Below are 139367 nucleotides of genomic sequence, written 5' to 3' on the forward strand. Positions count from 1 at the left end.
CCGGAGACACCCCAGGTCGGCCCGCGCTCTCCGCCCCAAGTGGACACGGCACACAGGTGACGCCAGCCCTCTGGCTCCCGCCCTCAGCCTGCCCCGCGTCCCCCTCTGTCCCCTGCGTCCTCGCAGGGAGCCCGTGGTCTGCCGAGGGCGGGCATGGAGGCGCCTTTCAGAAGGGGCCACTATTCCTGTCGGGTGTCAACAAACCCAGCCCCCAGCAAAGCCGGAGCAGGGGGGGCCTGGCCGGTGGGGGAGGCAGGGCGGCAGCTGGGGCTCCTTCAGAGCACCACCTCACCTCTGCCTTGGCCCCAGTCGGGGGGCGATGGGCCCCAGCTGCAGGGGAGGACTGCCCTGCCCACCTGCGCTCAGCCCCTCGCCTCCCCTCTCACTCTCCCCTGCACCCCCCCCGCCGCGTCCACCTCTCACTCATCAGACCTCCGCTTTCCCCGTCTTTGACGAGGCCAGAAACGACCACGTATTCGCCTTAAAACTGGGAGGCTTGGGGGCTGCAAGAAGGGCAGAAGGGTTCAAATAGACACGAGAGTTGCGCCCCTTAACCGCGCTGCCCGGCCAGGCGAGGGTCAGGGGAGGTGACGCGGGGTGACGCCCTAACCTGGGATGAAACCTGAACACCAGGGCCAAGCTCCAGTCCCGGACAAACCCCCTCTAAGCTAGCAGGCGGACAGAGCCCCCAGCTCGACTCACGGGGTCAGGGCAGGGCTGTGCAGGTCTGGGGCTCCCGCGAGGAGCGCGGAAAGGGATGCGGGCACCCTCCCAGGCCCAAAGCCCCCGGACCTCTGTCTGCTCCCTCCGCCCCGCGGGCTCGCACCCGGGGGCCCGAGCAGCACCCTTGTTGAAAGGCTGGTGCACGTCCCATCCGCCCCCACGCGCCGCAGACACGCGGCTCACGCCCACCTCCTTCCAGACGCGCCTCCTCAGGGCCCTCGCTCAGGCGGCCGCGCCCTCCCCGCGCCCCTCCCGCCCGCCCGCGGCTGGGCGGCTGCCTCCTCCGGGGGGCACCGGGCACGGCTGTGCGACCCCCTGCCTTCGCAAAGGCGGGCGCCTAGACCGCGTCCTCGCCGTCTGCCCGAGCCCCCTGGACCGGTGGCAGCCACACAGCAGGCGGTCAGGACGCAGGACGGTCACGCGCTGTGCCTCCCCGGCTTCGGGCGCCGCCAGCTCCGGGGAGGCCGCCCGGCCGGTCCACGGGCGCCTCGGATCCAGCGCAGCCGGAACCCCGCTCCGCATCTTCCTCCCCTTCCGCGAGAGCGCTTTTCCGTCTACACCCAGCCCCCAAGGAGGCGCGTGCCTGGGGGACGCCCGGGGATTCTCCTCTCCCGGGACCCAGGGGCCGTGCGGGGGCTGCAGGCCCCGCAGGAGGAGCCCGCGGGCGGGCCGGTGCTGCCCGGGAGGACGCAGGGCACCGGGTCCGCAGGCGGCTCGGGGGCGGCGCAGGCCCGGGGGTGAGGACGCGGGCCAGCGCCCTGCGTGCCGTTCCCTGCCCTGCGGCAGCCGGCGGGTCAGCGGGAAGGACTGGACCACGTTAGCGGCGGGGACCGTCGCTCGGGCCCCGGGGGCGGAGCTCGGGATGCGCAGCGGGCGGGCCTCGCGGCTGCTTAGCCCCGGGGCGGGCCGGGGGCGGGACCGGGGGCGGGGCCGGGCGGGCCGGGGGCGGGGCCGGGGCGGGGCCGGGGCGGGGCCGGGGCCGGGGGGCGGAGCTCGGGATGCGCAGCGGGCGGGCCTCGCGGCTGCTTAGCCCCGGGGCGGGCAGGGGGCGGGGGCGGGGCCGGGGCCGGGGGCGGGCGGGCAGGGGGCGGGGCATCAGGCGGGGTGGGGGCGGGGCAGAAATTCGGGTTCGGGCCTGGACACTGGGGTAGACGGCGGCGGGGGTTCCCGAGACGAAGAGCCCGAGGAGGGTGTGGCCAGCGCTGGTCGTCTGGATGGCTGGATGCCCGAGCGCAGTCTGCAGACAAGGGAGGAGGGGGGCGGGGGGGCGTCCGATGGACGTGACCCTTGCAGGCTGGGGTGGGTGTTTGCTGAGTGTGGACAGTGAGAGCACAGGGCTGGGGCCACACTGCCAAGTGCAGAGCATTCGGGGAGTGAAACACGGAAGCTAGCGACAGGTGCGTCCCCGGCGCTGCGTGGGGCCGGGGGATGGGGGGAGGGAGGCAGGAAGCCGACTGGGGCTGGGGGTGAGCATTTACGTAAAAGAGGAGACTTCCTTTTTTCCCCCCCCCGTAAGACACAAAGTCCCAGCAGAGCCAAGGCCAAGGAGGGAAGGGGCCCAGGAGGAGGCGAGAGGGAGCACCCGGAGCTCCCGGAGCAAGCGTTCAGCACCCTCACCGTCATGGCCACACTCCTGCATCAGTAGTGGGGTGCCAGCAGGTGCCGCCGTCCGAGGGGGCCAGGGCCTCCCGCACAGGCCAGAGGGTCCTTGTGAGCACGCAGCAGGGTGAGGCCGTGTTGCCCCGGATCTTCCAGAATTCTGTGCTCCTACGTTCCCATTTTTTCTACATGACGGGTACAGTGAGAGTGGTCAAGAATTCCCCTAAAGGGAAGTGAAGGGTAAAGTGGGAACATGGTAACACAGGGGCGCCTGGGATGGGCCTCGGGGATGTGTAGACTTTATCCAGACCCTTCCTGTGCCCCGCGAAAACCTCTGCCCCCTAGTTATCTTTAAAACACCGACAGTAATCTTTCCCTGACTTACTCTTGGGCCACCTGTGAGCGACACTGCCCACAGATGTACTGTCTGCGTTTGTGGCCCACGTGTCCACGGGCAGGGAGCCTGGGCGCCGAGGCCCCTGGGGCTGCCTCCACCAGACATTCAGTCTCCGACGTAACAGGGAGAAGATACGGAACCCACGGCCATGGCCATCCGCCTTACCTGGCTAAGTGCGTCCCTGATCCCGCAGTTGTGATTCCGCATTTCTGCGTTGTTTCCCTACGGTTCCCCCGGTTTAAGAGGCGACAGTCATTGATCTTAATATTCATTTTATGAAAGCAGCACCTTTATTTGTTACTGTGAAGCCACAATATCACATCCAAAAAGCAGGTCCTCTTCATTCATCTCCTTTCTTTTTTTCTGAATTTTCACGGCTCTTCCCATCTGTTCTCTACTTGCAGATTATTTTAAGGATTATTTTGTCCTGTTTTAAGAAAAATAAGATTTGGTGAGTGTTAGACCACCTTTTCCAAAGGAGAATCACCGAGGACAAAGCCCACAAACACAAAAGGAGTTGGTTATTCCGGTTTATTTTAGTCCGGCCGGACGGCCCCTCCCGAGCACCCTAAGAGCCTCGGAAGAGCACGCCATCGAGCCATAGCTCAGGGTTTATATAGGGAGAGGGGGCGAAGCCGGTGTACAGTAGCGAGAATTTTGCTGTTAGAGGTGGGGGGGGTGGCTTAACAGTTGCTTGAAGAACAAGTTTGACCCTTCTAATCACAATGTCAATTAAAGATTTACATCTCAGGGGCTTGCTGCAGCCAGGAGGAGCTAGGTTGCTCAACCCCTGACCTTTCACCCGAATAGAGTTTGAGATCAAACAATGGTTGGTATGTCCTCATTTGCAAGCCTCTCACCTTTTGGCTCAAGGGAGTTTTACAGTGAGATTTCAATGATCATTGACTCAAATCTTGAAATCCATTTGGAGATTCGGATGTCCTTGCGCTGTTACGTTTTTCCATCGTGGGACATCCCTGTCGTAATTGCTCGTTTACAGGACAAGTATGCTGTTAGCCACTTTGAAATCCCATAGTCAGTTGTAGTGATGTTCTGGGTTTTGTAGCCACGTCATGTGCAGCAATGATAGTTTGGTCTGTGTCTTTACCCGTTTGCCTAGTGGTGGCGGCAGGTTGTTAAACTGTGGCGGTTTTCATGAGAACCCGCCTCCCTCCCGGTCGATCCCTGTGGGAGGCGAGTGACTCGTATGTGGCTGCAGGGATGCTGTAGGCTGTCGGCTGAGACAGGGATTATTTATCACATTAAATCAAATCATTTCTCTAGGGTGATGCATATATTAAAAAATGGAATAGGTTTCCATCAAAGCTTTTCAGCGCTGCCTGGGCTGTGGCTGTGATCATTTGCTACCTGTGAGCTCCCCTTGCAGCCAGGAAATAAATCACAACTGGGTGTGCCATGTGCCTTCTTACTATATTGCTGGGCTCCGTTTGTTGGCAGTGTATGGGAATTTTTTAACTCTAGTAAAAAACAAAAAACAAGTTAGATCTTGGGCATGTAGCCTTCCTTTTCTGCAGCGCTTGCTGGGTGTTTGTGGTATCGGGAAACTTCTACTCCATAAGGTGAACTGGGGAGCAGTCCCCGGTCCTTTACTCGTTTACAGAACATGGGGAAGGCCAGCCCCCAACAGAACTGCCCCTTCTGGGCAGAGGAAGAGCATCTGGGCCTGGTGGTCTCCTTTGAAACGACTCCAGCGATTCCCAAATTTCTATTGTGATGATGTTGAGGTCTCTGTTTCAGTTCTCTCAGAAGGTCGTCTCTCTCTCCAGACTCGGACCTTTACTGTGACACAGCTGTTTACAGGAGCCGGGAAGCTGGTGGGTAACCCGACCTGCAGGGGCGACCGCACAGGCCACCCAGCAGATGCCTCAGAGATGCTGCCGGCGAGGAACCTCTGTCTGTGGGGGGGTCCTTTCTTTCGTCATTAACATGGTGCCTGTATTTCCTGTTTTTCTGTTTATTGGACCAGCCGAGGTTTGTCTCTGTCACTGTTTGCCACTCCAGGGCCACCTCCGAGCCAGTTCTTGCCTCTATTGATCAAGTCTATGCTTTTTCCTAATTAAAATAGTTTTTTTTATTTTTTTTATGTCTTTATCTTATTTTGAGAGACAGAGACAGAGAGCGAGCAGGGGAGGGGCAGAGAGAGAGGGAGACACAGAATCCGAAGCAGCTCCAGGCTCTGAGCTGTCAGCACAGAGCCCAACGCGGGGCTCGAACCCACAGACCGTGAGATCATGACCTGAGCTGAAGTCGGACACAACCAACTGAGCCACCCAGGCGCCCCCCCCTAATTAAAGTAGTTTCCTTTTTCCTTTTCTTTATTCTGCATGTCCTCAGATTGGCTAATACATTTTCTGTCTTTTTGAGTTGAAAGCTATTTATTTTATTTTATTTTATTATTATTTTTTTTCCCCTCTTCTTTCCGACTAAAAAGTAACAGCATTCAGAGGCACAAAATCGCCCAGGAGCAGGGCCTGGCCAGGTTGGACTCGGGCAGTGTTGTTAACATTATTTTCTGCGTGGTCTGTGACTGTGGCTCCGATCTCCTCGTGGACGTAGGGGTTTGTTAGTGAGCGCTCTCTTCTTTGCCACACAGTTAGGAGTCGCGTTTTGTGTGACGTTAACTCAATTTTTCGTTCCATTGCTTTTAAGAAACTGGGGCATCTATGATGTCTGTTTTGGAGATAGTGTGAATTTTTATTGAGATTACAGGTCACTTTTTTCCAAGTTCTCTGTGGGCACTTCCCTTTTTCCAAGGTGCAGAATTAATAGCCCTCCAATCAGCCTGTAGCTCAGGTTATTCTGATACTCACACCCTCACTCACTCTGGCCGTGCAGGGTCTGACCAGGTGTGAGTGACGTGCGCTGAGACCCGCCGCCTCACTGCCGACTCTGTTGCGGTCATACTGTGCGCCAGAAGGGCCATAAATAAGACTGACTACCTGAAGTCTCGAATGTTACGTGATCAGGTATTAATTCTGAAATCATGCCTTCTCCTCGTGTGTTTGACATACCTGAGCTACGCCTGTAACTTCAACCTGCCTGGGTGTTTCACTCCGCAGAGTGCACACACCGATTCCTTCCTCATACGCTGAGAGCCCTCTCCTTTTGCCAAATTTTATTCTGTTTATGTTTATTGTCACGATTGATACATTTTTTTCCTGTCACTGTCACACTTTATTTATGTGCTTTCTTGGTGTTTCCTTTACTTCTAATTATAAATTCCAAGAATGAGATGTGCCCATTTGGTGTGCTCCTCTGAGACGTGAGGCAAATAACACAGTTTTTCCTCATTATAATCACTGCCACTCTCGGATTTTCCCTGATGTGTGTAAACTCAGTTTCTGTCTCTCTTTTCCATGGAACCATGGTTATTATTTTGCATTATATGTCTTCTCGATCCACAAGGGCTGATGTTCGCATCTGGTTCTGTAACTGCTGACTGCGGCCGGCCGCTGGGGGAAGTGCTATGCTGGGTGTGTGGGCCCTCCTTCCCCGTCCGTCTCTGTGTGCGGGTGGCTGAGGCACCGATCGCCACGTCTAGGGGACAGCGTGACGTCTGGGTTTAATTTGGAGGAAGGGCTGGTCAGCCCCACGTTCAGAAGTGGTTTGTGTGGAGGACGTCCCGTGCGGTGGTCTGGACGCAGCATTCTCGCCCGCGCCCTCCATCCCTCGGCCGGTCGACCAGCTGTCCCGGGCGTGAGTACTGGTTTCTCCCTTGTGTTCTGGGCTCCAATGACCTGGGGAAAAACAAAGCTTATCCGCTGATCTTCCATCTTATAAAATCTGTTTTATTCTGTCTGGATGCTTTTAGGATTCTTTTTCCTTGATCCCAGAACTGGCCTCCCCCCCATGCTGGGGTTGCTGGCACCCCGCCCCGCTCCGGCCTCCTGCGCCCCAGCCAGCACCACAGCCCTCTGAGTCCTGCGTGTTCGCAGGGACAAAGAGCCCTCCGGGAGCCATGCTGCCCCCTGCCCGGCCCTCCTAGTCAGAGCCCTGGGGGCACATCCCCGCCGTCGCCTCCGCTGGGCTGTAGCTCTGCGGGTAAGTCGACTTCATCAGCGCTTTCTTCTCTTCCACGCGCAGGAGCCTGGTCACAGCCTCCAGACGCCAGGCTTGTGGCCCAATGTCCTCCCCAGCTTCCCACATCATCAGGGCTTCTCTATTTCTGCATTTCCTAAGAGATGTCTCTGGGATCTGAGGACCCGAGGAGAGGGGGAGGGAACAATCTCCTCTTCGGCATCCCTGGCTGAGCCGCACTGTCGGCTGCCCCTCTTCTCTGTCCCGGGCCTCCATCTCCGCCCCCTCCCTGATCAGGGACGCCCCCTCCAGCTTCCGCGATCCTGCCTGTGGCTGGGCCACTGGTGAGCGAGGGGGCAGCTCCTGCCTCGGGAAGTGCAGTCGGCAGAGACCAGGATCGCAGTGGATGCCAGCAGAGGGGGCAGGCCCACCACGGAGGTGGGTGTGGGGTGACGGCCCGCAGCAGGGCCCGTCGAGTGGGGTGGCCCGGGGCACCCCAGGCATCATGAGCGTGTGTGCGAGGCTGGGGGCAGTTCTGTCCTGCACTCCGTTATGGTTTATATTTGCGTTTAATCAGTATATGGACGGGAAAGCTGATTTATTATATTTCATTAATTCAACTCCTGTGCACGTTACTACCACCAATTATGAAGTGCTCGCTGCAAGCCAGGCACCGACCTGGTATTTATTACGCATTTTTCTCTAAAGATCTGTTACATTTATATTAGTTGTTTAGGTTCCTAATAATTTACCTACTTATCCGTGCCCTGATAGATGCCATTGGTGTGCAGCTGAACTTTGAACAACATGAGTTTGAACAGCATGAGTCCACTTATATGTGGATTGTTTTTCCATAAATACAATATAGTTCTGTAAATGTATTTTCTCTTCCTAACGATTTTCTTAATAACATCTTTTCTCCAGCTGACTTTATCATAAGGATACCGTATATAATACATACAACATACAAAATATGTGTTCATTAACTGTTCATGTTATTGGTAAGGCTCCCAGTCACCAGTGGTCTATCAGCAGTGAGGTTTTGGGGGAGTCAGAAGTCATAATGCGGATTTTCTACTGCACAGGCATCAGCACCCCCTCATCCCACGCTGTTCAAGGGTCAGCCGTATGTCCATTGCCTCTCCAGGTCTTCTTTTCTGTGTTTCAATTAGTCTATTATTTTGGGAGGATGGATGCTTTTGTTGTGATTCTGTGGTTTTTCACTCAACTCCCTTCTTTTCATCATGCGGCTAAGCAATGCCGCATTCGAGAGTTTTGCCCTGTTAGAGGCACGTGACGCCTTGTTTGGTATGTTTCTCCCCCAGCGACCTGTTCAGTCTGTGGGTTTTCTATACGGAAGTAGAAATGTTGCGTAAGGAAATGTCTACTTGCTGAATGTTTAATCCCGCCCGTAACATTTTCTTTTTAAAGGAGAATTGGAGAATTTAAAAATAAGCAATGGATCAGTATTTTGAATAAATAATCCATTTACATGAAACAAAATGGAAAAGGTAGCAAGCATCTAGACTGTGTCCCTCCACCGCTGTGACCCGGCCACCAGCTTCTCCCCTCCTGGGGCAGTGGGCACACCCAGTCCCCCGTATGACCATCACCCATACTCTGCCCACATATGCACCCTTACTCAGACCAGTGGAGCGCACTGTACATCCTGCTAAGAATGTGTAGACCATGAAACTGTGTACCTCGGAGTCACTCCATACCTGTAGAGAGACGTGTCCCCTCTTGTCAATGACCACACAGTGCTCCAAGCACAGATGTCACAAAGCTTATGTAATCAGCATTTCTTCCTTAAAGGGCATTGTCTGCCACTTCCTTCTGAAAAAATACTTTTTATTCTGTGATCTCTGTTCGTATAAAGTATTAGGGTCATGTCAGAAGGCAACTCCATCTTCGTTCTTGACCCACAATCAGATGGCTTTGTTGTCTATCTTGCTGCTGTCTGGGGGAGAGGGGCTGCCGCCGTGGAGGCGGAGGGCCCTGGCCTGTGTCCTGGTTCTGCCTCGGGGTTGGGTAAGCCCGTAAGCGTTTTGCTTTGGGTCTGACTTCATCTGAGCATGCAGATGTCTGCCTTGTGTTCCCAGGGCCTTGGTGATGACAGTGGGATGTGTCCCATGTTGAAACACTTGGCCCCTGACGAGGGTGATGAGGGTGATGAGGGTGCCATGAAGGCCAGCTCTGGGGACCCACATGTAGGATGGGGAAAGCCGTGTAAGGGCAGCCAGTAGACTGTTCTGGAAGCAGACCGCACTTAGGAGCCCTGTTTTCGCCGCCTCTACCTCCTCCCATCACACCTGTCAGGTGCTGGGAAGATACAGGCCCTTGAGAACATTCTAGATTCCTACGCTCTTGCTGCCCCAGCTACTTTCTGCCATCCGTGTGTGTTTTTCCTTCCAGAAATGGGTGGAAATCTTTCCTTTGCTGATATTCCCTTCCTGGTCTCTTCTGATATTTTGATGTTATGGATTTTTATCTTTTTACTCCTTTGACATACTTTTAGGGGTCTTGAGATGGCACAGAGATAGACATGTGACTGCTTCCCTCTCGGCCTGGGAGATTCCGGCTGCTCCCAAAGACCCGCAGCCCTGTGGGTGTGCCTGGCTCCGGGGTCTGGCTAACCTGGGACACAGTATCCCACCATCCCATGAGCCCACTGGGGTCCCTTCCTCTTACAAAATCAACTCTGCAACAGGTGGAAGTTTCAATATCTACCAAGTTAGAAAGAGCGCGAGACGCCAGACAGCAGACCAGGCGACCCTGGCGCGACCCTGGCTGCAAAGAGCTGTGGATTTCCGTACTGTGATTCGAGTCTTTAGAGAACTCCAGGCCGTAGGGAAACGACACCCCCGTGGGATATTGGGGAGGACGTGGGCGCGCATTCCAGAGCCCCGTTCTTAGCGTGAGCGGCCCCAAGGACGCCAGGAACCTCCTGACCGGAGGGGCTTCACTTGGAGACAGTTTCTGCTCCCCCAGCTGCTCGTGGGGCCGGGCGCCCGCTCTCGGGGCGGGACGTCTCCTGCAGGGAGGCTCTGCCCTCTCCCCCGCGGCCCTCAGCCCCGGGCGGTGGTGTTTTGCAGGCCCGGCCCGCCGCGCACGGGGATGAGGGGACAGAACGTGCCCACGGTCGGCGCCTTCGTGCTGGCGGGCTTCCCCGCGGCCGCTCGGCTGCGGCCGGTGCTCTTCCTCCTCTTCCCGCTCGCCCGCCTGCTCGTCCCGGCGGACAGCCTGGCCGTCCTGCTCACCGCCCGGCGCAGCGCGGCCCCGCACAGGCCCGTGTGCTGCTTCCTGGGCGCCCTGTCGTCCCTGGAGATCTGGTACGAGTCCGACGTCCTCCCCAAGATGCTGGGCGGGCTCCTCCTGCAGCGCAGGCGCATCTCCTTCGCCGGCTGCGTGACCCAGCTCTACTTCTTCAGCTCGCTGGTGTGCACCGAGTGCGCGCTGCCGGCCTCCATGGCCTACGACCGCCACGTGGCCACCTGCCACCCGCTGCGCCACCACGTCATCGTGACCACGGGGCGCTGCGTCCGGCTGGTGGCCTTCTCCTTCGCGTGCGGCTTCTCCATCTCCGTGGTCAAGGTGTGCTTCATCTCCAGCGCCACGTTCCGTGGCTCCAATGTCCCCAACCACTTCTTCTGTGACATCTCCCCCATCCTCAAACTGGCCTGCACGGACTTCTCGACCGCAGAGCTGGGGGACTTCGTCCTGGCCTTCATCATTCTGGTGCTGCCGCTCGTGGCCACGGTGCTGTCGTACAGGCACATCACCCTGGCGGTCCTGCGCATCCCCTCGGCCACGGGCCGCGGGAGGGCCTTCTCCACCTGCGCCTCCCACCTCACCATGGTCACCATCTTCTACACGGCCGTGATCTTCATGTACGTCCGGCCCCAGGCCATTGATTCCCGGAGCTCCAACAAGCTCATCTCTGCTGTTTACACCGTCCTCACCCCGATAATCAACCCCTTGATCTACTGCCTGAGGAGCAAAGAATTTAAGGCTGCCTTGAAAAAGCTCTTGGGCTAGGTCGATCTTCACGGTAGAACAATCAAATGTCCTAAAGTCTAATGTGTAGTGATAATAAAATGCTCTGCTATATTGCACTTTATGCTTTTTAGAGTAAATTTGCCAATGACATTTAGCAAACTGCAGAACCGTGCACAAATAAGAAGGCTTCGTCTGCTTTCGTTTTCATAAAAGGACAGCAGTCGGTTTGGTACTTTTGAGCTTTTTATGAATGCAGTCTTGAAGATGCTGGCATGTTTCTTTCATTCGATATGGTGCTTGAGTGAATGCTTGATGTTTTCGCATGTAGCAATGACTCGTGCAGATCGCGTACAGTCCTGTATTGTAGAAACGTATCACAATACACTTGGGCACTGACTGTGAGGGCGGCGTTGTAGATGCCGTCTATTATGGACGGTGCCCCCGTCAACATTCTGGCTCATTTCTCCCCATTGCTGTGCATTCGGTTTTGCGAGCTGCGTGCCTAGGCTGGGCTGAGGTACACGGACGTGCCACCCGTAATTGCTGCGACACGAGGAACGTGCTTGGGCAGGGTTGGTGGAGACTGCCAAACTGTCTTCGGTAGTGGGGGCACCGATCCTCGCTCCCATGAGCAGTGTCTGAGGGTCCCAGCGGCTCCGAGCCCCCTCCACACTCGGTGCTGTGAGTGTTTCTTGAGCAGCCACTCTCCCGGCACCACAATGGGATCTCCTTGTACTTCAGCCTGCGGTCACCCCGTGACACATGCAGAGTGTCCCCGTGAGGTTAGCGGCTGGCTGGCCCGCAGGGGCGCCTGCCCGGGTGCCCGTTACCACGTCCTGCTGTAGTTTTGCATCTACTCACTGCTTCTTCTCGATGTGTGGGCGTTCTTCCATGTTCTGGGGACGGGCTTCTGCCGATTCATTGGTTGTAAAAATGTCCCAGTGTGTGTGGGTTTGCCGTTTCATTCTTTTACCGGCGTCTCTCACTAAGGAGCATGGCTTTACTTCCACGTCCACTTCATCCATTTTCTCCTTTTACTGCTGCCTTCCACTTGAGAAATGCTTGCCTGTTCCAAGCCATAAAGATATTCTCCTGTTTACCTCTAGGAGCTTTATGGTTTAAGTTTTCACGTTTAGATTTACAACCCATCTGAAATTGATTTTAATTTATGGTATGTGATACCAGCTTAAGTTCACTCTTTTCTATCTGGATATCAAATTGATTCAGCACCTGCCATTTATTAAGAAGAACATGTCTTCCCCTCTGCACCGTCACCCTTTCCATAAACCAAATTATCTATCTATCCATCTACCTATCATCTTTCTATCATCTATCTATCTATCTATCTATCTATCTATCTATCTATCATCTATTATCTATCATCTATCCATCCATCCATCCATCTCCCTATCCGTCCACCCTCCTCTCTGTTTAAACTCCTTATTTTGTTCTGTTTGTCTTCGTGTCTATCCCTGTACGAATGCCATGTGGTTGTAGTTACTATGGCTTTTTCATATCTTGATGTCTGGTAGTAAATCCAACATCTTTGTTCTTGTTTTTCAAGATTGAAATAGTTATTTTTAGCCCTTCCCATTGGTGGCAGGGGATATATATTTGAGAATCAGCTTGTCAATTTCAACAAAAGAAAACTTTGTTGGATTTATTGGGATTGTAATGAATCCATAGACCAATCTGGAGAGAACTGCCATCTTTACAATTTTGAGACTCCTAATCCAAGAGGAAGGCACACTCCCTTCCTTTACAGCTTCTCAACACTGCTTGTCACTTTCAGCATATTGACCTTTCACATCTTTCTGGGCATGTTTGAGTTTGAAGGTTTTTTTAAACTAACAAATGGTAACTTTAAAAATTTTTATTTTTCATTAAAAAAAATTAATCTCTATTCCTTTGTTGCTGGCACATAGAACACAATTTTTAGATCTTTCCTTAATTTTTTTTTAACACTTATTTATTTTCGAGAGACAAGAAAGACAGAGCATGAGCGGAGGGGGTGCAGAGACAGAGGGAGACACAGAAGCCGAAGCAGCTGTCAGCCCGGCGTGAGGCTCGAACTCACAAACCATAAGATCATGACCTGAGCCAAGGTCTGATGCTTAACCTACTGAGCCATGCAGTCACGTCTAGAACATTCTTTCTGAAATAATTATAGATTTACAGGAGGTTGCAGGGGAATATTGAGGGAGGCGCTCTGTATCCTTCGCCCAGGCTTCCCCAATGACACCATCTTGTGTGACGAGTTCAGCATCCATAGCAGGACATTGACTTAACGCAACACACAAAACGTATTCGGATTCCTTCAGTTACACATGCACTCGTCCGTGTGTGTGTGTGTGCGTGCGCTTGCGCTCACACACGAGTAGCCCTGTGGTTTTAGCTTCGGGGACTACCACCTTCCCAGGATGTGAAATGTTTCTGTCACCACAAGTCACACACTCCACGTCCTAACCTCTGGCACCCACTAACCTGTTCCATGTCTATAACCGTGTTGCTTCGAGGATGTTATATAAACGGAATCATACTGTATGTAATCTGTAGAGACTGGCTTTTCCCGTTCGATGTCATTCTTTTGCGGTCCATCCAGGCTGTTAAGCGTGTCCACAGTCTGTTTTTATTGCCGACCGGTGCTCTGCAGCAGGCGTGCCCCGGCGATGAAGGACGAGCAAGGGGCTCCCAGCCGCTAGCTCCGAGGCATGAGAGTGTGACAGACATTGAAGCGCGTCTCTCTGTGAACCCAAGGTTTCATTTCTCTGGGCAAAGCCCAGTAGACCAAGTGCTGGGTTGTATCACATCTCATTTTTAGTGAGAAAGGCGCCTCCGAACCCTTAAGCAGAGCGGCTGTGCCGCTTTCCCCTCCCGCCGGCGGTGACCGAGTGAGCAGGTTCTGCCTCCTCCCCACCGCGGGGTTGTCGCCGTGTCTTACTCAGCCTCGCGTGGTGGCAAGTGCGTGGTGGCACCTCCCTGGGGGGTTAGTTTACCTTTCTCTAATGGCGAACGGAGCAGAACATCTTCTCATGGGCTTGTTGGCCATGTGTGTATCCTTGTCCGTGAAACGTCTGTTCACACCTCTTCCCCATTTTCTAACTGTATTGTTTCTGAATGTTCAGTTTTGAGAGTTTTTTACACATTCTGAATGCAAGGCTTTTGTCAGATCGCACACCTCTTCTTCCCATCTGCCGTTTGCCCTGCCGTCCGTGTCGGGTCCCTGATGGAACAAACCTTTTCAATTTTGCCGAGTTCCAGTGTACCACGTTTTCCTTCTGTGCATCATGCTCTTGACGTCAAGTTCAAGAATTCTTTCCCTTGTCCTCGGTCCGGAAGGTTTTATTCTATGACTCTTATCCAAAAGCTTTATAGTTTTACATTTAGGTCCACGGTCATTTAGAGTTCATTTCCTTCCTTCCTTCCTTCCTTCCTTCCTTCCTTCCTTCCTTCCTTCCTTCCTTCCTCCCTTTCTTTCTTAATTTCTGAGAGAGAGAGAGAGAGAGAGAGAGCATGAGCAGGGGAGAGTCAGAGAGGGAGACACAGAATCCGAAACAGGCTCCAGGCTCTGAGTTAGCTGTCAGCACAGAGCCCGATGTGGGGCTCAAACCCACGAACTGTGAGATCATGACCTGAACCGAAATCAGACACTCAAATGACTGAGGCCCCAGGCACCCCTAGAGTTCATTTTCACGTGCGGTGTGAGGGTCTTATCGACGTTCATTCTTTTGTGCCCATGATGTCCAACTTCTGCAACATGATTGTGTGAGAAACCACCCTTCCTTTATTGAATTGCATTTGTACCTGTGTAACATGTCGGTTGAGAATATTTGTGTCGGTTTATTTATGATCCTCTGTTTCCTGATGTTGATCGATGTGTCTGTCCTTCTACCGATACTACATGGTCTTGAGAAATGTAGCTATTTGGTAAATCCTTAACATTGTGAGAATGATTGGCTCCTCCCACTTTATTCTTCTTTGTCAAAACACTGAAGGGCCTGTATGTCTCCTTGTAAATTTTATGATAGGCTTGTTTGTATGTACAAAAAATCTTGATGGAATTTTTCTGGGAATCGCACTGAACATACAGATCATTTTGAGGAGAACCGGCATTATTGACTGCTGAGTCTTCCAGCCCAGAAACCACAGCAAGTCTCTCCGACTGATGTTTGCTCTGACTTCTTTCTCTGGTGGTTTGTGGTTTCCAGCATTCAGGTCCCGGACATGCTCTGCTGGGAAACACCCAAGTGTCACACTTTTCCTGGGGAAATTATAGATGCCATTGCCTTGTTACATTTCAGCGTCCATGTATTTGCTGTTAGCATATAGGAATATGCAGATTCTGTGTCGACCTTGTAATCTGCAGCCTTGCAGACCTCATTTATTACTTCCGGGGACATTGTTGGCGGATTGCTCTGGATTTTCTACGTAGCCAATCACGTCGTCTATGAATAAAAGCAGTCTAATGTCTTCCTTTCCAGTTGTACGCCTTTCATATCCTTTTTATTCCTTCCTTATCGGGTTGTTTAGGAGTTCCGGGGCTCTGCTGAAGGAATGGGGAAAGCAGGCATCTTTGCTGGTTCCTCTCCTAAAAGGAGTAGAACAGGGGTGCCTGGGGGGCTCAGTCGGTTAAGCTTTCGACTTTGGTTCAGGTCATGATCTCACAGTGCGAGTTCGAGCCCCGCGTCAGGCTCTGTGCTGACAGCTCGGAGCCTGGAGCCTGCTTTGGATTCTGTGTCTCATTCTCTCTGCCCTCCCCTGCTTGTGCTCTGTTTCTCAAAACTAAATAAATGTAAAACAAATTTTTTTAAAGATTAAAAGTAAGGCATCAACCCTTCATATGAAGTGTGATGTCAATTGTAAGGTTTGAGGGTAGATGTTCTGTACCAAAGTGAGCCAGCTTCCCTGGTGCTAGCAGGCTGTGTGTGTGTGTGTGTGTGTGTGTGTGTGTGTGTGTGTTTGAAAACATGAATCCGTGTTGCATTTTTTCAAATGCTTCTTCTACCTCAGATGTTTAAATTTTTTTTTTAATGTTTATTTATTTTTGAGACAGAGAAGCAGACTGCAGAGGAGGGGCGGGGAGAGAGGGAGACACAGAATCTGAAGCAGCTCCAGGCTCGAGCTGTCAGCACAGAGCCCGACGCAGGGCTCGAACCCACGAGTATGAGGTCATGACCTGAGCCTGAGGAGTCGGATGCTTAACCAACTGAGCCCCCCAGGCACCCCTGCCGCAGGCGTTTTGATGGCTGGTTTTTCTCACCCGTTAAGGCGGCTCGCAGTGCTAGGTGACTGAATACCAAGTCAGCCTCGCAGCCTTTGAACAGACCCCGTGTGGGTGGTGTGGTCCCCGCTGTACACGTTGCTGGATTCAATTTGCTAACATTTTGCTGAGGATTTTTGTGTCTCAGCTCATGAGAGATATTGGTCTAAATGGTTTTTTGCTTTTGTTTTTTGTGTATGTGCTTTGTCTGTCTGATACCATGAAATGGGCTGGGGAGTGTTCCCTCTTCCTCTGTTTTCTGGAGGAGACTATATAAAGTTAAATCTTTAAATGTTTGGCAGAATTTTCCAGTGAAATCACCTGGGCCTGGGAATTTCTCTTTTTTGGGAGGTAGGGGAAATTTTAAAATTACAAATTCAATTTGGATAATTTAGGTTATCAAATTGTTATTAGGGCTTATGTCTGATTTTTTTCTTCCTCCCTTCTGTCCTTCCTCCCTCCTTCCTCCCTCCCTCTCTCTCTCTCTCTCTCTCTTTCCTTCCTCTTCTCCTTTTTCCTTACCTCCTGGTTGGGAGGTTTTACATTCTTTAGAGACGCATCTTGATTAGCGATAATGCAGTAACAATAACTCGGCTCACCCTGAGCTCACCCTTGGGCGGCAGGGTTCTGTATCGCGTGGTGTCCTTAGCAGTTACCCTAGATGTCACAGCACGTGCTTGTGACTTATCACAACCTATCAGTGCGTCACCACTTCCTGCGGGAGAGCGAAAGGCGACTTTCACTGACGTCCTTGCACCCTCTCCACTTCCTAAAGATGCTTGTTTTGAGTGCCTCGTCCACATACTTTAAACATCACGTTTGCCTCAACCATCCAATGTGATCTGAGAAACTCACGAGGTGAAGGACGGTCTATTATACTTACCCCCGTTTCACCCAGGCCAGGGTCCTCCCTTCCTTCCCAAGTCCCCAACCTCCTCTTGTTACCATTTTCTCTCTGCTTGGAGAGCTCCTTTAGCCAGACTTTAGGGGTAGGGTCCTGCTGGCGTCTCTCAGTTTTCCTTCACCCCAGAACATCTCTTTCCCTTTTCACATCTGAAGGGCAGCTTTGCTGGGTGTAGGAGTCTGGGCCCAGGGGCTCATTCTTCCTCTGCATTGTTGGGCAGCCTCTCTGATACCTCCAGCAGAGGCCAGCGTCGCTGGCAAAGGGGGCCGCCAGGAGCCCACCAACAGGAAGTGATCGGGGAAAGCAACCGAGGAACACTTCCCAGATGGTTTTATGAATCCAGTCTTATCCTGATCCCATAACCTTGAGAAGATGGTCCAAACTGGAAACTACAGACCATCTCACTCACGAATATACATGAAAAACATTCCTTAAAAATATTTGCAAATAGGATTCAGCAATCTATAAAAAGCGTGACACGTGACCTGGGGTTTAGCCTGGGGATACAAGGCTGGTTCAATATGCAAAAGCCAATGGCTGAGACCCATCATATTAACAGGCGGGAGCAGAGGTCATGCTGTTACCAAAAGATGCAGGAAAATTGCTTGACAAAATGTAGCATCTGTTCATGGGAGCAAGTCCCAGGAAACAAGAACCTGGTGAGCTGCTCCAGCTGCATGAAGAGAAGTGACAAGTCTCCTGGAGTTTGTGTTACACTTAACCAGAAACTGTGTGTGTGTTTTCCCCTGGGAATTCGAGGAGGCAAGCTCCCCCGCTCCTGTCCATCACAGAGCCCTGAAGTGTCAGCTGGTGAGGTCAGGACATCAGAACCGGAAAAGAGGCAAACGGCACTCAGGCTGGAAAGAATGAAATAAAGCTGTTCCTATTTACGGACATAACTGCTGACGTAGGAAGTCCCAAGGCACCTACACATCTTCCAGAACGAACAGTGTATTCAGCGAGGCCACTGGATACAGACTAAGTGTACAAAATCCAGTTGTGTTTTTATGCACTAGTAGCGAACACAAGGGAACCAAAATTTAAAATACCATTTAAAAGTGTGGGGCGCCCGGGTGGCTTAGTTGGTTAAGCGTCCGACTTTCACTCGGGTCATGATCTCGCGGTTCGTGGGTTTGAGCCCTGCGTCAGGCTCTATGCTGACTGCCAGCTCAGAGCCTGGAACCTGTTTCAGAGTCTGTGACTCCCTCTCTCTCTGACCCTCCCCTGCTCACGCTGTCTCTCTCTCTCTCCTAGAAATAAATAAAACATTTAAAATAAATAAATAAATAAATAAATAAAAGTGCTTAACATTGTTTAAGTACTTGGGTATACATCTAACAAAACTGCAGAACTGACGTGTGTGGGAGCGTCTGCTGGGCAGGGCTAGGAGGACTCAGCGAAGAGGCGAATTCTCCCCAGACTGCTCTGCAGGTTTAACACAATTACTAATAGAATTGCAGCAAGGGTTTCTGCACATACAGAGAAGATTGCCCTTAAACATTCCTGAAAAGGTCAAAGAAGTGGAACAGCTAAACCAATTTGAAAGGAGAATGGAGGTGGAGGAGTTAAGCCCACCGACTCTGAGAGTTAGTCTGAAGCTACAGCAATCAACACTGCGTGGTGCTGGGGCGCCTGGGGCTCAGCCGCTTAAGCTTCTGATTAATGATTTCAGCTCAGGTCATCTCATGGTTCATGAGATCAGGCCCCTTGTCGGACTCTGTGCTGACAGCACAGAGCCTTCTTGGGAGTCTCTCTTCCCCCCATCTCTGCCCCTCTCCCACTCACGTGAGCACACACACTCTCTCTCTATATCCCTTCCTCTCTCTCTCAAAATAAATTAAAAAAAAAAAGACTGTGTGGTATTGTTGGGAGAGGTGCACAAAGGTTGATGGAACAGAAAAGAAAGGCCCCATATAAATACTATCCACTTTAATTTAAAATTTTATTGAGGTAATTGTAGATTCATATGTGCTGGGGTGGCTCAGTCAGTTAAGCATCCGACTTCAGCTCAGGTCATGATCTCATGGTTCATGGGTTGGAGCCTCGTGTCGGGCTCTGTGCTGAGCCTGGAGCCTGCTTCGAATTCTGTGTCTCCCTCTCTCTGCCCCTCCCCTGCTCACACGGTCTCTCTCTCTCTCTCCCTCAAAAATAAATAAATATTAAAAAAATATAGAAACAGAAATCCTTTGTAAGCTTTGCCCAATTTCTCCCAATGAAAGCATTAGCGTGACTACAGCACAAGACCACAACCAGAATGTTGATACTGAGTCAATCCACCCACCTCATTCCCTTCCTGTGCTACCTGTACTTTGTGTCTACGTCTGAGTATTTGGTTGTATAAAACGTGATCATCGGTTAGGTTTTGGGCCCAGCACCGCCATCGAGACGCTGAACCGCCCCAGCGTCAGGCAGATTCCTTGCGTTGGTCTTTTATGACTACATCACCTCTCCCCCACTGCCCCCTGCCTCCCCCCGTCGCGAACCCCTGTGGCTACTGATGTGACCTGGGTCTCTAAAATGCTGTCATTTCAAAACGTTGTATAGAGTCACACATTCTCAGAAGTTATTTTCCACGTAGTGTGATTCCTTGTTTGTTCTGTTGTGTCCACGCTGACGGCGTGCTGTGGGGCGCTCGGGTCGTGGTCCGTTTAACTCTTCACCTCTCAAGGACATCCAGCCTGACTCCAGCGTCCGGCTATTACGATAAAGCTACAACCAACATCCACGTACGGGTTTTCATGGGGACACAAGTTTCCAGGGAAGCAGAAGTCAGAAGTGACACAAGCATAGTGACCAAGGTCTAGGTCAAGCTACACCTGCAGCCAGGTACATGCTCTAAACGTCTCTTTTACTGTGCGATTCCGTCACTTGATTTATGTTGCTGGTTAGTACTGATACTCGGGTATTAAACAGTAACTCAAACGGAGACTCGAGAGATTTTCTAAGTGTACGTTACACAGATGTGAATTTTACCAGTAGAGCCTCACAAGTTACGTGACCTCAGGATAGTGCAAAATCTCCTACCAATCCAGAAACACCACCTTTTTCTTATGAACCAATATTGACTCTTCTCTCGTTTGGTTTCACTGCTGTAGTGATCATATAATCCCTCAAACTGGAGCTGGGCATAACTATAACTTGCAGGATATTTACAAATGGAGCTCACTTGGAAGTGAATTTACTGAGTGCACGGTTTCCTCTCCCAGTGCTTCTGGACAGGGAGGGTCAGTACTGTACTGATTGCAGCTGACTATCAAGGTCCCGTAACAGGGTGTTTATGAATGGCCTCACCACTGGGGACACTCAAAACATATTATCTATGTGCCAAGAGCTTCGCTTACTCTAGTTGCAAAATTATGTTTAAATAAATTTTGGTTTTTAAAAAAAGCAGTTATGTGTCATCCCTTACTTCAATATTCCTCGCAAACCTTAGTGTTCAGAGCTGTGTCCAGTAGACTGTCCCTTGTCCTTCCTTCTCCGGATCGAGCCCTGGGGGAGGTGCCAGGGAGGAGGCCAGGTCTGGGAAGCGCCTGGACAGGGAGGCAGTTCCCGGAACAGGGCGATGGCCGCGGCCTGAGAGGCGGGATCATGGTTCACCGGCAGGGGTGTCTGAGGAACTTCAGGGCAGCGGTGTCTGGTTTAACTTAATCTGACTTTGTTTCGACTGGGGCCTCTCCCCCTTCCTCACGCTGCGGTCAGTACCCGGTGTCCACACGAGAACTCTGTCTTGGGAAATAACATAAAGGATGTGTCTTCACCTGGGGTCAGGCTGGGAAAGCCGCGCATGGGACAATGAACATGACAAAAGCTGGCCCCCTCACCGCCCAGGATTCTGACACCCGGGAAGGGGCTGTGCGCTCCCCAGGGCCATGGGACGCCTTGGTGGCTCCAAGGGGCTGGAGGACTTAGGACTCCCTGGTCGCACCTGCTTATTGGAGGTGCGTGTGCAATGTGTCAGGAGCTCTGCCTGGGGCCGGGGTGGCCGTGGAGGGAGGAGGTGAACGTGCCTGCGCTCAGGAAACACAGGGTTCAGAACAGCACTTGTCCCAGTGCCGGCCGCTGACTTCGGAATCGGCTTGTGAGGCAGGTGGCAGACAGACCCCCTGGCTCTGCGGACGAGGGCTCTGCCCCGTGCACACGCAGGGATTCTCGCCGTAGAGAAACATCCGTTGGAAGACCTTCGTGTTCAGAACGGCACTCGCACGAGGCACGCAATTCCACGATCATTCCGAAAAGCCGGAAGCCGAAAGGAGGTCACACGACAGGAAATCTGGGGTGCTGAGAGCAGGCCGAGGGACGGGAGACTCGGACAGCTTTCCGAACGGCAGGCGGGAGGCATCTCCCGTGGAGGCGAGGGCCCAGCCCCTCACGAGGGCCGCGCTGACGCCGCACCCACAGCGGTGCGTGCTCCAGCGTCGTCCGACGTGCTGCACGGCCTGCGAGACCCGGGACGGAGAGGTCAGCCCGCGGCCCCTCTCCCTGCCCCGCCCCAGTCCCGGGCCACCTTCCCGGCCTCGGACGGGCTTCCGGCTCCCGGGGGAGACCCAGGTGGGTGGCAGCTCCGCCCCGGCCGGCCTCGGGCCCCCGGGCGGGCGGGGGGCGTCAGGCGCGCCGCACCTGCCAGCCCCGGGGCGGCCTCGGCTCTGCGCCCCGCGCGACCTCAGGACCCCCGCGGACTCCCGCCGACGCTCTCCAGCGCCCCTGTCGCTGCCGCAGGCCCAGATCGGGCGGCCGGACCCCAGAAAGGCCGGGCGAGGCGCAGGCGCAGGGGGAGCCTGCCCCGCGCCGCCGTTCGCCGAGGGCCCGCAGCCCGATGCCCTGCGCCTGCGCCTGCGCCTCGCGCCCGGAAGCTCCTGACAGGCGCCGCGCGGGCACCCAGACCGTGACGTCACGGCGGCGCGCCGGCCGCGAAAGAGGACCCCGCCGCGACCGCGTCCCCTCGGGTCCTTGAGCCGGTGCGAGCCGCGGAGCCATGGCCTTGAGGCTGCTGAGAAGAGTGGTCCCCGCGTCGTCGGCGGCGCGAGGCCTGGCGGCGGTACCCCAGCGCGTGGTGAGCGGCACGCGGGCGCGCGTGGGGAGGTGCTGGCCTGTCCTCCCGGCGCCGACTCTTCCTCACTCCCCGGGCCTCTGGGCCGCGGCTCCCAGGGTCACTCCGGGGGGACACCCGCGGCCCCCGGACTATTTGGTCCTGAGTCGCGGGCAGATTTGCTAGGGGCCGGGAGCTTCTCCAGGCCGTGTCATCTGAGCTCCAGGCACAAGGCGCGGAGGGGAGCGGCGGGAGTCGGCCTCCGGCTGCCGGGGTGTGGGAGGCCCGCTTGCAGGTACCCGGGTGCAGTGGGGCGACGGGGCACGAGCAGGTGTGGATGAGCTGGGGAGAGCCTGGGCCACGCGCCCCTTCATCCGCTTATTAAAGTAGCCGCTCTGTCAAGCCCGGTTAGGGCCCAGCCCCTGCTAGGCGCCGCGGGAATGTGACCGGAGCAGAAACCAAAGAGAAGGCGTTTCCGTTAGACCTGAAGGCATTAGGAGAACTTCCTCCGGCAGAGGACAGTGGGGGGACGTCGACGCAGAGGGAACCAAAGAAGCAAAAGAATCGAGGCTGGAAGCCCTAGGGAACCTTCTTTTATAAGTGGTTGTATAATAGCATCTTTGCTTGCTGAGGGCAGGAACGAAACTGGTGTCAGATTGTAAAGGGACTTGCTTGACCTCGGTGCTAAACATTGTGATGAGAGCGTTTTAAATAGAACAGTGCAACAGTCTTATCAAAGTCATATACATGTTTTTAGGAGATAACTCAGGCCACCAAAGAGAAGAAACAGAAAAGTAGTTATCTTTTTAATATCCGGTGTCCTGGGAATTGTGTTAGTGGAAGTGAGGGACTCAGAATAAAGGAGGTGGTATTTTGCTGCAATACATGCACTAGACAGACCCCCCCCCCCCCCCCCCCCCCCCCCCCCCCCCCCCGTGTACCTTCTACCCGGGATATAGATGAATTTCAGTTAAGTCGGAGAAAAATAAGTAAGATGAAAAGCGTACACACCTTGTTACTTGAATAATTAAAGAAATGCGAAATGTGATGTGAAAGAGCAGTTATTCCGTATGATTCTAAGGAGCAGTAAACGGGCTGAGGATGGAGAATTCTAGAGAGTACTACTATAATTCTATAAGAAAGCACTTTCTGAAGATTTTGAAGTTGGGACCTGGCCAACTGCTTGACCAGACGTTACTGCACACTTTGTGCCACATCTGTGTGTTCTCAAGTTGTGGACACAAATGGAAACAGTTTGCACATGGCTTATAGGCAGCCTGGAGGAGAGGGTGTTTAATTTCTAGGGTTCAAGGTACAACATGATTAACATCTCCTTATTATCTCATCTGCTTTTCCCTTGTCCACTTGGCATAGGCCACACTGGCCTTGCTGACTTGGCAGCACTCTGGCCTCTGGACATTTGTGCTTACTGTTTCCTCCACCTGAAAGACCCTCTTCCAAATCCACTTGGCCGGTGCCCTCAGCAACTCCCGGGCTTTGCCCAAATGTTACTCTTTCTTGAGAGGCTCCGTAGCCACCTTGTAACACACAGCCCAGCCCGTGTGCCATGCTGCCCTGCCCTCCACAGCACGCACTTACTATGCTGCTGACGGTCGTGTCCTGAGCAGCACAGGTTTGAACTGCAGGGGCCACTTATTTGCGATTTTTTTTCTTATAAGTACAGTATTGTAAACGTATTTTCTCTTCCGTATGATTTTCTTAGTAATTTCTTTTCTCTAACTTACTTTATTACAGTGTAAAATACTTGTACAAATATGTGTTCATCAACTTTTTACCTTATCGGTAAGGCTTCTGTCAACAGTAGGCGATTAGTAGTCACGTTTGTAGGGAGTCAAAAGTTGTACGTGGATTTTCAACTGCACGGGGGTTCAACTGCAGATTTTCAAACCGCTGCACCACTCAGGGGCCCGCTGTAACGACTTCTCTGTTTTGTTGTCCTGTGGAATCCTTTCGCGCATATTCACGTCCCCAATTGTCTAGCAAAAGTGCAGTGCATCGTGTGGGCTTCTAATGAATACTTATTGAATGAAGAAATAAGTGAATGAACATTTTTTCGTATGGTTTTTGATATTTTTAATTCTTTAAAAATAAGCTACGAGTCCTATTCTTCCTTGTTCTATCACTATTCCTTCTGGATCTGTACAGCTTTTACACACGCTAAGGATTTTCTTAGTTGCTTGCCTTTTGATTGTGTTGCTTGCTTTGTGTGTGTGTGTGTGTGTTGTGGAGGGTAGATCATGTGGCTTTTGAGCAGAGAATGGGTGTGTTGGAGACAGGCGATGAAGCACTGTACTGTAGATGAGATATGTGAAGATGTTTGCAGAATCATCGCAGGAGGGATGGGGAAGGCACATTTTGCTCCCAAAAGGCTTAAGAGTTAAGGTCGGTAGGACTCTGTGAGTGTCTGCAGGGAAGGGAGGAGGAGGAGGGTATCCAAGGCGATTCCCGATTCCTGTGTTTGCTGGTTTTGCTTGGTGGATAGCGGTTAGGGAGCTTGGGAAGGAAACAGATTCGGGGGTTAGAGTATGGATGCTAACTTTCAGTTTTAAGCCTGTTAGCTTTCAGGTACTTTCAGGACTTTTGGATGGAGCTATTTAAAGGCAGGTAACCAGGTGCAGAGCTCAGGACAAGAATCTGGACTAGAAAAATGCTCTGTTGGGGCGCCTGGGTGGCTCAGTTGGTTAAGCGTCTGACTTTGGCTCAGGACGTGATCTCACGGTTCGTGGGTTCGAGTCCTGCGTTGGGCTCTGTGCTGTCAGCCAGCAGATTCTGTATCTCCCTCTCTGAGCCTCCCCTGCTCACGCTGTCTCTCTCTCTCTCTCAGAAATAAATTAAAACATTAAAATTTTTTTTAAATGCTCTGTTCCCTTACTCCTATCTTCCCTTTTCCTCCTTCTCCATGCCTTTCTTCCGTCCATCCATCCATCCATCTATCCATCCATCCAACTTATATTGCACATGGTAAGTGTGTTCTGTTCCAGGCCCTGAGGATTTAGCAGTGAACAAAACCAACAATCCCCTATAGTTATGAACTTACACTGGGAGTGGGGCAGAGAAACCAATAATTAAATAACTAGGTAATAAAAATGTAGATGTTGGCTTTTTTTTTTAAGTTTATTTATTTTGAGAGAGTGTGCATGAATGGGGGAGGGCAGAGAGAGAGGGGGAGAGAGAATCCCAAGCAGGCTCTGCACTGTCAGTCCAGAGTTTTGAAACAGTTCCATCCCACAAGCTGTGAGATCATGACCTGAGTTGAAACCAAGAGCTGAATGCTTAACTTACTGAGCTACCCAGGCACCCCTAGATGTTGGCTTTTTTTTTTTTAATGTTTATTTTTGAGAGGGAGACACAGAATCTGAAGCAGGTTCCTGGCTCCAGACTGTCAGCACAGAGCCCCATGTGGGGCTCGGACTTAACGAACCATGAGATCATGACCTGAGCCAAAGTCGGTAGATTTTGGCATTTTTACCTAATGGGTGCCGGTGCCTGTGGGAACCAGAATGCTCATGCCCTGCTGCTGTGTTTTCCAGGAAGGAATTCATACAGGCGTCCGGTGCAGGCTGCGCTACGGCCCTTTGGCATACATACTTGGCGAAAGGACAACCAAGAAATTCACAGAACGCAGCAAAGTGATAACCGTAGACGGCAATATATGTTCTGGAAAAGGCAAGCTTGCGAAAGAAATAGCAGAGAAATTAGGTACGGATATATGTCACATGGGGTTCCTTTCTCTCCAGTGCATAGTTGCTTGTCTGAGTTTGATGTTACCTTCATATAGACTGAGTGGAACTGGGCCTGAGGTAGATGTTTTACATTTTTAAAATCCATTGAAAACTATTTTTAATCTCAGAGATTTGGGAAGTTTTTACAGTCCACACTGGTTGTCAGTTTGAATTGGAACTTTTCCTTAATAACGTCAGCAGAGCACGTTCATGTGAGTGGTGTCGCCCGGGCTCTGTGACAGTCGTCCGGGGTAGGGCCAGGTCCTTGCTGTCGCTTACGGATGGGGAGCTCGGCAGGAGGCTGCCGTCACACAGGGGTCAGTGTGGAGCTGGGACTTGAGCCGTGTCCCCTGACACCTGGGGAAGATGCCGAAGGACTTCCTGTAGTAGTCTATGGGCTGACGCCCAGTCGTACATGGGGGGCTCCCCGTGGGTCTGGGCCGCTCTCCTTTGTGGGAGGACCTCCCGCGAGGGTACCAGACACACTGCAGCCCAGGCCTTTCGCTGACATGCTTCTCTTACACGCGTGCTCCACACACGCCGTCTTCAGTGTTCTGGGTAAACACGGGCGTGAGGGTGACTAGCCCCGGGTCCTAACCGAAGCCTCTGCCCTGAATTCAGGTGGGGCTCTGTTTCCGTGGGTCCGCGCTGCCCGCGCTGGCCCATGAGGCATTCTCATCACGTTTCTTCTTCTCAGGCTTAAAGCACTTCCCTGAAGCCGGGATCCACTACGCGGACAGCACCACAGGAGATGGGAGGCCCCTGGACGAAGAGCTCAGTGGCAGCTGCAGCATTGAGAAGTTTTACGATGACCCGAGAAGTAATGACGGCAACAGCTACCGCCTGCAGTCCTGGCTGTACGCCAGCCGCCTCCTGCAGTACTCGGACGCCCTGGAGCACCTGCTGAGCACAGGTACGCAGTCCGCAGGCACGGAGTCTATGTGTACAGGGTCTGCAGGTCTGGGGTCCTCAGGTCCGGGGTCCGCAGGCACGGGGTCCTCAGGTCCGGGGTCTGGGCCGGGTGGCTGGCAGGCGTGGTCTGCACCTGAACCCTTTCTGGAATTCGGCCACAAAGCAGAGCTTTTCTTTAAGAGTATTTTGTGAGGCAGGTTCTGTGTTTTTAAGATCATAAATTCCTTGAGACCCACATTACTATTGCTTTGGAATAAAATTCACTGAACAATAATTCATTTCGTGTGCTGGAGCCAGGTGGATGGGTTGTGTGGAATTTCCCCATCAGAGGTGTGGAGGCAGACGTACAGGGCCCTGAAGGCCCAGACGGTGCAAGGGGGGTGTGTTTCTGGAAGTCACTGGAAGCCAGCAAGAAATGGACGAGGACTGTACACTGGGCAGGCCCTGTTTGGAGTCTGGGAGACAGGCAGCAGGGCTTAGGACCTGAGTCAGCGCAGAGCAGGGTGCAGCCCGGGGGGGACCGCATTATCCTGGCTGCCAGCAGTGTGGGTTACACTCGGCCCCTCCCCAGAGTGCCCTCAGAACCGCTAACAGACGCTGGGGTGCTCGGCCACACCTCCCAAGCCTTGGCAGTGCTGAATCTGCGGGTGGAAACGGCGTGCGTGCGCCCGTGAGAGGAGGGGGTGCGGATCGTATGGGCCTTGTGTCCCCCTCTTACGGCAGTGACGGCCACGCCCGGTCGGCCGTCAGTTACCTGGTGAGCTGATTTGCAGAGCGATCTGCTGCCGCCCAGGGGGTTCTGCTTCTTGGGGTGTGAGGACGAGAGCGTACGGCGCGGTGGGCAGGGACCGGGGAACGGCCGGAACCAGTGCGCAGAGCGGCATGCGGGAAGCCGCGGCAGCAGGGTTCCACGTGTCCAGCGTGGATTCACCCTTCCCGAAACGGTGACAGAGGAGTCTGACTATCGTCTTGGGTCCAGAACGTCCTGAGTGATGCTTTTCCTTCTGTGAACGGAAGCCCTGACTTTGGTTGGTGCTGCTTCTAGAACCAGTGCGGTCACCCCGCGCTGTTCTGTCCAAGACCTGGCCCCGAGGAACGGCTGCTGGCTTGGAGTCAGTACCCGTACTTGGCTCGTTCCGAGTTGTGCTGAAGCAGACCTCAGCTCGCAGCACTCTCCGTTGCTTAAAGTTCAGGAGGCTCGCTTTAGAGAAAACTTACCCAATTCTCTTTGTGTTGTGCTGATCGGTAAGTGTTTCGTGAGCGCCTGTCGTGTGCGGGGCGCGTTCTGGGAGCTGGGGTCTGGAAAGGGAAGCCTGCCCTCCCGGAGCTAACAGTTACTGGGGAGATGAAGAGTAAGTGTGGGGGAGTTCACTGCCACGCCAGGTGGCGAGAGGCTGAGGCCCGGTTTGCAGTGGGGCCGGGGCCCTGCCTGCGGGTGGGAATGCTGGGGGAGGGCTCTATCCTGGCACAGCAGGGCCAAGCCCATGGGGACCCATGCTCAGAGTGTCTGTGGTCCCAGAAGGGCCCTGCAGCGGAGTGCAGTGAGGGAGGCCTGGAGTGGCGGCACGGGCTCAGAGGGGCTCCATTAGGAGAGTTGAGCAGAGGAGGAACCCAGTCCAGCTCGAGTTTTGAAAATGCCCCTCCGTTGCCATGAGAGCAGCCCGGGGGCAAGCACGGAGGCAGGGCTGCCTGTGGCCGGGGCGGGAGCCTTGGCAGCGGAGAGGCCTGGCTGTGGGGGGGCAGCAGCGGCTCTGCGGGGTCGGGTTCCGGACGTGCTTGGCAGACGGCCGGCCCGGCGCTTTGCTGATGAGCTGGGCACAGCAGGAGTCTTGGGTGCCGCTGGGTCAGCCGCGCGGTCGGGGCAGGGCGGCACAGGGTCGCGGTGGGCAGACGGGGCGGGAAAGCTCTGGTTTCAAACAGAAGCACCTTCCTCTTAACCAGGCATTTCTGCTGCAGCCGGCAGAATGAGACAAACATTACGTTGCCCAAACCAGAGATGTTCTAGTTCTTGAAAACAGTTTCTCACTTATGAGAACACGTACGGACGTTTGAATGGTACGATAAAGAACTCACTTGTTTTGTAAAGTGAAATTACTCGTTTCCAGTGTCTTGAGTTTTATCTGATTTTTGAGTTTTGCTTCCCTGTTTTTAAACAGGACAAGGTGTCGTACTGGAGCGTTCCATCTTCAGCGACTTTGTTTTCCTGAACGCGATGTATAACCAGGGATTCATCCGGAAGCAGTGTGAGTTGGTGTGGCAGCCGGGCCTTCCTCCATGCGCCGCGCAGCCTGGACTCGTTCTGTGCACGTGTGTGAAATGGAGGAGCAGAGGCTGTGCTTGTTACGTTTCCACGGGAACAGAGAGGGTTCCTTTCACCTTCTTCCTCCTAAATCCATGTCTCCCAGTGGAAGCAGGGGGCCGTTCGGGACCCTCGCACAGCTCGACTCGCGGACTCCACTCAACCTTCCCAACCTGCCCGGCCCTCTTCCATCTGCAGAGTGCCTAAGCCACTTTCTCTGACCTGTAGTAACATCTCTGAGCTAATTTTTAGCGTATTACTTTGCGCGTAACCAGGATGTCTTCGTGTTCTTGCGGCCGCACCTGCACGCCCGCCGTCATCGTCCTGTCCTGCTCTGCTGTCTGGCGCGGTGCTGGTCTGCTGCGTCCAGGGACGGTAGCACCGTGTGGGGAGCTGTGGGCGGTCGGACGGGTGGCGGATACACAGGAGTGAAGGCCTCTGGTTAAAGGTGGCCTGACCGAGCGGTTATGGGAGCACGCTGGGGGAGGAGGCCAGGACGGCTAAGCAGGGGTGCTCTGGAGCGGGGCCGTGGGAGCCTGTGCTCAGTGTGCCTGTGGCCGTGGTCGGACCCCGTGGTGGCCCAGGCCCGGAGGGCAGAGCGGGAGCCACTGGTTAGTGACCGCGAGCGCGAAGCAGCCAGGAAGCGGCCTGGGAATGAGGCGCCCGGCCCTTGGTCTGCCTGCGTGTCCTGCGGTCGGGGTGGCCCGCCTGTCACAGGCTCCCTCAGCAGCAGCTGCGGTCAGGGAGCCAGTGTTTCCGGGGCGCTGGCTGTGAGCCGGGCTTCATCCTGGGTGCCGGGGACGTGGAGGCAGAGGGCGGGGAGGCTCCAGCGGTCCTGGCCGCGGCAGGACGGGCAGTGAGGCAGCATGGACGCTGTTGCTCCGAGCGTCGTGGACGTGCCCAGAACTCTGGCTGGGACGCCGGGTGTGTCCGCCACGGCGTCCTTGGGGAGCCTGGAGCGGGCCGGCAGCAGGGCAGCGGGTGAGCACGAGGCGGAGTGGCTGGGGGCCCACAGGGGTGGCAGGCGGCCGGTGTAGAGCGCAGGGAGGGCCAGCGCGGGCGGAGGACGGCCCGGGAGAGGCAGAGAGGGCTGTGGGGGGGGGGGGCTGCGCCCTGGCTAGGGTGGTGCTTGGCTCTTACCTGAAAGTCCTGAGGAGCCACTGAAGGTGTTGGGGGGATGTGATTGCATCTTAGGGATGTGTTTAGTGAGGGGGCATCAAGGAAAGGAGGCCTGAGGTGTGGCTGTCGAGCAGGATGGTGCACCCTAGGCCACAGCGGGCAGGGCAGGGTGGGGCAGGGCGGAGGCAGGGCGGGGTAGGGAGGGGGCAGGGCAAGGTGGGGCAGGGCAGGATAGGGCGGGGCGGGGCGGGGCAGGGCAGACCTGGCTGTCAGCTTTGTGGGGGGGAAGGTGGGGGAGGAAGGGTGGGCTCAGCAGGCTTCTTGCCCCGTGAAGAGGCCGGGGAGCGGCAGCGGGCCGAGGAGGCGTGTCCTGCATGGGCCTGTGAGCTTGGGACCCCACGAGGTGGCCAGGTGGCTGTGTGTCACGGACGCCGTCTGGGGGATTGGCAGAGACAGGATGCGCCTGTGCCAGGGGAGCCCGGAGAGGGCGTGAGGACTGAGGCCGGGGCCCGGGGCTGGCGGCTGTCTGGGGAGGACGCTTGCTGCAGCATCGCAGCCGCACACGGTCAGTGAGGGTAGCAGGGGCACGGTCGTCACGAAGGGTGCGGGATCTCGTGGGGCGGGAGCGGAGAAGCGAGCTGGGTAGGGGAGCGGTGACGTCAGCGAGAATCAGTCCCGCGTCGGGCTGGGAGAGCAGATTGCTTCGGGGTAGAGGGCGAGCAGCCAGGTACAGGGCCGCCTCAGCCGTGGGGACTCTGAACGTGGCCGAGGACGGGCACTTGGCGGACGCGGGCGGACGGCCGTCTGGCCTGGCGGAGGGCGGGACCAGGCAGGAGGCCGGGGTGAGGCCGAGCGTTAGCCCCCGGGGGAGGCGAGGCTCGGGCTCTCACGGGGAGCGCCACCTTCGTCCTGCCCCTCCAGCCCAGACCCTTGCCGCCCTTGGGTCAGAAGTCCCCCTGGATCCCGTCCAAAGCAGATGTCACTAGCGGTGGTCACTGGAACTTTCCTCTAGAGCAAAGTAGTTGTCTGTCTGTGGGTCTTAGTGTGATCCCTGGAGTTTATCGCCTCTGGAAGCTTCTACCACGTGGAAGTCTGCAGACGGTGGTTTCGTGACACGGCCCCTGTGGGAGCTGAGGGCGCTGGTTTTGTCCCGGTGGCCCAGCGTGTGCTCTGCTGCCATCCTATTGACAGGGGTGCCGGCGTGTGCCAGAGCACGCCCGCAGCGGGCCGTTCTTGGAAACGCGTGCACGTGGTCAGGCACCAGCAGCTGAGCACGGCTGTTGTCCGTACGGGCTGCTCGGTACGGTGACAGCCTGAGCGGGGGCGCCCCCAGCCTCCTGCTTCCCCTCGCTTGCCCACCACCCCATCTGTGTCGGTGGGTCGGGCTGCGGAGCCCATTAAGTTTACTGAGGTACCTTGAACCCAGGTAAACGTAGTGGGTATTTTCAGTTGAGTTTTTTGAAAAATAAAGTGTCTTTACTCCCTCGAGGAGGTCAGACCCTTGTCTGTGACTGCATGCACAGCAGGCATGTGGCGCATCCCAGTCCGCGGCCCCCATGCGGATGCTTGCAGAGCCCCCCCCCCCCCGCCCCAGAGGTAGAGGTGGAGCCCTCCCTGTGGCCAAGCCACACTTAGAATTCGGGCTGTAGTGTGTCCCTGAGGCCAGCGTCTCGTCCCCCTGGTCCACTCTGGATGTGACAAGCGGTCTCTGGGAGTTGAGTGTACCATTGCCCTTTCACGGGAGAGGGCGTGTGCTCCGGACACCGTGGATGACAGACGTGTCCCTCTCCTGTGTGGCAGGTGTGGAGCACTACAGCGAGGTGAAGAAGGTCACCCTCCCTGAGTACCTGCCTCCCCACGTGGTCGTCTACATCGACGTGCCCGTTCCAGAGATCCAGAGTCGCATTCAGAAGAAAGGAAACGTAATTCAGCTTTAATTCTTTTAATGTTTTATTTATTTTTGAGAGTCCGAGAGAAACAGCTCGAGCAGAAGAGGGGCACAGAGAGAGGGAGACCCAGAATCTGAAACAGGCTCCAGGCTCTGAGCTGTCAGCACAGAGCCTGATACAGGGCTCGAACCCATGAACCGTGAGTTCATGACCTGAGCCGAAGTCGGACGCTTAACCGACTGAGCCACCCAGGCGCCCCCGTAATTCAGCTTTTAAATTGAAGACCTGCCCTTTCTGTGTGTCCCCCTTGCCTTGGCCTAGCCGGGCACTTGGTGAGCCCCTCATGCACTTTGCTGAGTCGTTGCCGGCCTTCCCGGAGCCGGGTGGCACCCACAGTGGGGACCCCCAGAGGGCAGGGCCTCATGCGGGGGGTCGAAGGGGGGCCCTGACCAGTCACCGCTCTCCCCCAGTGCCCTATGGGCCCCGGCGCCATCCCTCTCTCCTCCCCTGTCCCCTGAAGCACCCTGTGGGGCCGGGTCTGTGTCCTGACAGCACTTCCCTCTGCCCTGCACCTTTCTCTTCTCCGGTGGGCTCTCCGCGCCCCGGTGTCTGTGGGAGACTGAATGCCATTTCCAGCCCTCTTGGGGCTTCACCCCTGTCTAAGTCAGCTGAGCCCCCCACCCCCTGCCCCCATGTCAGCCCTGAGCAGCCAGGCAGTGAGCTCCACGCACGTGGCACTGGGCGAGACTTGACTGGGTGGCCTGGCAACTGCAGTGTGAAGGTGCCCACCGGCCCTGTGAGCCTGATGCGGGGTACAGAGGTCGTGGAGACCGCCACGGCCTTTAGGACTGGTTCTCGTGGGGAAGTGCCACTCCCGCGTAGAGTATTTGTTCCTCTCTTGCTGATGCTGTGGTGAAAACGTGGACTTGCGAGGGGGACACGTAGGCAGTGTATCAGGCAGGGGTCAATGCCGGGAGGAAGGGAGGGAAGATGCTGTGACTTGACTGCAGCATGGCTCGATGGGAAGAAGTCTGAAATACTGGAACTTGCTGCTTGTAAGTGGGGTTTTGTTTCTGAATTTGGCTTAGCACACGTGAGGCACTATAGGGGTGCGAGGTGGAGAAGTAGGAGGGGGGCTGGGGTGTGCAAGCGGTGGAGGAGGGAGAAGGAGGGAGGGAGTTGGTGGTGGAGAGGGGGCTGAAGGGGTAGGGGAGGGGTGGGCCGGGCCTTGTCTGTCATCTGTTGCTGCTGTGCTCGGGCGCACAGCAGAGCAGGAGAGCCAGGCCCTGTGGGTGTGCTCTGTGGGTGTGCACGTGCCCTGTACCGTGTGCTCCGTGCTGTACGCGTGAGTCCCAGAAAGGGGATCTTTCTGGGCCTGTTCTAAGCACACGTCCGAAAGCCTGGGAAAGGTCAGGAAAGAAAGAGACGTGTGAAGGTCTCACACTTGCCTCCCCCCCCCCACCCCGTGTGCAGCCGCATGAGATGAAGGTCACGGCAGCCTACCTGCAAGACATCGAGAACGCCTACAAGAAGAGCTTCCTGCCTGAGATGAGGTGAGCCAGGCGCACGGCGCATGTCATGTGAGTGTGACTGGGCGCTCCGCACACGCAGGTCCCTGTGCGCCGCGGCCCTGGGACTTGCCCCTTGCTCAGCGGGTATCGTGCAGGGCGTTTGGCTCCGAGGCTCACGCGGCAGGGTGGCGGCACGCGCCCTGCTTCGTCTGGTGCTTCTGTGCTCTGTCGGCTTGCTCACTTGTCCAGACTTTGTTGTTTTACTTCTAAAGTCGCGGGAGGCCGAGGCACACCCCCGCTCTGGTCCCGACAGGACGTTAGTGTCAGAGACCCTCTCTGACACCCCAGGCGGCGGCTGAACGTTCGTGTGTGTCTGGAGGGACCGCTCCAGTGCTCCCGGATGACACAGAGGGTTCAGGAAGGATAAACATTCCCTACAGGTCCTTCTAAAAGTTGTTCTTAAGGTTGTTTGTATGAAATGAAACCCCCTACAAGCCCTCCTGTTCTCCCGCTCCCGTCCGTTACTGAAAGTGCATCGCGCATGTGTTTCCAGCCCCTCCCTCCGGCCCAGCATCCTGTGGAAGGGGGTCGCTGGCTTCCCTCGAGTCCCACTGGGATCAGGTCGTTTGAGGCTTTCACTGACGGTTCCCAGCGATAGTTCTTAAACTTTCTTAACCCTCTTGATTCCTAAAAATCTCATGCCTTTAAGATTTTGAAGTCTGTATAAAATTGATTAAAAACTGTAGTAACTTTGGAAGAAAAATTTGATTTTTATGTTGAAAACGAATTGTTTTAAGCATAAGCGTTGGCACTTACCGCCGCTGCCGTGCTGTGATGCGGTCCTTTTTAGCGGCGCAGGAGGGCGAGCTGCGGGCCCCCTTCCTCCTGCCCGGCTGCTCCGCTTGCAAGACCAGAGGTGCAGAGAAAACTCGGTTTTGGAAACTGGCACCGGGGGGAGCGTGTGGAGGTACGTGAAGGGGTGGGAAGATCGTGGACTCCAGTGTGTCGGCTCCTAAAGGTCCTCCGCAACGGCTCTGGCCACAGAAGCAACTGAGAACACGCTTCCTGGCAAATTCTCCAGCAGAACCTTCCAGCTGGTAAAGCCCGAGCCCGCCTTGGCGGGGGGGGGGGGGGCTCTTCTTTCACTCGGTGGTTATTTTGAAGAACTTCACCGAGGGCCTCCTGGTCACAGGACGTTGGGCCACCACCGTTAAGTGTCCACTGCACGGCCTGGCTGCTCGTACTTGGTCTGTCCCGGGATTGGCTCCTAGAGCCTGGTGTGCCGTGTTCCACGGTCACGGGCCCCTCTCCCGGTCCTGGGAACTGCCGCTTTCCCCAGTGCCGGGTGCGCTGCTCTCGGTGACACCCAAGCCTGGCGCGCAGGTCCTCACGGGCCAGGGTGGGCGGTGCTGCATCTGGCTGCGGGTTCTGCGTGGTCCAGGGTGGTGACTAACGTGACGGTCCCAGGGTGGGTTTTTACTGATCTCGGCCAGGGGCCTGGAGCTGCGGGATGCCGCCAAGGCGCACGGGCCCCGCGTCAGCCCCGTGCCGAGCTGGCTCAGTTCCCACACAGTGTCACAGATGCCGTCCTGGGCCTGCCGACGACCACTCCTTCTCCCCAGCGCCCATGCCCGCGGCCCACTTTCTGATACATGGGGCAGGGGTGCTTCCCGCCTCGCCGGAGGCCCCAGCGTGGTGTTCAGGATCCTTGTCATCCGGCAGCGCCGAGAAGGTGGGGCGCTCTGGCATGCAGGGCTGTGTCCTGCTGACTTAACGTGGGGCCTCATGGCCTTTGCCAACTCCGGGTTGGACAGTGCCACCCCCAACGAGAAGCAGAGAGCTGCGCTCGGGGGGAAGGAGCCCCCCTTTCTTCCCGGGTGGTTGGGTGTTTCTCAGGTCCCGAGGGTTCACCTCCGTGGCTCAGAAGGGTTGGACTTCTGCCCTGAGCAAGCGGACCTCTGTGTGGCAGTGTAAGCCTGGCCAGTTTTCTCCCGTTTCCCTCCTCCCTCCCGCCTTCCCTCTCTCCCTTCTTCTCTTCCTCCTTTCCTTCCTCCCTCCCTCCCTTCCTTCCTTGGTCACCAGCTTCCACCACTTGAGAGGGAAAAGCATGCATGTGAGCCGACTGTCTGGTCGCTGAGTGTGGGGCTGGCACGGGCCGCGGTGCACACGGTGCTGTGCCGTGGTTGTGGTCCCTCGGCTCCAGCTCTGTCCCTGCGCGCCCCAGAGCTGTGTGTTTACCCAGAGTCCTGGCCCCTGGTGCTTCGGCAGACCGAGAGGGAACAGAAAAGAGGGCTTTGGGGTAGGTGTTTGCTCTTCATATACGGTGGCACCTGTTCACGGTGACGCTGGCAGCCCAGACTGTACTGTGCACCCCTGAAGAACACCACAGGTGACATGGTGGCTGTCCTTCCACCTGCTCTCAGGACGTCTGGTGGGGCCCCGCCTTCGGTAGTGTGAACCGTGAGAGCAGGAGACGGATGCGTTGGGGGAGAGATTTCACTGGATTTTTCCAAATGAACATCATAATATGGATTTTTAATTTTTTTTTTTTTTATGTTTTATTTATTTCTAGTAGAGAGAGAGAGACAGCGTGAGCAGGGGAGGGTCAGCGAGAGAGGGAGTCACAGACTGAAACAGGCTCCAGGCTCCGAGCTGGCAGTCAGCACAGAGCCCGACGCGGAGCTCGAACCCACGAACCGCGAGATCATNGAGCTGGCAGTCAGCACAGAGCCCGACGCGGAGCTCGAACCCACGAACCGCGAGATCATGACCTAAGCGAAAGTCAGACGCCTAACCGACTAAGCCACCCAGGCGCCCCAATATAATATGGATTTTAAAAAGCGTGGCTCACGCCCTCTCCTACCACATAAGCTCCTTAAGCTACATGCATTTGCTTCTACCTCTGCCTCCAGCTGTGATATCCACCCTGTCTTCTGAACAGATAGGGCCTGTGCACTGTCCTGGCTCAAGCCGTGTGGCTTTATGGGAGCCACTTAAGTTGGAGGCCATTTGTCACAGTTCAGCGAACACACACGTGAGGTTTTCTGTGCCGTCTGACCTACTTTTAGTGCTCACAGGCCCAGGTCCTAGTGCAGCTTGGTGACGTACGTCCCTCTCCAGCTTTTCTCTCGGACATTCGCTATGGAATTTGACTAGAGCCACAAATTGTACATAAAACTTGAAGAAACCTATGACAGGTAGGTTACCTAAAGTATCCAAGTCTTCGTGTTTTAGAATTTGTCATAGACTTTGAGTCTGGAGCTCTCTCTTGTCGAGCGAGAGAGCAGATGCAGAATTGAATACGACAGAAGCTGATGTCCGTAGGAGATAAGAGCCCCGAGTGAGGGTCTTCGCTTTGTATTTGTTAGGATCAGAAGGCTCGCAAATGTGATGGATGTGCAGAAAGTGACCATGAAACAGCAGTCATTAACTTGTGTGTGAGAAAAAGGGGGTTTCAAAGATACACGGTATTAGGGGGTTTGAGTCAGTACAAAATCACAGCTGCCCGAGCAAAGTTGTCTAGGGCAGGACAGACAGAGCATGCTAACTCAGGGTCTACAAGCGCCCCCCCCCCTTTTTTTTTTCCAATTAACCCCAGGCCATTTCATCCTGCCGCTGGGGTCTGTAGCCCTGCTCAGCTGTTCACCTACTGTGGACCTTCCATCCTGTGAGGCAGCTTTCTGCTTTTGTCCTGTGCTGGGGGCGCTTTGCCCTCTTTACCTAATCTTGATGCTTCAGTCCTAAACTTTGCTACCGCAGTGGTGCAAGCTCAGGGAATTTCTAAACTTGTTCCCCACAATAATTCAGGAGATCCTTCCCCACAGGAACAATTTTAGGTTTCCTGGGTGAGTTTATTTAAAGTCATTTAGTTCAATACTATATATTTACAGTGGCTCACATCAGAAGAGAATGTTGTTAGAGTATCAGTAATTAAGCAATAAACTCAAGATTGCATGAGAGAAATGGTTTTTAGCTCAAACGTCCATAATTTTTTTCTAACGTTTTATTTATTTCTGAGAGAGAGAGACAGAGACAGCGTGAGCAGGGGAGGGGCAGATAGAGAGGCAGACACAGAATCTGAAGCAGCTCCAGGCTCCGAGCTGTCAGCACAGAGCCTGACGCGAGGCTCGAACCCACGAACTGTGAGATCATGACCTGAGCCCCAGTCGGACGCCCAACTGACTGAGCCCCCAGGCGCCTCTCAGACGTCCATATTTGAAGCAGAGCGATTTACCTGACGAGGGGGCGGCTGCCGTTCGGGCTGCTTGTCCCGTCGGCTCTCCTCCCCATGTGGGACACGCGATGCCTCGCTGTTTTCTTACGCATTGACCGTGGACACGTGGAGAGCGTCAGAACCGTGCTGTGAGACGGCAGGAGGCACCGTGGGCCCAGGAATAGGTGTTCCCTCGCTTTGTGCACGTCTCTGCTTACATCGTCGGAGGGCGTGTGTTTCTGTCCTCCTCACCCTGATTATGCGTGTGTGTCAGGAGTGATTTGCGCCGCGGCTTGGCCTCACACTCTCGTGAGGAGACCTTTGCTCTGCTCCGTTTGTAAATGTTGCCCTGGGTGCCGGTGCCACGGGACACACGGTGGGCCCCAGGACGGGTGGGCCTCAGGGGTCTGCCGGATGTGAGTTCACTCCCTAGGCCTTGAAGGTATCTCCGAATCTCTGAGACCCTGGGCCACCCTCTTTGTTGCAGCCTCCCTTCTCGGGCCGTGGGAGCAGGGGCGGGCACGACCCGTGGCAGGATCGTCTGCCACCTGGCGCTTTGTTACTGCAGCACTTGGCACGGGATGCTGCTCGTTCTAGGCACGCGGGGAATAGACATCGGGTGCCTGGAGTCACACGGAAGATAGAGATGTTAGGCGATGACTTTGGCTTTGTGAGCTGTTTGTGGTTGACGGCCTGCAGTCTCAAGTTCCGCGAGGGCAGGGCCCTGTCACCGCGTACGCCCCACACAGTGCCTGCCACCGGTGGGGGCTTAAGAGGTGGGCTCAGTTATGCGTGTCGAAGGTACCTGTCACCGTGTTCCTGATCTCCTGCGCACACTCGTGACAGCTACGCCGTTTCCATGCCAGCCGCCCTCCCTCCAGACGCTCCGCGGTTGTGTGTGTAGCCCTGTGGGGTCGCCATCAATCCACTTATGGTCTTTGACCGTTGCACTCCTCTTTGTGGTGTTCAGGGAATGCAGCGACCTCACTGCAGCGAGATCCAGTTGTCTGGGGCGGGGGCTTCCTTTGGGCGTCTCACACGGGCTTGCCCACACCCACAGCGCGTGGGGGGTTCTTACACAGGAACGAATCTGAGTCCATGGTAGCGGTACGATCACAGACGCTCTCCCTGCCCTGACTGCTCTTTACACCGGTGGCCTGTGGAGGTGGCCAGCAGTGGGTGACGTTCGATGCCTTTGTGGAGGGTCGGGGTGGATTTCTGTTGGAGCGTCGCTTGTGCGTTCTTGGGGTCTGTCGGCAGGAGGGTGCTGTGGTGTAGACGCCCGAAGGAGAGAATGGCCTGTGGGCACCATGCAGATGATCCATGGGAAGTAGTAGTGTGTCCTTGACACCTGCTGGGAGGGGGTCAGACATTCTGTGGGGACGGGCTATCCAGGGAACCTCTGGTCTGGGCGGCCTTGCTGGCCTCTCTGGCTGGGGTTGGGGCCGCAGGTCTCCCACCAGCAGCCATGAAGGTGGTGGGGAGGCAGGCTTCCCCTCAGTTGGGGTCCAGCCTGCTGCTGGCTGGGCAGCCGGCTGTCTCTGTGGCAGTCAGCGTGGCGGGGGGCGGGCAGAGGTGCTGGAAACGGCACTGTCCCCGTCCAGGATCCGGTGTCGGGAGGGGCTGCTCTGCCCTGCTGCGGGCTTGGCTGACAAGGTTGTCTGAGGGCTGGCGTGTCCCCTAGATTCTAGCAGCTCAGGTAGCGTGTCCTTCCTTCTCCAGCGCAGGGCTGCTGTCTGCGCCCCCATCTCGGTGAGGCCCAGGGTTGTCTCCGACCTGTCCTGCAGTGAAACTGCGGCGGAGGTGACCCACGGACCCTGTCCCCCTTCGCCACTGGTCTCTGGGGTGGGGGCAGGATGGTCAGAACTAAAGTCAGGAGACACACCTGCTGTCGTCCCCGTCCAGCTGAGAGCATGTGTCTCTGCTGGCGGGTCCTCCTTAGCCTCAGACCACGTGAGCCAGCCCATGTCCCGCACGTCACCCTGTTCAAAGAACGGGCAGTTTCACTGTTCACGGTGGTGGCTTTAATGTTACATATTCGTTTGTGTGTTAACGCAAGCTTGGAAAACTTACATTGAATTCCATATTTTGTTTTCTTACAGTGAGAAATGTGAGGTTTTACAGTACAGTGCAAAGGAAGCTCAAGATGCGGAAAAGGTGAGAAATTGGCCAAAAGTTTATAATTATTTTTAAATTTGATTCATATATAAGGGTCTCATAAATCAGGTAATCAGTTCAGCTCCCACCGGTCTTAGAAATGTCTATATGTCATAAGCTTTTTTTTTTTTTTTTTAAATGTTTTATTTATTTCCAGGAGAGAGAGACAGCGTGAGCAGGGGAGGGTCAGAGAGAGAGGGAGTCACAGACTGAAACAGGCTCCAGGCTCTGAGCTGGCAGTCAGCACAGAGCCCGACGCGGGGCCCGAACCCACGAACCGCGAGATCATGACCTAAGCGAAAGTCAGACGCTTAACCGACTAAGCCACCCAGGCGCCCCTGTCATAAGCTTTTTAAAGGAGGTACTGAGCCAGCCAATCCCACTCCCCTGGTCATGAGATTTTGATTTTTATTTAAATAATTTAGTTTTTAGGATCTTAAAATTGTAGAAGATACGTTAGTAAGTACATTTTGTAAAATTCAGGTCAATCTCAGTGCAGTGATAACTTAATGAGAAATAGCCAAAATAATTGGAAAAAACTAATGCAGGAACATTGCCTTTCCAAATACGAAAACCTATTACAAAATTATGGAAATGAACAAGCCACGTGGCATTAATGGTAGAGTTAATAAATGGCTTGAGGGAGCAGAGAGTAGAGAAGGTGTGTGTGTGCACGTGTGTGTGTGCACGTGTGTGTGTCTTTGGTAAAGGCAGTGCTTTAAAGGAAGACAAAACATGAAGTAGAAGAAAATTATGATTTTCTTAAATGGTGTTGAAATAATTGATCATCCAGTAGGCGAAAAGAAGATCCCATATTTTAGATATTAATCATAAATTACTAAAAAACAAAACAAAAGACATAAAAATCCTAGAAGGAGTACAGGTTTTATGGTCTGGGGCGGAGGTGCAGGTGGTGACGCCAAGCAGTACCGCGGAGTTGACCGCTGCAGGCGGGCCTGGTCGGCTCACGGCACGGGAGGAGGAGAGGGTTGCGGAGTGAGGTCCTGTCCCTGGAAGGAGGGCGCTCCCTCGGGGCCTGAGGCCGCGTCAGACTGCGGCTCCGAGGACTGCGCGTGGCCCACTCTGCTTGGACTGCTGAGTTCTCCTTGCTTTTGTTCCTGGGACGCGGGTGGGATTGCTGCGGGTGCTTTTGCAGCCGGACAGACCCTCCAGGTGCCGGGTGTCTGCGCAGAAGCCTGCGTTTGCTCCTGCGCCCGTGTCATGTTTTCAGTTTATGACTGGCTGCACTCAGATCCTTGAAGCTTAAGAGAGGGCCCCCTGTTTGCCGTGTTTTGGGAAAAAGTGCATCTGAAAGGCACTTTTCAGTGCCTCTGGGAGATCAGACCACAGACTGAGGGCTTGGGGGCTGGAGACATAGGCTGTTGGATCTCTCTAGGAAGTGGATTTATTTTCTTGTTTTTTATTGCTTTGAGTGGCCAGGGCTTGTCTTTTAGAATGAAGTCCCGGGGTGGGGGGGTCCGTCATTATCACTGCCTCCCTCACCCTGCCCACTCCCCCCACTCCCTGGCTTCTTTTTTTTCCCCCATGCCTCTTCTCCTAGCCTGACGTGTCACTTCTGTACCACCCATGTGTCAGTGGGCTGGACGTGCACACTGAAGGTCACGCCACCCCAACCCCGGTGTCGCCTGGGCCGGGTGTGCACACTGAGGGTCAGTGCTCAGCCCCATTTCTTCACTGAAGGCGTCTGTCCAGCTTCCTTTCTTTTGACTGTTGGGGGACTCTTGCTGCTGGGTAATCGTGGCTTAGACTGTACTGCTGTCCTGCTTACTTTCCAGGACGGGACTCCGCACTAAAATTGGAGGTCTCTCTGTCCTAGGTGGTGGAGGACATCGAGTACCTCAAGTACAACAAGGGGCCGTGGCTCCAGCAGGACGACCGGACCCTTCACCACCTGCGGATGCTGTGAGTTCCGCGCTATTGGGAACCGCCCTCCCGGGGTGGGGGCTGGGTCTTCGAGAATAGTCCGCGGCCTGCTGTAGAAACGTACAGAACGTGAAGGAATTCTGTTTCAAGTTAGATGTTATGGTGGCACCAGGAAGGAGCTGTTTCCTTTTCCCGTCAGACAGGCTCTTGCATCCCCTGGCCTGACAGTTAATTGATTGGTGATATTAATTCAGCAGAAACTTTGCTTTCTGCGCGTGCCGAGCACTGGTCCAGGTTTAGAGGGTTTAGAATCAGATGACAGTCCTGCTTTCTCTCCCCTGGCACCTTGTCCTCCAGCCCCGGGCGCAGGGTGGTGGGGACACGGCTCCGCGGCCCGCTGCCCCTTAGCTCGTCGGGCAGCATCGACCCTCGCAGGCACGTAGCCACGCACCGTCTCCTGCTGCTGCCCTGACGCCCTCAAGGGGCTTTCACTTGATGTCAGGCCAGCTGAGCCAAGACCGCGAACGGCACATGCGTGCAGCCGTTGTCACGTTTCTGTGCCACGGAACGAGTTCCTCTGTCGGCCACATGGTGCCGATGGCTGCGTGTGTGCCCTGGGGCTGCCATCATAGACCCCCCCCCACCCCTGGGGCGCCACAGGCCGCAGAGTTAGTTTCCCTGTTCTGGAGTCCAGGATCAGGGCGCTGCTAGGGCCCTGCAGGGTCTAGGAAGACTCCTTTCTGCCCTTCCGGCTCCTGGTGGCCGCTGCCGTCGGGCATTCCAGGGCAGGTGTCTGCGTCACTCCCGCTCTGCCTCTGTCTTCATGTGGCCTTCTTCCCTGTGCGTCTGTGTCTTGTCTACATTTCCCTCTTGCTGTCAGTTCCCTAATCGTGGGAGCCATGCTAGTCCCCAGGGATCACATTTTCACATAATCCCTGCAAAGCCTCTGTTTCCAAATAAGATCATATTCAAGGATCCAAGTGGATGTGAATTTTGGGGGGACGCTGTTCAACCCAGATCACCATGTGTTTTAAGGGTCCCTAAGTCTGACTGCACACTGGGGAACTTACTGGAAAGACTCAGGAGTCTCCTCATGGAGTGGTGCTCAGGGCCAGGGTCACGGGGGTGAGCAGGTGCGTGGCTGGGCAGGGAGGGGTCCCCCTGTGGAGTGGTGCTCAGGGCCAGGGTCACGGGGGTGAGCAGGTGTGCGGCTGGGCAGGGAGGGGTCCCCCTGTGGAGTGGTGCTCAGGGCCAGGGTCACGGGGGTGAGCAGGTGTGCGGCTGGGCAGGGAGGAAGAAGACACGGCACAGCTGGAGGAGTCCACACTCGGGCTTTCGACGCTCCCCCATCCCCTGAGGCCGGTACCCAAGGAGCTCCTCTGCTCAGCAGAAAAGGCGGGAGCGCGTGGGCGTGGCCCAGTAGACATCAGTGCGCACTTTCTGTTGGGTGCTGGTTATATTGGCACTTTTGCCTTCACATCCCCTCAAGGCCTGACCCCAGGATAAAGGCCCATGGTCCCCGTAAGCCACATCGTACCTTGGTGCGCGGGGTTCAGTGCCCTGGCCTTGGGGCACTGTTTGGAAACGGGGCTCTCGGGCCTGCACTGTTCATGACAGTGGAAGACGCTCCACGTGCACATGACCTGGCTTCTCTCAGAAACGTCTCGGGCAGGAAGGCAAATCTGACCCCAGCAGGTGGAAGTGTCCTGTGAGGGTCAGCGGCTGCCCTCCATAACGGGGCGGGGACCGCATGTTACTGACTTCCCCGTTTAGTCCCCAGGGCGAGCTGTGCTGGGGCTCAGCCCTGGCCTGGCCGTGGCCTGCTGGACACACACAGCGGCAGGGCCACACCCCTTCTGGGGAGCGCCGGTCGCAGTGTTGAGCCCACGCACAACCTCCGTCCTGCCCCGGTGCCCAGTCTGCCCATTGCTCTCGCTGTCGCAGAGCTGGGCCGGAGCGCCAGACCTCCGCGTGCGCGCTGGGTCGTTGGCTGGGCCACGGTTTCCCCAGCGTCAGCATGCGTGGAGAGTTGCCATCATCCTGCGCTTGAGACGGCACAGTGTCTCGTTAGTTATTACAAGTAAGACCTGAAGTTTTCCTCATTTTTAATGGTTTTGGAGAATTTTTTGTTTTGTGCTTCAGGTGGAAAAAATAGCTCACGGGAAAGATCCCGTGGTCGTGGAGGTGGGGCTGACACGGACATGGAAGGAGGCTCCCGGGGCGGGGGGCGGGGGCTGGGAGTGGCCGCAGAAGGTGAGGCCTGTGCTCCTCACGGGACGCAGGGGCACAGGGTGAGTGGGGACGTGCCCTGGGCACGTGGAGGTTCTCTGACGGTCGCCCCGGCTTCATAGTGAAGTTGGAAGTGGGCCAGCAGCCCTGAGTGCCGGGAGGGGGGCACATTGGAGGTTTGAGGAGGGAGGAGATGGTGTCTGGGCCTCGGTGTGGGGGGCACGGCTGGGAGGACCTGGGCGAAGCGTGCTGGGTGCGGCTGGCGGGTAGCAGGCCTGACGGCGAGTGGAGAGAGGCCCTTCCCAGCTGCTGCGGCCGCCCCTGGGCTCCAGGACCCTGATTCTGACAGGCTCGGGGTTTGGGGTGAGTGGGAGAGAGGGCAGGAGAGCCGAGAACGTACAGAAGTGCCTGAGGGTCGTGGTGGGAACTTCGACCTGGGTGAGGCGGGTGGAGAACACGGAAATGACCATCGGCCCCAGTGGGTTGGGGGTGGGAGCCACGCTGCTCACCACAGAGAGGAAGGAGGCCCAAGTCCAGGATCACCTGCGATTCCTGACCGTGGACGGCGGGCTGTAAGCATGTAACCCTGACCTCGGCCGGCTGGCTGTGTGTGGTCCTGACCGTGGACAGGAGGCTGTAAGTGTGTGACCCTAAGGACAGGAGTCTGTAAGCATGTGACCCTGACCGTGGACGGCGGGCTGTAAGCATGTAACCCTAACCTTGGACGGCTGGCTGTGTGTGGTCCTGACCATGGACAGGAGGCTGTAAGCGTGTGACCCTGACCGAGGACAGGAGGCTGTAAGCATGTGACCCTGACCGTGGACGGCTGGCTGTGTGTGGTCCTGACCGTGGACAGGAGGTGTAAGCGTGTGACCCTGACCAAGGACAGGAGGCTGTAAGCATGTGACCCTGACCTCGGACGGCGGGATGTAAGCATGTGGTCCTGACTGTGGATGGGAGGCTGTAAGTGTGTGACCCTGACCTTGGACAGCGGGATGTAAGCATGTGGTCCTGACTGTGGATGGGAGGCTGTAAGTGTGTGACCCTGGTCTCAGACAGCGGGCTGTAAGTGTGTGGTCCTGACCTCAGACGGCTGGCTGTGTGTGGTCCTGACCGTGGACAGGAGGCTGTAAGCGTGTGACCCTGACCGAGGACAGGAGGCTGTAAGCGTGTGACCCTGACCTCGGACGGCAGGCTGTAAGCGTGTGACCCTGACCTTGGACAGCGGGATATAAGCATGTGGTCCTGACTGTGGATGGGAGGCTGTAAGTGTGTGACCCTGATGGGGCGCCTGGGTGGCTTAGTCGGTTAAGCGTCCGACTTTCGCTTAGGTCATGATCTCGCGGTTCATGGGTTTGAGCCCCGCGTCGGGCTCTGTGCTGACTGCCAGCTCAGAGCCTGGAGCCTGTTTCAGTCTGTGACTCCCTCTCTCTCTGACCCTCCCCTGCTCACGCTGTCTCTCTCTCTCTACTAGAAATAAATAAAACATAAAAAAAAATAAAAAAAATAAAAAAAAAAAAAGTGTGCGACCCTGATCTCGGACAGCGGGCTGTAAGTGTGTGGTCCTGACCGTGGATGGGAGGCTGTAAGCATGTGAGCTCATGTATTTCTAAATAGAAGTTACCTTGTATGTATTTTTGTATTCTAGATTTTAACATTATAAGCATGTCCCTATCTTAATAAAAACTTCAAAGTTTGATTTCTTAATGGCTGCTTAAGGATGCTGTTTGAACCCATTGATGGAGATTCAAATCCGCAGTTAGCAAACTCTGGCCTGTGGGCCAAATCCAGCCCTCAGCTGCTAAGAATCATTCTTAAATTTTTAAAGGATCGTGAGAAAAGACTGGTTTATGGGATAGAAACTCTTTGAAGCTGTCAGAGTCTGAAATACTTACTGTCTGGCCTTTACAAGAAAAGTTGGTCAGTTCCTGAGATGCTGCCATAATCCACTCATTTAATTTGATCTTTTGGGTTATCTTGATCCCGTTTGTTTAATTTTGATCTTTTGGGTTATCTTGATCCCATCCTGTTCATAATCAGAGAGCACACTGCACGTGTGTTTGTTCCACATGGGGTGTAAAGGCAGAAGAACTGGGTGAGGTCCTGTGAACATAGCTTATGACTTAAAAACACAAGCCATGGGGCGCCTGGGTGGCTCAGTTGGTTAAGCGCCTGACTTCGGCTCATGTCATGATCTCACAGTTTGTGAGTTTGAGCCCCGCATCGGGCTCTGTGCTGACAGCTAGCTCAGAGCCTGGAGCCTGTTTCAGATTCTGTGTCTCCCTCTCTCTCTGACCATCCCCCATTCGTGCTGTCTCTCTCTCAGAAATAAATAAAAAAAAAAATTAAATGCAAAATAAAAACACAAGCCAGGCTGCACGCTTGACCATCTCCCTAGAGTCCTGGACAGACCTTGTGGCTTGATGTTACAGACACCAAACACTTGTGATCTTAATACCAAAAAAAAAAGCGTTTGCTTTATTTTGCAATTTATGAACGCTGAATTTCAATTTATATTTTTATTGCATGTTTATTTGTCGTTTCTGAATTTTCTCTTCATATTTATTGATCTTTTTAAAGAACCAGCTCTTTGTTTTCTTGAATTTCTTTGTTGTCTGTTTTTAGTCTGATTTCTGTTCTAGTTTTTATGGTTCTCTTTAAATCTGCTTCCTTAAAGGCTTCAGTCGTCTTTTCCTTGGTCTCCTGGGGCAGAGGGCTGGGCACTCGACCTTAGATCTTACGCATGCTCCGTGCTGGCAGCCTGCCTCTGCTTTACCTGTACCTGTGAGCCCAGAACACACACGGCTTCTGCTCTTCACATCGGTGAAGGCCTTTTATATGCTCAGCAGTGTTTCTGTGTGGATTCATGCTCTGGTCGAGCGTGAGCAGGATGTGACCGGAATGTTCTGGAGACATCAGACCAGGCAGTCCGTCCACGTCCCCGTGGCTTCTCTGCCTGTGGCTCTGCCTGCTGCCAAGGGGTGGCAATGTGCAGCCACGAGGGTGCGTGGGTGGTGCAGGGACCTCAGCGGGGTGCTCCCCTCCGCTCCCCACTGTCTGGGTACACTGCTTGCCCCCTCCCCCCACTGTGTACTGTTAGTCTTCTTCCAGGACAGGTGGTTGATTTTCAGGGGAATTTGTTATACGGATGAGAGTGGTGACTTTCAAGCTCTTTACTTGTTGGGGCTAGAAAACTGGAAGTCCCTGTGTTTGAAAACTCTGGTTAATTTTTTTTGTCGAGGTGCTTCTATATGTAGGTGTTTTTGCAAAGTTACGTAAATGAGGTTGCATTCGGGGCCTTGCTGAAAACACAGTGTCCTTTCGGCTGCACTGTAGCGTCTCCCTGTGGGTCTAGGCCTCGAGGGTGAGCCTGAATCGCAGTTGGTGTGAGCAGTGCGCCCAGGAGGTGTCCAGAAACATTTCCCGATATTCCACGGCCCTCCTGCCTCGTACCCCCTCATTTCACAGGAGCGCTGACCTGCCACCAGTGCTGACAGTGGCGTGGATGGGCCGATGTGACCCTGCCGCGGTCGTGTGCACAGACCCTGCCGCCCTCCCTCCTCTCCGTGGGGCAGGCCCGGATCCTGCGGGACCTCACCCCTGCAGCTGGCTTCTGTTGGGCCCTCCTTTCCTGGCCGGCTCCCTCACGCCACCCCCACCCTCAGTGACACGTTATGGTCCACGTGTTTGTCTCCAGTGGTTTCTCTCCCTTCCCTTTTCTTCCATGACTTCTGCCACTTTGTGGTTCGATCCCTTATTCTTGATCTTCCCGCTGTGGTTAGTTGTTTCTTGCCACTGCTTGTCCCGCATGCACACGCCCATGGGTGAATTTCGTAGAGATGTCACCACGACCTTGCTTTCCCTGCACTCAGAATCCTTCAGTGGCTTATCTTTGTCTGGTCAGGAATCCACATTCCGTTTCTGAGAATCCATTCAGAGTCCTAATGAGTTCTGCGTCTTGCTGAGTCTGTCCGCCCCACCAGCCCCGTAATTATCTAAAGGTCCTAGCTCTCTTCTAAGCCTGGCTGTGGTCACCTTTTCCCCCTGAATACTTTCTCTTAACTTTAAACTTTAACAGGTAAGTTGTTAGTTTACAAATTTCCATGCGATTCTAGTCAGCTTTAGGTGCTGTGGAACACGGACGTAGAAACCACGTGAGTCCCGGCACCCTCCCGCCCACCGAGGCGGTGATATGCTAGGGCCTTTTGACTTGTTCCACTGATAACAGTGTCATTTTCTTTCTGACGTCATTTTCTTATTTTGAGGCAGCATGAGCAGAGGAGAGACAGAAAGAGAATCCTAAGCAGGCTCCACGCTGTCAGCACAGAGCCCGATGCGGGGATCGGTCCCTGAATCGTGAGACTGTGACCTGAGCCGAAATCAAGAGTCAGATGCTTAACTGACTGAGCCCCCCAGGCGCCCCCACAGTGTCACTCCCTAAACATTATCTGGAACGTGTGTTAATTTGATCTAGACTGTGTCTAAAATTGATGTGTTCAGATCATAATTTTAGTGGCTACTTAGTTATGTTGTGATTGGAGCAGAGAAGGTTCGGTAACTCCCTTCACAGTTACAGGCTACAGCGCTCAGTTACCTGTTTCAGATTGTTTTACTCTAAACAGCCTGTCTTCTCCCAGTTTATCACCCGCCCCTGCCACCCAGATGGCTCATCACAGGGTACATGCTGTTTTCACTGGAGTATCATTTCTTAATCGAGGGGACTCCAGTGAGAATTATGACCAATTTTCTGAGATAAATACCATAAACATGCCACTTACCAGTCATACCCACTTCATCTGGAACCTGACCAGATTGTTGGTTTAGATCGTTTTTGTTCCGCGCTAGCTACGGAGGCCCGTGTTCAGTTAGGACTGCGTGTGCCTGTGCTGAGAGACCGCCGCTATGCTTTTCACCTTGGCCGCCCTCTGTGTTCTGTGCATAATCCGTAACTCCCAGCCCCTGCCTGGGCTGCTCTCATCCCCGTGCCCGAGACCCTGGCCACCAGGCCCCGCTCCCTGTGCGTGGGGCTCTGCTCTGCCGGAGCCCGGGCCTTCCCGCCCCCCCCGTTTGCTTCCTCATGGAGACTTCTGTTTCCTGGGACTCCTGAGAAGGTCCTCATAGGGAGTTTCAGCTAAGAGTCTGTGGGGTATGGCTTTGGTGTCAGAAGGAAGTGTTGGGACAGAGCTCTGCAGATCGGGGTGAGCTAGCCAGCACGCTTTGGGCATGTTTTAGGAGCAAGGGTAGACATTCTGTTGATCAGGAATCAGGTTGAGTCATAAGACACCATCTGCTGTTCGTTCCTTGTTGCTTCCTTCCTCACCCTGTGGAGCGTGTGGCGTAGCCCCTTGTGCTGTGAGTAAACCACGCTCGGGCACTCCGGCTCCTGAAGCAAGAGGACACATTAGCCAATGTTTGAATTCTCCTCAGTTACACTAAGTGCTCTGTGAACAGAATGTTTTCGGTCTCCGCTCTTTGCTCCCTGGGTCATAAGAGGCTTCCCGTCCCTCACTTCTCTTCCATCTCCAGTAAGTTTGTAGTTGATTGCAGGTTATGACTCCTGGCGTTTGGTGGAGATGTGACACTGTAGGCCTTCGTGACAGGCTCGGTTTAGTCTCATGGTGACAAACGGACAGCAGTTGAGTCACGTCTCAATAACAGCAGTGGCAGCGGACATTTTTTTTAATGATCAAAAACAGTTGGCAGCATGTTTATTTAAGGAGACACCATTCTGGGGGGTTCTGTGTGAGCTGTCATCCAGCGCCGTGGAGCCTAGATGGCGCCCTCGCTCTGGGCGCTGCGGGCCAGCTCCCGGGCCGAGACCATCTTTCCAGTTTTTCCAAATGTTGTAGGTTTTTGAAACTCCTGAGAAAACCAAATCAAACTCCACCTTGATATCTGTTAGCATAAAAGTACTAATTTCATTTTTAGTGTGGATTGTTTATTGTTAGACCGCTTTAAAAAGTTATCCTTATAAAATAATAAGTAACTCCACGTGTGTGGAAAGGAAGGTGCTGTGGACTTGGGCGTCATCTGCACGGGTTGGACGCACTGTGAGCAGCTCCTGGGACAGGGAAGACAGCTCTCCTGCGAGTGGCCTCGTGGCCACTTGCACAGTCAATGGACGTTGCATAAATACACTTAGGAATACGTCACCCTGGTGGCGTTGCCTTAGGTCCTGTTTGTTACTGGGTCATTATTAGTCCGTGTCTGAGTGACACAGTTGGTAGTGGTGACATCGAGGAGCTGCCTTTTCCCGCCGTCCGCATCCAGCCTGCCGCATGTTGTCGGGGCGTGTGGCCCTCGGTGCCGAGTGCCACGGGGCCGCTGGGCTCGGAGCTAGGGTTCGGATCAGGTGGTTCTGACGGAGGTGGTGTGTCCCGGCCACCAGGGGCCCAGGCCTGGAGTTTACATGGGTTTGGACTCTTGATCACAAAGTAGTGGGAAGACAGATGCATTTAGAGAACTTCCATGTGGGCCGTTAGAGACAGAAACGACTTCTGCCATTATAACTCGATGGGAAAGTGGTCACTCAGGGTAATTATTTCCTTGATTTGAGCCCTTCAGAGAGGAGACTTTATTTAGTGTTTCTTTGTAAAAACCCCCAAATGCTTTTCACCTTCCAAGGATAGTGGTCAGATGCAGATGAAATTTAATTTGAGATAAGCAGTTATAACCCAGTGTAAACATTTTCACAAAATAAACTAGTGAAACAGGGAGCGTTAGACCTTTAACAGGTGAGTGTGCACCTGGCCGTCCTGCGTGCAGCTCCCGCCACGTGCTCCGGACTTGCCCGTGGCCTTGCTGCGCTGGCGCCCTTGAGGCCGAGTGGCAGGCCGCCTCGTGGCAAATTTAGAGGGACGGGACTCGCATGCTGCCTGTCCCTCAGGGTTCGTTAGCTGCTCACACTTGTAATGGGGCACACTGTGCGCGGCACTGGTATAGGTGGCGTTGGGTTTGGTTTTCTCTTCGGGCAGTCCCTGTGTGTAAAGCACTCTGTGGCTCCTGTGTTCCATCCCCCACACCTCAGCCTTTCCCGAAAGGCCTCCTCCGTGGCCGCTGCGGCTTTTGAAAGACTCTTGCTTGGCTTCTTGAGGCCATTTCAGAAGAGCAGCCGCACACAGACCACCTGCTCTTTGAGGTGCATGTGCGTCCAGAGGACTGCCTGGGGTGCGCGGCCTCCGTGTGCGGTACGACTATTTTAATACAGGTGTTTTAAAACGCCTTGTGGCTTGTTTCGTTGTTGTATGGTTTAGCGTGATCTCTGTCTTGTTTTGTAGGGTACAGAATAAGCTGGAGGTGCTGAATTACACAACCATTCCCATCTATCTCCCAGAAGTCACCATCGGAGCTCACCAGAGTGACCGCACCTTCCAGAAATTCACAGAGGTGAGATTTCGAAGCCCGGGGAGCTGGCTGTGGGCCCCCACGACCGTACCAAGGTCACTTCTCCAAAAAGTGGCTGTTGTTTTTTGAGTGTTGGTTTTAGTGAAAGAGCTTCCTTTCCCCTGAAGTGATTCTCCCCCCCACCCCACCCCGTCCACAGCCAGTGAGGCTCCTGGGACAGCCTGGCCATGGGCGGGGAGCCTTCCGGGTCAGCAAGCTCTCCTGATGCGGGGACGTCGTCTGCGCTGTAGCCTCTGTCTACGCTCTCACGGGACGCACTGTGGAGGGAGGCGTGTCTGCAGGAGCCCTGTGGGGCGGGCTTGAGGCCGAGCTCGGGGCTCCACCAGGGTCATCGATCTTACCTGCTTTCCTTCCTTCTTAGTGAGTCACTTGTTTTCGGGATGGTTTGGAGAGTCGTTTCAGACAAAATCCCATGAGCCTAGAGGACACTTACAAGTTGTGTCCTAGACGCCAGAGGGTGAGGGGGCCTCCTCTGGGGGTCCGGACGTCAGAACAAGAGGAAGAGCAGGGTCTTGTCTACACCCATTGTCGCTGGGTTTGTTACTGGCACGTGTGTGAAATGATTGTATTTAAATTTGGTCACAAAGCTGAGCAGCCTGCACTTACATCAGTTGAAATCTTAAATATTTTGCATCACAATTCCTGCACGTTGCTTGGAGCGCCGATTGGGTGTCCGAGTATATCCCGTTGCTCACTGTCTTCCTTGGGCTACTTGGCGTTTTCTCTAAGTTCCTCTGGTTCTTTTGAAAGTGAGTTTATTCAGTGTGGAAAATTAGGGAAGTACATGAAACCACGCGGCTGTCAGCCTGCAGTGCTCACACTTAGTATGTTTGCACATCTCTTCTGAGCGTTGGGGCACCCAAGTACATGTGGCTCTGGGGCCCTGGGGACTGGGGGCTGGGCTGGCCCCTCCCTGCCGCCTCTGTCGTGGCTCTCACCCAGGTGGAGGGCCTGCATCTGTTGGTGCACGCGCCGCCCCATTTTGTCCTGTGTCCTCAGGACTCCCACCTTCCAAGCAGCCACCACAACACTCAGATTGGTGCTGTGGCTTCCTCTCTGTCGCCCTGGGTCCTCTCCCGTGATGCCAGACCTGCATGTGTGCGTGCAAAACATGGCCCCATCCCTTGGCCCCACCGCTGGCTCCCCCTGCCTGGGACCCTTGCAGACCCTGGGACACGCGCCCTTGGCTTCCGAGGAGCCTCGTCCCCCACCGGAGCCCCGAGGGTGCCCACCGTCTCCCTGGTGTCGTGTGCTAGTCCTTGCCCCTGGCTGCAGGCTGGAACGCGGTGCGGGTGCGGCCCAGGAGATTTAAAAACAGATCTTATATTATCCAGTGAGAGAGTTTTGCCTTTTAAATTAAAAAAAATTCATCTGATTATATGAGCGTGTTGATTTACTGATAATATGCCTGTAATGTTTGTTACTTTTGATGATCTGACTTTTTAAATTAAAAAAAAATTTTTTTTAATGTTTATCATTGAGAGACAGAGCATGAGCAGGGGAGGGGCAGAGAGAGAGGGAGACACAGAATCTGAAGCAGGTTTCAGGCTCTGAGCTGTCACCACAGAGCCCGACTCGAACTCAAACCCAAACTGCGAGATCTTGATTGAGCGGAGTCATTCCCACTTTTGTGTGTATTACCCTCTTCTGGAGCTGAACCTAACTCACGTAATGTAGGACTTTTGTCCCCATGTTCCTGAGAGGTTGTAGCTTTCTCCTGATGACCGTCCTCACGTGGGGCGTGTTGTCGGCGTCCGGCGGACAGAGTTGAGGCAGGACCTTCAGGTTTTATTCCTTGCAAGCTTCAGAAGATGCACCTCACGGCCTCCTTCAGCATGTGGGTGGTTGACTGGCAGGACTCTGTCGGAAAATTCTCAATTTTGCCTTTCGTTTCTTTGATAGATACGGAATATTCAGTATCTTGTCCCTTCTTGGGTTCAGTTTTTTTTATAACATTTTTAAAAAATGTTTTATTTATTTCTGAGAGAGAGAGAGTGTGTGAGCAGGGGAGGGTCAGAGAGAGACGGAGACACAGAATCTGAAGCAGCTCCAGGCTCCGAACTGTCAGCACAGAGCCCGACGCGGGGCTCGAACCCATGAACTGTGAGATCATGACCTGAGCCGAAGTCGGACGCTTAACCGACTGAGCCACCCAGGTGCCCCTTGGGTTCGATTTTGAAAGTTGTATTTATCACAGAATTACCCCCTTTCATTTAAATTTTCTAATTCCTTGCTGCGAAGTTGTTTAAAATGTTCTCTTTTATGCTTCAAACTCTGGTGGGCTGGAGGGTGGCCGCCTCCCCGCCCTCAGCCCTGTGGCTAGTCTGTGTCTCCCTCTTCCTTTGCTCTTGGAAGGAGCGTGGCATCCAAGGAACGGTTTGTTTGGTATCATCTGTTACACAGTCTGATTCACTGGTTTTTTCTCTTTCGTTTGCTATTTTTCAAACTTCTTACAGTGAGTAGATGGATCGCTGATTTTTCAGCCTGTCTTGCTCTTGAACAGATATGTGGAAACCGGGACACAGTGCCCTCCGCAGCTGCCCTAACTTGATCCTTTAAGTCTCGATGTTGGGTTTTCCTTGTCATCCAACTCAGAATGTTTTCTTATTTTAATCTGACTTCTGTGTAGAACAATAACTCATTTGAGTTACACTGGATCATTTAAAAGCAGTTGGGATCTTTCTCTTTCTGTTCCTGATTTTTGGCTTAATTCCACTGTAATCTAAAATGTACTTTCTACCATCCCAATCCTTGGATGTGACTGAGCCTTACTCTTTGGCTCGGCATTTGGTCAGTCGGGTGACGTTTGGTCCAGGGGGAGAGTGTTCCCTCCCACGCCCTGTGTGGCGTCCTGCTGGTGTCACGACGTGACGCGTGTCACGGCAGCTTGCGTTGCTGTCCTCCGTGCTGGTGTGCTGCCGTGGGCGTGTCGTCACGTCTGCGAGGCCTGGGGTCCGTGTCTCGCGTGTGCGGGGCTGCCCACCGCCGGCGCTGCCGCCTCCCCTCTGGTCGTGGTCTGTGCACACCCACAGCTTTGCCTCGTGCTGGTGTCTCCGGTGGGCGCCGTGCACCCTGGAAACGTGTGTGCTTCACGCTCGTGTGGTCCCCGCGCGGGACTGTTCACCTGCTCACGTTCCGTGCCGCTGCCGGGCGCTCGTGTCCAGGGAGCGCCTCTTACTTTGGCTTTTGTGTGTTTCTTACCTGTTCTCGCTGTTTTTTCCTTTCTTGCTGCCTTTTGGATTAAGGGTTTGTTTTGTTCGCATTCCATTTCCTCCCTGTTTGCTTCCCGGCTCTCACTCTCTTCGTTGTTAGTAGCCAGCCTGGTAATTAAACATTTGTCCCTGACTGACTGAACGCCACAATGAACTACATGTCTGGTTCCGGAACGGGGGTCTCATGGCTTTTCCTCCATTTGCCCGACTCTTGGCTTTCGTGTTGCTTTCGACCCCGTGTCCCTGCTCAGTCACCCGTGTGTTGTCAGGCCCGGCGACCCTGCGGTCACTGGTCTGTGGCCGGGGCCCTGCTCTCCGTGCTCTCGCTCCACGCCCCGGTCCTGCCTGAAGAGTCGTGGCCGACAGACAGTCCTCTCCCTAAGTTTAAAACCACCTTTATGATCTTCATTTTATCTCTTTGATTTTGGAATGTGTCGAACTTACAGAAAAACAGGAGTAGAAGGTACCTTGCACTGAACCAGCGTTTCAGTTTCCACACGGCGCCGCCTGAGCTGCGGACACTTTGCGCGGAGGCTCTCGGTGTGGTCCCCGCCCCAGCGTCGCCGGCGCTGCAGGTTCCCGGGCCCCACGCCCGGCCTACGGGACGGGGCTTCTGAAACGGGGCACAGGAACCCACCGAAGGAGAGAACCGTGGCTTTAACGTGTAATTCTTGCAAACGAGGACGCCCTCCTTCACAGGCGCCGTGCAGCCGTCCACACCAGCAAGTGGCGCTCCCGCGCTCCCGCCTTGACCCAGACCCCCCTCGAGGTGACCCGTCGTCCCAGTGGTGCTCTCCTGAGCAGAAGGACCGGCGCGGGGTAGCGGCCTGCATGCGACTCGTGCGGGAACCTGGCCGTGCCTCCGGCTTCCCCGGGCCCGTGGAAGGCCACAGGAGGCGTTTTTGGCCTGCCCTCCGTCTGGTTTTGTTTCCTGTGTCCCCAGGACGGGCTTCAGTGGTGCATCTTCTTGCAGGGGCATCACAGAACTCGTCCCGTCTTCTCAGACGGCACAGGGTCCCCGGGGGTCTCCTCGCCGCCTATGTCGAGTTTGCTCACTTGGCAGAGATGGGGGGCTCCTCGCTGTCAGTCTCTTAGTCCTTGTGACTTATGTTTTCAGGGAAAGGACTTTGAAACTTTGTAAACGTCCATTTCCTAATCAGACTTTCACCCGTGGCTCTAGCATCCACTGATTTTAGTGGCTTGGTCGTTAGCAGGACGGTTACCAGATTGTCACTTTCTTAATTCTGTCATCTTCCTCCCGTGCTGGTTAGTGCCGCACTGTGAGCGAGTGCTTCCTCCTGTCCTGTGCACTCCCTTCCCTGGCCGGGGGGCTCCCGGGGGGGGGCGCTCCCAGGACCCCCGGGCACGCCCACGTGCCTGTGCTTACCTCTCCTCCCGGGTGCGCACAGCAGCCCCGCGGCCTCCGTCCTCCTCACCTCACCTCGTGGGTTCTCACAGAGCAAAGCTGGGCTCCCACGGCCGCGGTCTCTGTGCCTCCCGGGCCGACCGGCATGTGAGCGGCGGCCTGCCGTCCCCACCACGCACGTCTCCGCTTTGGTCTGTGCTTTGTGGCCCCTCGCGTTCTCTGGAAAGACTTGCGAGTACATCTTCCGTGTGGCCTCTGCTCACTCCCTGAGCCTCTCGTCCGCCTGCCAAGTTACTCATCTTTTCAAGTTACTCATCTAATCCGCCTCTAAACCTGCGTTTCCTGTTTGTGTTCTTAATTTTAATCACGGTCCTTCTTGACTCTAGAATTTCCATTTTTTATAATTTCAAGTTACTTGCTGAAATCACTTTGTTATCTGATCTCTTGAACACATTAATCACAAAGTTCCCGGATAGCTATACTACCTGGGCCTGTTCTAGATCCATCTACACTGCCTGGTTCTTCCTGCCCTTTCGTTTTTGGCCATTTAGCCTTGTTTTTTGGTGTGCCTTGTTTTTTCTTTACATTCCCGTCATTAAAGATACTCGAGGCTCTGGTGGTGTTACCTGACCCTCGAGAGGACACAGGCGCCGCATCCTGAAATTACAGCCAAGCCCCCGAGCCCACCGAGACACCTCAGTTGACACTGCAGTTAGGTGTGTGTGGTCTGGTGTGTTTTCCCTTTGCCCGTACTGATGAGAGCACGTTCCGTCCGTGGGGCCCTGGCTCTGTGGTGGGTCCCGTCCCGACCCACGATTCTTTGTCCACTGTCCCCTCCCCTGGTCCCCTCAGGTTCCCAGCAGCTGCCTGTGAGAGTGGGCGCGCCCTGGGAGAGGCGTGTGGACCAGGCAGCTCGCCTTCTCTGCTGTCCTCCTGGTACCTGGAGCCTCCCCGCCCTGGCGCCTCCGCACCCCGGGGCCTCCGCACCCTGGGGCCTCTGCACCGGTGTTTCCCCCACGTAGCCCGTCTCCCCGGTGGCTCAGGAGGGCGTGTCGTCCTCGCAGGTCCACCAGAGCTGGACGCGTTCGCCGTTGTAACCAAAGACGTGGTCGAGGTATCTGGCAGTTTTTCATCGTCACTGTGTTTTGTGTGTTATTTAATTTGTGAACGTTAATAGAATCTACTATATTGGACTTGCGGTTGTAATGTTTTTTTTTAACAGTTACTTTTGAGAGCAAGAGAAAGAGACAGTGCAAGCAGGGGAGGGGCAGAGAGAGAGGGAGACACAGGATCCGAAGCAGCTCCAGGCTCCGAGCTGTCAGCACAGAGCCCGACAAAGGACTTGAACTCGTGAACCTCGAGATCATGACCTGAGCTGAAGTCGGCTGTTCGAGTGATTGAGCCCCCAGGCGCCCCGGACTTACAATTGTAATTGAACGTTTAGAAATGCTGAAAGTTTTAGTTAATTTTAAAAATTTTTAAGCATTTTAAAAAGTAACTACATTTTTTAGTACTGTTTTAGGTTTACAGAAGCGTCGTGAAGACGCGGGGGTTCTCACGCCCCACCCCGCTTCCCGTGCTGTCGGCTGCGCTCACACGCCCCGGGACCGCAGTCCGTTCCTTCCTTAGTTTCCCCAGCTTTCCCGAGTGCCGTGCCCCTGGCCCGGGATCCCGTCTAAGACACCACGTGACAGTAAGTCGCCATGTCTCCCAAAACTCCATTTGGCCGTGACTGTGTGTCAGATTTCCGTCAGGCCCTGTGACGGTTCACGGAGGCCTGGCCGGGTGTCGTGGAGGACGCCCCTCAGTTGGACTTTTGTCTCCTGTTTTTCTCAGGATTAGCCTGTGTTTGTGTTTTGGGGGGAGAGCCTACAGGGGTGAAGCGCCAGTTCCATCACATCACGGACCGTAAAGCGGCCTCATCCCTGCTGGTGTCGGCCTGGACCCTGGCTGAGGCCACGCAGGTGCGCACCGCCCTTCCGGAGAGTCACCATGCACACCGTACACTCACGTCCGGCCACTGAGTAGGAATCGTGGGATGTTTAGAGGGACGCTGATGTTTACAAAGGAATTTCAGTTGCCTGACATTAAAGCACTGGTAGGTTTGGACGCCTGGGGGCTCTGCCAGTTAAGAGTCTGACTCCCGATCCCAGCTCAGATCTTGATCTCAGGGTCATGAGTTCAAGGCCGTGCTGGGCTCCGCACTGGGTGTACAAACAGCAGTGACAGATTAAACACAGGTGGAATGTAAATAATGGTGAGCGTTTGTCTTCACCAGCAGTGTTGCTGTGGACACTGAGGGTGTGGTCAGGGGAGGGCCGGGCCGCGGGGTGGGCACCTTGGCAGAGGCAGACATGGTGTTTGTCTCACTGTGCTTCTCCTGGGCTACGTGTAGTGGGTGTGGCGCTGGGTGCAGGTAGCGACGACACTGGGACTTCAGAGTCCTGCTCTGGAGCGGATCGGCCGTGACTGCAGCTGGGCCGGGGTCACGGGCGTCTGGGACACGCAGCTGCTGATTTGGACAGCAGGTTTCCGGGTAGGGCCTCGGGCACACCTGTTTGTGGATCGTGTGTTAACTGAGTTCACTGATTAGCTGAACGAACCCAGAAAGGGTGTCTCGCCAGAGAACTTTCCAGGGCCAGTGGGACACCGAGGACACCCGTCCCTCTCTCTGCGCGCTGGAACAGCGCTCTCGTGTAACTGCCTGTCCGTCAGGCCGCCCTTAGCAGTAGCCCGTGGGAGCTAGGCCGCCCCTGGGGACGCAGGCTCGCCCCAGCCTCGCTCCTGCACCTGCCCCCACGCTGCGGCTCAGCAGCTCAGCCAAAGCGTTTCCACCCGGTTCTCCTCCTTAGGCTCAGACTCACCCGTTTTCATACCGTTTGATTAAAGCCTGCAGTTGCAGCGACAGGTACCATCGGCATAGCTGACCACTGACCTGTTCCCCGGGGTGGGGGGGGGTGGCGCAGAAGTACCGTGGCCCCCGGAGGAGCTGCCCCTTCCCTGCAACGTGTGGGCCCGCGGCCTGGGGCCGGCAGGAGCTGCCGCAGGAGGAGGAGGGGCGCAGGAGCCCCCGGCCTGGCCCCGGAGGCAGAGAGCACGGCGCCTGTGTCCTGTGTCGGCGCCGTGGGAAGGTTGGGGGGCGTGCGGGCCGCTGGACCTCGACTGAGAGTTTGGGCAGAGTGGTGGCAGTAGGCCTTCCCGTATTTGCTGGCTTGTTTTGCCTAGAGAGGCTGAGACCTCAGTCTGTGTGTAGCAAAAGGGCAAGAGCCAGTAGGAAGTGAGGGAGAAGGTGCGGGAGGGCGGGTGCAGCGCATGGCGGGGCTGCGGGGGCAGAAGGGGCCCCGGGCCCGCCGGGCAGGTGAGGCCGCCCCTGAGCCGGGTGGAGAGACGGGCAGGCCCCACTTCTAAGACCGGCACCACTTCTAAGACCCGGCGGATAGACTCCCCGTGGTCAGCCACTTGCCCAGGAGAGACCTGCCCGGGGGGAGGCGCAGAGCCGCGGGGAAAGGGAGAAGAGGCAGAAAGGACTTGTGTCTGTGCTGAGCTGTGGGCCGTGGTCTGTGAGCAACCCTGAGGTGACAGAGATCGGGAATTAGATTCAGAGATGGGGAAAGGCGGGGCTCGGAGATCGGCTCAGGCGGCCCCCTCCTAAGGAGAGGCGTCCAGGACGGGTGATGGTTCCGAAGCCTCCGTCCTGGCCGGCGAGTGCCTTCTGTTGGTGGACAGCGGGTACGCGGCAGGGGCCGGATTCCCGGAGGCCTGTGGCACCCTCCTGGTGGTCAGCAGTGAGGAGGAGAGGGGCCCTGAGGGGTGGCTGGGGTGGAGGCTCAGGGTCCTGGGGCAGGGAGTCCCGGGACGGGACAGAGCCGAGAGGCAGGGCTGCCGGCCGGGAGCTGTGGGCGGGCCCGTGCTGCCGCCGCAGGAAGGGCCGTTCTTACCCCCACTGGCAAGTGCACGCCCGGCACAGAGGTCTCTGCGACTGGGGCGCAGGTTTCCCTGAGGACATGCCGGGGCTGCGTCCCACCTCAGCCAGCCCTGCAGGCACAGCGACCCCCGGGGGCCGTCGGCGTGGGTGCCGGAGGTGCGTGCGCAAGCATTTCCTGCTTCACCGAGTCAGTGACCTTGAGTGCAGACTAACAAAGACAGACCTGAGATTTCGCACGAATGGGCGTTTCTATTTTCGGTTTGGTTTTGTCGACCCCGTGACCTCGGTGATTGCTCAGCTCTGTTGCTGGTCTGGCTGGAGTCCGGTCCTTTCAGACCCCCGTCATCCCCCAGGTGCCTGCCTGGGGGGCTTTCGCTTTCTCCCGAACTGATGTTGGCAGAGGGGCGTGCGTGCCTGGAATCCAAGGATATTCCTCCAAGTTTTCCGTTCACCCGGCCCCCCCCCACCGTACTCGGAACGGCCCGGGCGCGCTCGCGGGGAGATGGGGCGCTGAGGGTGCCGATGTGTGCGTAGCAGCCTGCTCACCTTTGAAAGTCATTTTTCAGACACAGTATTGGGTCACTTTATTTCCACGCAGCCCTTCCTTCGGGCAGACAAGCTGTGAATTGGTTTCCACTTTACTGATTCAGTGTGTTTTCAATTTAGGGAGGCCAGATGCTATTAAGATATGGCACTCCCTCCACAGATCCGCTTGTGTCCAAGGCAGTTACTAGGACAACAGTCTTCTTCCTCCTGCTATTTTTATTTCTCTGCTGTCTCGAGTTATCTTCATTTCGGTACCAAATTACCAGTTTTTAGAGCAGAGATGGTTAATAACTCGGGTATGCTAACGCCGTGGGCCCTTGCTCCTGAGAGATTCTCTCTGATGAAGACGTGCAGTGGACAGGAGCCTTGTTCTACACTCAAGTGAACGTGCTCAGGGAGAGAGGTGCGGGCGCATAGTAGTTGCGCGTCTCCTCTCGCCGCGTAAACCTCGGGTAGAACTTAATCTGGTACAAATGCAGAGTCTCCATTAGATGTTTGTTTGGTTGAGCGCGAGAGCAATCTTCAGTCTGCCCTTCGCTCGTCGGGGTGGAAGACACACGGAGATATGCACTGCGTGTGCACCAGCAGGCACGCTCCCTGGACAGCGCGTCCCTGAGAGTCACGGCCGTGTGCCCCGCTGCTTAGATCTCGTGTGGAGGACAACATGTGGCCCCGGGGAAGAGTGTCAGCGTGAAGCGGGCTTTTCACCAGGTGCTTCGAGCGAAGCTTCAGGTCGTCACGTGGCACGGGGCTCTGCATGTGGGCGGGTCACCGGGAGATGCCTCAGCACGCAGCCTGATGAACCACGGGTGCCCGGACTTGGCCGTGGGCCTGATCGATGCTGTTGTAGTAGAGTTTCTAGAAAGAATACTGTTTCTGGGTATTTAAGCTAGTGCTCGAGTTCGGGGCTTTCCCATCCACTGCTCACCTGAGTTTAAAGTCTGTGATTCTGTGATGCCCAGCGGCAGGTTCGGCAGCTGAGTGTGGAAGCATTTGTGACCGGCTGCAGTGTTTGAGCTCAAGACAGAGGGCACTTGTTCACAAAGGGCAGCTTCTGAAAACTGGCTTTGATAAGACTTGTGGGGGGGTTGATTTCAGAGTTTTTATATGTGATTTATGCCTAGCAGTAATGGAAAATCAGGGAAATTACATTTCAAAGAAGTGACCTTACTAAATTTCTGCAGTGCTTCCCTTTAGAATTAATGAAAAATCCTTAGAGTCTGTTAGCGTTTCTGCGTAATAACGGGTTCCAGAAGTTGATGTGGGGATCCCTGGGTCACTGCGGACTTACCGAGCCGCGAGGGCATCTGGGCAGAGCAGAGCCCATCATCGCCGACAACAGCCACGTCCTGTCCCCCGAGGGGCGAAGCAGGTCCGATACGGGCAGGGCGTCATTTGATCCTCTTTAAAAAGCTCACTCCTGACGCTAATACAACAAAGGCTCAGACGCGGAGCCCTCCCCGTGTCTAGTTCTCCGGGAGAACTCCGCCGAGACCCTGTGGGCCGGGGCCGCCGACGGGACTGCGGGACACAGGGGAGGAGGCGGGAGAGGCCGCGTGGACCGGGGACTGTGCCCTGACAGCGCCCAGGCACCTAGAAGCTTGAGTGACACAGTGTGACACGCACGGACTGGCATAGAAACAGAATCGGAGGGAATGAATGGAATTTGGTAAAACCAGCAAAGGTGGCATGTGGTCGAGAGAGACCGCGCTGTTACGTCACTTTGCAGAGTCGGCCGCGGGCGGGACTTGCTGTGGAACTCGGCTAACGCCCCGTGTGGTGCTTCCTGCCTGCTGTTTGCCGCCTGGTCCTCTGGCAGGTCATTTAACGTCTTCTCGAGTCGGGACGGTGCCCACCTGCCCCTTACGGCGTCGGGGGCATGGGAGGCGGTGCCGGTGGTGGGACTTGGTGCCCCTCCGCTGGCATCGATAAGTAGGCAGAGACTGCCCTGGGCGGGGAGAGGGGCGGGGAGGAAGAGTGGCTGGGGGTCAGGGGGCGTCCTGAAGAGCAAGGAGGGGAGATGAGGCCCAGGCCTGGCCGGCCAGTTGTCAGCTGCGCCCTCAGGGAAGTGCCTGTGCGGGAGGCTGGGTGGCTCTGCGCCCTGAGGACCAGCGCTCCTGTCTTCTTGCAGAGCAGGGCCGCTGCTCCTCCTTCCCGGGGCCGCTGCTCCTCCTTCCCGGGGCCGGTGACCCAGCAGCGCTGGGCGGGTGGTGAGCGGGGCCGCAGGAGCCGGAGCCTGACCCGGAGAGGGCCGTGCAGGGAAGCTGTGGAGAGGCAAGGTCCCTTCGTGCTGGGGACGCGTCAACCCTGTTTCAAGTGACAGTCACATCCTTCTCTCTTCCCGCTGCTTTGGCTTGGTTGATAGCTGTCTGTGCTTCTGTTCTATTTCCGCTGTGGACTCATTGGCTACACCTCTGTCTCACCGTTAACAACAGCTCTGGGCCTCCCCGGCAGGCGCCTGTCCCTCGCCGCCGTCTGCCCGCGAGCGGCCCGGCCCGGCCCTCCAGCCCCCGCGGACACAGGCGCCTCCCGGGAGCGACCGCCGCCCCGCTCCTCCGGCCTCTGCCGGCCCCTCTCCCGCCTCTCGCTTCACCCGCGCTCTCAGCCTTGTGACCTGTTGGCGTCTTAGCTGCCGACGCTCCGCTCTCTTTGGAAGAAGTTAGAGTTTCTTCGTGACCTGCCGCGCCCCCCCTGCCCCCCCTCCCCCGTGGCTCCAGCCTCCGGGGCGCTGCCGCCTGGCGGCCTGAGTCGCCTCCGTCGCTAGCTCTTCCGGGTCCTGTGAGCTCTTGCTCGAGAAAAACGATATGCCTGCCTCAGTTTCACTTTCACCGGTGTGGGCGCTCGGTGTAGAGCTCTGGGCTGGCGCTCTTCCCCGACACGATGACATCCCGTGGATCCCGGCCACGCGGCTTCCGTGGACAGGCGTGAAGTCGTGCCTGCCTGTGGCCCTGTGCCCTCTAGCTCTCTGCCTTTATCACCACTTCCCAACGCCTTCGTCCCGAGGGCCCTCGGTGCTGGTCTGCTTGTCCCGCCCGGGCTCCCTGGTGTCCTGGGCGTGAGCGTGTGGAGCGTCTGTAGCATTCGTGGGCGCGCTTAGGCATTATTGCCCCAGGTGTACCGGGGACTCGGTACACAGACGTCGTCTGACTTGATGGTGACCCCGAGGTCGCTGAGATTGTCTGTTTTTCGTCTTTTCCTCTCTTTGCCGTACTTTCGGTTCACTGATTCCCTGCTCGCTGATGGTCTCTCGTGGGTGACGTGCTAGCGGTCCCATCGTGTTAGTTTGGGTCCTCAAGGGACAGAAGCCAGCATGGGATTACGCGTTGTCCGGCTGTCTGGGGAGACTCCCCTGAAGGTGAAGGGGAGAGATGTGAGGTGCAGGGAGCCTTGAGCCCTCCGTGCCGCGTGCTGTCTGAGACGGGAGGCAGGGGGAGTGAGGTGTGCCAGCGGGGCAGGACGGACCTGGCCAGGGGCCTGAGCGAGAGTCCCACGTCCCCCACCAGCAGGCCGGCCCGGACCAGCCCCAGTGCGGACAGGGACACGGCCTCGGGGGCCGTGGGGACATCTGAGCCGCGCGCTCTTACGACCACCACACTGTTGGGTGGGATTTTATTTCAGAAATCCTCTTTTTTTTTTTAACCCAGAAGTTTCATTTGTTTCCTATGTTTCCTAATTTTCTGATTATCTTCATTTTTCATGTAATTCTTTGAGCGTATTGACTTTTTATAATAGCTATTTTAATAGTCATATTTCCTAATCCATCATCTTCTTTGTCTCTGAATCAGCCTGATGTGTTTTCCCCCTAATTTATTTTCCCCCTTGTTACTGGGTAACATTTCATTTTCTTTTCTTCCTTTTTTTCCCTTTTTTTTTTTTTGAGTTTATTATCTTTGAGAGAGAGAGAGTGTGTGTACCAGTGGGGGAGGGTCAGAGAGAGGGGGAGAGAGAATTCCAAGCAGACTCTGCCCTGTCAGCGTGGAGCCTGATGCAGGGCTTGAACTCCCGAACCAGGAGATCACAACCTGAGCCGCAACCAAGATTCAGATAGTCAACTGACTGAGCCGCCAGGCGCCCCAGGTTACACTCTCCTCTTCACACATGTGGACACTTTTCAGGGGTTTCTGTATATGTGAGTTCTACGTTTTTGAGTCCTAGATTCTGTTTTATTCCTCTGAAGAGTGTTAGAGTGCTTACTCTGCCAGCCAGAGGCAACTGCAAATCAGTGGAACAGCTTTTGGGGTTTGATGCCTTAGCTTTTTGGTGAGTCTCAAGTAGCCTGACTTCTGGCTCAGCCCGTACCTGGGTGTGCGGCGAGCCCTGGCTGTGGGGAGTCACTCACAACCCGAGGGGAGCACCTTGGCCCCTAGAAATGCTTTTCCCTCAGGTGGCCCTCTGCCCGCCTCTGGGAGCGTCCCATCAGACACACATGGATGTGCCTAGCCACAGACCCAGTGCGTCAGTTCCGTGAGGCTCTTTCCCTGCCCGGGGCCCTCCCCTCTGTCTCTGTGCCCACAGACGCTGCCACCCTGACCTGTCTGTCTGGTTTCTAAATGCTCGTGGCCATAGGGTGAGTCCACCCTGGGGCAGCTGCAGGCCCTCGCCTGGTGTGGATTGGTCTGGTGGCTCTCGCGTACAGCCCCTCACCCGGCCCCTATGATGGGCACGTACAACCCCTCACCCCGCCTCTCTCCCGGGCAGAGAGCCACCACAGCCAGTGTGCAGACAGGCAGCATGACAGACTTCCAGCCAGACCTTGTTTTCCCAGAAAATAGTCATCAGGCTGCATGAGGTGTGCAGGCCCCAGCGGTAGGCCGTCCCCGGCACGAGGCCGACAGCCTGTGTAAGCTCACAAGGACACGAGGAAGCCCACAATCGCCCCCGCGGGTAAGCAGCAGCGTCACAATCTGGGCCAGCGTCTTCTGCGCTTTCTGACTGCTGTGTCAGCATCTGTCTGCTCACCGTTCATTTCCCCTAAAGTGAGCAGCCCCTCCTACGAGCAGACTGAAGCTCAGAAACCCAGGGGGGCTCGTCGAAGGTTCTTTCTCTTCAGCAAAGCTTCACAGAGCAGGGTTGGCCGCACTGGTGGTGACCTGGCCGTGGGCTGTGCACACGAGGCAGTTGTGGCTGGTGGCCTAGTGGGTGGGAGCAGAGTCTGAGCCAGAACACGTGAGTTCGGATTCTAGTTCTGTGGACGTTCTAGCTGTTTATCCCTGGGTTGGTTACTCAGCCTTTCTTTTAGAGAGAAGAAAGGACTGTGTGTGCTGGAAGATTCAGAAGGTATGAGGAGTGTGTGGTTCGCATCAGCTCTCCTTCCTCGGCCCCCGGGCTCCTAAGAGGCAGCCTCGCAAGAAGTTTCTTTTGTATGTACCTTCCAGAGGTGGTGTGCCGGCAGCCCCTGCGTGTGTGTACTTCGTGTGTGAGTGTGCGGGTGTGCGTGTGTGTACATGTGTGGGTGGGGGCGGGGGGTGTCCGGTAAGCTGTCATGTGCTATTTGCCAGGAGGCTCAGGGATATCACAGTTTGCACTGTTATAAATGACCCTCTGACATGCAGATTTTGCACAGTTACATAATCTGGGGAAATTGGGAATGAACTTGCAAACACGAACGTCGGTGTCTTTCCCCGTCTCGCACGTGCTGCTCAGGGTGGTGCCCGTGGGAGCAGGACGGGGCCTGAGGAGGAAAGAGCGGAGCTGCGGACGCCCTTGTCCTGGGTCTCAGGGCTGCGAGGCTGTGCGCCTCCTCGACACCCCAAGGGGGGCTTCGCAGGGGGAGCGCGGGTGAGGCCACCCTCACGCCTCCTCCCGGAGGTCAGTGCCCTCTCTGTGCGGCTCAGCTGAGCCTTCCCAGCGGCCGGCCCCCACTGCCGGGTTTACAGGGGCGCCGGGCAGCTCGGCCGCTTCTCCGAAAGAGGGCTGTGTCTGTGTTTGTGGTTTGCTGGGGTGTTTTTTTAAGGAAATTCACTTTTTGATTTTTCTAAATGTTTATTCTGAAAGAGAGCACGTGCGCCCATGAGCAGAAGAGGGGCAGGGACAGAATTCCAAGCAGGATCCGTGCGCTCGGCACAGGTCCTGACGTGGGGCTTGATCTCATGAACCTTGAGATCATGGCCTGAGCCGAGATCAAGTCAGACGCTCAACCAGCTGAGCCCCGTCCGCCCCGGGTGCCCCTGAGCTTTTTGATTTTTCATAGTAAATGGAGAAGGAGGGGAAACAGCCTCCCGAAAGTGTTACACCGGCACGGCTGTGAGCTCAGAGGACCAGTGCATGCAGCATTATCCTCCGCTCATACATTCCACGCGGAGGGAGCTCCGAAGCCTGATTTCCTTGGTCGTCTTCCTCCCTCCCCCGCCCCGTGCACACGCGGGGGTCCTGCGGCCCTGTCAGCAGGCCCCCCCCCCCTTCACACGTAACACTTCATGGGCTATTTTCGCAGAGTGAAGACTACCTTCCAGTAGTCAGGATTTCTTCTAAAATAATTTCCTGTGCACCAGGGAAAGCTCCAGGGCAGGAGTAAGTTCAGCTGGGAGAAGCAGAGAAGAGAAACCAGAGCATCAGTGGCTCGAGCAGGATAGGCGGTCGTTTGTCCTGCGCAGGCTGGAGGCTCACAGTCGCGAGGCGCCGGGCAGCTCCACGCCACAGCGTAGTCCCGCTCGCGGCCTGGTCACCGCAGGGTGGCCCTCGTCCCGGGATGCGCTGAGGGGTGGCCGGGCCCGGGCACGTGTGTCTCTGGTGCCGGTTCCTGAGCGGGGCTGCTGCACGGGGGGGTTTCCTCACGTGACGGACGTGAACGGGGTCTCCTTTGCAGGTTTATGTAAATGAGCAGATGCAGAAACGAGATAACGCGTAAGCAGCTTGTTAGCCCCCACGCAGTGTGCAGCGTTCTGAGCGGAAACCCTCCCTGGGGTCTCTGCCGGCTTAAATGTGCCCGAAACGGACCCTGAGGGTCTGGACCCGAGGCCGGTGAGACGCCAGGGGGCAGACGCCAGGGGGCAGCTGGCAGCTCCCGGCCCACTCGGCAGGTTGGACGTGCTGCTCCTTATTTGCTCTGCGGTTGAAAATTCGGTTTGCGAAGAGGAAAACAGCCACCTGTCACGTGCCCGGCCCACCCTCAGCAGGTCCTGCCACGACTGCCTGAGTGGCGGCCGCCAGCACGAAGGGACACCTTGACCTCAGAAACCCCGGGGCTCTGAGGGCGTGCACCATGCCCCGGCTGCGCAGGGTGGCCGCAGGGTGGGCGCCCCGAGAGACGCCGTCATCTGGCGGGCATGCTGTCCTTTCCTGCCATGGCCGTGGTGCCCGGGCGGCAGTCTGTGGGTGTTTCCGGGTGGCGCCCCGGCCTGGCCTCTCTCTTTGTTCCTGCTCCCAGTGGGTCGCCTGCTGGGCGATGGTGGCCCACCCGGGGATCTCCCTCACGGCCCCGCCCCTGAAGCCTACGCCCCAGCCTTGGGGCGCCCTGCGCTGTCTCCACGAGGTGCCCCGGGCCGTTCCCGGTGTGTCTGCAGCCAGGCTGGGGGCCGCCTTTCCCGGGGACGCGGCCCGTCCCCCCCTGCTCCCCCGCTGTTTACCCAGGACTTGCTGAGCTCTGCAGGCCCGCGGAGGCCAGTCCCTGTGGCCGTCGCCCGGGGCACTGCCTGCCTTACACCCACGCCCTTGTCGGAATCAGGGAGTATAAGAGCCCACGTCTTCCTGCCGCTTCCTGGAGTGCCCCTGCCCGCGTGCCACTCCCAGCTCACCCCTCCCACGCGTGCGCCGACGCCAGACCCCGGTGCAGGCTGCAGACTCGCCCTGCAAACCTGGGGCTCCAGCAGCTGGGAGAGAGGCCGTCGTCAGGGCTCTGGCTGGCCTGGGAGTGGCGTTCAGGGCCTCCCCGGCGCTGCCCACGTGCCCTCCAGTGGTTCCCCTTGCTGGGGCTGCCGGCCGATGCCTTATGCCGATCGGGATAAAGGAAAGACTGATGTATTTTTACGTTTTTTTTTAAGTTATCTATTTTGGGAGTGAGAGTGAACAAAGGAGGAGCAGAGAGAGTCCCGGGCAGGCCCCTGCGGGCAGCACGTCAGGCTCCAGCTCCCCAGCGTGACGACCTGACCTGAGCCGAAACCAAGAGTCAGACGCTTAACCTACTGAGCCCCCCAGGCGCCCCTGATCTATTGTGTTATAATACTTGAGTACTGTTTATTGTATTATACTTTAGTACTTACAGGCAGAATTTGGAAGTTTTGTGTGTAGTGTGTACAAATCTATTCACGTTGATGTGAAAATATGAAAAAGAAAATTCAGTGTTTTGTTCCCACTTATGTAATTTGGAAAACATGCTGTGTCTGAGCGTCTCCCTGCCTGCGCGGTGTGTCCCTCGGGTCCGGGTGTGCCACGTGGTGCGTCCCCCAGGTCTGGGTGAGCCACGTGGCCCGTCCCTCGGGTCCGGGTGAGCCACGCGGCATGTTCCTCGGGTCTGGGTAAGCCACGCGCAGCTCAGTCGCAAGGCCACCCTGCGGCTGGTGCTGCCTTCTGTGGCCACTCAGGGCCGGCGGGCCCCGGTCCTGCCTGCGACTGCGTGGCCCGGTCCCTCTGCCCTGCGGGTCCCCTGTCTGTGCCCGACTCCCCTTGGGTACACGGCGGAGAGACCGCGTCCTCCCAGCCCCACTGCTGCCCCGACAGACAACCCTCCTGGGTCCCGCCACGTCCCCCCCACGAGGCGGGGCCTGGCCGTCACCGCCCTCCTTTGTCCGCTTCCGTAACCTGCCCACGTGGAGGGCGGAGGGCTGAGGGCCCCCTGTTTCCAAATCATGCCAGGCCAGAGGCCGCCCCCGGGTCTGCAGGTGGAGGGAGCTGTCGCCGGGGCCCGTGGCAGCCCCCTTGGAGCAGGACCCGGCCTGGCGCGGGTCCCCTGGTTCCGTGAGGACGCTCGGATGCCAGCCACCCTCGGGCGGGCGAGCCGGGGGCTCCGTGTTCCTGCAAACCCTGTGACCGTGGCTTTCCCCCCACAGCTGCCAGGACGCAGGTACTGCCCTGGGTACAACGCGGACGTGGGCGACAAGTGGATCTGGCTGAAGTGACGGACCTTCCGCGGCCTGCATCACGGTGACAAGGACACTTCCAGTCTGCCTCACTTGTGGGGTCCCTGCAGCTTATCCGGGGCAGGGCTGGGTGACCCCAACGTGGCCCAGTGGGGGGGGGAGTCAGGGAGCCTCTTGCCTTTAGAAGGCCTGGGAAGCTGATCGCTTGGGAACGACCCATAATCACCACCCGGAAAACAAATCTGCTGTTAGAGACCAGCTGTCACTAGAATGCCCTCGCCTTGTAGTTGTGTTGTGCTCAGTATCGTGCAGATTTTGTACCTGCTGCCTTCAGACTTCAGGACATAAAAATAAAACCGTTTCCCTGGTGTTTGCCTCCATCGTATGTCTGCACACGTCATGTACACGTATGTGCACACACGTGTTTGCGAGCTTTTTCAGTGGGAGGCGAGGACAGAGAGGCCCCTGAGCACTTAGCCGTCCGGCTGCTGCGGGGGAGCAGGAAGAGGGAGGGGGGGCCAGAACGGGGAGAAACCACCACGCGTTTCTAGAACCACCCGTCTCCTCTAGAAGACGGGTCAGAAGACACGCAGGAACCCGGGGCTCCCTCCTCGGAGCTGCACCCCGGCCGCCCGCCCCCCTTGAAGCGCGGGACGCTGACGTGACGTGCAAGTGAACGTCACTCCTGGTACCTGCGCCCCACGCCCGACGCGGCAGTGCTCTCAGGCCTGGTGGCCGCAGACCCGCCCTCCCCCTCCCCCTCCCCCTCTGCCCCCCCCCCGCCTCTCCTCTTTCATTCCCTTCCCCTTGCCACCTTCCCTTTTACGGGGAGGGAGGGGCTCACAGTGGAAAACAAGTTCCCGGCAGCGGGTGACTGCGCGTCAGACCTCCGCGCCGAGCTCCGCGGTTACCGCCGCCGCCTCCACGCGGAAGAGCGTGGGCCTGGGCCGTGAGGCGCGGTTCCCGGACGCAGGCCTCCCAGACCACCAAGGAGAGGAGAGGGGAGGAAGCACATGTCCACTGTCGTGGCTGCCCCTCACGCCCCGGCCGTGGGCTCGCCCTCAGCCTCCGCACCGCGCCCCCGCGTCCCCAGCCGGTGGCGGGGTCAGCTGTGCGTCAGGCCCGATGCGCCCTCCCGGCTCGTGAGACCGCATCCCCCGGAGTCGGTCCCCACGGGGTGTGCGCTGGGTCGTGTGCCGGGCCAGGCTCGGGGTCGCCGCCGGCGTCTCCTCTCCTGCGAGTGCCGGCCAGAGAACAGCGAAGAAAGTGTGCAGGCCTCCTCTCCGGATGGAAACCCAGGCGGTGCGGAGACCCCTGCCGGGTCCAGAGCAGCCCGTGACTTCATTTCGCAAAAATGCTCAGCACCCCCGACAGCCCCAGGGTTGAAATAAAACCATGTGTTTTCAGTACCTCAGGTGGGAACGTTTGGTGCGTTAAGGACCCGGAGCTGAGTGTGCGCAGCACGTGGCTTCGCGTCTGCAATGCTTCTTACATGCGTGTGTGGGGACGAGAGGGTTTTGTGTCACAGAGAAAGTACTTCTTTCTCTCATAAGGACTCGTCTGTCCTATCAGAGTTTATCAGCAGGAGGCTGAGAACACGGAGCTTCTCAACGGGAGTCAGGCGTAGCTCCCGTGTCCACCCTGCCACCACCAGGGCAGGGTCTTACTTGCCAAAACCCAGTGTCAGACGCCATTTCCCCCAAAGCCTGCGGCCACTGGCCTGGCCGGGTGCTCTGTGTCGCCTCCCGGTCCCCATTTCTGCATTGCTTGTCGCTAGCGCCGCACCTGTCGGAACGAAGGCCAGCAGGCAGCTGCTTCCCCGCAGGAAGGCACAGTCCGTGCTCTCAGGGGGGCAGGTGTGCGGGATGCGGGGACGGAGAGAAAGCCACAATTCCTGTCACACACTTGGGCTTGTAGAGGGAAGGCTGTGTAGGCAGCAGCCCCTGGCGTCAGGGTCCGATGAACAGAAGAAGGTGCCCGAGTAATTCTAGGTTTTATATCTGGATGGAAATAAAGCCGGGAGCCCGAGGCTTTGCTTTAGGAGAATCAGGAGCCCGCAAACAGGCAGAGATGCTCAGCCGTCGCCCTATCGAGAGCCCTCGTCCCGTGCTGTCTGGACTGCACAGAGGAAAGGGACGTGTCCACGAGGTGACCCGCCCTCGCCCTCGGCCTCCCGCTGCCTGCCTGGGCTCGTTCTGGTGCCCCGTTGTGTCGGGGACCCCCAGCTGGGCTCCGCCGGGGCTGCACCCCGTTAGAAACTCCTCCCCCAAAGTCCCAAAGAGCCTAAAACTCCTGTGCAAAATGTGGTCGTCTGGCCTGCCGCCGCCACCGGGCCGAAGTGACGGCAGGCAGCTTCTGGAAGGGCCCTCCCAACAGGAAGCCGAAGAAAAACAGTAAGATCTTGTCTTTAAATGTGTAAGCATATGTCACTGGTCTACACTGTCGACTTGAAATTGTAGTAGCAGATTTTCCCCAGTGTTGCTCCCAGAGTTCACGTGAAGCTCCCAGGTTAGACCCGCCTATGGTTGCTGCAGCGTCTGCCCGGCGACCTCTCTGCCCCACGCAGCCCTGCCGCCCACCCGCCGCCCGCCCCGCAGCCCCACAGCCGTGTGCAGGGCGGGGGCAGAGGCCCGTGCGCCTGGCCCTCGGTTCAGAGCTGGTGAGCCCTCCTCCCTAGGAACCCAGACCCCGGGAACACGCGTCTCGGCCGTGCCCGAAGCCCCGGCAGCCGCTGGCGGACTCGGCACAGAACTGTGCCCGGATGTGACGGCCGCGCCTGTGGGGCACCTGGGGAGGCCCCGGTTCCGGATAGTTCTCCCCCCGCCTCCCCCAGGCCCTGCCGCCCGTCTCCACCTTAAGTCGTGCGGAAGGAGCATGGGGTCTGGGTGCGCGGCCCCCAGCGGGTGGAGGATGCTCGGGTGCTCCCCACGGCCGGCGTCCGCGTACACCATCCGGTCTGTGGTGTTTTGCACCGACCGCGAAGCCTGCTTCCTCCGCCGGCGAACGGGATAGACTCGTTTCTGTTGAAAGGAAAAGCAGAAGGCGCTTGCTACGCACGGGCCAGAGCCGAAATTAAAACGAGCCCCTCCTGAGGAGGGGAAACGGTCTTGCCGAGGCTGTAACTTAGGTGCAGAAAGAGCTCCAGGGGCCCGAAGTCCCGCCGCTGGCGAAGTGAGCCGTGTGTCCGCGGCGGCACTGCCGTCCGCGGCGGGAAGAGGTGGAAGGGAGGGGGCTGAGCTGCGCGGGGCTCCGAGTCCGCGCTGCGTCGTGAGTCCGTTAACTGACCATCACCCCGGCGCGGGCCTCTTCCAGCTGTTAGCCGTCTGACATGTGTGACACACAGAAGACAAATGGTCGTTTTTACCTGGTCAGAAATAACTCGAAAGACCCCAGACCTTTTTTTTTTTTTTAAACATTTGCCCCTTTCTCTTCCAGCAGCATCTGGGGGCTCCCCGCACCCACCATGTGCAGGTGACCGCTGAAGGCTCAGTGATGTACGGCCTCCTCCTGCCCTCCCTGGCATGGGGCTTGGGTCCCAGGCGCCCTCTGCGCCCACAGCTGGCCGTCCCTGAGCCCCCACCTCCCCGGTGCCGGGCGGGCCCCTCGGGGTCGGGGATGGCGCGGGTGCGCAGGGCGACGGAGAAAGCGGGTGGCTTTCCCCGCAGTGACTGGGCAGGAGCTGGGCCCCGGCGCGCTTCCGCGGACATGCGGGCGTCCTGCCGGCGGAGCGAGCTCGGCGGCTGCAGGCCCTTGACGTCCGCGCTGGCGGGCTGTGTCCACGCGGATGCAGCCTCTCCGCGTTTTAGAGGCCAGCGCTGCCTCCCGTTCAGAAGGCGGGTGATTTCCGGAAGCTGGCAGGGCAGAGGGGCACACGGGGCCGTGGGCGCTGTACAGGGGTGAGCACAGGGGCCAGGCGCTCGGCGTGGGCTCACACACAGGCCTCTGACAGGCGCCCCTGCTCCCCCACCGCATACGCCCTGCCCGGAGCTCTCCAGGCTGACCCGGGGCGAGCCGTGCGTCCTCCCTGCGCGCCCCCTGGGGGCTGGAACCGGCTGCCGCGGGCTGTGGAGGTGACCGTGCCGCCCACCGGCTCCTTCCGGGGGCTCGGAGGGAGGCTGCTCCCTGGCCTCGGCCCCGTGGCTCCCGGACCCCCTCGCCCCAGCTGAGCCCTGCTCCTGCCTCACGTGTCCTCTGTCCCGTAAGGACCCTCGTGATGACGTCACCCTGTAGAGCGTCGGGACTGTCCCACCGCAACGTCCTTACCTGCAGAGCCCCTTGTGCCACCCGAGGTCGCGCGCCACCGCCCCAGCAGGGGGGCTGACGTGGGTCTGCTGCAGGTGCCCGGCGGGACTGTCGGGGCGGCCTCCCCACCTGGCGCCTCACCTCCCGAGGGCCCGGCCGGGAGGACTCCCCGCGGAGAAGGGGTTTCGTGTTACGGACTGCACTTTGCCGTCCCTGGACGCCGCCAACAGCCCCCGCTGGTGTGACCCCCCCCCGGTCTCCTCGTGCGGAGCCGTCGCTGGGTGTCCCCGTCCAGGGCTCGCCCCGGGACGAAGCCGGGCCACCTGTCTCGTGACGGACGTGAGGGGAAAGGAGGCCCTGCCTGCACCTGGCACAGTGCGTGGTCAGAGCACCTCTCACCTGTCGGGCCCGGGGCAGGGCCTGCAGGGGGGCGCCCCTGATCGCAGCTTCCTCCTGCCCCCTGCTCCCCAGGCACCCCCCGCCTCGGCCCCCCATGGGCTCCCACGCAGCCTCTCCTGTGTCTGGGCCTCTGCTCCCCGTCCACAAGCCTCCCCACCCTGGCCCCGCCCTCAGCCTGTCCCTGCCGACTAGGAAAGCGGGGACTGTGCGCTGGCGTTCTGTCGTGGGCCGGGCCCGGAGGCCGCCGAACGGCTCGCGTGGACCCTCCGCTGCACCAGGAGGGCCTGTGGCTGGCAGCTCTGCGGAGGCCGCCTCCTGCGCTGGCCGGAGGAGGCTGCCTGCACGGGGCGGGGGGGCGGGGGCCGCCGGGGGGAAGGGTACCCAGCAATCCGGGGCGCTGCACGTGTGCAGACCGCCCCCCCCCCCCCCCCCCCCCCGCCGGGCCTCCCGCCTGCTCTGGTCTGGTCGTGTAGACCCCTCCCTGCAGATGAGCACGGCGGCCCCGGCGGCCCCTCCGCGCCGCCCGGTGAGGCTCCAGAGCCCACTCCCGCCCTCAGCCCCTGGCCTGGCTCCCTGGGAGCCCGAGGGCCGTCTGGGCGCGGGCTCCTGCTGGGCCTCCAGCCTGGACGTCGGGGCCCCTTTACTGCTGACAGCCCTGAGGTTCGGGATGTGCGCCCCCCGGAGACGCGGTGAGGAAGCACAGGACACAGGCACGGGCTCTCTGACGCCAGCGCCTGCGGGGACCTTGCTCCCTCCCGAGAACCTGACGGAGGGCACGAGGGTGGTCTTGCCCGACGCCCTGCAGACGTTCTGGTCCCGCCTGCCTGTGGCGCCCGAGGGGCCCTTTGAGCGCACGGCTGCCCCGGGGACAGCCAGGGGAGCGCCCACGAGCCGCAGGCACTTCGGATGGGTGTTCACGACTTCAGGCGGTGTCCCGTCCCCTCGCCCGCTGTGGACGCCACATAGGCCCGGCAGGGGCTGACCCCGCGGTGGGGGTGGGGGGCGGGGGAGAAGGGCTTCCTCTTCCCCTTCGGGACCCCTCAGAAGCTCCCCTCTACTCGAGTGTCACCCCCTCCCTCTGTGGTGGCAAGAGCCCTGCCCGTGACCCCCGGGGCCCCACCGCCGCCTTCTGTGCTCACCGGAGGGCCCGCCAGCTGCCACGGGCGGCTGAGGTTCAGGTCACCTGGTGGCGGCTGCTTGTCTGTGAGCCCATGTTTCTGCCACAGAAGGGGGGTCGTGACAGTGTGGCTTTCATGGTTTTGTGAGCGCAGTGACCAGTGTTGGCAGAGTGGCATTTTCCCGAGAAGCAGGTGATGGTGAGGGGCTGTCAGGCTGTCATCACCGGGGCAGCAAACCCGCCTGGGGACCGACAGGGCCCAGGGTTCCGGTCCCAGTGCCTCGGTGGGGAAGGGGCACACAGGTTTGTGGGTCCGTTACACGCGCAGCACTCCATGGAGACGGGCGGGCCTCCGCGGGAGGCGGTCTCAGGGGTCTGTCCCCGGTCCTGGGGCACCATGGCTCACGCAGGTGTTCGCGGGAGGCTCTGGGCGCACAGCAGCGGGGACATCCTCACCCCATCGGCTGAACAGGGTGCTCCCCAGATCTGAGCCTCTTGGAGACCAGAGCAGCGGGCAAACCCAGCTTGGGCACACTTCCCTCAAGAAGTCAGTGTGGCCCCGGGCAGGGAGAGCAGGGCCTGACAGACAGACGGACAGTGCGGCCCTGGGCCCGCCAGGGGACCACAGAGCCGCCTGGCGTATGATCTCCTTTCCAGAAGCCCCAGGTTCTGCTGGCTGGCAGACGTGTTCCTTGATGGCAGCAGCTGGCTCTGGTGAGGACAGCCCCCCCGCCCCGAGGTGTGGTGGGGCCACCCTCCCCCCCCGGCTGGCCAAGGCCCAGGCCAAAGTCCTGCAGGAGTAAAGCCTGTTCCCAGGGCACACTCGTGTAGACCCTCACCCGGGACAGGCATGGGCCGCGGGGCGCTGCCAGGGGGTGGGGGGGCTTTCCTGCCTGTCACATTAAGGGACAGGTCTCCCACTCCTCATAGGGGGTCTCCTGTCTTCCCTCGGGAGCCTGGGTCTGGCTGCCAGGAGGGCAGCTCCCGTGTCCGCCCCTCCCCCCACCAGACTGGGAACCAGGAGGCATCACCGGCCCGGGTCCCCAGCTCTGGGGGCGGCCTGTTTGGAGGGGTCGGGGGCCGTGGGGGACAGCTGAGCATTACCCCCGTCTCCCACAGCTGCTCCTTCCGTGGCTGAGGCTTCGGAGCCTCTCTGAGCAGTCGCTGCCCCAGCACGTGACAGAGGAAGCCCCACATCGGGAACCGCACACACGGCTCTCCCCGCGAGAGGGCAGTTCCCGGGGTTTCAGGGGAAGGCGAGGCCCTGGCCATCCCCGGCGAGTGCCGCCTCCGGCCAGCTCCCCTCCAGGTGGCGAAGGGCACCCGCTCCACGGACCCTGTGCCCCGGACGGGAAGACGAAGCAGGGCAGGCTGGGGGGCTGGGGCAGAGGCGGAGAGGAGGGGAAGGGCCGGCTGCGTGCGGACAGCGGCAGGGAAACCGCTGCCTGAGTGCCCGAGGAAGGGTCGTCGTCGCGGAAGGGACGCTGTCCCCGTTCGGAAACACGCCCCGAGAGCAGGAGGGCCTCCTCCGTGCTTGCCTGTGAGAGGACGCGGGTTGGTGACATAAGCCTCAAAAGGATATGAAAGACTAGGAAATAAGATTCCAGGAAACCAGAACAGTATCTGCAAAGAGCCAGTGGGTGAGCCACCCACGGGAACAAGACAGACAGGCCGAGGCCGAGGCGGGGCGGCGACGCCTCGATTCCCCGAGTGGCTGCGGCTCCAGGCTCCGGGGTGCCTCGTCCCGTCAGTTCCGGGGCTCTCGCCGTGGCGCCCGGCGGTCCGGCTTCCCAAGCAGCTTCGCAAAGGGAAGGCTTCGATGATTACAGCAAACGACGGGGAGACAAGGAGATTCAACGATTAGGTTTTTATGAAGAACTTTACAGACTAATTCATATTCACAGACCAAGAGACCAGCGTAAGGGTAGCTGGAGTTCCTGAAGCGCTGCTTCCAACAGAGTCGGGAAACGTGTGCCTGTGTGAAGGGTGTTCATGTGTGGTGTGTGTACATGTGTGTACGTGTGTCTGTGTGTGCACGTGTGTGTGCACGTGTGGTGTGTACATGTGTTTGTATGCGGGGGTGTGTGCACGTGTGTGATGTGTATACATGTGTGTACATGTGTAGCATGTATACTGTGTGGTGTGTGTACGTGTGTGTGTGGTTTTGTCCTTCAATGTCAGAGCCTCTTTTGTTTTTTCATCTCAGTGGATTTTAAAATCAAAGGTACAGACTTGTGCAGAAATAGTCAAGGTTAGAAAACCCACTCACTTCACTTCTGTACACTTACGTGAAAGCGGATATTAAGTGAAATTAAACGTACTTTAAAGCAGCATCCCTGGTAAGGTCCCGACCTACAGAAGGAGAGCAGCCTCCGTGTGTGTGTGTGTGTGTGTGTGTGTGAGCGCGCGCACAGAGGGGCCTGTTGTCCCTCACGTTTGTGGTGAAAGCCGGGGTGGTGCTCACTCCCGTTATCGTTTTTATTTTTCTTTTTCTTCACGTTTATTTTTGATAGAGCGTACACCACACACACACACACACACACACACGCACGCACACACACGAGTAGGGGCGGGGCAGGGAAAGGGAGAACCCCAAGCAGGCTCCGAGCCGTCGGCGCAGAGCCTGACGCGGGGCTCGAGCTCATGGACCGTGAGACCGTGACCTGAGCCGAAGTCAGATGCTCAGCCGGGCGCCCACATTATGGTTTTTCTGAAGAAAAGAACTTGGTTTGTCTCCCTTCGCTCCTTACAACTTTCGTGGCTGCTGCCCTGATGGGGAGGAGGGCGCGGCCGGGGAGGGTGGAGGCGGCCGCTCGAGGTCCCCGGCGCCCCGCCACAAGCGGGCTGTGCACACGGGCTCTCGTTCTCCCCTCCCCACAGGCGCCGTTCTTGCCCCGTGTTTCGTGCGCGTGCATTTTTGTGCACAAACGTGGTTGTGGATTTAACACCTCCCTCTGTCCCTGGCATCTTTTTACTCCACACTGTCCACAAGGTCCGTCCGTGGGGCTTGGTGGCGTCTCGCTCGACTTACCCCCTTGTCGGCGTGTCCGCCGCGCAGACCGCCTCCGTGCTGCAGGGCCGGCCTCGCGGCGCGGGAATGACGCTTCCGCACTGGACTCCGCAGTGTCGGGCAAGACGCTCATCGTCACTAGACTCTAGCTGGTCACCGTCACAGCCGCGGGGCACGGGTGGCAAGACGCCGCACGGAGCCACCCTCGCAGCGTGCGAGTTCGGCCCTGACCGGGGAAACGCAGCAGACCGTCCCCCGCGTGGAAAGGCCAGTGTGCCGCCCTCAGCCCGCGCTCCCTTTCGTATCCCTCCTCCAGCAGGGCGTCTGTCCTTCGGCCTCTCTTTCTAGCCGGTTCCAAGGCCGGCCTGCCCCGTCCTGGGCGGGGCAGGCACCAGCCGCCTTCCCGTGTAGATGCCCGTGACGGCCCTGGTCCCCCGTCTGTCTGGAAACGATCTCGCTCCCTCGGGGCACACGCGGCTCCCCGTGGAGCTGTACGAGCGTTTCTTCGGGACCCGCATCAGAGAATGAAAGTGCTGGTGTGACAGCTCTGTCCTTTGGGGACGCGGAGGGCCCTGCTCCGCTCCCCGTCTGGCCCGGCACCACCACGGGGAGAGCGTCGGGGAGACGCGGCCGCTCCAGGCCCCAGCAGAGGAGCTCGGGGTGACACCCTGGGGCCCCGCAGCCCCCTTCCCCGCCTTGGGGACTCTCGGTGTTGCAGGTCAGGGCCTGGCAATGGGCCAGCTCGCGGCCTGTTTTCACCAGGGAAGCCTTACTGGAACGTGGCTGCCTCTCGTTCGTTTGCACGTCGTCTGCGGCCGCCTTTGCCCTGCAGGACCGACTTGAAGACCTGCCAGGGGGACCGCCTGACCCCCGATGGAGAAGCTCGCTGGCTCCTGCCGCAGCTGGGGGGTACCCCGTGAGCCCACCTCCCCCACCCTGCCCCTGCGCAGATGGGATACCTGGGCCTGCGAGCCACCGGGACCCTGGAGGCTGCCCCTGGCCAGCCCCGCCTGCAGGGGGCACGTTCCTGAGCCGCACGGAGGCTCTGCCTGTGCCGCAGCCAGTCCCTCGAGGCCCCCGCTGCGCACCCTCCCCGCCTGGCTTGGTCCGGCTCCACGGTCACCACCGGACGGAGGAGCAGGGGAAGCCCTGGTGTTGATTCGTGGTTTTCCTGGAGTTCGTCTGAGCCCTGCTGCGTGATCCTGACCCTGGGGTTTCCTGTGTGAGTCTGTGGGTGCGTCATCTGGTCCCTTCTGGCAGAGACACCGTCCCTTGTTGACGTGGAGAAATCCCTTTCCCGTTCTAGAAATTTGCAGACATCACAAATATCATTGACCATGTTTTGAATTTTTCTGCATGGCTCTTGCACAATTTTTATGCCCCACCAAATTGCGACTTTTTTTCTTAGAAATGCAGAACACACAGAAACGTGGCGGGAACAGAAATGCTTCAGGCAATGGCAGAAACATTGGAAAAAGTGAACGGCCACCCCGGGGAACGCTTTTGAACGTAAGAGTGTCACTTCCTCGGGTAGAGGCTTCACGAGTTCATGTTTAATGCCTGCAGCCCACAGAGCGCCACACGCCCCCCGCCCCCCAACGGCACACGCGCGTGCCCGCTGCCGTCCTGCTGGGCCGGGTTCGGGAGGTCTTTTCCTGGGTAAGTTCCCAGAGGACGCTGGGCGTCTGGGGCCCACCGAGGCCGAAAGGCTGGGGACCCCGATCGGCCACGTCAGTTCCCACTCAGTGAGGCTCTGACGATCCCCCCGGGGGAACGGGGTCCTAACCGCGCACAGGCCGCAGGAGTCCCGTCTGGTTACCGGCGTCCAGCTTGCAGCTACTGATGCTCTGAAAACATTAGCCGGCAGTCTGGCAGTCTCCCCGCAGGCAGATTGCTCCCGGCTCTGCGGCTGAGCCGGAAACAAGCCGTCAAGGAGAGACCCTGCCACCGAGTCACTCCCTGTTTGTGGGACTGAGTGGCTCACTCACGCCCTAGGACCGGTGCTCAAAAACACGTCTGCCGTTCTGTCTCCTCTGCATCGTTCGCGCAGTCTTCATCTCTGCCGCCGGGCCCCGTGCATCCAGCCTCCGCTCCCAGCTGCCCCCTCGATGGGATTGGCATGGGGGCCTCCGGGCGGGGACCAGGCCTGGCCAGTGCAACTGTGCAAGGGCACCATCAGCTGCTGCCCGCAGGCAGAGCGTCGGGGAAGGGCCCTGTGCCCGCCGTCGTCGCCCGGGGGTGGGGGGAGTCCTGCACACGAGCACGGGCTCTTCCTTCAAGACAAGAGTGGGACACAAGTCACAGAGGCACGCGAGTCCCCACGTGCTCCCCACCTCCGCAGGCCCCGCGCTCCTGGCCCGTCCGGGGGGCACGGCCCGAGGGCAGTGTCACCGCAGCTGCAAACACGCAGGCACCAGGTACCTGGCCTGCCCTTGGGTTTCCCCACTTTCCAGCCGAGGAAACCGAGGCCCCAGAGAAGTGGGGGCTGCGGGGGTGAGGAGAGCGGGGCCGCACCCGGGGCTGGCACTGTCTCTGCAGCTACCCCGCCGCACGCAGCACACGGGGACACAGAAGGTTACGAGGCTCCTCGGGACCTGGCGTGGAAGGCTGGGAAGCGGGGGTACAGACCTGTCTGGGCTGCTCCCCAGGACTTCACCCGCGGCTCGGAGGGTCCCTCCGGGGACTGTGTGGGCAGGCGGGCGCCGTGAGCGCCTTCGAGGTGAGTCACAGTTTCTTACAGTCACGGTTGGCGGGCTTGCCCCACGATGACTTACTGCAGGGCAGGTGGACACAGATGTGGGGGCGCGGGGGGCACACGGGGGGCACCAGAGCCCTGCACTGCCGGTGGGAATGCTGTTCTGGAAACACGTGGCACGTCCTGGAGAAGGCAGACTCGGAATTGCCGCGTGGCCGCCTTCCCCGCCCAGGCGTCTGCTCACGAGAAGTGAAAACACGCGTCCGCGCACGTTCAGGCGGGCACAACCCCAAAGTTCCCGTCCTCGTGGACTGAACAGAGAGACGTGGCACCGCCGTGGGAAGGGCTGGAGTCCCCGCTGCGGTGCCGACGGGCCCGGACAGGTGCTCAGCGGAGGAGGCCGTCGGACCGCGTGCCCCGTGATCCCGTGGGCTTGAAGTACGCGGAACCCACCGCCCGAGACGGAGACTGGTGGGGGAGGGGAGTGGCCACTGAAGCTTTCCACGGTGGGATTGCGGTGACGGCCACAGCCCTGTCCTTCTACCAAAAACTACCACACCGCGCCCTTAGAATGGTGAATTTTAGAGTGATTTGTGCATCTATAAAGTCGTTAAAAACGGAGGTGTGAAGAGATGAGGTTAAGGGTTTGTGCGTTACCACTGGTTTCGTAAATCACAGTGACAGCGGCATCCGGAGACAGGCGCCCCGATCTGTCCCTGTCCGCCCCTCCCCGGAGGTGTCATCTGGGGGGGCAGGTGGCCCCTGGCCCCGGAGGCGGCCGGCCGGATACCCACCTCTGCCTGTGGACACCCTCACGTCTACAGGTGCAGCCGGCTTGCAACCAGGAAGAAGACCAGCAGGGACAGGGGCAGACCCTGGGTTCTGGAAACTTCCTCCTCAAGTGGGGTGTGTAGGAGAATCTGCTGCTCCCACTAAAATCGTCGTCTGTGTTTATCTGCTTCCCTCTCTCCCCCCTCCCCCTCCCCTCCCTCCCCCCTCCCTTCCCCTCCCTCCCCCCTCCCTTCCCCTCCCTCCCCCACATCCTCCTGAACAGAAGAAAGAAGGCTGCATCCACAGTCAGCACTTTAATAACTGCAGGAACGCACTGCCTCGTCAGCGCCTCGGAGCCGGGCCCGAGCGAGCAGGTGTTGACATTTCCCTTAATCGCGGGCGGGCGGGTTCCAGGCACAGCAGCGCCTCCGGACGTCTCTGAAAGTAAGAGGAGTGCGGGGGGGCGGGGGACATCTGTGCAGCGAGGTCATCTGTGGCTTTGTGGGAAAACGTGGACGCTGTGAGCTAACTGATGGGCACGAACGGGGAAGCCGGGAGCGGGTCAGTCCCACGTGGCAGGCGGAGCGCAGAGAGCTACGCAGCCTCACAGGCCACTCGTGTCCCCGTGGAGCCATGTGAGCAGCTCAGTCCCCTTCTGCCTCTTAGGGGTCTTCCTACCCAGTGCCACGTTACGACAGCGTTTCTTCACTTGGGTCGCACTTGACGTTCACTCCCCAGAGTGTTTGGTGGCTTTGGGCTCTGACTTCACAGGTCACAGGACAGCCGTGCTCGGAGGCGCCCGTCCCGGCGTGAGCGCCAAGGGCGGGGCCGGAGGACAGGTCCGGGATGCGGAGGAGGGCTCTGAGGAAGGGGGGGTGTGCAAGGACCACGCAGGGGACGCAGTGCACAGGTTCCCAGATGGGAACCCAGTGCCCCCAGGTTCGAGGGCACAGTCTGGGAGCTGGGGACGGCCGTGGGAGGGCCAAGTCCAGGGGACGCCACGGGGACCAGGGTCCCTGATGCGTCCCTCTTCCCCGCATTCCTCTGTCGCTGACATTCGGGACCCGCCCAGCGTGGCATCCGTGGGGCTCGAAACACATGCTCCCAGACAGCGGCTTCCCACAGGAGTCACAGGCTCCGCCCACTGCTGACGCCTCCGGGGCTGGGGAGGGAGCGCCCCACCCCGGTCCCTGTGGCGGGGCGTGCTCCCCCTCAGCCCCCCGCCTCCTCCCCACTGAGGACTGGCTGCCCCCCTGCCCGGGTGGAGCCTGGAGGGACATGATGGGGCAGGAGACCACTGACTTGGCCCCGGAGCAGTGTGGCCACAGGACGCCCTGACTGTGCCACGCTCTCAGCCCCCCACCGCGTGAGCCTGGACGCTCACACTCCCAGGCTGCACCCTCCGCTGCAGCGGTTTGCCCACAGCCCTGCCTTCCCCATTAAAGGAAGCTTCCAGAGTGTGTAGGGTGGAACAGACAGGCGAGCAGAGCCACACGGGGCTGGGCCAGAGTAGGAGAGGTGGGCCCTGCGGACCACGGGGAGAGGGGCCCCGGCAGAGGCGGGTCGGACCTGCCCGCGGGGAGCAGCAGCCTCAGAGGCCCTGGGGTGGAACACACCTGCGTGTGAGAAAGCACGGAGGTCACGGGGTAGCAGGGCCCACGCGCGCGGGGAGGTCGCCGCGGAGGGTTTGGAGCGGAGCGGTGACCCGTCCGACGCGTGATGTTGGGCCCCAGGCCGTCCTTGGCGGGACGGGCCCCCCACTGTCCTGCTCGCTGAAAGTCAGCTTCGGCCTTGGCCGCGGGCGCTCTGACGACGCCCTGTGGCTCCTCCGCCCCTGCGCAGGGTGGGCCGTTTGCTGGTTTACACGTTGGACAACACCCCCCCCCCCGGGAATTCGGACTGACAGCTGGGGGGGCGCTGTAGAGACCCACCTTAGGGGTCCTTGTGTGGGAGGAGAGTCCCAGGCACTCTAGAACAATCCTTAAAAACACCAAAAAGAACTTAAAATCACATTGCTGGGTGGAGCAGGTGAGACAAGCCTTGAGGGCCCCGCCGCCCGTGGGAGGTCAGAGAGCACAGGTCACATCCCGGGTCACAGGAGGGGACGCAGAGAGGAGACGGCCAAGGTGAAACAAGAAGTCGCCTGCTGCACAGTGAGCACCCGGCGGCCCCAGGAGACCCTCACTGGCGAGGGGCCGGGTCCCGGGGCTCCTGGCCCCTGGGGTGGCGGTGGGACGCTCAGAGCCCCGTGACCTGTGGGCACTTGCAAGATTTCCAGGCTGCGGTCGCTCCTTCTGACCCTCTGGCTGCCCTGCTAGGCAGAAGCACTTTGATGGAGGTCACACCGTCCCAGGCGCTGTCACTGATGGGGAACAGGTGCTCCACGGGGGGAGGGGTGCAGGGCTCACGTGGGAGCCCAGCCACACGAGCTGTATATTTAGCCCACTTTAAAGGACATACAATTACTGCGTTTGGAAGTAGGAAACAGCCAGGTTCGGGGGGGCACTTACGTAAACCCGCTCCCCAGCGATCCACCCAGACTGACTAATCCCTTTGAAAATGGAAGGTGTAATTGCCCGTCCTTGGCAGGTAAGGGCACCTCCTCTCTGTTTTTGTTGCAAACGCGGTGTTCTCCTTTGTGGGCCCTCGGCAGCTGCCACGGGCCCACGTTTTGCCGCGACCCTCGCCTCAGAGGGTCTGTCCTGTGGTGGGTGTGCCACTCAGGGGACCGGGCGTCAAACCAGAGGTCTAGGAAATGAATGGATTGCCACCAGGCTGGAAGGGGGGGCGGGGCACAGCCTGAGGGAGCCCTTGAGGCGAAACTGGCCCTGGGGCCCCGATTCTGACCCCTGGGGCCCCGATTCTGACCCCTGAGCCCCGGTTCTGACCCCTGAGCCCCGGTTCTGACCCCTGGGCCCCGGTTCTCACCCCTGAGCTCCGGTTCTGACCCCTGGGCCCTGGTTCTGACCCCTGGGGCCCCGGTTCTGATCCCTGGGTTCCCGGTTCTGACCCCTGGGGCCCCGGTTCTGACCCCTGGGCCCCGGTTCTGACCCCTGGGTTCCCGGTTCTGACCCCTGGGGCACACAGCTCTGCTCACCCATAGCTGCAGGGTGCTGACGTCCCGCCAGTACCCCTGGGCCCCCCCACCCGTCCCCGCCCAGCAGGTGGCCCTCCTGGCAGTGGTGCCGGGCAGCGGGGCCCACCGACATCTTGTCTGGTTTCCGTGCCCCCCAGGATCCCAGGGCTTTGTGGAGTCGCTCCCCCTGTGGTGTGTAGATTGTAACCGGGTTGGCTGTGACCCTCTCCAGGGCTCCCTCCCGCCGGCATGTCATAGTTTCCCTGAGGGGAGGGGCCTGGGGATGCCAGGACCAGAAGCCGCCTCAGGTCTCTGGTGCCGAATCTGGGGGAGAAGCACCCGCCACTCCTCCCCCGCCCCCTGGCACCTGCCCCTCCCTGGCACCTGCGAGGGGACTGCGAGCTGAGGGAGGCCCTGCCGCCGGCTCCTCCTCTTCCTCCAGGCGCTGTGGGCTCCCCGCCCCCCCGGGGTCTGCTTAGGGTCTCTTGTCCTCCCCGGGACCCGGCGCAGGCCTGCGCACTGCAGCTCCGCTCCCACCTGCTGACCATTCAGGCCTGGGTTCCCCGGAGAGAGAGACCCGGAGAGAGTCAGCGCTTACGGAAGTGGCTGCACGATCGTGGCACCGGCGAGTCTGAAGTCCGAGCGGCAGGCTGGCGAGGCTGGCAGTTCGGGCAGGACTTGATGCCACAGTCCTAAGGCAGGCTTCCTTTTCTCCAGGACACCTCGGTGTTTTTCTTAAGGCCTTCAACTGATTGGATGAGGCCCACACACATAGCAGGAGGTGATCTTTGCCCAAAGGCTGCTGATGGTGGGTGCTAAGCACACTTGCCAGATACCTTCGCAGCGGCACCCGCATCTGTGTCTGTTTGAACTGTGTCTGTTTGAACTACAGCAGCCTGGCCCACGGGCACTCGAGCCGATCTGGGCTTACGCACAGGATCCCAGGCACTGGGGCTGGTGTATCTGGCCTGGCCTGGGAAGCAAGGGAGCTTCCGGGGGGTGCAGGCATGGAAACAGAGGCTCCGATGAAGGACCCCCCCCCACTCCGCGCCTCAAGGCCCCTCCCCCACAACTGCCAGGCCCCTTCAGCTGGCTGGGGGAGGCGGTGCTGCGGGTGATCAGGTGGGGACGGCCGGGGCCAGTGGGGCCTCCGCGGCCACAGGAGGGAACGCAGGGTGGTTTATCGAGGGGAAGCCCAGCTCAGACGTGTGTATCAGGAAATTGCCTCCAGCGCCGAGTGGGGACACCCACTAGCCCGGGGTCTTGCCAGCTGGCCGGTGAGAGATGGTGGAGACCCCAGTGAGGAGGGCAGGGCTGAGGGGCTTGAAGGAGCGAGCCCACCCCGCCCCGGACGTGGGGAGGAGCTGGCCGGGACGCTAGGGGTCTTCCTGAGGGTCAGGGGGCTGAGGATGGAACCCAGGGAAATAGCCTTGGAAAGAAGGGCCTGCAGTAAAGGTGGAGGGAAAGGCCAAGTCCCAAGTCCGTGGTGGGCGGGAGGCCAGGGCTAGTGGAGGAGGGGCTGGGCTCGCAGATCCCCTCCCCCACCCCTAGGGAGGGCAGCTGTAGGCAGAGCAGCAGGGCCCGGACCAGAGCGGGCACAGCCGCCCTCCCCTCTGCCCGCCAGTCCACGGATCCAGGCCACCACCCCAGGGGCAGGGGCCCAGCCAGGTCCTCCAGGTGGTCAGCGGGAGGCCACAGGGAGCGGCAGTTTCGCAGGAGGGTTTTTGTGCTGAGATGCGGCTCTGGGTCCCGGGGATGGGGGCCAGCTCGGAGGGAGAGGGACAGCTGGCCAGTGACCGTGTGCCCCGAGCACCTACCCCGTGCTGCTGTAAACAGCCACGGGGTGGGTGTAACCTGGTGGACCCGGGGCTGGGGGAGCCTTCCAGAAGATGGGGGAAGCTGCAGGCAGAGGGCAGGAACCTGGAGGGAGGGACACGGCAGCAGCGGCCGGGAACCGGGGTGTGGCTCGCTAGCGGGGTCCGCGCTCTGAGCCGCAGGCTGATGCCGAGGGAGGCGCCTGGGCCGCGGCCGCGCGACTCCCAGCGGATCGGGTGGAACAGACGGCGGGGCTCCGGGACGCGGCCCCCAGGGCAGCGCGGTCGCGGGGAGCGCGCGGGGGCGGGGGCGGCCCGGGGAGGGGTGTTACCCCCCGCGGGGAAGACCGGCTTTCGCTCCCCTGTTCCCCGTCTTCTCCAGCCGCGGCTTCTTGCCCGCTCGTGTGTTCTCGTGACTCACGGACTTCCCGCGCTCTGAGATTTCACGGACACATGGAAGTAGCCCGGGTATAATCTTTCTTCCGTTTCTGGAATGATTAGTCTTCACAGTGGCACCCGTGCCCGCCTGTGTGCCGGCGTTTGTGGGCGTCTCTCCTTACCTTGCGCAGACGCCCCTCCGCCCGGCCCGGGGCTGCTGGGCGGCCCAGCAGGGGGCGCTGTCCCGGGCCGCGCGGCCCACCTGGGGGGACTGGTGCTTTGTGTGCTTGTTTGCTTTTAATTTTGCAATGGTTGTAGGTGTACAGGAAATTGCAAAATCGGCACGTGGGGGGGGGCACGGACCCTCCCCCAGTTGCCACAAACGTTTGTGCACAAGTTTTGGGTGGACACAGGTTTCATTTCTCTGGGATTCGTGCCCAGGAGTGAGACTGCTGGGTCCTACCCTGGCTGTAGGTTTCGCTTGTATTGAGAAACCCCAAAACGTGCGCCCGAAAGGGCCGTCACCCGCCAGGTCACCCGCGCCCGGGAGAGACGCCGCCTCCTGGCCGGCCTGGCTGGGCTCCCGGGCTTTCCTCCCGGCTCTGCCCGGGGAGGCGCTACTTCACTGGGGTCTGTCTGCGCGTTTTCCCCGTGACTGAGGATGTTGAACGTCCGTCATGTGCCGGTCGGCCTCTCTTCTGGGTGAAATGTCTGCGCACATCCCTTGCGCGGTTGTTACCCGCACTGTGTGCGGTTGTACCGCGGACACCCCAGTTGTGCACGCGGGCAGACGGGGTGCTCCTCACCCGGCCTGCGCGCGGCGTCTCGCGGAAGTCTGTAACTCTCCCCAAGTCCAGTATTATCATTTTCTTCTCTTAGGGATTGTGCTCCGGGTCAAGTTCAGGAGCGCTTTCCCTTCCTTGGTGCCCAGGGTGCCTCCTGCGCTGTTTCCTGGGAGTTTTCCAGGTTTACATTTTCCGTCCGAGTCTGTGCTTGGTCTTGAGTTCTTTCCGTGTGCGGCGGGGGACTCGGCCCGCGTCCCCCCTCCTGCCGCTCGTTCGCGTCGCTCTCCTTCATCCCAGAATCCCTGCATTTCTGCTTTATTTCTGAAGGCAACGTCTGCTGGATAGAGAATCTGGGACTGGTAATTCTTCCTTGGAAATTACTGTGCCATTGTTTCTGGCTTCCAGGCTGAGAACTCTGCTGTAATTTAAGTTGTTTTCCCCTCCAGGTAATGCCTCGTTCCACCAATACAGACTTTCGTAATATCTGAATATTAAAAAGAGATTTTTACAGGTTGGTAAAAGGGCACAGCTGCAGAAGAGCCACCAGCCTTCTCTAGAACTTACACTGGGTGGTCGGTGCTGAGCTGACGTAATCAGCAATATGGCTTATTGTCGGCACGCTGTGGACGTAATATAGGGCATTGCCTCTCAAACTTGAGACCCTTAAAAAATGTCCCTAAATAAAGTCTCACATAAACAGCTGCCCATGTGTGGCCCATCCACACGACACCAGCATTCGGTTTGTCCAGCCACTGTCCCTGCCCCACATACACGCCGAGCTCAGGCCCCAGGGTGCACCCCCTCCCAGGTGGGCTGGGGGGGGCACGAGTGGCTTGTCAGGCAGCCTCCCCCCGCAGGTAGCCCCTAGACAGGCTCCAGGGTACACGGGATGGGAGCCAGGGAAGAGGCTCTGGGTTTACACACCCCAGGAGTCCAGGTAAGGGGTGGGGATTGTGGGGTGACAGACTTCCCAGCCTCGTGTCCCCAAGTCCAAAGCAGCTCAAGTGACCACGGGACCACAGCTGCTCACATGCCCTGGTTTCCAGGGCCCTGTGACGTCTGGGGATTCCATCCCTCCAGGAGCAGCGTGGACTCTCTCAAGAAAGGTCTCCGGGCGTGGGACAGGGCCTCCGTGCCGCTGGAAGACGGAGGTGGGGAGGTCCGGACGCTCCCCTCCGTCCTGGGTGTCCACTTGCCTGCCGTCTGGCTGCATCTCACAACCAGGCGCATCCTGCAGACTTTGGGGCCAACCCTCCGGGCGCCAGGCTGCCTTTCAGAACAGCTTGCACGCCCTTCAAAGACGCAGGCAGCTCCGGAGCCCAGGGCTGGGGAGGGCGGGGCACCCAGTACTTAGCAGTGAGTCCCCACAAACTCTGTTAGGAGCGGTTGTTTATAATTGAGGGGAAATTAAAAAGGGAAGGAAGATACTGGAGGGAAAGCAGAGGAAGAGGGAAGGGGGGAGGGGAAAGAAGGATGGAGGAGGGGAGAGGGAGGAGGGGGAAGAGGGGAAGGGTGAGACGGGGGAGGGGGAAGGGGGAGGGGGAGGAAGGCTGGAGGAGGGGAGAGGGAGGAGGGGGAAGGAGACCTGAGCAGAGAGGAAAGCACCTGTCTGGCCCTGTCCCGCCGTCAGAACTGTCCTAGCTTCCAGAGACCCACCTGTAAAGCAAGATCCCCACCGTTTGGTGTCCCTGGGGCCCCAGGAGCGGGTGACCCAGGCTCCTACTGATGGTCTCCGTGTGGCCGCGAAACCCTCACCACAGGACCCGACCTCGGGGCCAGCTGTCCCGGGCTGGGAGCCCCATCCCTCAGACACTCTGGGGGACCCTGGCCTGCAGCAGAGGACAGGCGGCCCACACCTAGTGAGGTGGCCTCACAGGGGGAAGCCCAGCCTCAGGGGGCGTGAGGCCCCGCCCGGGGTGAGCGGGTCTCCCTGCACGACGGCCTCCACGGTTTGCTCCGGCTTAAAGTCCGTGGTCTGTCACGGCTCAGGGGCCGTCTGGATCTGAGCGGCTCCCCCGTAAGTGTTTTTCTGGGCAAGGATCCCGGGTGCGCGGGGCGCGAGCATGGCTCTGCTAAGGACATGAGGACACATCCCCCTGGAACATTCCACATCCCCCTCCCTGCACAGGAGGAGCCCCAGGCACCCCAGCACTGCAACCCCTGAGGCGGCACCTGCTGCTGCCATCCCCCCAGGCTTCCGGTCCCCCGGGGAGGCCACACCCCTGCTCTGTGCCGCCCCTCAGCTCCTCCCCTGCACTGCCTGTGCTGTGTGCTTCTCCCCGACACTGTGTGTGGTGCTTTCTCAGGGGCCCGGATCCTCTGGTCGTAAGAGGGGCGGGTGACCAGTGGGTCCCCAGTGCGAGTCCTGTCTCGTGGCCGTGGCCTGGGTGAGACTTCGGTTTCCCCTCCCGCCAGGACTGTCCCAGGACTCCCGCCGCGGTGTGTGAAGCCTGCTCAGAGCGAGGCCTCCGAAACACACGGCCGGACTTCGTGGCCCTGCTGTGACCCCAGCTTCCTTCTAGTGAAAGCGTCCGTGTCCTTAGCAGAAGTCAAAGGTCAGGACGGCCGTAGATACCTGTCATGGGAATGGGGTGACATTTCCCAGAAACGTGGGGGCAGGTGGCAGGGATCCAGGGAGCCGAAGCAATGTAGCCCCGCGGCCAAGATTTGGGATCCTGCCTGTTTTCAGGTGGGAAGGCAGCGGAGCCTCCCCAGGCTGGACAGACGTGGGCCGGAGCGGGGCCTGGGGCCTGGATCCACGCACCCCTCTTTCCCAAGCAGCTTGCTGGCTCCTCCCGTCATGTCTCGAGAGCCCCTGCCCGGGTCTGGCACTCGCCCCCCCCCCCCCCCCACCGCAGGCCCCCTGCAGCCCTGGGGTTAGACACGTGCCTGTGCCCTGTGGCAGGAGGGCAGGACCTTGGCCCAAACTGCAAAGATTTCCTGACCACACACAGCATAAGTTCTGTTCTCTTCCTTATGAAATGCTTCCAGATTGTCCCTTTTTTCATTTCTAAACAGGGTCACGTCTGACCCTCTTTGGAAGATGTGCTTCTTATCTGTGGCCTTCAGGCTAAGAGTCTGGATCCAGAAGGATGGAGAGCTGCCTGGTCAACGTCACAGATGGTTGCAGGGCACGCGGGACACCCTCCGGGTCACCCCAGACAAGTGCCACCGGTGGCTCCCTGCTCTGTGTTCCGTGCAAAATAAAGAGCACGGCTCCCTGGTGAGTGCATTCCTGGAAACCGCCCCGTGGAGGCGAAGGCATCCTTGGGAAGCCTGCTCTTCTGGAGATTCGTCACAGCGTAAATGGGACGAGAGTGGCCTGGGTCAGCCACGAGGATGCTCTTGAACTCCACTGCTGTTGCCCACCACGCCTCTCAACTCGGGGCCTCAGTTTCCCCGGGTATCAAACAGGCACATGACTGACCTGAAAGAATGTTGTTTGGATTGAATGGAATCCCCAGCTGCAACCCGGGTCTTGGCTGGGCTTGTGTGTCGCTTACATTGGGTTAAAATCGGTCAGATCTGCAGCGGGGACCCCAGAGCCTCCCCCAGGAGCCCTGTCTGTTTCCTGGGGCTCGTCCCCACGGTGCCCCCGGGCTTGACTCCCGAGGCGCTGGCCCACGCCAGGGAACCCCTCGCCACGTGCAGCCGCTGTCACGTCCTCTGTGGCCCCTGAAGCCGCTCTTGACAGAGGAAAGGCGTTCACGCAGGTGCAAACTGTGCCGTATAGCACGAGTGCACCCCCTCGCCCCGTGTTATGTGTAAACATGCCTAACAGACAAGACCCTTCACGGAGCAGCCCCCGCTCTGGGCTGTGCAATCTGGCATCTCTGTGTCATTTTGTTCCTGTCTCTTCTACTCGTTAGGAGGGAAATGCTAGTTGTGAGCCACTGGATTGGCTTCCTGACCCCTCTCATGAGTCCCAGCCCCCACCCCCCACTCAGGACTGAAGAGCCTGGCAGAGACGGCCATAATGGGGGCTTTGGGTGAACCCAGTATTTATTTTTCAGAAATATAAGCACGTTCAGCATTAGATCCAAGTTTCTCTGCCGTGTCTGCGCCTTGGACTCAGGCCGGCCCGCCCCCACTGCCCCCTCCTCACCCTCTTCCTCCAGAGGCAAGGAGAGCACACCCCATGGGAAGCCTGTGCTGGCTGGCTTTGGGGTGATCCCAGTGCATACCCCCCCACACACAAACACGGGCTTCTCCCTTATATGGCATCTGAGGCCCCGGAACCTTCTCTGCCCTGTGGAGATGGGGCAAGGTGGCCTGGGGTTAAATGTCTGGGCTCTCAGGCCCAGCAGCCTCTCCAGTGGACCTTGGTTGAGTTTGGAGACTACTTTTCTCCAGAAGGAAAGTTACCATCCGCAAGCCACACCCAGGGGCCAGGCCCGCCGGCTTCCCCCACAGTGTGCGGTTTGGTGCCTCGGTCAGTGAAAGGGGATCATAATCCTCGGCCCCCATCAGGAGAGAGGGCGGGCAAGTGCCCAGTGCACACCGAGTGCAGAATAAATGTCAGCTGCACTTGCTCACGATGACTCTCATTCTTTCCACAGACCTTTGCCCTGATCTGCGGGGGCGCTTGGTGCTTCCAGCCTTGCACACACTGAAATAGCGCCAGGCGGCAGGAGTGAGTCACGAGAAGTGCCCACGAGCTTCACGTGTAGAGAGAAGGGAGCAAGGGAGGGAAGTCTTAGGTCCTGAGGTTGGCCTGCCCCCTTGGTGGACCTATTAGGGCCTGATCTCTTTGGGGGTTAGGAACCCCCAGGGGTTCAAGTTCACCAGGAGCCAAGCTCACCTAGTCTATAGCATCAGCTCCTGGTTCTAGAAATCTAGATGTGGAGAGGGGTGCAGAGGGAGATGCAGTGTCTGAGATGGCTCAGAACCCTGGGGGGGCTCCCTGGGGGGCCAACGTTTCTGGGCTCAGGGTGCTGGCAGGCGGAGGGGAAAGATGAAGGGGGGGATGGCAGATGGGGAGGAGTAGGGGAGAGGTCCTGTCTCAGGCTTTGGTCGGTTGCCCTCCCCTCCCCTCCCCTCGCCTCCACACCTGGGAGGCCTGAGGGCAGCAGAGGTCTCTGACCTCAGAGAGGACTGTGGAGCCCGGATGCCGTGAAGTGACGACACGCTGGCCGTGGGAGCCCGTGTTCATCATGTTGAGTACGTTTGCACCAAAGGAAGGTCGCCCAGGATGGCGCCTGCATGTGACTTTCAGCCCTGCTGCCTTCTGGAGGGTCGGGAGGGCTCCGCGCTGACAGCCCTGGGCGCCCGGCCGGTTCCCGCTCCCAGGGCGCCCACCGGGGCCCGAGGCTCATCAGCAGAGTAAGGGAGCAGAACTGGGGCTTCAAAAAGCATCTTTGGGGCCTAGATCCTGGATCCCTCTCGGACCCCACCCAGGATCTTCCAAAGCCAGGCTCTAAGTGCCAAACACCCTGACTCCACGTGCGCAACTCCAACCCCGGCTCCCGTCTCAACACCCCCAACGCCGAACTCAGCCCCCATCCCCCGGGCAACCCTCCGAGCTCAGCCCCAGACCCCCGTTCAGGCCTCCCCACCAAGGGGCTCAGTCCCAGTGCCCTGGCTCAGCCCCCATCCCGCGGGCAACCCACCAACCCCGGCTCAGACTCCGCCCCCCGGCTCAGACCCCGCCCCTGGCTCAGACTCCGCCCCCGGGCCCTGCTCCCCCTGCCCCCGGGCTCAGCACCCCTGCCCCCGGCCCCCTGGCCCCCCCCCTCCGGCTCAGACCCCGCCCCCGGCTCAGACTCCGCCCCCGGGCCCTGCTCCCCCGGCCCCCGGCCCTCTGGCCCCACCCCCTCCGGCTCAGACCCCGCCCCCGGCTCAGACTCCGCCCCCGGGCCCTGCGCCCCCGGCCCCCGGCCCTCTGGCCCCACCCCCTCCGGCTCAGACCCCGCCCCCGGCTCAGACTCCGCCCCCGGGCCCTGCTCCCCCGGCCCCCGGCCCTCTGGCCCCACCCCTCCGGCTCAGACCCCGCCTAATGGGCTCCCCAGGGACCGGCCCTTCGCTGCTGCGGAGCCGCGCTGCGCGGACGGAAGGCACCAGCGCGCCGCCGAATTTTGGGTCTCAGGAGCACTCCCGCACCGTATTCAGCGTGGACGAGGCTCCGCGTTTCGGCCGTGCGGTGGGGAGGGCGCGGCGGGCTCACTCCCCGCGTGCCGTCCGCCCCACCCCGCCTCCGCGTTCACGTGGGGCTGCCATATTGGTGCACTTGCCTCTTCTCCTGGTCTCAGCCGATTGGCTCAGGGGTGGGCACGTGATCCGAACTGGGCCAATCAGGGCCCTCCTGTGCAGATACTGCCGAGAGCCGCACAGGTGCTGCGGGGCCTCGTCCGCCGCGTTCTGTGCTGGCAGCGGGCTGCGGGGCCCCCGCCAGCCTGCCTCCCGCCTCCTGGTTCCCCACGGGTTCGGCAGTCAGGGACCTGTGCCCTCCGTTCCTGCCGGCTCCTTGTCCCTGGCTGTGCCCCCGCTGAGGCCACATACCTGGAGGCTCCCTCCCCTCAGGTCGCTGTGGCTCCCTCACCCCTCCCTGCCCACACGGTGGTGACCACTGTCCTGGGTGAGCCCTCCTGGAAGGACCCTAACGGACCTGTCATACCCCGGTCCTCCGTTGACACTGGGCACCGGAGCTCAGAAGGAGGCAGAATGCGGGGGGGCGGCAGGCCTGCGAGCCTGCCCGCCGCGTGGCTCCCGGGCCGGGGTGAAGCAGATGAAGGAGGCAGCCGCCCCTCCCAGCCCGCGCTTGCAAGCGGTCCCAGCAGCCTCAGCTCAAATTTGCTTTTGTGCGTGAACTCTCCCAAGGTCATTCTGTTCTGTGCAGCCCAAAGTCCCAACCGGTACATCACCAAGCAACATAAAATCTTGTAACTGCTTCGGACGATTTTTAAAACAAAAACAGAAGAATTTTCCCTTCCTTCCAGCTATTAACTTTCCCACAGACCCAACACCAAAATGTTGATTGCAGGTGCTGTTAGAGGAAGTAGTTTTTAGCAGAACCAGGCAGGGATGACCCAGGCCACTGGAGAAGGGCTGTCCTGTCACAGGGCATGCCATGCACTGAGGGACAGAGACCCTGAGGGTGACAAATCGGGAGCAGAGCCGACCGCGCCAGCTTGTGTCTGGACAGGATGCTTCTCGGCTGAATCTCTGGGGCCTTCTTGCCTCCTCCTTCCCGCACCTTCCAACCACTTGATGATCTGCATGCATCCTGGGCCCTGCTCACCTCCAGCTGGCCCACCTTGGGTTGCAGGGGGAGAAGCTTAGCGCTGGAGCCAGAGGGAGGGCCTGGATGGAAGAGCTTCTCCTGCAAGACACCATGGATCCCAAGGGCCCATGTCATAATGTGTGACATCCAACTTGGGCGGCGAACAGTTTAATACAAAGTGTGATACATTTGGTCTTTGGTTTTCTCTGGGCCAAACATTTTTTTCCCAGGTACACAAACGCCTTTCAAGAACGTTGGCTAGCAGGAGTTGGGAGCCGTGTGAAGATACGACTAAGTACTGTCAACACAGATATTTGTGCACAATCCCTGGGGTCCCGGGCCATCCCCCAAGAGCTGTATTTTGATCAGAGGGTCTCCACGTGGGGGCCAACCATGAGGGAACAGCTTTCCACATCACAACGTGTGTTGGATGGAAGATATCTCTAAAGGTACTCAGCATACGTGTGAGTCACAATCAAGTATAGGAGGGTCTGTCTTCAAACATTAAATGCAAACTTAACAAAATCTGTCTGCATTGATGTGTCCTGGACCAGCTTAGGAATCGATAAACGCTTTGCCCTAAAGAGACGTTTGGAGCCAGCAGGGACACAGGGTACCGCAACGCGCCGGCAAATGAGGCCAGGTGCCATAAACACACCTGCACGAGCCGTTTGTGAGTGTCAGGGAAAACAGAGGAACAGACACCCCGGCTTCCCTACGCTTCTGCTCGCTTCAAGTGCAGCCCCGTGTAATAGCAGCAGACACTGGATACTATCTGAAGTAAAACGCACATCCACTTGACCTCCAGGTGACAGATGCGACCTTGCTGCCTGCTCTCTTTATCCCCAGCTGTCTCTTGCCCAGCCCCTGTGCAGTTCTCAGCCAATTCCAACATCTCTTTTTCCTGCGGGTTTGCTGACGTTACAAGACCTGTCCAGGGATCGGGTCAATTCACCCATCTTGCACGGAAGCGCCTTCACTCTGTTTATACAAACTGAGTGCCATCTTGGGTTCTAGATCACTTTGCTAATGGTGACGACCATTACTTAGCTCCTGGATGAGCTCTTGCGGCGATGGCGAGTTACGTGTTTTACTTCACGGCTTAAGACTATCCTTGGAGCGTCAATCCCTTGGCAACAATACCAGGCCTTCCTGACACGCCCTGGGTGGGAGTCCTCTGCCCACTGCCTTCGTGCTCTGCTCCCTGCTGGTGGGCGCCTTGGCAAACGGGGCCAGCCCAGGGCAGGCCTTCCCTTCCACCCCAGTAGGGCCACGCTGGCTGGGACATGGGGGTGTCTGACCTCCAGGGTGTGGTCAACAAGCTCCCCACCACTGCTGTTAGAGCGCCCTCATGCTGCCTTTCCAGTGTTTTGACCCAGGGAAGATGCGATGTTCTCTGGTGCCCACAGTGGGGACTCCTTTGGGAGACCTGGCCCAGTCCACGCCTGTGTCTCCACTGCTGTTATTTGGAAATCCATCTGAGGTTTAGAACTAAATGAGCTTGAGGCAGGCCCCAGCCCACAGGCGCTGGGTGTGATTCATATGAGTACGCTCCTGAGGTGCTGTCTGATCCAGACCCCATTCGGAAGGGTGGGCACCCAGAGTCTGCCAGGTAGGCTCCCTCTCCTGCTTGGGGACAGGGGGACTGACAGGGTGGACCGCAGTGTGGACAGAGCCGGGACTCTGACCACCACCCCTGAGTCCAGTGGAATTGGGACCCTGGGGTTGGGGGTCCTTCACGCAAGGCTGGTGAGAGGCTGGGTCAGACCCTGGCGGGGTCCCGTGGAGCCGGGCTTGGCCAGGCCTCGGGGCGGGGTGGCTACCGGTATGCATTCTGCTCTTTCTCAGGCTAACGTGTCTTGGAGCCGAAGTCCGGCCACCTGGGCTCCTGTCTCTGAGTCACTTTCCACCATCCTTGTCACTGTGTAGGACTCCCCGCAAGCTTTTCCCAGCTTTCCAGATATGAGCGATGTTCCCATTTGTGCTTTGCCGTGTTCATTGGGCTCACGTTTTTGTCATTTTATTTCTAAGTGTGCGATTTGGTGGTTTTTAGTATATTTGCATATGTGCAGCCGTCACCACGGTGAAGTTTAAAACCTCTCATTTGCTCAGGAAGAACCCCCTGGCCCTTAGCTCTCACGCTCACTGTTTCCACCTGAGCACCTGCTGGCCCACTTTGTGTTTGTGCTCTTTTGCCCATTCTGGACTTTTTTTCGTGTCTTCTTCTCTCACTGAGTGTGTGTGTTTTTTTTTTTTTTAATGTTTTATTTATTTCTAGGAGAGAGAGAGAGAGAGAGAGACAGCGTGAGCAGGGGAGGGTCAGAGAGAGAGGGAATCACAGACTGAAACAGGCTCCAGGCTCTGAGCTGGCAGTCAGCACAGAGCCCGACGCGGGGTTCGAACCCACGAACCGCGAGATCATGACCTAAGCGAAAGTCGGACGCTTAACCGACTAAGCCACCCAGGCGCCCCTCACTGAGTGTGTTTTTAAGGTCCATCCAGGTGGGAGCAGGTGTCAGCATGCCTTCCCTTGTCACGCCGAACAGCGCCGCTCTGTGTGGCTGTGCCACGTGTGGCGTTCGCCTGCATCAGTTGATGGGCGTTTGGGGTCGGTTCCACCTGTTGATATGAACGTCTGTGCCCCCGTGTTTGCGTGGATGTGTGTTTTCCTTTCTGTCGAGCATCTACTCAGGAGCGGTCACCACACCGCATGGTGGCTCTGATTCACCGAGGACCTGACGGGCGTCACGGCGGCCGGTCTGGTCACATTCCCGCCAGCAGAGCGCGGGCCTCCTGCACTGCCCGTCTGCACTGACACGCCTTCGCCTCCACGACCCTTTGTCTTTTCATGAGATTGGTAGTAAGGTCCCCTCTTTTCCTTCCTGATTTTAGTAGTTTGGAGTCTTCTCTCCTTGGCCAGGCTGGCTCCTGGTTTCTCACTTTATTGAGCTTTCCGAGGAACTGGCTTTGGTTTCATTGATTCTCCCGTATTTTTTTCCATTTTCTCTTTCATTAACCTCCATTCTGATTTCTATGAACTCTTTCCCTCTGCTTTTGTGACATTTACCACGTTTTCTTCTTCCAGTGTTGTCAGATGGAAGGTCAGAAAGATTTGAGGTAGTTCTTTTTTTTAAGATTTTATTTTATTTTATTTTTAAGTTTATTTTGAGAGAGTGACCACGGCAGGGGACATAGAGAGAGGGAGAGAGAACCCAGGCAGGCTCCCCACTGTCGCTGCAGAGCCCAGCTCCAGGCGTGAGCTCACAAACCACGAGACCACAGCTTGAGCCGAGATCAAGAGTCAGACACGTAAGCAACTGAGCCACCCAGGTGCCCCGAGATAGTTCTTTTTTAACGCACTTAGAGCACGAGTTTCCTTCTAGCGCCGCTTAGCTGCACCATGCACGTGCGGGCCCGTTGCATGTCACGCTGAGGGCACACTGCCCCCTGCCTGTGTCCTCTGGGTCCTGCACACGTCATTCCTGTGTCATACGTGAAGCCACAGCCTGGGAGAGGAGGGTCCTACACATCTTCTCCTCTGTCTACCTCTTTTTCAGCCAAGAAAACTGAGGCTCGGAGCCTCGTCTCAGGAGGAGGTGCCCACGGGAAGGGAGCCCACGTCCGGCCGCTGCTGGTGGCTCCGGGAGTCAGGTGCAGGTGTGGCTGCACCCCACAGGTGGATGTCTCTGCCGGCCCGTGTCACCATCACCCCCTCTCTTCCCCCTGCTCTGCCCAGAGCAGTGTGGCCTGGACCCCGGGCTCCCCGCCAGTGCAGGCTGAAGGAGGGGTCTCAGGCTCCCAGAACCACAGAGCCCCCTAGGCGTGGCCTTCTCAGGTCGTGGGGTGACGGGGCAGAGGGACCACAGAGCGTCCCATCCCCTCCCAGCGTGTATGTATGGCCTGCAGAGCCAGGCGTCAGGTGGGGTGCTGGCTCTGGGTCCCCGCAGCTGGGCACGGTCACACTCATGGACCGCGGGGGAATCAGCCTGCGTGCTGCCCGCCTCTCCGCCCGACGCTTCAGAGAACTCTGAGCTCTCGCACCTGTGAACGTGGCCGCCCCTTCCGTTTCCGCCGGTGTCCTGCGGCCTGCGTGGCCGTTTGTGGTGAGCATGCAGCCCTTGGCTCTGGGATGGAAGCACTTACCCCCCCGGGGGGCCTGGTTCCGGGATGTCAGACCCACCTGCTCGTGGCCGATGGACGTGAATCTGCCCAGGAGAAGCTAAACAGAACAAAACCGTAGGCCACGGCTGCTGCGCTCCGGCCTCGGCTGCGGGCACGCGGCCCAGACACCATCGACAGGTGGGAAAAGTGCAGGAACCTGAATGGTGTTGAACAAGGAGAGAAAACGCTCCATCGACCCAAACAAACAGAGATACTGCCCCCCCCTCCTCCATCGTTGCTCGGCTGCGTCTGGGAGGAAAACAATGAGAAGCTGAAGGAGGAAAACGTGCCTGGAAAACACGCGGCGGGAAGACAGGAACGGAGCGCACCGTCCCTCGGCCGCAGCCCCGACAGGCGCGGGCCCCACGGGACAGGCCCCGGGAGGAGGGACCCGGTGAGCGGCGCAGGGCTCTCCCGGGGCTCCGGCCAGGCCCGGGCAGCCTCTCTGTCCGGTCTGTGGACGGCGAGGGCGTCCAGGTGTCACGTGCCGCCTCTCCGCGTGTCCTCCATTTCCCTGTCACTCCTTCCCGCAGAGGAGCGCCGTGCGGGGCACAGACGGGCCTGGGACGCGGTGGGGGCCCGGGAGGCGCCCACACGGGGGTGAGCGGGCGGGGAGCCCGAGGGGTGGCACTGGGGTCTCCCGGGAGCCTGGTCGTGGAGCGTGAGGACCAGGTCGTGACCCCACACTTGCAGCAGAGCCGCTGGCTCTCTGCCCTTTGAGGCCACGTTCCGGCAGGTTCCACAGCCGGTTGGATGGGGGGTCGTGGGGAAAGCACCTGGACCAGCACTCTTGGCCCTTCTTTTTCTGGAAGGAGGGAGCACAGAGCCAGCCTCGCAATATGCTCGCTCCTCATGACGGGGCACCGGGGCCGACCGTGGGCAGCAGGAGGTGTGGACCCAGGCAGTCACCTCCCCTCTCACAGCCTCATGCGCAGGTCAGGGGGCCCCAGGGCCCCTCTCCCACGGGCATTTGGGCGCTGCCGCTGTGCCCAGGGCCGTGAGGTGTGCACTCTGGGCGGGCAGAGGGGAGGAGGGATTCTGAGGACGTTCCAGCTGCCGTGCGGGGACCCCCCCCCCGGGGCGCTGTCCTAACAAATGGGCGCGTGGCGAAGGTGCGCTGTGAGGTGCTGACGCGGAACAGCCTTTGGAAGGGGGGGTTGGAGTTTGCGCGTCCAGGGCAGGGCCCGGGAGCTGTGCTGACCCTCCAAGCCCCGCGGCTGCGCCAGGCGTCACGGCCCCCACGGTGACCGCGGCCCCGGGGCGAGCGGGCGAAGCGGTGGAAACTCACAGCCGCTAGTCCGGCTCCTGCCTCAGCGTCAGGCGCATGGGCCTCCCTGGGGCTGAGACCCGCGCAGTCTCGGGGGGAGAACGGGAGGGCCGCCCTCCTCTCTGCAGCCTCCCCCCCCCCCCCCCCCCCCCCCCCCCCCCCCCCACCCCGGCTCCGCCTCGAGGGCTCCGTTCGTTCTCAGGTCCCGGCAAGACCGCAGCTCAGCTCCGTTCTGTTATCTTACAGGAACGTAACCTTTCTACCCCGTTATGGAGGACGGGATTCTAAAGGGGCCCCGACATCTCCCCCCGAGGGGCACCTGCCCGGGAGGCCTTCCCCCGCGGAGTGCGGTGTGGACGCTTCACACGGCCAAGAGGGCCTTGTGAGTGTAACTCGGGATGCGGGCCAGTGCACTTGGACTTCAGTGGAAGGAGGGCGTTTGGGTGGCCCGGCCCAGTCACGGAGCCTTTTACATCCGCGCACGGAGGTCGGTCGTGACGGCCTGCAGAGGCCAAGAGCCTCCCCGGGGGAGGCTGACAAGATGATCCTCCCCCAGAACCGCCCGCAGAGGTCACAGCCTGGTCACGCGCTGGTTCTGGTTTGTGAGGCCCTGAGCGGAGGACCCGGTCATGCCACGCAAACCCCCGCCCACAGGACCGCGGGCCGGTGAAGCAAGCGTTGGCTGAGCTACTAAATTGTGATTACTGAATACGCAGCGACAGGTAATAATACAAAAAGCAGTGCAAACGCAAGGTTGCGAAGTCAGCAGAACCAGATGGCAAAAGAAGGGAACGAAGACCCCTGAGGGTGGGCGCGGCCTGACAGGCCTCTGGCCAGTCGCTGGGCAACCTTTCAAATATTGTCTCTGTTTCTCGCTTGCATATTTACCAACTTTACTAGGCTGTAGTTGACCCACAACCCATTTTTAACCTTTTTAAATGGTATAGTTGAGGCAGGTGGATGCAGGCTGATATTGACCCTGTCCGACTCCCCCAAAGTGCCTCACGCTCCTTTGAGGTCCCTCCCGCCTGCGCCTGACCTTCCACGCCACCCCGGTGCGGTGGGGACACCTTTCTGTCACCATGCAGTGCAGCCGTGCCCCCTCATCTGTGGTCTCAGTGACCGGCGCTCAGCCGCGGTCCCGGAGCAGATGATCCTGTGTCACAAGCCTGCGTCACCTGCCCACCTCCCCACGTGGACATTCCGTCACCTCACAGCATCGCAGCAGGAGGGGCGAGCGCAGGGCAAGAAGATATTTTGAGAAGAGAGAGAGCACATGCTCATACCTTTAATTGCAGTAAATGGTTATAATTGCTCTATTGTTCGTTCTAATTTCATACTGTGTCTGATTTTCAAAGTACACTTCACCGCAGGTGCGCACGTGGGGGCGGACGTCCCTGGGGGGTTTGGTGCTGCCCCTGGGCTCAGGCCTCTGCAGGGGGGTTGGAAGCAACCCCTGCAGATAAGGGGGGGCTTCCGAGCCCTGACGTCCAAGAATCCTGTTTCGGGGCAATCACGCAGTCTCTGCTCCTTGCTTTAGTGTTTCAGTCTCCGTGCTTCCTCATGCTGCCTTCAAATTCGGTAAGTTCAAGTTCATCTGCAAGGTCAGCCCTTCCGTTGATCCCGTCTAGCGACTTACCATAGGAGACCCACGGTTCTCGTCTCTGTACCTCGAATCGGGTCCTCCAAGCCTCTCTACTGCCCTGTTTAGGGTGAGCATCCCCCCGCCCCCCGGGATGCACGGGGTCAAGTTACAATGAAGTGTCCCTTCTACCAACACTGTCATCTGTGTCGCATCACCCTGTTTCAACCAGTTTGTCCTAATGGGTCACACTTGCCTGCTTCGTGGCATGTCTGGTGGGTTTTCCTGAATCCAGACATTGTGCAGGTCACCTCACCAGGGGCCACGGAGTTTTGTATCTGTGTAACCTCTGCTCTCCTCAGACGCGTGTCCTGCCCAGTGCTCCACTGGTCCCCATCTCTGTGCAGTGCTCCCTTGTCCTGTGTCTCTTATCAGCCTCCTCAGACTCCGGGTCCCTTGTCTCCGGGCGGTGGGCCGGCCCCGGGGGAGGCTACGCTGTCTCCGGGCGGTGGGCCGGCCCCGGGGGGCCTCAGCTTGGCTCTGTTCCCATTCTGCAGGCATAACGTCCTTCATTTCCTCCTGGCCAGCGTCTCCAAGAGTCCTCTCGTGTTCTGTGCAGCGCTGAGTTGGCTCAGGCCAGAGGGTAACTGGGTCCTGGTGTCCCATCTATATTCCATCTCAGCCAGAAGCAGAAATACGGGCGTACACTTTGAAAGAGATGCAGTCAACCCAGAAACCCGATCACCGTGCCTGGAAATGGACCGTTCAATCCTACAGGGTTGTAAGGTGGGGCTGCCGGGCGCGTGGTGCCCGCAGCTCTGCCCGTTGCCAGCGGCCGCAGTGAGGCACCGGCTGGCACACCAGACCCTGGGAGCGCCCGGAGCTGCTGCCGCTGCAGGGGAGCGCCCAGCCCCGCTTGCTTTGCAGCGGAGCCCCGAGTGGTGTCCACTTGCAGCAGCACGTTAGCTGCCCCCTCGCGCCTGTCGTGCTCCCAGCCGGGGCCCCTGTGGCCCTGAACAGGGCTGACGGCCTCACTGCGCACCCGCTGGTGTCAGGTCTGCCTCCTCAGGGGTGACCGGATGCCTCAAACCTGCCCCCGCCTGGCCCCCCGCACCCATGCACGGCCCTCCATGGAAGGTGCTCGTACTCTGAACATTTTGAAGCAACAGCAAACCTGAGAGAACACGGGGCTCTCAGTAGGTGCTGGACTGAAGGCCGCCAGGACCCCTCCCCCGCCGGCGCCCGAGGCCGCTCTCCCGGCCTGACGGCAGGGTGCTGGCAGCTGAGCCCAGCGGGTGTGCAGTTCCAGCTGTCACTGGCTGTGGCCAGGCCGTGGCCAGGGAGGGGGTGAAGGTGCCGCTTGACCTCTGAGGACTTTTCCAAACCAAACACCAGAACGGAGAGCAGCGAAGGGGGCCGGGGGGTCCTGGAAAATCCTTGTCACCTCCGTAACCTGCCTGGGGCAGGCCCGGCTGAAGGGTGGCGGGTCTCACCTGTGACCTCTGTTCAGGGTCACCTGGGGTGCTCGACCCCCGCAGAAGGCCCGGAGGTTGGCTGGAGGAGAGCGAGCCCCACCCTGAGCTCAGGCCCCCGTTGGGTGTCCCCACGACCCCATCTTGTCTGTGGGACCCCCCAAAGTGTGCTCTGGGGAGCGGGGTCCTGAGAGACGCTGACCAGGGTCAGAGGGGGAGGGGCCCCGGGCACAGGGAGGGGGAGGGGACAGGCTGCGGGTGGAGGAGAACTCACCCCGGCAGGAGATCCTCGTCAGGACCGGGACCCTGGGGCCGAAGTGGGGGGGGCAGCCGCGTCCACAGGGCCGGCCTCCGGGGCCGCGGACGGGCTCACACCCTGGGTGCTGAAGGAGACCCGGGCCCCTTGTAGCGGTGCTGCCCAGGCGTCTTCGCCCTGCACTTACTTAGTGGAACCTCCTCGTCTCCCAACTAGAGCGAATCCGTCTGTCCGTCCACACCCGGGCTCCTGTCTGGGGCCCGAGAGCCGGCTGTGCCCGCGCACGGTCCTTCGGTCCAGGACTGCGGGGAGGCCCAGGGCACCCGAAATCCTCTGCCACCAGAGCCCCGCGTATGCATCGCCTTCCCAGGAATCACAGCTGTGTCCAGCGTCACCTGAGCCGTGGCACCGTCCCCTGACCACAGCAGTGACACCGGGTGAGAGAAAATCCGGAACTGCTTCCTACGAGAGCAGACGTCGCAGTTTCCGGATCAACAGAAGAGAGTATGGAACAGCCGTGATGGGAATGTTCTATTTGCTCCGTCTAGAAATCACGAGAGCAGAGCTGTTTACTGATAAGATTCACGTGTATGGAATGAACCTGTATAAAACACTACCCGGAAATTATCGTCTTATCAGGTCTCTGAACCATGGTGCAAACACTTAGTAATAGCAATAAAACCAAAGGAGAAAAAAATTGAATTTATTTTAGAAGACAAAAATCTGGCTGTGTTTCTGGGTTATTTTAGTGAATTTATTGGCAATAATAAAGATAGTGTAATTACCGTACTTATAAATAGCATAAAATGTAAGAATCTCATGTAAGAGTTATTTAAATACTCTGCAGTTGTAGTGCATTATCTAAAAATTATCATCCAAGAGGACTGAGACATTGATTAATCACTTCATGGCAGTAAAACTGAGAGAAAATCCAGAATTAGCTGTAGCAGAGAGGCTAGCATCCTGCTGTGGTTGTGGTCCTTCCGAAGCCAGCTCAGAAGATGGGGTCAACTTGGAGGCAAGTCGCTTCTGCTTTGAGGCTGTGTGGACAGAGCTCGGTGTAGACACCTCCCTGGGCACCTCTGTGGGCATATGAAGGTCGGGGGGTCCTGGGGGGGCCCCCTCAGCAGCTCCTTCCTCCCATTCTGGAATCTGGGGAAGGACAGCCCCTCTGCTGTGGGACCCGGGTTGAGGGAAGGACGGAGCCCAGGTCGGCCACACCTCGTTCCATGGGCAGGCTGGGTCGAAGGAGCTTTGCCTCCTGCTTCCAACTGTGATTTCCTGCTGTGGCGAAGTGTTCCAGGGCCGTGACTGCCCCTGCCGCCGCCCCGAGGTCTCCAAGGGCATGGACTGTTCTAGCACTTCCATTAATTCAGCACACATTTGCGTGTTTTCTTCGGGTTTCATTCTGCTGCATCAGTGTGTCCTCAGAACCCCTTTGGGTCACTGTCCAGAGGGCCCCCCAAAACCCCCACTGTCTCTAGGTTCCTGAGCTAACTTTCTGCTGAAGAACTAGATCACGGGGCCCCCTGCATGTGTACCAAAGCTCGGTTGGGGACTCTGGTCGGGAGCTCCCAGTTTGGGGAGCTGGAGAAGGAAACCCTGGAAAATGCTCTTTTTTAAAAAAAATCATTATTGCAGGGGTGCCTGGGTGGCTCAGTTAGTTAAGCATCCGAATTCAGCTCAGGTCATGATCTTGTAGTTCGTGAGTTTGATCCCCGCGTCGGGCTCTGTGCTGACAGCTTGGAGCCTGTTTCAGGTTCTATCTCCCTCTCTCTCTGTCCCTCCCCTGCTCTGTCTCTCTTTCTCTCAAAAATAAATAAACGTTAAAAAAATAAAATAAAATCTTTATTGTAGAGGTCACCCTTTTGAAGTGAGCATTCTGATGGTTTTCAGTAATTTGTGTGGTGCAGCTGTGGCCATAAACAGGTTGGGGGGATCTGTTCATCACCCGCTAAGATCCCCGCATGGCTGGAAGTTTGGGCAGGTGGAGAGCCTGCCTGTTTCACGTGCACTTGTCTTTATTCTTCTGTATTCTGGGCCCCTTGCCTTTAAGTAGGAAGCAGGCGACAAAATCTGCACTTACTAAGGATGGACAGGCCTCCCCCCACCAGAACACGTGGTCCTCAGGGGCTGCACGTTGTCCTGCATCCTGGAGTCTCCTTCGGTGTCTGGCGCGCAGTAGGTGCACCATACAGACTGGCTGGGTGGCTGGGTGACTCTGGGCCCTTACTGAGCACCCTGTTGTGTTCTAGCATCCCTAGAACTTGGGATGCTAGACTTGCAGATGACTCTCGAACAATGCGGGTTTGAACTGCGAGTCCACTTACGTGTGGCTTTTTCACAGTACAGACTAAATGTATATTCTCTGCCCTGTGATTCCCTTAAAAACGTTTTCTTTTCTCCGGCTGTTTGTGTGTGAGAATACAGTATACCATGCACACAACATGAAGACTACAGATTAATCAGCTGTTTACGGCATCAGCAAGGCTTCCGGTCAACAGTAGGCTACTAGTGGTTAAAGTTTGGGGAGTTAAAAGTCCAATGTGGTCAACTGTGAGGAGCCGGCACCCCTCACCCCTGTGTTGTTCAAGGTCAACTATATTTTGTCACCGTCACGAGGGAAGACTCTCTGTGCTTCTCTGAAACTCTTACTCAAGTATTGCCCTGCTCTGCTGTCGGCTGGTCCTGTCACGTTCGTGCCTCTACGATCCGGGTCGCGGGGGTGGTGAGGGAAGGATGAGGGGTTTCTACTCGGAAGGTGCTGGCAGCAGAAGGGATGAGATCCGTGTCCCCTAAAGTTGCAAGGCAGCAGCCGCAGGAGCAGTGTGGGAAGGGGCCGGGACCCCTGAGGGCCACCCCAGGGCGGGGCAGGAGTGAGTGCTCGCTGCCCTTGCTGGGGGGACACTGCTTGAGGCTCTGCCCACCCCCCTGGGCATCCATGCCCGCCACGGACAGGAGGGGCCAGGCTCAGGGGCTTTCAAACCCTTTCCTCGTCCTCTTTCATTTGACGTTCAGTGAACCCTTGTTCATTCTTACATAAAAGTTATCAAGATTTTTTTTCCCTCTTTTCTCGCCACCTTGGTAACTTCTCTCCAGATGAAATTCGTTTCCAAAAGTGCATTCGTTTTCCCTCTATTTCCCTTCCTCCTATTTGTTTTGAATCCAAGAAGTGTTCACTAAGCCTTTTCTTTTTGGCTGTAGTGTAGAGAGGTTATTAAGGCGATGCCACGGGTTCCAGGAACACATGTCAGCAGGGGACAACCTCTCTGCATTAACACGCGCCAAGTCCCGTGTAGATACCTCCCCTCCCTGCCCGTGTGACCCCCGGCTCCCACATCCCTTGCGTGTAGATACACTTGGTGAGGGAGTGAGTAAGAGCTAGTTAGGGCACATACCAGGTGCCGAGTGCTACACCTCGTGGTGTTTGTACGTTATATCATTAGACTCTCACAACCACCCCAAGGCGGTAACACCATGCAGCAGGGCACCGTGGGAGCATTGACAGGGGGCCACGAGGAAGGGCGTTTCAAGAAGAGGAGCAGAGAGAAGGCACTTGAGCGAGAACTCGAAGGGTGTGAAAGCAGGATCTGGGGAAGGGATGAAAGTCACCCAGAGTCACCAGCAGGGTTAGATGCCCCATCAAGTGACTGACACATTCACCATGATACAGTTTCCTCCCCTCTGCCCCAGGAGGGCTTTCAGGTCACGGCTGGGCTGGACCAGCCAGAGAAAGGGCCTGAGTACAGGGAGGACTGAAGCGTATGACTTAATTAGACTCAAATTAAGAATGAGACCTGGGGGCGCCCGGAAGGCTCAGTTGGGTAAGTGTCCAAGTTTGGCTCAGGTCATGATCTCACGGTTAGTGAGCTCGAGCCCCGCATCGGGCTCTGTGCTGACAGCTCAGAGCCTGGAGCTTTGGATTCTGTGTCTCCGTCTCTCTCTGACCCTCCCCTGCTCATACACATTCTCTCTCTGTCAAGAATAAATAAACATTAAAAACATTTTAAACAAACAAACAAAAAATAAGAATGAGACCTGGATGCTTTTTGGTACCATTTCAGAGAGGAAGTCAGCATCAACTTTGAGACCTGTTTGAATTTCTAGAACCTATGGGTTTGTCCAAATATGATCTTTTAAACCCACCTCTGTTTCCCTGAAGGTTAGAGAACATTCTCAAAACATGAAGGGCCCCCAACCTTGCATCTTGAACAGCAGGCAGAAGGAGGGGGTAGACTGGGTGCTAAGAGGCTAAAGTTGCTGGACAAGTGGCCCTGAGCAGAAGGGAGCAGCAGCGAGAGACAGCACCACAGCTCGAGAGAACAGGGCACCACTTGTGGCCTCCCTGAAGCCTGTGGAATTATGACATGGAAGGAGGGAAGGAAGTTCTCACCAAATTGTGACATAGGACTATTTATATTATATATTTCCTCTTGAGTAAGTTTTGGCAGTTTTTGTCTTTCAAGAAATTTTCCCATTTCCTCCAAGTTATCAAATATATTGGCATAAAGGTGCTCATAGTATAAATTTCAATATCTGTTGAGTCTGTAGTGATGTCTCCCCATTCATTCCTTATGTATACAACTGGTGATTTCCCCTTTTCCACCAGATAATCTGGATAGATGTTTACCATGTTTATTTATATTTTCATAGAATCAACTTTTAAAATATATATATTTATTTATTTATGGGAGAGAGGGACAGAGGATCTGAAGTGGGCTCTGTGATGACAGTCTGACAGCAGTGAGCCCAATGTGGGGCTCCAACTCATGAACCGTTAGATCATGACCTGAGCTAAAGTTGGACGCTCAACCAACTGAGCCACCCAGATGCCCCAGAATCAACCTTTTGATTTATATCCATTTTTGTTAAGTGCATGGATTCCTGATTTTATTTCCTTTTTAATACTTCCTTTGGGATTAATTTGCCGTTTTTGATGATCTTTAGAATGAAAGTTTTGATCACTAATTGAGAGCCATTTTTCATACATTTAATGCTACAGATTTCCTCTAAGTGAAGCATTAGCTGTGCTTTATAAATGTTAATATTTTATGTTTTCATTTTTATCCAGTTTGTGAGATTTTTATAATTTTCCTTGTGATTTTTCTTTGACCCAGTGTTTATTTAAAAGTTTGTGTTCAAATCCAAATACTGGAGATTTTTAAGATTTTGTGGGGGAGAATGTAGACTTCTGGTCTAAGTCTTTGTGATCAGAAATCATACTTGCATGATTTGAATAATTTTTTTAAAAATTGGAAAATTTTAATAATCTGTCTAGATAAATATTCCATGTACAATAAAAACAATATGTATTCTGCTTTCATTGTGTGGACTGTTCTGTAAGTGTCAAATAGGTAATATTTATGTATTTATTCAGGTCTTTTTATCTTTACTGATTTTCAGTGGACTTGTGTTACAGACACCCAAGTTCAGCTGCTTGTCACTCAAAAGTCCAGTAGTCAAGAGATGAGTTTTGGCACAAAAAATTCTCCACCCGGGGAGAAGGCAGACTCTTGTCCAAAAGCCAGCTCCCAGGTCTCAGCCTGACCCAGAGACTTTTAAAGGCGGTTAACCAGTTAAGGGAATGCAGTGGTCTGTGACATTTCTTGATTATGTGCAGACTCAGTGATGCCAGCTACAGAATTATCTCTGTGCTCAAAGGTTGTACAAGGTGGTTTGTTCCTTGGTGCCCAGGGGAGGTTGTACAGGATACTCTGTTCTTCCTACAGATGAGGACAAGATCTGCAGGTGTGCAAACGGAGGTCAATAAAGTCATTTCTGTGACCTTAAAAGAGAAAAGAAAAATGCTAAAAGATTGCTGGGCTGATCAGAAAGCTAAGGGGACTTCAGCAGACCTGCTGGCCTCTGAGGCCTGGGGATGCTCTGGTCCTTCATTCCCCAAGGCCAGCTGTATGCAATTCTCAAAAAAGTAAATTAATTCTGTTACAGATCAAGGGCCTTAAGTCATAGAGCAAGGAGTGGGTTCCCTTGTACCAGTTAACCCTTTAGACCCTCTGGAGGGCTGTCACGCTTGTTCTATTAATTATTAGACGCTGTTTCCGTTTAGTTTGAGTGTTTTTTGTTTTAGGAATCTTGAGCTCTGCTATTAGACATATTTAAGATTTTGCTCTCCTTTTGATGATTTAACATGTGAAATTATAATTATGTAATATTTCTCCTTTTCCCGATGCTTTTCTATGCTCTTAAAAAAATCGTTTTATGTTGTATTAGTATAACTAGTATATAATAATTAATTAATAGTCTACATACATGATGTATATTTCCTGTCCATTTTAAGGTCATGTGTTAGCAACCTGCATTCCATCTGCAAACTTGATTCCTCTTTACCAAGTAAACAAGCATATTCACAGGCTCTGAGGATTAGGACATAGACATTTTGAGGGGACCATTATTCTGTGTGCCACAGATCAGACTTCCCAGAGACTTGTCATATTTTTTATCTTTCAAAAAATCTCTTTTATTTATTTATTTATTTTTTGTTGCTTACTGATTTTGATTTTATTGATCTCTGCTCTTTATTATTTCCTTCTTCTTGTTTGCCATGGGTTTATTTTGCTCTCTGTTTTCTAGGTTCTTGGGGTAGGAGGTCATTTCTAATTTACTCATTTATTGCTATAAATTCCCTCTCAATAATGCTTTTAGCTCTGTCCCACAAATTTTGATAAGTTGTATTTTAATTTTCATTCAGGCCAATGTTTTGTTTTGTTTTTTTTAATTTCCCTTGAGGTTCCATTTTAGACCCATGGGTTATTTTGGAGTATGTTGTTCAGTTTCCAATTGTTTGGAGAATTTCTTGTTATCGTTTTATTATTGATCTTTGATTTGATTCCATTGTGGTCAGAGAACATGCTCTGTATGATCAATTCTTATAAATTTGGCGAGGCTTGTTTTGTGGTACAGGACATGGTCTATCTGGCTGTCTGATCCTTTGGTACTTGAAGTGAGTGCGTATTCTGCTGCTGTTGGGTGGAGTGGTCTGTAAATATCTGTGGTATCTATTGGTTATGATGTTGTGAGTTCTTCAAAATCCCGGCTGACTTTTGAAGTTGTTGCAGTTTTGAAGTCTCTACTTCTAATTTAGGGTTTGTCTTCTTCATTCCTTTGTATCAGTTTCTGTTTCTTGTGTAATACAGCCCTGTTCTGGCTGGGTGTATACATATTTGGTATTTCTGTGTCTTTTTCAGGATTGGCCTTTTATTTTTATGTAATATCCTTCTCTGTTTCTGGTATTTTTCTTTGCTTTGAAATCCACTTTATGTACTATTTTTGTATCCCCTCCAGCTTACCTTTGATTAATGTTTGGATGATACACTTTTTCATTATTTTACTTTCAACCTTTCTACATCATTATATTGAAGTGAGTTTCTTGTAGTCATCTTGTAGTGGGGTCATGATTTTTTTATCCACTCTTCCAATCTCTGTCTTTTGATTGGTGCATTGAGACCATTTGCATTTAATGTAATTATTGATATGTGAAGGCTATGGTTTTCATTTTAATTTTTGTTTTCTGTCTGTTTTTTTTGGTTTCCTCTGTATTTCAGTGGGTTACTTGACATTTTTAGCATTCCATTTTGATTTATCTATAGGGTTTTTTCAGTGTATATGTTTGTATATCTTTTTTTTTTTTTTTTTTTTTTTGGTGGCTGCTTTACATGTTACATTACACACACACAACTTATCTCAGTCTACTGGTGGCATTAGTTTGCCAGTTTGAGTTAAATGAAGAAAACTTATCTCCCTTTACATCCCTTTATCCTCCCCATTTATAATATAGTTGTCTTAAATATTTCCACTGTATAAATTTAGAGCCGTATCAGACAGTTATAACTTTTGCTTGTATTGCCAACCTTAATTTAGAAAACTTAGGAAGAATTATATTTACGCTTCACACTTTTTTTTGCTTATGTGTTTTCTCTTCCTTCTTGATTTCCTTCCTTTGTCTTTTTTTTCTCTTTGGAGGATTTTGTTTAGCCATTCTTTCCGAGTTCATCTGCTTGCTGATAAACTCCCTTAGTTTTTCTTCATCTGAGAATATTTGATTTCTCCTTCATCCCTGAAGGCTATTTTTTCTGGATATAAGACTTTCTTTTGGCACATGAAAAATGTTTTGCTACCTTTTTTTTTTTTTTTTTTGGCCTCCAGTGATTTCTAACGAGAAATTCACCATCATGTGGACTCTTTTCCCCCTGCAGGTAATCCTTTGTCTCTGTCTGGCAGATTTCACATTTTTTAAATTTGTGTTTAGTTTTTGTAAAGTTAGATTATGATGTGTCTTTGTGTGGATGATTTGTGATTTATTCTGTTTGGCCCTGTTCAGCCTCTTGAATCTGGGGCTTTGTGTCCTTTGCTAAAGTTGGGAAGTTATTGGCCATTCTTTTTTTTTTTAAATTATTTTAATGTTTATTTTTATTTTTGAGAGAGAGAGAAAGAGGGAGAGAGGGAGAGTGAGTATGAGCAGGGGAGGGGCAGGGAGAGAAGGAGCCACAGAATTCGAAGCAGCTGTCAGCACAGAGCCTGATGTGGGGCTTGAACTCATGACCTGAGAGGTCATGAACTGGGCCTGTGCTGGATACTTAACCAACTGAGCCACCCTGATGCCCTTTGGCCATTGTTTCTTAAAGTGTTTTATTTATTTATTTATTTATCCCACTCTCCTTCTCTTCTCTTTCTGAGACTCTGATGGTACAAGTATTAGATCTTTTGTTATAGTCCCACAGGTCCCTTGAGCCTCTGTTATTATTATTATTTTTTTCATTCCATTTTCTCCCTCATGTTCAGATTGGGTCTTCCTATTATTCTGTTTTCCAGTTCACTTATTTTTCCTGTCTCCTTTATTTTTCTGTTGATCCCACCACTGATTTTTTTTTAAAGGTTAGTTATTATATTTTTAAGTTCTAAAATTTACATTTAGTTCTTCAGATCTTGTATTTCATTTTTGGGACTTTCTATTTTGTTTGCTGCACTGTAACTTTCTATTCTTTGGCTTATTTCAAACATTTTCTTTTTAATTAGGCTTCACACCCAGCGCAGAGCCCAGTGTTGGGCTTCAACTCATGACACTGAAATGAAGACCTGAGTGGAGATCGAGAGTCAGATGCCTAACTGACTAAGCCACCCAGGCATCCTTATTTCAAGCACCTTTTAATTGCTTGTTGAAACACTTTCATGATGGCTACTTTGGGATCCTTACTGAATGGGGCGCCTGAGTGGCTCAGTTGGCTAATCGTTGGACTTCGGCTCAGGTCAAGATCTCAGGGTTCATGAATTCAAGCCCCGCGTCGGGCTCTGACAGCTCAGAGCCTGGAGCCTGCTTTGGATTCTGCGGCTCCCTCTCTCTCTGCCCATCACCTGCTCACACACTCTCTCTCTCTCTCAAAAATAAATAAACATTAAAAAATTTAAAAAAATTAATAATAAAGGGGTGCCTGGGTGGTTCAGTCGGTTAAGCATCCAACTTCAGCTCAGGTCATGATCTCATGGTTCGTGGGTTCGAGCCCCGCGTCGGGCTCTGTGCTGGCAGCTCAGAGCCTGGAGCTGCTTCGGATCCTGTGGCTCCCTCTCTCTCTACCCCTCTCCACTCACACTCTGTCTCTGAAGAAATATTTTTACAAAATTAAAAAAAAGAAATCCTTATTGAATAATTCTGACTTCTCTGTCATCTCACTGTTGGCATGTTTTGATTTTCCTGTTTCAGTCAGTTTTAGATGTTCCTGGGTCTTAGTATGACAAGGGATTTTCAGCTGAAATCTGGGCAGTTTGTGTATTATGTTACGAAACTCTGGATCTCACCTAAATCTTTTGTTTTCGCTGACTTCCTGTGACACTTGAGGGAAAGTGGGGCACTGCCTCACGACTCCAGGTGGAGGTAGAAGTCCAGGCTCCCTACGTGCCCTCTACTGACCCCTGCGGGGGGGGCCCTGTGACTGACGGGCAGGGATAGGAGCTCTGGCTCCCCGGTGGGTGGAAATATATCTTAAAAATGAGACATCAGCTAGGATACTTACAACTGCACGTAACAAAAAAGCCAGCATCATGAGGTGAATCATCAGGATAGTTATCATGATGTTGACAAGAATTCCAGGGGTAGGGAGTCCCAAGATTAGTCCGGCAACTCGGTCATGTCATCAGACCCAGGATTGTTCTATCTTCCTGCTGTGAAAGCTTCGCCGACCCCATGCCTATGCTACATGGTTGGCAGGAAAGGTCCGGGAACCGCATCGACATTCCCAGGCGGGACGAAAGGAGAAGCCTAGCACCGGGAAAGGCTAGTCTGGAATCTGCACTTCTTGCTAGGAGAGAAACTTTCCCAGAAGTCTGCAGTCTTCTGCCTGCATGCTGTTTGCCAAAGGGATGTCCTATGTCCACCTCTTGCCGCAAAGGAGGCTGGGAGAATGAGTGTCTGGAAAGGAGGATTCGGATTCGTGAGATCAGCTAAGAAGTGTGGTAAGAGTGTGCCTCTCCTAAGAACACGGGATCTCACCTGCCTCCTGACCCGATGGAGCGTCTCTTCAGCCACACACTCATTCTCAGCAACGCATCGGACTCAGAAGTTAAAACGTGACCATACCCCCTGCCCCCTCTACACCGTGTTGCCCGAGCATGGTGTGTGCACGGAAGAGCCTTCTTGCTCTGGTTACGGCCGGGGGCTCAGGTGGGCAGTTGTGTGGATGTGGGTGCAGGGACAGTGCGGAGACACCCTCCTTCCCGCAGATTCGTTCTGACGTTCTGTCCTTGGGCCACCCTGAAGATGCTTCGCCACGCGTGTGAGCACGAGCCCAGGTCTGATGAGGAGACAGAGGGGTGCAGCCACCCCTTCCCTCCCTGCTCACTTCCCTGCCAAACCTGACAAGGGCATCCGTCATTTACCTTCCCCAGCTGTGTCCAGATGTCTCCAGAGCCAGGACTCGCTGAGAGAGGCAGACAAAGGCGCCCCCGTCACTCTTGCTGCTGATTCTGGAAGGAGGGCTGTCTTCACTGGCTCGTCAGCAAGATCAGGGGAGGCGCAGACACGGAGGCAGAGGAAACAGATGGGTCACAGGGGATGCAGAGAGCAAGAAAAGCGACAGAAGGGACGGCAGGATGCAGGGTGCACCTGGAGGGGGGGGTTGGGGGTGGAGGAGTGTAGGATGCGCTGGGAGAGGAGGGGTGAGGAGTGGAGGGATGCAAGGTGCATCTGCAGGGGGGGAGGGATGCAGCCGGGAACAGACAATCGGGGAGACCAGGGAGTCTGTTCATTGCTTCCCCGCTCACCCCCTGCTGACTGCATACAATCACCCTGGGGGAGGGGAGGACTTCCAAAGGCCTGGGAGGACAAGAAAGGTCAAATTCACAGCCAAGAACAACAGTACAGTTTTATCATAAGTCAGCGCACACTTTAAGCATAAGAAAGTTACTGATGTTTGAAGACAAAGGACCATTTTGCCCAAATGCCACAGGCAGCTTGTGGTCTATGTCAGGGGGCAACACCACAGGGAGGTGACGTCCCCTGGAGGTGATATCCTCCTGGAGGTGATGTCCCCCTGGAGGTGATGTCCCCTGGAGGTGATGTCCCTCTTGAGGTGATGTCCCCTGGAGGTGATGTCCCTCTTGAGGTGATGTCCCCCTGGAGGTGATGTTCCCCTGGAGGTGGTGTCCCCTGGAGGTGATGTCCCCCTGGAGGTGATGTCCCCTGGAGGTGATGTCCCCCTGGAGGTGATGTCCCCTTGGAGGTGATGTCCACTGGAGGTGATGTCCCCCTTGAGGTGATGTCCCCCTGGAGGTGATGTTCCCCCTGAAGGTGATGTGACCCTGGAGGTGATGTCCCCTGGAGGTGATGTTTCCTGGAGGTGATGTCCCCTTGGAGGTGATGTCCCCTGGAGGTGATGTTTCCTGGAGGTGATGTGACCCTGGTGATGTCCCCTGGAGGTGATGCTTCCTGGAGGTGATGTCCCCCTGGAGGTGATGTCTCCCTGGAGGTGATGCTCCCTGGAGGTGATGTCCCCTGTAGGTGATGTCCCCCTGGAGGTGATGCTCCCTGGAGGTGATGTCCCCTGGAGGTGATGTCCCCCTGGAGGTGATGCTCCCTGGAGGTGATGTCCCCTGGAGGTGATGTCCCCCTGGAGGTGATGCTCCCTGGAGGTGATGTCCCCTGGAGGTGATGTCCCCCTGGAGGTGATGCTCCCTGGAGGTGATGTCCCCCTGGAGGTGATGTCCCCCTGGAGGTGATGTCCCTGGAGGTGATGTCCCTGGGAGGTATGTCCCCTGGAGGTGATGTCCCCTGGAGGTAGCACTGTGAGCCCCTCCTGAGTAAGCCCGGGTGTCTGCTCCCTGTGTCCCCAGACTCCGTGGAAGAGCCACTGCTGGGTGGACCTCACGGGACCAGCTGCTGAGCCTGTGTCCGTGCCTGTCTCTGGCCTCTGTGCTGTCTGGAAGGCGGAGGCTGTGTGTCTGGAGGTCGAGGAGCTGCCACCTGGCTGCCCTGTCGTGCTGGCACTGCCACCAGAGCAGGGCCCTTGCCGTTGGCACCCACGTCCGCCCCACACGAGGCCAGGAGCTCACCATCAGGTCCCAGAGCCCTGGCTGGGCTCCCTCCGTGCCTGCAGCTAGTCCTGTCCTGGGGACCCCGAGCCTTCCTGGGGACCTGGCCTCTGGGGGCCAGGGGACCTATGGCCTGGACCTTATGGTGACACGTCCCAGCATCTCGCCTCACACCCACCGCGGCGCCTGCGTGCAGAACCACGGCGCCGGGACTCACTTTCCTTCTACCCCCCTAAACCACAGGGCCCTGCGTGTGGACGCTAGAACTTGATCAAGGAGCCTCACAGAAGCAGGCGATCCGCCTGCCAGGACGGGGAAGGGCCCCGGGGTCCTGCAGCCACGAGCGGGCGCTCTGGAATCCCAGGCCAGTGTCCGGGTGCTGCAGTCGCCTGGCGGCTGGGTCCCCTGAGCTCCCAGGGCCGCAGTCAAAGCGGAATCAGCCCTGCGGGGCTGCCCCACCCCCGGCTCTCAGCCCCGGGAGGCCCAGCTCCAAGGTCCCCACGCGGCCCCGAGGCCCCGCCATCACCCCCTGGCAGACCCTCACGGGCTGAACTGTGTCCCCAGAAATGTTGAAGCCCGGACTCCTGTACCTGGGAAGGGGGCCTTGTTTGGAAATAGGTTCTTTGCAGATGATGGAGTTCAGACGAGGCGGTTAGGAGTCAGGGTGGGGTAACCCGGGGGCCGGTGGTTTGGTGAAGGTTCGTGTCTCGTCCCTGCTGCTGGCCCAGGGCCACCTTGCTTCCCAAGCTGCCATTTGATTCACCTCCCTCCTTTTATTTTTTATTTTTTTTAATGCTTTTTATTTATTTCTAAGAGAGAGAGAGACAGTGTGAGCAGGGGAGGGTCAGAGAGAGAGGGAGATAAAGAATCCAAGGCAGACTCCAGGCTCTGAGCTGTCAGCACAGAGCCCGACGCGGGGCTCGAACCCACGAACCGTGACATCATGGCCTGAGCTGAAGTCGGACGCTCAACCGACTGAGCCCCCCGGCGCCCCTCACCCTCCTTTTATACACTTGTCTGGAAGACTTCTCTCCAGATGCTGCTATTGATGAATTTCGGTTGGTTCGAGTGACTCTTACACATCTTAATTTTGGGGGCCGGGGAAATACTCCAAAAAGCTTGAGAACAGCCGTCTGGGGTTTGCACGTGCAGGGCCCCCATCCGCGGGACAGCAGCTCAGGAGCTCTGCCTTGCGCACGGTGGGGCCACGGCCGGGCGGCTGGCCTGAGGTCTGTGGCTGGTGCCCGCGATGCCAGCGTGGCAAGGATGGACACATGGCCACAACGGCGCACATGAGAACTTGCTCCATCTCTGTGCGCAGGCGCCCCCACCCCAGACGCCCCGACAAGCGCCTTTCCGGTTCTTTCCCCTTTAGCCAGTGCACAGGTGAGCACCTTCTGGGTCCCAGCTAAGCGGCAAACCGGGCAGGCCTGACGTGGCTCATTCCGCATCCCAGTGCCTGGCAGATGGCAGGTGCTCGAGATGTTTGTTGAATGAATCAATGACCTGGATGTGACTTTCAGCGGTTGAGGCGTACTTACTCTCTCAGTGTGTAATAAGGAAGCACTTCTGCCTCCCTCGCGGGACGAAGGTGGATGTGAATGTGAAAGGGCTTCAGGCCTCGAGGATTTCGTCTTCGCCATAAGGGCCTTGGCAGTGCTGGCGAGGGCCGCCCGGGATGTGACCTGCGCAACTGTGGCACCTGCCCGCCGGTTGTGCCACGGCAGCACCTGCCATCTGCGTTTGATGCGGTCACCAGGGGACCCATGTGCCAGCCCCAGTGAGGAGCTCTCCGGCGGGACAGGCAGGCTCCCAGCCCTGGAGGGCGGGCGGGGGGTGGCTCCCAGGAGGAATTTGTCAGTGGAGGGTGGGCGGCGGGAGGGGGTCCATTATCAGCAAAAGCAGCCAAATGGAGGCGTCTAATCGCCCTCTTCCTGTGGGCCATTGATCCCCTAATGGCCTTCCCAGCTTCAGGCCAGCTGTCTGCCATTCCAGGCACTCACAGCCCTCGGGGAAATTTTACATTTTCCTGGTATCAGCAGGAAAATAGGAAACGGTTGGAAAACCAGGCTACATACAACAGTGGTGTAAGGCGCCCGAGGTCTGGATCAACAGTCCTGTTGCCCTTAGGAATCTCTGGATTCAAGCGCACACGCGGGAATGTGTGTTCTGCACAGACAGAGATAAAACGAGCCAGGCCAGCAATTCTGTTCTGCAGCCGCGGGCCCGACACAGGAGGGGGCGCCGGTCCCCCAGCTGCTCTCGGATGCAGGGGCCCATCCTGCGGCCTCAGCAGCCTGGCTGCCTATCAGGTGCGCTGCTCACCAGGAATCGGGGGCTGAGGGCAGCCAAGGTCCCTGCCCGGCGGATCGGTCCGTGCCCAGAGGACGAGGGAGGGGAGTCGCTGCGGGAGCGGGTCTGCGTCAGGGCCGCCCCCTTTCCATGGCCCATCTGCAGGCAGCCGGTCTCCCGGATTCGTCTGGAGTTCGGGGAGGAGACCTCTGTGATTTTCTGCAGAATTAGGAGGTCTTAGAGCTGGTTTTAAAGGTAAACTTACCCAAGGAGTGAAATGTTTGCAGTGAGAACCAGGCAGCCAGCCCGGCTGGAGTGACCGTGACCCCGGACGGGGACGTGTTTAATCCTGGTGACACCTGCGGAGTCGCATCCTGCCACGTGGTGGGGACGGGCATCCAGGCCGCCTCCCTTGGGAGAATCAGGACCAGGGAGGGAGGCGGCTGCCAGGGCAGTGTGGACCCTGAGACTGAGTTCGTCTGGGCATGGGGTGTCTGGCTCCCCGGGGCCACTCTGTCACCCGCCCGCCTCTGCCGTGAGGTGGCGCCGGTCCAGCCTGAGAGCTGGTGTCCGAGCACCGGCCCACTCAGCGGCAAACCCAGAGCCTGCAGGAGACGGCGCCCACGGTGGTCTTGCAGAGAGGGCGGGCCTCCGTGCCCCTGGGAGGTGCCGCCTGAGTCCCGGGCCTCGGCCTGAGCTCCGCTGACCCTGCTGACCCGGCGTGGCCTGCCTTCGCCATCCACACCCCGGAGCGTCGCGGGGAGAAGTCTGCCTGTGACAGAAGCTGCGGTGCTTTGCTTTAAGCTAACAGTGGCTTGTGGATACAGCTCTGCGCTCTTTATCCTTTGTTCTGAAGACGGGGGGCGGGGGGGGGTGGGGCTGGCCCTCAACGAGCGACCCTCTCCAGCTGCTCTGTCTGTTCTGTTCAAGGGACTCGCCTGAGCTGAGACACGGCAGACACGCCCCGGCCCCGGGCAGGCGGTTCCGGGCCTGCGGCCCCTTTTGCTCAGAGATTGAGGAGCAGTGATTCTCGGATCCCGGAGAAGGACAAAACAGTGGGTTAAGAAAAGGAGAGGGATGTGTTGGGTTGTGGGCTTGGGTGCTTGGGGGCCCGTGGGCTCCGTCCACACCGCGAGAACCTGCTGGGTGACTGTTGTTTCTTAGAGCCTCAGAGCAGCTCTCTGCGCATCCACCCAGTCTCCCCTTCCCTTTGGGCGTGCAGGCAGAGTCAAGTTGCTTCGGATGTTCAAGTACTTGAAGAGGCACATGCACTCGAGTTTCCTTCTTCTGCATGAGTGTCCTGGGTTCGCTCCTTATTTGGCCTCCTCCCCTATCCCAAGCCAGGTACTGTCTCTGGGAAAGTGATGACGGCCGGCCCACGGCCGCAACTCAGAGCTGGACTACACTTCCCTAGAGCCCGTGCGGCCAGGGACTACACTTCCCAGAAGCTCTTGGTGTTAAGGACTACATTTCCCAGCAGACTATGCGGTTAGGGACTACACTTCCCAGCATCCTGTGCTGTCAGGGACTGCCAGATCACGGAGTTCTGGCCAATGGGATGTGTGAGAGCGATTTGGGATTCCTCCAGACCTGGCCCAGGAGGACCCCACTGCCTGCGCCCTGTCTCCCGGCCCTCCTGCTGACCCACAGCCGCCCAGGGCGCTCTTGGAAGCCACGTGTTCCAGATGGCAGCCCCTGGCCCCGACCTGGAGCCACCTCTTGCCGTGACTTCCCCAGAATGGCGCTGCCCCGGGCCTGGGTCCCTCTGGTCCAGCCTGGTCTCCGCGAACACACTCTCATCGCCGGTAGTTGGCAGACCGGCCCGGGGGCCAGCAGTACTGGGGTCCTCGGAGAGCGCCCCGCTCCCCACCCTGGGGTCCCGGGTTCACCTGTGAGCTGCCCGGCGGCCGGGGTGTCCCCAGAACGGCCTGCTGCACGCAGACGCTGCAGCGACAGCGCGAGCTCCTCAGGCGGGGACAGGCCACCGGCGCCAGGGGACGGATGGCCGCCAGTGTTCCAAAGCAGCCAGACGCCTGGCAGCGACGCGTGTGGCCCCGGGACCTGGGGACGCGGGGCGGGGAGGCCAGCTGACCATCTCGGGCTTCGGGCTCTCCATAAAAACAAGGTGACTCGCACCACTTTTTCCTAAAGGAACACATCTCTCCTCGCTGGGCTTCCTCCGGCGCGGAAAGGGGGAGTTCTGAAGCAAGGGGGTGGCCAGCAAGCCCACCTGCCCCGGGGAAGGAGAAGAGCACAGGCTCCCTGGTCGCCCTTCACCCCTCGCGACATTAGTCCAATTTTACAGCCAGTGACTTGGGGACACCTTTTATTTCTGGCTACATGAGAGTGAGAGGTGTCCGAGGGATGGTGGCCGGGGCAGCCCTGCCGGAAACAAGTATGCTCAGCTTCCAGAATAAAGCACACGAGTGTCCCTGAGCGCCGGCCGCCCGCAAGTGCTTGCTTTCTGCCTCCTGGCCTGGCTTTCGGGGGCCAAGGGACCCAGGCCTCCTGCCGGGGCTGCAGACACAGGACAGGGAGGCTGCAGGGAGCTTGAGAGCCTGGGGGGCGCACCTCGTGTGGGAAGGAGAGCACCGGGCCCCTCTCAGCCTCCCCAGGCCTGGCCCTGCCGGCAGCAAGCCTCTGAGCCTCTGCGGGCAGGACCCGGGTGGGGACAAGCTGCCCACAGGGTGGGGAGCTGCCCTGGGGCGGTGGGCACGTTCCGGGGCTGGGGGCTCCCAGCCTGACGCGGTATAAACCCGGCCTCAGGGCGTCCCCGGCTCTCTGTTTCACAGATGAAAAGGCCATTTTGGGGCCCCTGAAGGGTTTGTCTAGAGCCCCCGGCACCCATGGGAGCTGGGAGCCAAAGCTCCCCTCGGCCAGCGCTTGGAAGGAAGATGCTGGGCAGGGAGGCCGCGTGGGCAGCAACCGGAGGGGAGGCTGCGGGCAGCCCGGGGCTTCCTAGACCACAGTGCAGGGGGAGGCGCTGGGGGAGGCGCAGGGGCAGGTTTGGGTTTATTCAGCCCCAGAGGGTGTGTGAGGTGGAGGCTTCCAGTGGTTCCGAGGGCCTGGGCGGCACGTGGTGTATCACCAGGAGGGGGCGCACAGGAAGGGGAGGGCTGATGGCGAGCGGAGCAGACTGAGGGTCCAGGGCTCCCTTCCCCCCGCAGCCCCGTCCAGCCTCTGCTTCATTCCCAGCCCCCAGCCCAGCAGGCTGTCAGTCCCCCTTCCCAGGACCCCTCATCCCGACAGCTGCCACCACCTCAGGCCACCCTGGGAACCCGAGATGCCAGGCAGTGGCGAGGGGGCGGTGGGGGGGGGGGTGACAAGTCTGAGAACCAGACTCAGAACCTGACCTGAGGGTCAGGAAGGCGGGAGCAGGGAGTGGATGGTGCCCCATCACATGTCACCTGCAAACCATGAAGCCAAGATCAAGCTGTTAAGAGCTTTGAGACAGTGACCCCAGAGCATTAACTCCAAGCTGGGGGCCCCTGTGTGACTGAGCTGTCCCCCGCCCAGCGGGCCCAGCCGCCAGCCTCCCCACCGGGATCACAGCGCCGGCCCGGCAGGCTCCCTTCCCCAAGGGCTACTGCCCCAGCCCTGGCCGGAGAGCCCATGAGGACTGTGAGTCCCAGCGTGTCCCTCCTCGCGCTCAGTCCAAGTGCTCAGACCGTGGCCCCCAGCTACCCCCCCCCCATGGCTTCCCTTCTGCCACTTGTCCTTGCAGCACGCGGCCTTCATGCCCGGGATGCTTCCCCGGCATCGCCACGGGGCCGTTCGTCTCCAATCCTGCTTCATCACAGAGCCTTCCCCGGGGCCCCAATGACACCAGCAGCCACTCACTGTCCCCTTCCCAGGGGCCGAGGGACTTTCTTTCCTCCCCTGAGCACAGCTTGGCACATTGGATGTTCATTTCTCTCAAGCCTCCCCCCTGCCCTGCCTAGAACGTACCATGCGATTTTGCTCACCACACACATGCGTTTCTGTGCCTAGGAAATCGCCCGGCATCAGGTTGGTGCCACTAGATAATTATCACGTGCACGAAGGAAGGAAAGGCCCCAGAAATGGCGTCTCATCTTGAACAACTCCCTGTCACTCTGCTCCGACTGACACGAGTTCTTCTCACTGCCCCCATGGGGGCGGCAGAGCAACCCCCTCCCCCGCCCCGTCCCTGCCTCCACGCCACTCATCTTCCCTCGAGTCAGAGCTGTAAACATGTAAATGTACTTTGTTGAGGTGTACGGTGCATGCAGTAGGCCTGACGAGTTTTGACAAGTGTTTACACTCACATGTCATCAACCCCCCACCGTGCCGACCAGACCTCCATCTTTTTGGGTCAGTTTTCGGTGTAGACCTGCATTGGTTAGGATCCAACAGCACGGCTTCCTGCGTTCTGGCCTCCGGCTCCACTTGATGATTGTGGCGATCCCATCGTGGCGGGTCGTGGCGGGTCGTGGCGGGTCGTGGCAGATCAGGGATATGCTTCTGGTTACTGTGGGGGAGTATTCCACGGGGGAGTGTACACTCGCCTTATCTGCCTGTTCACTTAAGGACGTTTGGTCCCGTCCCAGCTTGGGGTGGCTATGAGCATTCACACCAGCGTCTTGGTGCAGACACGCGATCATCTCTCCGGGGGACACCGCGTGGTGGGGCAGTGTGTTTTCAGGTGTGTCTGCTTCCCGGGCCGCCATAGCCACGTGCCACCCAAGAACAGAAGTGTGTGCTCAGAGGCCAGGAGTCAGCGGGGTGAGAAGGAGGGGCTGTCGCTGCCTCTCCCCGAGCCCTGCTCTGTCAGCATCTCCAACAAAGATCTCTGTCAACGGTCTCTGTCCCACCGGCCTCCTGCTGTGCGTCTTTGTGTCCACACTTCCTGCTTTGGTAAGAACACTGGTCCCATTACATGAGAAGCCCACCCTTCTCCAGGGTGACCTCACCTTAAACTAACAGCATCTGCAATGGCCCCGTTTTCAAGTAAGGTCACATTCTGAGGCGCTGGGAGCTAAGACTTCTAAGTATGAATTTGGAGGTGGGGGTACATTTCAACTCACATGAGTAGGCGAATCTGATTTTTGTAAAACTGACAATCAGCCCCCATGCAGGGGACTTCCTTGGCTTTGAGGCTCTGACCACTGACTGTGCCACCCTTTACCCTGCCTTGCAGTCACTTGCGGACCTGGCCAACCCCGCCCCCCTTCCTGAGGAAACTTGGAGCTGGGTCATCGTCTTCCTACACAAATGCACTCACCGTTCTGCATGGTTTTGAAGCCTAAGTGGGTCACACACCACCCTCTTCACTTCAGAAACATGAACTTTCTCAAAGTCACGGACTCTCACCATCATTTACCCAGACATACCCATGCGCATGAGCGGCATCTTGGTTATTACCCAGAATGGTTGTAGCTCTGAAATTTTAGTCTCTGTGGTCTGGACCACAGCCTCAAACCTTCTGGCTCTCTCACTCTTTCCAGTACTTTCTGACACCTGCCTTGTGACCTGATTGAGAGGTCAGTTCCTGTACTGTGCAGGCTCCTTGGGCCACAGCTGATGGGGACTCGAGGTATTGGCTCACCCACCTGGCAAATGCAGAAACTGATGGCTTCAGGCATCGCTGGAGTCAGGGGTCAGGGGAAGCAGTCAGTTCTTTCTATATTTCCCTCCCCTCCCACCTTCTTCCCTTCTCTCTTTCTCAATTTGGATTGACTTTGATCTTCAAACAGGTGTCTCCATCTGGCTGCCAAGGTGGCCACTGGAAGCCCTAAGTCTGGATGGTCATGGCTTGTGATCTAGAAGAAAGAGAAGTTTCTTTCCTGCACAGTCCAACTATTACATCTCTGCAGAGCGCTGTGATGGGCTGTGCTAGACTCACACGTGCACATGGACTGGCCACTGGCCCCAGGGATGGGACGGCATCGCCCGCCACGCTGGGCAAGGGCCCTCCGGAGGCAACTGGGCATCACCATTATGACTCAGTAGACATTTTCACCCTGAAAGCGTTTTTACTCCAAGTTTCATGAACCATCATATTAATCAGAATTATACCATGAGCTGTTGACATTTATCGAGGAAGTGTTTTCTGAAGCTAATTCTGTGAAGCCGGTTTAGTTCCCTGGGTCAATTTTCTACACAGTGCAAGTCACCAAATTGTTTACATGTTTATTTCACAGTAATGATCTGACTCGGCCATTTCTGTGGGGCTTTTCATTATTTGTGTTTTTACCCATGTCTGAACCCCAACAACTGTAGTTTCTGCTTTTTTCTTTTGTGGCCATCATGTCTACAAAGCCCAATTTCTTGGATACTTTGCACAGATTTCTTCTTTTTAATTTTTTAAATGTTTATTCACTTTTGAGAGAGACAGAGCATGAGCAGGAGAGGGGCAGAGAGAGAGGGAGACACAGAATCCGAAGCAGCTCCAGGCTCTGAGCTGTCCGCACAGAGCCCGACGCAGAGCTCGACCTCATAAGCCATGAGATCATGACCTGAGCCGAAGTCGGATGCTTAACCGACTGAGCCACCCAGGCGCCCCTGCATGGATTTCAATTTTGTCAATAATTTTTTATTCTGCCGGTCTAAATCCTTAAAATCTTAACAAGTATTTTTACATTCTGATACTTTATTTTCTGTTGCCTCCTTCCAACAACTCTTATCTTTGCTGGTTAAATTCATAGTTTCCAATGTCAACAATAAGTTTTCGTTCAGTTTTTCCTCCATAACCACTTTCACTGTATGTGGCCTCAGTCTTTGTTGGCTTCATTTTGTGTTATTTCACCCGGAGATATGAATGTCGAACTGGAAAAAATCCAGTAGTCTGCATGTCATAGCCAGTCCTGAGAACATGGCGTGGAATTATCCTTGGATAATTGCTCTTGACATCAACTGGTCTAGTTTATGGCTAATTCCATTCTTTCATATGTTGAAAATTACTCTATGGTCTATGAATAATCACTTACCCTTTGACAGAACGAAGCCTAGGGTATGTAGGGGCGAGGCCACTTCCCCAAAACAGCTAGAAATTGCTCCTATAAGAACGGCGTAAGTTATAAAATAAATTACGTGGTCTTATCCATCCATTTCTCAAGATCTCTCATGCCCTCCAACTGTCACTATTGGCTTTATCCAGGTTCTCACCCACAGTGCCCCTCTTTACCCACCACACCCCTAGTATGTCCCTTCCCCAGGGTTCTTGACGGGTTACCAATGAAGGCTGGACCCAGCGCTCCCCGCCCCGCCCCACCCCCAACGCTCCCCTCATCTACCCATAGCCATTCTCTACTCATACCTTCAGGCTGCTGGGAAGATGCAGATGCAATCCTTTGGGGCCCCGAATGAGGGGTGCACAGGACTCCCTGTCCAGTCTTGCACGTCCTTCAACGGTGACTGTAGGCTCTCTCTCTCTGCTCAGAGTCTTCACGCCACACCGTCCCTCACTCTCAGCAGATGCCTGGGCTCTACACTTCTCTGGGCCACAGAAGCTCTTACTGAAGATCCCTGCTCACCTTCCTGCAGCTCCAAGGAGAGGCCCTCCTGCATCTAGACATCGTCTTGTGTTTATCGCCTTCTTCATTTATGGTAAAGATAACCCCCCTCCCCTGCACCCTGGGTGCCCTCCCCTACTTCCTAAGGACCAACCCCCCAGGAGCATCCCTTTAGTCTCTTTGACTTCACCTTCCCTGTGCAAGGAGTTTTCCCTCCTGGGGCTCCCTCTGGAATCTCTTTCTTCTCCCCCTCAGGGCACGTCTCTTGCCCTTTCCCATCCCCCCGGACCTGCCGCCTCCCGTGATGCTTCCCTTCCCGAAACACCGCCATCTGGATGTGACTTTCCACCTCTTTGCTGTAAACCTGCTACTTTCCACCTTCAGCTCTGGATCCCGGGTTTTCACCTTGGGTGGGGCCCTCGCTTGCCCAGGAGGGGGCTCGGCTCCAGATTCTTCTGTTGGTCCTGCTCTCCACGGCAGCCCAGCCTCGGGGGTACCAGGGTCTCCCCTGCCTCTGCTTGTGGCCGCTTCCTGCCCAGACAGTGGTGTGGGCGGGTGTGCGGGGCTCCTGCGACCGTCTCCCACCCTCACCCAGACGGGCTGAGTCCCGAGGCTGAGTGCCGCCCTTTCCTAGCCCAGAGGTGCCCTCGGGTGGCCCACTGTCCAGGTCGGAGGAGGAGGGAGGGCTGATGGGAACAGACCCAACTGGCCTTGCATCCAGGGGCCATGTCAGCCCCCCTGCTGGTGAGGGGGCAGATCTCTGGGGCAGGCAGCCTTGCCCTGCACTCTCTTGGCCCCACTGGGCCACAGATCCAGACATGCGGGTGGAATGGGCAGCGTGTTTCTGGACCTTGGGCTCGGTGTGGGGAGAGGGGAGGGGCTGGTCCTCTGCTCCGGCCGGTGGACACGTGCTGTGAGCATCGCCGGGCCAGCCCAGGCCCTGGCGCGTCAGCCTCGGAGCCCCTGGTGCGCCCCAGGCTCTCCGCAGTCCCGGGCTTGTCTCCGCCCCCGCGTCCCCTCCTCCAGGTCAGAGCTCGGGCTTCAGCACGGAAGGCAAGGCCTCAGACCCCAGCCCGCCTCCCGCGGCCCTGTGACCGAGCACTGCGCCCCGCATCTCTCTGTACGTTGGGGACGAGGAGCCCCTACCCCGTGTGCGCTGGCAGGGCGTGTGAGCGACGGCAGGGGACTCACCTGTGCGCCTCGCCTGCTGCGTGGCCTCTGCTGCGGGGCCTGGAAGCGCGCTCCGCCCGCCACGCGGGAGTCTGGCCTCCTGAGCCCGCGTGTCCGCGGGTGACCGGTCACTGGACCCGCACGCGCCTGGGGCTTTTCTTTCGTGTGTGGATGTTTGTGCCAGACTGTGCACTCATGCTGGATTTTAAATTAGCTTTTTTTTTTATTATTATTATTATAACTGAAAGTGGAAAATACTGCGCCTCTGGAATGGCATCAGCCAAACCTCCCACAGTAATAAACCCGCGTGCTAATGGTTTGTTTTGTGCTGTTTGGTCGTCATGGTGACAGGCTGCATTAACTAATAAGTTTTGCTTTGAGAATGTTCACGCCAGTTTGCCAAACGTTGTCCTTCGGCCGCGGGGGGTGTGGGGGGGGGTGCTCACGCGTTTGTGGTCCTCGTGGCCGGGGACGGACTTGGACTCCAGTGTCCTTCACGCCCGGACAGTAGCCCGAGCCCCTCCAGTTGGGAAGGTCGGAGCAGATGTGCCGTCTGTAAACATATTCACAGTCACGGCCCTCGAGAGGCCTCACGGAGAGGGAGTAACCGGCGAGGCTGTCATCTCGGCTTCTGGAAGATGTTTCCCCGCGGGAATGTCCTGATGGCAGGCGAGAGGCACGCGCCCCTTCCGGGTGTGGGACGAGGCTCCGGAGAGGCTGCATGGCCCCCGCGGCCCGGAGGGTGGTGTGCGCGGCGCCGGCGGGCGGCCTCCGCCTTGTGACCCGAGCGAGTGCGAGGCCTGAGGAAGGGGCCCCGCTTCCGTTTTCGTAGGGGCCTCCCAGAGGGACGCGGCCTCCCTGTGAGAGGAGGGCCCTCGGCCGACACAGCAGGCCCGTCGGGTCCCTGCGAGCTTCAGGGCTCTGGGCGTCCTGAGGAGGAGGGACTTCCGCCCACAGGAGACTCCTGATGGGACCTGGTGGCCCTGGGGCCTGGGAGCAGCCCTCTGGCTTCCTGGGCTGTCCCCTTCCGCTGACGCCCCGGTTACCCGTCTGATGGGTGACACAGGCCCGGCCGGGGACGCCACCTGCAGACGAGGTCGGCCCGTCCCAGCGCCGGCTGCGGCTCGGCTCTGCCAGGCGTCCACTGGGGCCCCACGCTGTCCCCACACGCCGGGCCTGTCCCCAGCCTCCCCGTGCTGGTGGGGGCCCCGTGGGGGGCGGTCAGACCTCCAGCGTCATGTCAGCGGCACCTCAGAGCCCCGTCACCCCCAGGCCCGCGGCCCCACGGAGGCAAGTGCACGGTGTCTCCCTGGAGGCTCAGAGCCGCTGCCGAGGGGCCTGTCAGTGGCTCAGAAAGTGGGGAGTAAATTAACTGATTTAAAGTATGTGCTGAGTACCTGCCACGCGCTTGGCACCGTCTAGTTGGCGGCGGCCCTGGGACAGAGCGCCCCACACCTGCTCTGACGGGCCTGGGTTCCAGTGACTCAGCCACAAGCCGGTGAACGGCTAAGGGCAGGGCCGAGGAGGAGGCAGAAGGTGGCGTGGCGGTGACGGAGGGGAGGCGGGTCTCTGAAAAGTTGGTCGGAGAAAGCCCACTGCGGGGACGTGGGGGCGCTGGGGGAGGGGCAGGGGCAGACCCTGGAGCTGCCCAGAGGTAAGCCGTCGGTGTGCCCCGGCTGCATGGGGGGGGAGGCGGGAGGGGTGTCACAGACGACCCAAGTGAGTCCCACATGGTGGTCCGTGGGTGAGGGAGGGAAGGAGCGGGAAACGACCTGTTTGTGGGGAAAGAGGGGACCTCACGTTTGGACCTCCACGAGGTCAGGTGGAGAACAGAGGTGCTGTGGGTGTCTCTGTGTGATTGGCGGAAAGATTTAGGATAGACTCAATCAGTGAAAGTTTCCACACTGCCCACTATCGTGTGTTACATCAGGGGCTGCGAAAGGCAGTATGTGAAGAACTCAAACCAACCATCATAATACGAATTTTGGTATCTTTACAGAGGAGTGTGTGCTTCTGTGTGTGCAAGTGTGTACAACATGCAAGCATACGTGTGTATGTATGTGCATGTGTGATTACATGTGTGCCTGCGTGTGTGCAAGTGCATACATGCATGTGTGTAGGCATTGTGTGCGTGCATGTGTGCAAGTGTGTGAGTGTGCACATGTAAGTACTTGTGTGCAAGTGTTTATATGTGTATGTGTAATTGCATGTGCAGGTGTGTGCACACGTGTGTAAGTATGTGTGTGAGTGCACATATGCACACGTGTGCATGTGTGTACCCGTGTGTAAGTGTGCACACATATGTACATGTAAGTGCATATGTGTAAGTGCATGTGTACGTGTAAGTACACACGTGGTGTGTAAGTGCATGTGTGTGTACAGTGCAAGCATGTACACACACGTATGTGTAAGTGCATGCGTGGGTGGGTATGCTTGTGCATGTTCAAGTGTGCAATGTGTACGTGTATATGTGTACATATGTGTGCACACACATGCACGCACATACGAATGTGTGTTTGTGTTTGGGAAGGAATTAGTCCCTGCTGTAGGCTGAGTTTCTGGAAGAGACCGCTGTGAACGTTGGTAGTTACCCGAGGTGAGGGCTAAGAGTATGAGAACAGACACGCTGCCATTCCATGGGTTTTTTCCTGTTGACACCACTGCTAGTGACCAAATACTTGTGTCCCCCTGAACATTCGTATGTTGAAGTCCTAGCCCCCGAAGTGATGGTTTTAGGAGGCAGGGCCTTCGGGAGCTGATTAGGGTCAGGCAGGCCCCGGGGTGGCATGGGTGTCCTGGTAAGAAGGGGAAGACAGGGGTCTCTCCCTCTGTCTCTGTCTCCCTCCCCCACTCTCTGCATCCGAGCCCCCCAGAAAGGCACCCACGGCGAGAAGACCGTCTGGGGGCCAGGACGAGAGTCTCCCCAGGACCCTCAATTGGACTGCAGCCGCTGAGACGTGAATGTCTGTTGTTTGAGCCCGTGTCTGTGGTTTGGTCAAGGCTGCGGGGGCGCCCAAGGCACCTGCCGAGAAGCAAGACGTGAAAGCAAAGGGCTTGGATGCCCTCAACTCAGGCTCTTCACTCAGGGAGGGTCCTTCAGACCCTCGCCCCGAGCTCGCTCCCTCCTTTCCCGCACAAGGTGGAGGCACGCCTGCTTGCCTGGTTTCCCCAAGTTCAACAAGGAAGACACAATGGCCCCAGAAAGGAGCAAGGCTCTTTAAAGCAGAAACATCTGGAAGCTGCTTCCGTGATTAATCATAATCATAGAGTGCAGAGAAGCCGAGCTCAGCAAAGGCAGGGACCCACGTGCCCTCCACGGAAGTACAGCTTGGGCGGGAGCAAACGACTTCCCGAGTTCCTGTGTGCGTCACGTCGCGTGGATGGTGCGGCATCAAGGCTTGTACCGGGGGCGCCCCGGCGGCTCAGCGGGTTGAGCCTGCAGCTCCGGCTCAGGCCGTGATCTCGCGGTTCTTGAGTTCGAGCCCCGCATCGGGCGCCACGCTGGCAGTGGCAAGTCCGTCTAGGAGCCCCTCTCCCACCTGCACTGCTCTCTCTCTCTCTTTCTCAATATCAGTACAACTTTAAAAACTCTCATAGTAAAGCCAGCATTGTTGGTATGAGGAATTAGAAAGGCATTGGGAAAAGGTTTGAGGTGTTCGCGCTAATGGGGCTCCCGCAGCCGTCCGCTCTGGCCTCTTCATCTTACGGAAAGGCCAGGCTCAGCGGGGCCCAGCCACTCACTCCTTGGCCACCGAGTCGCACCCGGGACTTCCCAGCCCCGTCACTTCCCTGTGGGAGGAAGGCACTCAACTCTGAACGTCTGTGGGGACGGACAGAGGACTGCTGGCTTCCCGGGTGACGCCCGGCCCCGTCCCTGTGCACGAGCCGGCACACCTTTGGGTTGCAGGGTGGCATTGAGGCAGAAGCCTGGTCTACACTGCTTTAACAGCAGTGCCTGAACTCGCCTGCAGCGCGGGGCGGGGATCGCGTGCCGCTGCCGGGAAATGGAAACCCCCTTCTGTCTAAGCGAGAAAATCCATTTATAGTTCGCTTCTGACCGGATTCTGATACCACTGCCAGCAGATCTGAGAAAAGTCTTTCCTCTTCCAAGTCCTGCAGCACTCTGCTTTTTCCTACCGTCAGAAATTCCTTGACTCCACTTCAAAGCACCTACGGGTGCCAACTCCCCTCAGCTCAGAGCCTCTGCCCAGATCGGCACGCCGCCTCCCTGCAGCCCCGCGTCACTTCTCCCACGCAGCCTCTGCGTCTGCTCCCAGGGTCGGGCTGCGTATCTGTGCAGAGGCCACAGACGGGTGTGAGGGGCCCGCGGAGGCTGGGAGGAGACCGGGCACCACTGGCACAGGCGGAGGCAGCCGAGGGGGACGCGGTGGCCCTGCTGCCGTGCGCAGGCTGGCCGCTGGGGCTCCGGCTGCGGGCTTGTTCCTTCTGTGCCAAGCTTGGCTTCTGGAACTGGAGAGAAAGAAGGGAGAGAAGGTCTGCTCTGAGAACCCCCTGTCTTTACGGACAGGAGGGAGGAGTCACTGCGGGCCAAGGGGGTCTTAGTCCTGCATGGGTGTGTCTGGCAGGGGCACGCAGTAGGCCTACAATTGTCCCTTCAACATCTGAAGGGGGTGAAGCCCACTGTCTGCTGACTTCAAGATGATTGACAGCGCGTGTGTTTGCGTACAGCCTCCTAGGCCTCTTTTTTGTTCACGAGTTTGGCTGGCACGGGCGGTGACAGAGCTCAGCCAAGCTCCGTTCAGCCTCCTAAACTTCTGGGACCAGCTGTGTCCTTCCTCGTGAATCCAGTTTTTGCAAGAACCCTGCGAGCTCAGCTCCCCCAGAGCGCCTGCCTTCAGATATCTGATCAATCCCCAGCCCCCTGCCCCGCGCCAGGCGGGGTCTGACCTCCCGGGCTTGCCTTCCGCAACAATCCTGTTGTGTCGGAAGAGCCAGAATTAGTAATTTTCCATCCGTGGGACCTGCCCTGCTCCTTGGCTATGAATTCCCACTGGTCTTGGCTGTATTTGGAGTTGAACTCAGCCTCTCCCGAGGTCTCTCTTCCCTAGTTGCAATAGTCCTGAATAAAGTCTGTCTTTACAGCTTTAACCACTGTCCACGGCTGGCTTTCTTCCACAAGAGCCGCACCTACTCTGCGAGGGAAGACAGAACTTCCCAGCTCAGCTGCGCACGCACGAGCTCCAAGGCCACGCGACGCCGGCCTGACAGTGGTCTGCACTTGCACAGACTCGGGGCTGGACCCCAGCCAGGCACCCTTCTGACTCGCACTCTGTGGGCTTCGAGTGGAGGCGTGGCCCTGGGGCCCTCCTCTGGGCGGCGGTGGACGTGCTTTAGTGATGCAGCATCTCAGTGAGCTGCGACCGGACAAAGGAAGGGGAAGAGGGAGCAGATTCCAGAATGGAGGGGTGAGGGTCCCTCTCACAGCCCCGCCATCCACGTGGGTGATGGGGACCCTGGGGGTGGCCCTTCTCGATCCTGCCGTGTAGCCAGGAACAGCAGCATCAGTTTCCCCTGGGAGTTTGTGAGAAAGGCACACGGCCTTTCAGGCCCCACGTGACATCACGAGTCAGAGTCCCCGTTTGAACAAGTCCCCAGGGACTCGAGCGCAACTTGCATTCCGACACGCTCTGCTCTAGAGCACGCGGAAGAGTTAAGGAGGCTTTAGAAGCTTCCATGGCTTCTCAAACAGCCTTGGCTAACACCTTGTGAGCTAGAATCCTGTTAAAACCCTTAAGTTCATTTGATCTCTGTTTGTGTTTCAAACCCGTTCGCTCTAGTTGCCCGTTTTGCATAATCACCAGGAACACTGATGTAAGGCAGCCCGATACTCTGCGAGGGAAAAGGTCTCCGGGAACCACTGGTGTGTGTCGATGTCCCACAGGCAGCTCGCAGGGCTCGGTGCCTCGTGTTCCCGACTCTGCCCAAGTTAGATCACCTCACTTTCCAGGGCCAAAGCATTCCGACAAACATCCATCCAGAGGACGAGCTGCGGGAAAAAAATAACTGAACTTGCCCTTGACTGATCTCCAGTTCATCGGGTTTCGCTGGCCTCACACGGCCCCATGCACAGAACTGTGGGTCAAGAAAGAAGGACTCTGCCCCCAGGAAACCGAAGAAATCAAGCCTGCCCTGGGAAGGCTGGTTTGCAGAGTACAAGCTGTTGCCGGGTTGACCTGAGAGCGCATATCGTGGAGACAGAGGCCATCAATTCTATGTGACAAAGAGAGTCACGGAAGAGCAAAGCAGAGAAGTGAAGACTTATGCACATTCTTTTTTCCAAGCATCATGACATGTGCATTTTCTGTAGGAGTGAACAGATCACGTTCACATTAAAAAAGTTTTTTTGTTTATTTTAGCGAGAAAGAGAGGGTAGGAGTGGGGGAGGGGCAGAGAGAGGGAGAGGGAGAATTCCACGCTGAGTGTGGAGCCCAGTTTGGGTCTCAATCTCACGACCCTGGGATCATGACCTGAGCCAAAATCGAGAGTCAGACACTCAATCAACTGAGCCACCAGGGGCCTCCACATTCTCATTTTTAAGATGAGAAAACTTACACTCAAAAGTGAGGTCATGTTTCCTAGATGCCATTTTTCTATCCATTTATCCATCCATCCATTTATCCAACTGTTAATCCATCTACCCACCCACCCATCCAACTACCCATCCATCCATCCAACTGTCCGTTCATCCATCCACCCACTCATCCACTCATCCATATATTTATCTATCCATCCGTCCATCCATCCACCCCTCCATCCATCCTTCCTCAGTGATGTCTCTGTGGCTTACAGGAACTTAAATGTTTACAGGTATTCGTTGCTCCTGACTCTCATGTACAAGAAGCATAATTTATAATTTATAATTTTAATATTCCCACTCACTAAGGCTGGTGAGGAGTCTGATATTGGGGAGTTTTCCACCATACCTTCCTCCTTCCTCCCAGAGTGGGGTCAGGACCCCAAGGCTACTGCTGCCACTATTCTTTGTCCATGTGTGTCTTCCTGTCAGACGAAGTCCCAGCGTGTCCCTCTCCTTCATTGCCGAGCTTTACACTGGGACTTTGGTCAGGGCCTCCAAGGGTTGCGGGCATGCATGACACACGGGTTGTGGGCACCAGAGGCACATGCAGCCCCTACTTGAGCCTTGCAGCCCCCAGGCATGAGCGAGAGCCCAGAAGCCCCCCACAGTCCCCGCTCCAGCACCCCACCGAGGGGACCACCACGCGATGAAGCAGTCATCTTGGACGTCCAGCCCAGTAGCACCTGCAGATTGCTCCCCCACATCGAGAGGGCCCCAGCGACGACTTCCCAGCTGAGCCCAGCGGCCCACATCACCGGAGAGACCGTGTGAACCCCAGTGGCGGGTGATTAGTTGCACAGCAGTAGATAAGTGGACGAAACACCAAACGTGAGGCCCCGACACGCAGAGTGCCACCTCCCCGAAGTCAACCCTCCACCCAACCGCAGGTCAGGGAATGCCAGGGAGGGGAGAGAGAAGGCAGGGCCATCCTCTGGGAAAGATAGACGGGCCAGAGTCACGGCTCAGTGCTGCCCCCTGCCTCCAGGGGCGAGCAAGCGCAGGAAGGGATGCGCTCAGGGGCCGGGGCCCACGGAGAGGGAAGGAGAGAGCTACCTCTGGAGACTCCGCCCAGACCCACAACCACAGACTTGCGAGCTGGGATCAAGGACTGGGTGCGTCTCAGGCAAGGAGATGCCTCGTAGCAAAGCCTGAAAAGAAGAGTCGCTGATAAATGTCTGTTTCAAATGCTTCCTCTTACGGGTGGGGAACAGCGTCCGTCCACAGAGCCCATCCCCTGGGGTTCACGGCCGCCCTCAGGCCTGGTGCTGGGGGCAGAGGGGGACTAGAAGGCACTCTACTCTGTGTTTGGTCATTTATTTCTGTATTTATTTATTTTTCCAATGACCGAGTAAAATCATGCTCTTTGTAAGTTTCTCCCCAAAATGGGGAAAGAGGAAGAAAGCCCATAGGCCCCAGACTAACCGGAACAATTCTAGAGAAGCGGCATGTGGGAGCAGAGGCCTGGTCAGGGAGTCGGCTGTCCGTGAAGCCCCGGCACTGAAACCAGGTGTGGGTGGCTCCGGGCCGAGCCGACAGACAGACCCGCCCTGAGCGGAAAGTGGCTTTTCAGACCAAGCGAGGAAGGTCGGGTTTATATTTCATTAACATGTTTTGAGGCAAATCGCTTGGAACGTGGCAACAGAAGGCAGTGTGAGTCCTACATCTTCAGAAATAAATACATCCGTATCCATCAGGGAATTAAACAGCAAAACCCTAAATGCAAATGTTCTAGAACCAAATGATGCTGGAAAGGTCTGGTTTTGTAAGTCCCCAGGTCTGGAAATCATGACGGAAAGTATGGCGGCTGGACCGACATCAAGTATAAAAGAGGAGGCGCGTCTCCCAGGAGGTCAAAGGCAAACTCAGAATCCAGGGAACACGATCTGTACACCGACAGACAGGGCCCAGTAGATGAGGGTATTTATAAGAAAATCAGGTAACAGGGGCGCCTGGGGGACTCAGTCGGCTCAGCGTCTGACTTCGGCTCAGATCATGATCTCACATTCGTGGGTTTGAGCCCTGTGCTGGGCTCTGTGCTGACAGCTCGGAGCCTGGAGCTGCTTCGGCTTCTGTGTCTCCCTCTCTCTCTGCCCCTGCTCTGCTCCACTCTGTCTTTCTCAAAAATAAATAAACATTAAGGAAAAGAAAATAAGGCAACAACCGCTCTCAGTAAGAGAAGTGGCGAAGGTCATGTCCACCGGGAGCACAGACACACACACACACAAGAAGTGAAAACAGCCGGTGATTGGTGGTGGGAGACGACTGTAAATGTAACACTCAGATGAATGTCTATTGGATGCAGAAATGCTACAAAGATTGAAAAACCCTGTGTCGGAGAGTGTTCTTGCATGGCTAGCAGGGGTCTTAAATTAGAATCATCTAGAAGATGGTTTCGGAACAGGTATCCTAATACAAACTGTCTCGACACCCAAGATACTGTTGTAAAGGTGGTAAGTCTACACGGTCAAAGGGGGGACGTGGGACGACACTCTTAGGGGCTTGTTTCTAAAACAAAGGGAAAATGAGAGAAGGAAGCCAGCAGACCCCGAAGCAGCGTCCCCGCGGCGCGGCGGTGCAGGCTGTGACAGGCACGTCGGAATAACGGTGACTAAGGCGAGGATGCACCTGCAGTGTGTTAATTGTGCCCTGTTTCTGGAACTGCTGCTGATGGAAAACACTGATTTAGAACCCGGTGCGCCAGGTCCCACTCTGTTTGAAACCGTACGCTTGGATTTCACGGAGCAGCAGCCCTTCCCGGCCACCCTGACGAGGTATCGCCTGGAGTGCGTTTGGGGACGAAGGGGGTCTTTCTGCGGCCGCCGTGCCCCCCACCCCAGCCCACGAGGGACGGCGCGGGTGGCGCACCAGGCAAGCCCAGCGGGGCCGGGCGTGTCCCTGCTTTCGGGTGGTTGCGTTGCTTTCTGTTTCTCTCACTTAGGGTGCGTCCGTGTCTCCAGAAGGAAAGATCCGCCCTGGGAGATAAGCGCAGCCTGTGGAGGCGCCTGCGTTCCCTCCCGGGCCGTGTGTCTGAAGAAGCGCAGGGCACTGTCAAGGCCCGCAGGGATCTGCAGCAGGCGGCCCCTCCGTCTGCCTCCCGGGCTCTGGCCTTCAAAGCGGCACCCCTCCGAGGTCAGACCCTGGGAGGCGCCAGCAGGGCGGTGGGGAGACGGGACGGGCCCAGCGTCAGGGACAGGCTGGCCCGGGCGCCGCACGAAGGCCCCGCACATTCCAGAGTCCCTTCCGGGGCGAAACGGAGGAATGTGCCGTGGCCGCCCTCCTTGCCCTCCCTCTGCTGCTTAGACAGCACCCTGGGCCGGCTGCCCTGAGGACTGTGCAGGGAGGGGGCTGAGGAGGAGGGACAGCCCCTACGGCCCGCTGTGCAGCACCGGCTGGGTCCCCCCGGCCCAGCCCTGCCTGCAGGCTGGTGTGCGCCCTGTGCCCCGTGCCCCGTGCACCCATGTGCCCCGTGCACCCGGGAAGCAGGTGTGACAGGCAAACAGGCCTCAGGAAGCACAGCCCTCGTGCTGGGCAGTGGTCGCGTGGCAGCTGTGTAAGCGCCCTGGGTGCCAGGGGCGTCCCTCGTGGGAGTGTGTGGGTGCAGACGGCAGCGCGCGCTCCTCGCCCAGGGCCCCGCGGCCTCCCCGACTCCTCAGTGTCGGCCACGGCCGGACGGGGCGCCGGCGGGTGCACGGGCCCTGGGGAGACCCGTGCTGCACCCTCACCTCCTCTGCCGTCCCCCACGAAGCCCGACTCCTCCGGGCTGTGGGCAGACGCCCTCACCGTCCCCTGAGAGCCTGGTGAGCCGCGGGGCTCTGACTCCTTCATGTGAAGTAGGGGCCGGGCAGAAATGAGCATCATATCCCGGAGATTCTGCAAGTCCGGCTCCTGTGTTTTGCAGGGAGGGAAACTGAGGCTCAGAGGCGGGAGCCAGCCCCCATTTGCAGCAGCAGCAGCGTCCTGGCCATGGCCTCGGGCAGTGAGCTCACCCGCGTGGGTCCCAGCAGCCTCGATGCGCACGGTGGCCGATCTCCTGCACACGGGGCTGCGGCCCCAGGGGTGGGCTCCGCGAGGGCCCCTCCAGCACGAGCTCTGGGGACGGGGCGGGCACACCGGGGCGTGCGGGCAGGCTGCCGCTCCGAGCCATCTGGCCTTCGCCGGGACACACCTGTCACCTGCACGGGTCGCACGCGCCTCCCAAGCCTCATTCAGTTCGCTCCGAATCTGGACGGCAGCCCCGAAGCCCCCGCAGGCCTGCGCTGCCTCCTTGACCCTCCCTTGTCCTTGGCGCTGACAAGTGTCCCTCCCTGGGGAAGGGCGTCCACAGTTCAGTGTTTTCTGCCCTCGGCATCTTTAACTTGTTTTCCTTCCCCACGGATGACAGGGCCATCTGTCCCCTTTCCCTGCGGCACACGGCAGGCCATACGTTCCCTCCGTCGCTTCAAATGTGGCTGCAGTGCGGCTGCCAGAGGGGGTGGCCGCAGAGTGTTATTGGAAAGGACCGACATCCCAGGGGAAGGCTCCGGAAACCAGGTACCAGCGTGCCGGCTGGAGTCGGGGAGGTCAGCACGTTTGTCCTTCCCAATCTTCTAAGAATTGAGATGACAGGTGCAGCCGCGGCTGAGACTGGCTCTGCCCTCCCTGGGCCACAGCGGCAGCCGGCTGCGGGCAGTGCATGTGCTGGGTGCTCTGTGCGCGGCCACGGAGGGTAGCCAGGAGGGGAAGGGCCTGATGGCATCAGGGAAGGCTTCACGGTGGAGGTGTGCTTGGAGGGGGCTGTAGAGGAGGAGAGGGAGCTCCCACAAGGCGTCCTGGGGAAAGGGATGCAGGGCCTCCTGCAGGGTGTGGGGGGTGCAGGGGCGGGGTGCTGGGGTCTTCTGTTGGGTTTTGCAGCAGTTGGAGCCCAGTTTTCAAGCTAGAGAGTTCCTTCTCTATTTGTGAGGATGGGAGAAACCCATGGGGGCAGAGGGGGCCGGGGAGGGGCTGGAGACCGTGTCCTGCGGTGAGACCCGGGCGGGGGCTCTGCGCACCAGGCGGGCGCCAGGGGCTGTCCCGTCTGGGGCCCCTTCCTGGTTTTCAGCTTCTGGAGACGAGGGTGCAGGATGCACGCGGGTGTCGGTGTCACTTCAGGCTTGTCCCCAGGACTGGGTGCTCCTGCTCAGAGCGGGCAGTTGACTGTCCAGGGCCCGTCTCGGCTGTGTCGCCCACGAGAGTGGCCACCCTGATGGCCGCCGCCCCGCCCTCATCGGCTGTCTCCCGCGCGGTTCTGCGCAGCGGCCCCAGGGCGCGCCGTCGCTGCCCTCGCGGCTCCTCGGGCTGCGGGTCCTCGGCTGCCGCTCTGTCGTCTCTCGTCACACGCGTCAGAGCCCCTCCTCGAGTGGAGCTGAGAGCGTGGAGCAGATGCATCAGCGTCGCCCTCCATGCGTGTGCGCCAACGCTGCTGTATACACTCACACACGCAAATTCTTTGTAAGCGAGCTCTTCCTCTGCATCTGGAGGTGACACATTGCTACGCGTGCTGGAGAATCGCGTCCACGCGGCTGGTTCTCCAGGGAAGCGCTCTCCCGGGCATGGCGGGGGCTCTCCGTGTCCCACCCCAGGACCGGCGCCCGCTTGTCCACGGGCATCCGTCTGCCGCAGACAGAGGGGCCAGCCCCCCACCTCCCAGCCGTCTCACAGCAAGAATGG

General features: G+C 57.5%; 2 protein-coding genes across 3 annotated transcripts; both read left to right on the forward strand.

Moving 5' to 3' along the window:
• The first annotated feature begins 9874 nt into the window (after positions 1-9874).
• On the forward strand, positions 9875-19374 carry LOC120229518 (olfactory receptor 6B2-like). The gene is made up of 2 exons (XM_039228573.1): positions 9875-10790; positions 19280-19374. Exons 1-2 carry the CDS (start codon positions 9875-9877, stop codon positions 19354-19356), a joined length of 993 nt encoding a protein of 330 aa, XP_039084504.1. The 3' UTR covers positions 19357-19374.
• A 2451-nt stretch (positions 19375-21825) lies between these two features.
• NDUFA10 (NADH:ubiquinone oxidoreductase subunit A10) lies at positions 21826-69738 on the forward strand. 2 transcript variants are annotated; one of them, XM_039228570.1, is made up of 10 exons: positions 21828-21970; positions 25498-25666; positions 26387-26602; positions 28758-28844; positions 31820-31941; positions 33382-33461; positions 39735-39789; positions 41627-41712; positions 51180-51288; positions 69340-69738. In XM_039228570.1, exons 1-10 carry the CDS (start codon positions 21893-21895, stop codon positions 69406-69408), a joined length of 1071 nt encoding a protein of 356 aa, XP_039084501.1. In that variant the 5' UTR covers positions 21828-21892; the 3' UTR covers positions 69409-69738. The 2 variants fall into 2 exon arrangements, with proteins under 2 accessions (XP_039084502.1, XP_039084501.1); XM_039228571.1 differs by lacking the exons at positions 39735-39789; positions 41627-41712 and having other exon boundaries at positions 21826-21970.
• Positions 69739-139367: the final 69629 nt, after the last annotated feature.

The sequence above is a fragment of the Hyaena hyaena genome, unplaced genomic scaffold, assembly GCF_003009895.1.
Source record: "Hyaena hyaena isolate Hyena2069 unplaced genomic scaffold, ASM300989v1 scaffold_31, whole genome shotgun sequence".
In the NCBI taxonomy this organism is placed as follows: Eukaryota; Metazoa; Chordata; class Mammalia; order Carnivora; family Hyaenidae; genus Hyaena; species Hyaena hyaena.

Coding starts and splice junctions, on each gene's coding strand:
- NDUFA10 (XM_039228570.1), top strand. CDS start 21,893: ATGGCCTTGAGGCTGCTGAGAAGAGTGGTCCCCGCGTCGTCGGCGGCG. Junction 25,667..26,386: donor AGAAATAGCAGAGAAATTAG/GTACGGATATAT, acceptor TCTTCTTCTCAG/GCTTAAAGCACTTCCCTGAA. Junction 33,462..39,734: donor AGCTTCCTGCCTGAGATGAG/GTGAGCCAGGCG, acceptor GTTTTCTTACAG/TGAGAAATGTGAGGTTTTAC.
- LOC120229518 (XM_039228573.1), top strand. CDS start 9,875: ATGAGGGGACAGAACGTGCCCACGGTCGGCGCCTTCGTGCTGGCGGGC. Junction 10,791..19,279: donor TGCCTTGAAAAAGCTCTTGG/GCTAGGTCGATC, acceptor ATCATCGGTTAG/GTTTTGGGCCCAGCACCGCC.